Below are 144,179 nucleotides of genomic sequence, written 5' to 3'. Positions count from 1 at the left end.
TCTGGCTTCAGATTTTTCTCTGTAAAAGTCAAATTACGTTGCTGATTCTTACAAAAAGCAAACCTTTCTTGACTTGTTTGTTTGGCATTACAGGTGTCGGTGCAGTTCCCCCCCCCCCCCCCCCCCCCAAAGTAAAACCTCCTGTCTACTACACAGGTGTCAGTGCAGTTCTCCCCCCCTAAAGCAGTTCCTGGAGAGGAGAGCTCCCTGCAGCTGTCAGCTCAGCCTGGCTCACTGTGTGGCCTCAGTGCTGTGGATCAGAGCATTTCTATCCTGGAGCCAGGGAAGGGCCTAAATACAGACAAGGTTGATTGCATTAACATCATAACAAACCTGACACAAAACAATGCAACTTGATGCAATCCCACGTGGCCTTCACATGACCTTTACCATGTGGCTGCAGATTTTCGGTCTACTGCCTGACTTGGAGTCAAGAGTGAGTTACGATGTGGAAGATCCCGAGAAGTGTCTTCCTGTGAGGCCGAGGAGATCCGTGATGCCAGGCCCCTACTACCCTGGGAGTGGCTCACAGAAAGGGCCCACTGAAGCTTTCAAGGTAGTCAAATAATGGACGGTCACTATGGCATTGTCTCTCCATGGCTTTGTGATATTGCCTGTATTTTATTAGAAATGCATTGTAAAAACCAACCTGCTGCCTCTATACCCAACTCTGTGTAGCATTTTTATAAGACAATTAAGAAGCCATTAAACTATGTCCTCAAGTGAACAATAAAGGAACAATGGTGTTGCCTGGTCTAGATGGTGGGATGGTATTGCACTGCATTTTGTAAAATCAGTATTACACCAATCTGTTGTACTGTAAAATTGTTATTACATCTGTACCTGAATTTGTGTCCATCAGAGGCTGGGACTGAAAGCTATAACTAACCTGGTTGTGAAGAATCCCGACTGTTTATTGTTTAAGGGAAACAGATACGAACGGCATTTTGGTAAGGCTGAATTTCAGTCATTCTTTAAGTTGATCATGTATCTGTAAAGAGGGAGAGTTGTAGCACTATGCCTGAATGGAAACAGGTTCATAAGACATGTGTTTGTTTAGGTATGTATCGACATATGGAATTTGATTCTCAACCGGATATGGCCATGGCCATGCCTATGCTTGAAAATAGTCCACTCCAGACGGTTCGTACAGTATTCCCAGAGACGTGGATCTGGGACCTTGCAGAGGTCGGGTGAGTGGCCATGAATCAAACCTTTCACATCTCCATCCATGACCTTGACATTAAAAGACTACACACTTCTAGAAAGTGAGTGTAGCTCTGTCTGGTCTGCTGGAGTCTGAGACCTCTCCTGCATAGCCTTGTTCTGACCTGTGTGCTCTCTTCACAGGGAGTCTGGAGAAGCACGAGTCCCTCTCACTGTCCCTGACACCATCACCACCTGGGACACCGAGGCTTTCTGCCTGTCCCCCCAGGGCTTTGGTCTGGCCCCACCAGTTCAGCTCACAGTTTTCCAGCCCTTCTTCCTGGAGCTCTCCCTGCCGTACTCCATCATCCGTGGAGAGACCTTTGAGCTCAAAGCAACAGTTTTCAACTACCTGCCCAAGTGCATCATGGTATTACAACAAATCATACTCTGAGCATTTTTTAGCCATTTCTTGTTTTTAAAAAACAGGAATTACTTGGAAAGTGTCATACATTATGTTTGTTACATTACTGACTCTTCTGGCATCTTCAGTGTATTCTGATTGAATGTTACCCTGTAGCTCTGACTGTGTGTGTGTTGAGTGTGTATGTTAAACAACAACCCCTCTCTGTAGCTTTGAGTGTGTGTTATACATCAGCCCCTCTCTGTCGTTCTGAGTGTGTGTTAAATATGAACCCCTCTCTGGTAGGTCACAGTGACTCCAGCCTCTTCATCAGACTTCACTCTGACCCCCTCCTCTGATGGCCAGTACTCTTCCTGTCTGTGTGCAAATGGAAGGAAGACCTTCAAATGGACACTGGTGCCCTCTGTGCTTGGTGAGTATCGCTGAAACAGGAAAGTGACTTTATTAGACACTGATGCAGTTGAGTTGAAGGTGACCTGGGAAACTTGCATGACAGGAGAGATGGGCGTGACGGTGAGTGCTGCCGCTGAGCCGTCCCAGACTGTGTGTGGCAATGAGGTGGTGACCGTCCCAGAGAGAGGCCGCACAGATACAGTCACACGCTCCCTCAAGGTCAAGGTAGGCCTGCCAATATTCTTTAAAGGAACACGGCAACCTTTTGGGAAATAAACTTACTCTACCCCAGAGTTAGACAAGTGAATGCATACCCTTCTCTTCTCTGTGTGTGCAATATTCCAGTCTGAGACCGTTAGCCTAGCTTAGCATAATTCACTGGAAGTGGGTTACACCAGTTATAGTCCATGAGCCAGGGCCCTAAATTTGGGCCATCGGTATCATCTGGGGGGACAAATGCTATCATTGTTTTTTGGCAAGGTATACACCCCTAGTACTAGAAAAATCACGATAGCAGTGCTGGGGTGGTAGCGAAATCACTTTTTTCAGCTCATGAACCTACCCACCCCCAAAGATAAATTCCGTTTTTAAAATCTGGTGCATATCTTGTTTGTGCTCATGGTAGGGATATTGTCAATATGTTATAATATGGTGCTTGGTATCATTGGAAAGGGGGCCTTTTAGGCTTTCATTTAAGCCCAGTGCTGAATCTGTCTGACAAACACAGATGTCACATGACTTCTTTAAACCAGAAATAACCACATTTTCCGCCTAAACTATATGCTTTATTTTATCCCTGTGGCTTGAAAGAACACCAGGGACACAAAACTCAACAACTTCAATACTCAAGGCACTCTGATGATTCAGAAAATGTATAATATATACAATATAGCCATACTATTTATTTGTGAGAGCCTTAAATTAGACTTGTGTGGCCAGCACAAGTCTTCAAAATAGAATGGAGCCAATAGAATGGACAAATAGAATGCCCTATTAGTCCAGGGCCAAATGGCCTAGTTTTTGAGATACCTCCACCCAATCGTGTTTTTTATATTTTTGATATGTCTAGTTTATGAAATGGATTGTTGTATAAAAATATTTTACTGCACAACTAGTTTTTTGGATGGTATTTGAATCTTTCCCAAAACTGGAAATTGTGAAAATTCCAGATTCTGCAAAAAGTACATTATTTGCTTTGTCACATATATCTTTGAAAGTAATGATCAGAAACTCACCATATTTGGACTGTATGTTCCCAGGTCGTTGGCCCACACAATGAAGTGATAAATTAACCATTTTTTATGAGTATGTAGCAAAAACTTACCCTTCAACATACATGGAATGTAGGCGGACATTGAAAAGGTAATGCGAAATATGACAACCATGTTTATTTTAAATTGCTTTCAAAACAAAACAAAACAAAATTGAGCAATAAAACAACTTGTTCATTTCTAATGTAACATCGAAGAACAATGACAAAATACACAAGACAATGCAGGACAGGATAAGAAAAGTGCAAATTCAAAATGGGAAGGAGATACTATAGATTTCATTCAAAGGTAGTGCTTTCTTGAAGATACTTTGCTATTAGATTGAATTCAAATGTAGTGTTTTCATGAAGATATATATATATATATATATATATATATATATATATATATATATATATATATATATATATATATATATATATAAGCAATGTATATCTTCAAGTCCCACAGTATCTTGGCTTGGTCATTCTTGACCACCTTTGGAGGTGTATCCCATTTTGACTGCAGCCCATACTTAGCACAGATGTTCCTATATACTATCCCAGCCACCTGATTATGGCGCTCCATGTATGCCTTGCCTGCCAGCATCTTGCATCATGCTGTTATGTGTTGGACTGTCTCAGGGGCTTCCTTACACAGCGTGCACCTTTGATCTTGCCTTGCATGGTAGACCCCAGACTCTATTTTTCTTGTACTCAGGGCATGCTCTTGCGCTGCCATGATCAGTGCCTCTTTGCTGTCTGTCAGTCCAGCTGTATGGAGCCACTGGTAGGATTTCTCAATGTCAGCTACCTCCTCTATCTGTCGGTGGTAGGGTTCCTCCTCACACTCCTTTTTTCAGGTGTTTGCTGCCTGAAGTATTCACTAAAAGTATCCAATCACATGGGGCCATCTTCTGGATGTATTGGTGGATCTTAGTTGTTTCATCCTGGACACTCACTAGTCCTCGGCACGGTGTATCGATACTAAAAAGGTATCACGATGCCTTCACGCAAAAAAACGATATGATTTCCGACGTTTTTAGAATCGATACTTTATTAAAATAATAAAGTTCTGCGTCTGTGTGAACTACTGCTCTCACTGCTCCTTGTACGCATCTAGGCAAGTGGGTGTGTCAAGCAGGCATCTCTGAGTGAGTGAGTGCGCAGCTAATGTCAACAAAGTTTTTTGCAGACAGACACACCTTGTGGATAAAACAAAAGGTGAAGTGAAATCTGGAACTATATGGGACACATCGGGAATAGTGAAGGCAAGCCATCAGTACACAGAGGCCCGTTTGTAAAATATGTTTCAAAGTCATTTATAAGCAGTAGCCTAGGCTACGCATGGCTAAACACCTCGCAGACATATCCCAACATTTTTAAAGAGTTCAAAGAACGACAGGTTAACGAATATGCTATAGAAAACACCACTACATGGTTAGTGCCAAGTTCTTCTCTTCTGTTTAGTCTAGCCTAAGTGAAACGAGTAGGCCTATGGTTCTCTGGGATAAAGCGAACCTTCCTTCATCAATGAATTTTGACGAGACATAACGAGGTAATCATTTTGACGAGACAAAACGAGCTGTAGCCTAATCATAGGGTGCTAACGTGATGAAAGCGCAATGTTCACGCCAGAATATCATTACCATAACTTGTAAACAATCTATTTCATGTTCAGTCAGTACTACTGGTAATATTTGTCATGGCATGTAGACTGCAATTTGTTCAATAATTATTGCCCAGATGTTGGATAGTCTACCCAAAATGCGCTAATTAAAGCCCACAGCATATTACCACAAAAGCCTGGTGAGTCCTAATAATATTACCGGCTTATTGTTACGTGGTAGCAAATCATGTTATCAAAGAAATGGACGTAATGTAGGAATGCACACAGATATATTGCAACATAATGGTGTAGGCCTATCTGACGAAGACCTGAGTGGTTGGAACGTACTTGTACACTGGGCGCAAAGAAGACTCCTCACATTTTCCCCTTTGCAACTGTCAAAGAAATCCCATGAACACGGGAAGGCCTAGGGTAGCCTATACTGTACATCAGATGGCCTAAAGATTAGCCCCCTCTGCATAGCATTCAGTGATTTGCATGCAGTACTTTCAACACTGACCTTGATCTAGCCTAGTTTGGCTATTTAAAGCTACTTTATTGCCAAAACACAACACAATGTAAATTAACTATAACAAACAATAAAGGACTTAATCACACAAAGTAGGCCTACTATTTTACTGACTATAAAAAATAATAATTATGTAGGAAGTTTAGAAGTTTAGAACCCAGAATTGACCTGCACACTACAAAAGTGCACCGAATTCAACACAAATGACCCAATACACTTGGAGGAGGTATAAGTGCTTTCTTTTCAAGATATCTTAGGATTTCGCCGTAGTATCGTTTCAGTATCGAGCATCGTGATATTTATGGCAGGTATCGTATCGCAGTCATAATTTTGGTATCGTGACAACACTACTTGGATGGTAGACCTCCTTGGAAAACTAGGTTGCTGCTGGAAGTGGTGTTGGTGGGTGGTCAGTAGGTGGCACTCTTCCCTCTTGCCAAAAAGATCGATCCCAATGCCCCAGTGCAGTGATGGGGACACTGTACTGTTAGAGATGCCGTCCTTCGGATGAGACGTTAAACCGAGGTCCTGACTCACTGTGGTCATTAAAGTTCCCATGGCAAAGAGTAGGGGATTCCCCGGTGTCCTGGCTAAATTACCAACCTGGCTCATTCAATCTGGCCCCCTAATCATCCCCACTGTAATTGGCTAATTCACTCCCTCACTCTCCACCTCAAGCTGGTGTGTGGTGAGCGTTCTGGCGCATAATGGCTTGCGTGCATCACCCAGGTGGGTGCTACACTATCTTCAATAACCTCCTGAAGACCCAACTCTTTCGAGGGTACCTCCTCTGCTAGCACTACAAACAATTGGGCATGCTTAATCTAGCATTGAACGGTCATCCCATTCTATGCGAGTAGTGCTTATTGCTACACTAACATGTCCTAGTCACACTGTACCGCTTTGTCGCTTTGGATTAAAATATCACACATGACCTTGCATATGATACAATTTGGTATTGCAGGAGCCAAAATTTATATTTTTACAATTATTTAGATATTTAAGGGATATGTTCATGAGTGTGTGTGAAAAATGACATTGATTTATGGTATAATATTTAACTGTATAGTTGTTAGTTTCCAGAGCCGGACAGTAACGTTGTACATTTACTTGAGTACAGTACTTGAGTACAATTTTGAGGGATCTGTACTTTACTCGAGTATCATTTTTGGGGAGTACTCATGACTTAACTCAAGTACATTTGAGAGGCAAATATTGTCCTCTTTACTCCGCTACATTTCTATCCATAACCGTGAGTACCCGTTACTTCTTCTAAAAAAAAAAAACTGGGACAGCCTATCAACAATCACCTTCAGCTTTCTGCCAAAGTCAACTCCATGGTCAGAATTAGATAAGAGACGAAACCATGGACGAAACAATGGATGAAGACGCAGCAGGTCCATCCCGGGAATGGGCCAACCCGTGGTCCCACCTCGCCAGACTATTTCAATTTTCTGAACAAGTTACAGTAATGATAGTTTTCGCTTCAAGTGTTTCAATTACAAAATAGTATTTTGTATTTGAAATACGTATTTTAAATACATGTATTAGAAATACTGTCCATCCCTGGCAACATGGTAAAAAGATGAAAATGACTTGATTTTACTTTCAATTCCTTTTACATTCTCCAAGGTATTAACATTAATATTTTTCATAACTCCATGTAGGACGTTTCTGTACATAAATGTAAGCACTGTGGCAGTAGTAATGCAATATTTAGAAAATGTAGGCTACTCTTAATACTCAAGTACTTTTAAAAACAAGTACTTCAGTACTTTTACTTAAGTAGACATCTGACTGTTGTGCTTTTACTTGTACTTGAGTAAAATTTAGCAAAGGGTATCTGTACTTTTACTCAAGTAATGAAGCTGTGTACTCTGCCCGCCTCTGTTAGTTTCTGATTTCAATCTCTTTTCACCTAACAAAACCCATATTTGTCAGATTTTTTTTTATAAATGGCCGCCAAATCTGAGGCCTCTACGATTCTAAATCTGATCAGACCCCCTTTGTGATTTGTGTGTGTTAAAAATTTGTTTTTTTGTTTTTTGTTAATTTATCACTTCACTGTATGGGCCAACGACCTGGGAACATACAGTCCAAATTTGGTGAGTTTCTGATCATTACTTTCAAAGATATATGTGACAAATTCAAATAACATCCAAAAAACTAGTTGTCCAGTAAAATGTTTTTATACAACAATCCATTTCATAAACTAGACATATCAAAAATATAAAAAACATGATTGGGTGGAGGTATCTCAAAAACTAGGCCATTTGGCCCTGAACTAATAGGGTATTCTATTTGTCCATTCTATTGGCTCCATTCTATTTTGAAGACTTGTGCTGGCCACACAAGTCTAATTTAAGGCTCTCACAAATAAATAGTATGGCTATATTGTATTGTACATTTTCTGAATCATCAGAGTGCCTTGAGTATTGAAATTGTTGAGTTTTGTGTCCCTGGTGTTCTTTCAAGCCACAGGGATAAAAGAAAGCATAGTTTAGGTGGAAATTGTGAGAAAATGTGTGTTATTTCTGGTTTAAAGAAGTCATGTGACGTCTGTGTTTGTAAGACAGATTCAGCACTGGGCTTAAATGAAAGCCTAAAAGGTCCCCTTTCCAATGGTACCAAGCACCATATTATAGAATATTGACAATATCCCTACCATGAGCACAAACAAGATATACACCAGATTTTAAAAACGGAATTTATCTTTGGGGGTGGGTAGGTTCATGAGCTGAAAAAAGTGATTTCGCTACCACCCCTGCACTGCTATCGTGATTTTTCTAGTACTAGGGGCGTATACCTTGCCAAAAAACAATGATAGCATTTGTCCCCCCGATGATACCGATCAACCCCCCTGGCTCATGGACTATTAGCCTATAGCTCCCTTTTAGTACTTTGCCTTTACAAATGTCACAAACTACAGTATGAACTTGTTTAGCATCTTCCTCAAACACTGGAACTTGAACAGTCAGAACAGGAGCAGAGTTTTCTCAGAAATTTATATGGTCCTTTCAATGATGTTCCCTCAGGCTGAAGGAACTGAGAAGTCTGAGAGTTTTAGCTGGCTGCTGTGTCCGAAAGGTCAGTGGGGCTTTTATTTTCCAGTTTGTATGTATTTGTAAAAAATATTTTTCTATATCTATTACAAACAACAATCTGTTTCTCACTTCCACACACCACATATGAAAACTTCTGTTCATCATTTGTTTGCATGAAACTTCTGGTATGTTTAATCTTGCCTCTGGTTTCGTATACCTACAGCTTTATGTTGTTCCCACAGGGGGCGCTCTAACAGAGGAGGTGGAGCTGAAACTCCCAGCAGCGCTAGTGAAGGGATCAGCTAAAGCCTCAGTGTCTGTGCTGGGTACATCCTCGTATCTCAATCTGATTGCAATAATGGTGCTCATTCAGACAAGGTTAGATATCAGCTGTTTCTGATGTACAATTTATCTTCTAGGAGACATCCTGGGTCGTGCTTTGAAGAACATCGACAGTCTTCTGCGGATGCCTTATGGTTGTGGGGAGCAAAATATGGCCATCCTCTCCCCAAATATCTACATTCTGCAGTACTTACAGAACACTGGCCAGCTCACTGCAGACATCAAGGAAAAGGCCACCAATTTCCTCAAGAACGGTGAGCCATTATTGTGCTTTTGATAGCGAAGTGCAGATATCCATATAGGATACAATAGGATGCGTGCTCCCTGTGGGGTATTACATCTTGCTGCGTCTCTTCAAAATGGACATCATTTAGTTGGTACCAAGTTGGCACCAAGTTGGTACCAAGTTAGTTTCTGTCTCATGTTATTATATCAATCATATCTTCTCAATTTCTCTAGAATAGGCCAATATTAACCAGTTATATTGCTATCAACCAATTACAAACGACAGGATACCAGAGGCAGCTGAACTACAAGCACCGTGATGGAGCCTACAGCACATTTGGTAGTGGACAAGGAAACACATGGTGAGTTGATCACAGTTAAGTCATAAGGCCTATTCACACCAAAGATTCGTGATGAGATGAGTTGCAACATTCTGAAAAACAGCAACTTGCTGCAACATTCTAAAACCTTGCAACTGCGACTAGACATGGTGACTGTTTCGCGACGGCTTGCAATGATGTGCAACATCTAATTCACACCAGTGTTGCCAACTATTTCAAATTGAAAGTAGCTAAAGCCAGCTCCAAAAGTCGCTAAATGTCGCTAGATGACGTCACACACTAATTTGCATATCAATTACATCACCAGGTCGTGACCCCCCCCCAAAAAAAAAAAAAAAACGGTGATGGCCCTTTAATTCCCCTTTACACCTGTTTGCTTTTCTCCTAGGCCTTCTCAAATAGGCAACTTTATGAGCCTAATTTAAATATATTTAATTTAATATACTGTATATTAGGGTAATTGATACACTTCTGTACATCTTGTCATAGTATACACCAGAATGAGCATTAAGTGGCTGAAAATCAGCCATTTCCAACCTTTTCCCAACTGCTGCATTTGCTTTGCACAGCTTGAAGTCGGATTATAACTTCACCATAGGCTACACACAATTTAACCTTACGACAATGGCTATATTTTGGACTTATTTAGTTAATGTCACTCGGACAGATCGACAGAATTTTTTCCCCCTCAGCCGACAGTCTGTCCTGCATTGACAACATTGAGGCTACATAGCCTAAACGAATGCTTTAGGTTTTCCTAACTTGTATGCTCGATTTTGAACTATCTGCTTCGTGAATGAAGTTGTAGCCTACTTTCCTTTGTTGAAAGGTGCTGGAAAGCGTGACCATGTTTCCCTGTCATCATGTCATTGCTCTCGTCTCGTTGACTCTGGTTGTAGCCTAATCTCACCCGAAGTTGCTGCATCTTCCAATAACGTTGTCTGAGCTGTTAGATCTATAGAACATATACTTCCGTGGATAACATGGGCTGATACTACATAGGCCAGTCATTACTTTTATAATCATGGGGCAGCGCTTTGGGCGAACGCGATGTAGGCTAATTCACAAACGGAACAGACATGAGACTCTTACACAGCACAGCCGAACTCACTGCTCACTCAGAAATGTAAAAAGGGACGTAAAAAGAGTCTCAAAAAGTCTCAAGAACGCCAGAAAAAGTAGCTAGATTTGTCGCTAGTCGCTTTTTACAAAAAAAGTCGCTTGGGGGGGTCTGAAATCTCGCTAAATATGGCGACAAAGTCGCTAAGTTGGCAACACTGATTCACACCTGCAACTCCGCTCTGCAATGGTTTTGTCTCGTTGCGAATCTATGGTGTGAATTGGGCCTTAGACCCCCATAGACCACAGACCTTGGCCTTAGGCTATAGCTCCTGGCCTTAAACCACAGCTCCTGGTCTTAGACCACAGGTCCTACCCCAAGACCACGGGTTCTACCCTTAGACCACAACTCCTGGTCTTAGACCACAGATCCTAGGTCCTGGTCTTACAGGGCCCGGTTGTTCAAAACAAATCTGATTGGATTTGATCAAATCTTTCAATGGGTTGTTCAAAAGGAAAAATGGATCCTGAAATTGGATTGGATCACGTAATCTAATCATGGTGTTGATCTGAATAAAACCTTCACTTTGTGTTGTTCAAAACTTTTGAGTTGGATTGGGATAAATTTGATCCAAAAATTAGGATTACCCTGATCCCAACAGAAGGGTGGATTTCAGGCACAAAATGCTACAGTAATACATGTAGGAGATGAAATATGATTGTTTGTACTTATTTATTTGTTGTGGATAAGATGAAGGGTCTGATAATGTTAGGGGACGTTTGTATTGTTTTATTGTGGTGTTTTCAGTCTCTTTAGGTAACACGATCAATGCTGCCTCAGGCCACCTATTCTAACTGGTGTTCCTTACATAGCCACTAGGCTAGATTGTGATATATAGTTCCATTTATAAATACAGGTAATCAGGATTTCATAATCCTGAAAAGGTTGCATCTGGATCAGGTTCATCCAATCCTCAATTTCTTTGAAAAAACAGGCATAAAAGAAACATGGATTACCTGATTCTGGATTGTAAAACATGGGATTTCCAAATCTAGATCATTCTGATCCAGATTAAACTTTTTGAACAACTGGGCCTAGGTTCTTAGGTCCTGGTCTTAGACCACAGGTCCTACTACCCTTAGACCACAGGTCCTACATTTAGATCACAGGTCTTTAGGTCCTGGTCTTACACTACACGTTCTTAGGTCCTACACTTAGACCACAGACCCTTAGGTTCTGGTCATGACGTATGAGAATGTACCTTTCTTCATCTCAAATCAAACATCTTTATGAGATAAAAGTGTACCTTTCCATCTCAAACCAAACATCTTTATGAGGTATGAGAATGTACTTTCTCCGTCTCTAAGAGGTACTTGATCTCTTCTTTCAGGCTGACTGCATTTGTGCTAAGATCCTTTGGTAAAGCAACATCCTTTATCTACATCGATCCACAAATTATTACGGATGCAAAGACTTGGCTTGAAAAAAAACTGCAACCAGATGGTGTTTACCATATGCAGGGGAAACTTTTCAACAACAGAATGAAGGTATGAATACATAATACTTTCTACCAATTAACAAAAACATGTGGTCTTAGGATGGATGCTGAATTTAAAGTTGGCTTTGTTCTTCTTTTGTAGGGGGGTGTAAGTGATAACGTAACAATAACTGCATACATCACTGCATCAATGCTTGAACTGAACATGTCTGTCACGGTAGGTAAATCTTTTTGCTAGTCTACAGACATGAACAAACCATCTGATGTATCAGAGCTTTCATTCAGACACTTCTTCTGATCGATATCTGGTTTACGGCTGTATGACTTTCGAGTCATACTGCGACAATCATAACGGAGAGGTGTTAACTTTGAACCAGATTGTTGAATAAAATTATCTACTTTTTACTACTTCAGGAAGAAACCAAGAGGTTTCTAAAGTCCTCCGTCAGTGACCTGTCCAACACCTATACCACTGCTCTACTGGCCTACACCTTCAGTCTCGCTGGAGAAGAAGACATTCGAGCTGAGCTTCTGAAACACTTGGACAGTAAAGCAACTTCTGGAGGTAGGACACATTTTACAGTGTACCTGAACACACACACATGAACCTGCTTCCTTCATCTCATGTGACTTGTGTCTTCTCAGGGAGTCACCTGCACTGGTCTCAGTCCTCATCAGAGAGAGCTGATTCTCTGGCAGTGGAGACGAGTTCTTATGTGCTGTTAGCTGTTCTCACCAAACCCACACTGACTGCTGCTGACTTAGGCTATGCTTCCAGGATTGTCAGCTGGCTGGTGAAGCAGCAAAATCCATATGGAGGCTTCTCTTCCACACAGGTGCTCCACAGACCTTTCCTTTTTATACGTCTTCTGTTGTGTTAGTGAATGTGTGAGCTTTCCTACAGCTTCAGTATTTGCCCACACTGACAGATGGGTTTGTATTCTCTCAGGACACGGTGGTGGCACTGCAGGCTCTGGCTCTGTACGCCACCAAGGTCTTCAGCCCTCATGGCTCCAGCACAGTGACAGTGCAGTCAGCAGGGGGCGACAAACACCAGTTTGATGTGAACCAGCACAACACATTACTGTACCAGGAGACAGCGCTGCAGGACGTTCCTGGGAAGTACAGTGTAGAAGTGAAGGGCTCTACATGTGCTTCTGTGGGGGTCAGTGTGAAAGATCTTATTCACTGTGTTTCTAAATAACTAATGGTTGATATTCTGTTAGTAGTATTTCTATAACTCTCTTATGTAACAGTGTCATTGTTATTACAGTATGTGGTATGCTAGAACAGATCCTTTTGACTTGTTGTATGTATTATGCCACATGCCATGCTCATTGAATTGAAATAAAAATAAAAATTTGATCGCAAAAAAAAACCTCTCTTCTGTAACAGGTGGCTCTTTTCTACAACATCCCCACTCCCACTGAGCACTCAACCTTAAGCATTAAGACTCAAGCCAAGCCTCTAACTGAGGGGGAGTGCAACAAAGCCAATGGACAGGCATTCAGCTTAAACATCGCAGTCCAGTAAGTATCCTTATGTAGAGTTTACTCACTTCAAGTACAGGAACCAAAATTAAGGTAGAATAAACGTGATCGGTAAAAGTGGTTAACCATTTTCTAACCAGAGTAGCATTCCATTTCACTGATGTATTTTTCATATACTACTTATTCTTTTTAAAGATGGCTTTAGAGACACAGATATGTATCCTTTCTTGCACAGGTATGATGGACCACAGGAGAGCACCAACATGGCTATAATAGATGTGAAGATGTTATCTGGTTTCACACCTGACTCTGCCTCTGTTGAAAGAGTAAGTCATCCATCCTAACCCCCTGGTCAGACTAACGACAAGGCACATTCTTTTTGGCAGTTGGCATTTTACAGCTCTCCCCTCCCTTACAGTTTTTCCTTCCACTTGCATATAGGCCTAATAGTAAACACAAATGGCTAACACTTTATGGTAAGGGTACATGAATTATCATGAATTCATACATGAGTTAATTCATGAGTTATGCATTACTTCATTCCTTTTTATCTCATGAATTAGTTCATAGTCTTTCATTCATGACCTCATGCATGAACAACACATCAACTAAAGCATTAGGTACAGTGGGTACATCATTATGATGTATGATTTATTACCGGTAAACATGATCATCATGATTACATGAATGTAAGGTTAATTGCTCATAAGTTTGCTCATCATGTTTGTGGTCCTTCAACTAAAGTGTGAACAATGGCATGTGTTTAGAGAACTGCACAAGTTGTGCTCAAATCAGAATTTGAGTAGCGATGACCACATTTTTGGCAGAAAAAGAAATCATCATGATCATTCTTAATAAAGCATAAATCATAATGATGTGCCCACCATACTCAATGCTTTAGTTTATGTGTTGTTCATGTATGAGGTCACAAATGACAGAATATAAACTCTGACATTTCTGATGATTCATGAGATATTAAGGAATTAAGTAATACCTAAATCATGAATTAATTAATGCATGAATTCATGATAATTCATGTACCCTTACCGTAAAGTGTTATCCACAAATGTAATGTTGTTTTGTGTTATGGAAGTTTTGAAAACCTTGAATCCATTCAGTCATAAGAGGATGCCTGCACAGCAATTTCTATTTTTATTTTTTGCGGTGGTGACAGTGACGAGTTCCGACCCACAGTAAGCGTCACATGACCGCGGTAATGCGGTTACAGTCCCAGCCCTATTTGTAACCTCAAAAATACGTCTGAGGTGATGTGCAATGTATCTGCCAGCAGTCTTCATGTTAGCATGCTAGCAACCAACTAGCCGTGTCCGTGAAGCACAATCTTGTCTACCAGCTAATAACGGTCATTCAGTTACTGGAATTGTCTGTATGTACAGTAAGTCTGTATGAGTCATTAAATAACCTCCTGTAATGTTGTTCATGGCTCATTTATCTTTCTAGCTAAAGGGCAGCATGTTTGTGGACAGAGTCGATAAGAAAGATGACCACATCCTGGCATATTTGTCAGAGGTAAGAAAACAGTTCTGTACATCATTTAGATATTAGACTTTCCTTACATGTTTACTCAAAATGGCAAACATTGTCAATGGCAATCTGAGTATCTTTTGTTTCAACAGGTTCCAAAGGGTTTACATATTTCGTATCAACTGACAATCCGACAGGATCTCCCAGTGAACAATTTGAAGCCAGCAGTGGTCAAGGTGTATGACTACTACCAAACCAGTAAGTCTGCCTTATAAACCAGTATTATGTGGAAGATACAGTGTTGTTTGCAGCAGACTGATCATGGAATCTCTCTAATTAAGGTGACCAGGCTGAGGCCGAGTACCACTCCCCATGTGCATAAGAAGGCGTCCAGATGTATTTAATCTGTGTGTGTGTGTGTGTGTGTGTGTGTGAACTTGGCTATGTACTGTTGAGTTCCAAGCACAAATGACATTCCATTAAAAATAATTGACAATGTCTGAATTTCAATGTTATAATTATGAACACAGCTACTGTATGCTGACAATAAATATTTCCCTTTGAACATACCTACAAGTCCATACATTTTTGCACAGTGACACAATTTTAATTTTGAACACGCAATTTTTCATAAAAATGTTAAAAAAGATAAAAACACTTTTTTTTATTCCATGTTTTTACCACATTGTCTTGCAACCTTTTGGCATGTGCAAGTGTAATTTTAAGTAAGAACAAACATATTGTTCAAGAGAAAATCAATATTTGCCAGGGGTATGAATATTTTTGTTCTGAACTATATCTTAAAAAAGTCTAAAAAGTGAAAGTTTTGTCAAATGAAAAGATAGCTAGGCTATCATAAAAAAGTTGCATTGTTTGCATGATAAAATGTAATCAGGTAATCCCCAACAATGTAACTGTAATCTGATTACACAATTTTTTTTATTGTAATCTGGGCTGATTATAGAGACTTGATTTTTGTAATCTGATTACGTAATCCAGATTACATGTAATCCTTTACTACCCAACCCTGCCAACACACCACATCAAGAAACTGGTAAGCGATACTGTAAGGAAGGTAGGTGCGTTACTGGTAAGCGATACTGTTAGGGAGGTTTAAGCTTAATTAATATATTAGTAATATATAACTATCAGTATGGGGGACCCTTATAATAAAGTTGGTTAAGCTTTATTAATATATTAGTAATATATGACTACTCAGACGGTGAAGGGACTGAGACCAAAACTGACTTACCACATTTATTCCTTTAGGAAAAGTTAAAACAAAACAAGTAGTTGAATGGGCTATATTACATGCATCATTCCTATACCATCACTGTCAGCCCTACTAGCAAGGGAGACATGCGACATGGAATGTTCAGGTGCACAGAACGAGTTTATTAATATTCTGAGACTCACTAAACACTCACAGACGTAGACCATGCGGAGGACGTAATGCATAAACATAATGCTAAACTAAATGTACATTCATTTCCTGCTAGACTGAATTGCACTTTCCATGCACACTAAGCTAAACTACACTGAATGCATGTAAAGTTGCTAGCGGAGTTTAAAGCTAGTCACGTTAGACTCAGTGTGTATGAACTCCTGGTCATAATGAAAACATTAATAAACGTTCTCTAAGTTGCTAGAATTGCACCCAAATCTTAACAATACATGTAAAGTAACATAATACAGGTGGTATATCAAAGTTTTCAACTTAAACAACATTTTACAGTTACAAAATTAAAACAAAGTGGGAGAGCTTTATACAGTCAACCTACGCAATGCAAAGCAGCATACCGCTTCTGATTGGCTATGGCAACAATACAAGGACAAAACGCAGCAGAGCTGCAGTATAGCGTTTCTCCAAAGGGGGCTCCAAAACACCAATCTCAATAAAGCTGCTTAATTATGGCGAAAATCACATACAAACACTAAACTACATTTCTAACTCTGTTACACCCCCCTCCCCTGAATTTCACCAAATTCAAGCAGCAACCAAATAGTACGTCCAAAGGCAAAGAGTACACTACTTTCAAAGACTAGACAGAGGGTCACCAATTACAGAACAGCCAACCACAGAGGTATCCAATAAGGGTGAAGTGGAAGAAGAGGAGTGCAAACTCTCACACAACCAACCACTGGCAGTAGGGTGCCTTATACACCCCACAAGACCATAAAGCCATAAACCATAAATTCCATAAATTCTCCACAAAGCTAATCAGAAAAGCTAGATAAATAATAATATGTCATTAACTTTTATATTAGCATATAGTTTGTGAATAAACATTTAACATTTAAATGATGTAAGAAATAACTGTTAATTAGTGCCAAAAATATATTTAGTTAACTATTAACATATATTAATACAATATTAGTTAATAGATTTGTTAAAACATTAACATACAGATTTTATGCAAACAACTAATATTTAATTAATGATGAAAAAACTATTAACTTGTGCCAAATAGCCTAGATATTTTAGTAACAATTAACAAATATTAACAAAGGGTTAGGTAATTACTAGTTTGCTATTTATTATGGCACCTTATTATGGAGTGTTACCGAGACTTGAATGAACACAAAAAGTGTGTTTTTGAAACTATGCGTCATTTTCGTTATGCATTATGTAGGAAAAACTGGCGTTATGGATGTGACGGTTTCACGTTATGGATGTGACGTGTCTGAACCAGTCCTCGACAAACTACATAAAACACATAATTAAGTAGTGAATTTTGAAAAACTAGCGATGAAATTATTGCTTCCTCAGTGCCCACTAAGAGACACAGTCAAGTCGGCTTTTATATCAAAGGACACAGGAAGAATCAGGACAACAAGTCATTTAAAATATAAAAAATACATTTATTTTTTTCTTTTACCGTCATCAATTTTGGTCAGTGATTCCCGGGTTACTGAAACACCAGGGAACATGAAACGTGGCCACTCCCTTAAATAACTAGCCCTACCTGAACCGTTGCACCCAAAATACATGACAAAATATTTATGGTATGTTAGTCTCAAGAGCCCGCATCAACCTAACCCATACCCACTCATTTGTGATTTGCACACATAAAGTACATGTGCACACACGCACATGCACACAAACACACACACACACACACACACACACGCACGCACGCACAGTCGCACACATACAGACAGGCAAGCACACACACACATAATACAGACAGGCAAGCACACACACACATGAATGCAGACACATAAACACACACACACAGGTACGCATACGCATGTGCGCATGCCAACACACACACGCACACACATAAACACACAAACGCAGGCACGCATACGCACATGCACACACACAGACACACACACACACACACACACACTTATAAACAAAAGCAAACTCACATATGCACACACTCATTTACATGCACATGAGTTGCAGGAGTAGGAAATGGAGACAAATTGACAAGCGTGATTTATTTTTGCGAAGAGAATATGCAGGACTGAGAGGCGGTCATATTTTGTACCGCTATGTGGTACATCTAGTTTATTGCTGCCGTTACTTATGTTACTCTGTGGGTATTAGCTACAGAGGACCTGACACTTCAAATGCTGGTATATCACGTCACATTTAAAATTAAACTGTGTTAAGCAGACGTGAACGGCAGGCTGAACAGATCTGCAACAGAAGGAGGTTGCTATGTTAACTCCAGCTGCAAAGTCAGCCATCTTCACCAGCTAACGCGATAATCCAGTTACAACAACAGTATGACAGTTACAGGAAGATAATCGCTCAGATTTGTGTTATTAGGCCACTTGAAAATAGGCTATGGCTAGGCTAATCACTGGAGGTATTTTAATATTACCGGTATGTTTGTTTTGCTAATGGTTAGGCAAGGCCTCCCTGTGGTTTTGATCAACCTAATAATCTTTGAAATGTCAATTGTAAACACTAAGGTGAAATGCGTTGAAACTGACATGCCACCAGAACAGACGTTTTATCGGCTTTGAGGTATAATAAAGTCTCCAGTCTTGTAAATTCACATTATGTAACATCCATAACGTCACATCCATAACGCACCAATAAAGGTTTTAAAAGCAAGAAAGTGGCACAATTTGGTCATCACACTTTACATTGATATAAATCAGCTTTGCACAGACACTATGGACATTGTCGCATCAACACTGTATGTGTAGTATAAACTTTTCCTATAAAATGTTATGGTTGTGACATGGCCATGGAACTTGCTGACTTAAAAACAAAAGCCTTACAAATGTAAGGAGTTGTGCTCTTAAAGGCAAGCTGAGCATAGACATTGCTCTACCATTCCCTTGTCAATCTGGAATTTGTCAAATGGCACAATTTGTTTGAACCTTGGGTCCATTTATCCACTTTTTAAATATGTATAATATTACCATGTGAAAAATGTTGTTTCTGTATGGTTGCACACCATATTTATGATGTAAAAAGAGTGTAATTATCCATTAAATTCAATCAGATCAGTTACAAACAATAAAATATAGACCTAAATGAAGATTTTAACAACAGTTCTATTTGCATATGCACAACCTTTTTTTTCCATGGTAAGGATGACCTTTGCATGGAATTGCCCAATAGGAAAAAGTACAATCACTATGGGTGCCTCGCAGCTTCACTGCTTGGCCCCCAATGAGACCACAATTTAGTCAAATGAGCGCACACACATCCTCTCGATATACAAAAATATCTTACCATGACACCTCCTTGGCTCCGTACAAAATAGTGTTATACTGCAAAATCATCAGCACAATCACAAGTAATAAAGTAAGGGTCATCAAATGCAATAAAATAGCAGAGAATACTCATTGCCTAAATATTGTTCAGATATGTTATCTGTTCTGTTTATTGATATTTACCATTTCTGATAAAGGCCATAGGTCATATTGACATGATGACTCCAAAAACCAGGCCATCAGTATAGCTGCAAGTTAGACATTGAGCTGTATGTGTGGGTGTGTGTGTGTGTGTGTGTGTGTGTGTGTGTGTGTGTGTGTGTGTTAACAGTGGGTCAGTGTGTGGGTGGGGTTGATTCCATCAGGCAGTTGAAATATAAGGCTGTTCAGTGCAGAGGAACAGCACTGCTGTGTGAGACTCTCCCCTGCAGACAGGCTCAGTAGAATGGCCCTCACCAGGATCCTGATTGCTGGAGGGCTGCTGAGCTGCCTCTACACTCTCTGCTCCTCCACAGCAACACCAGAGCCGTGAGCAAACGCTTTTTATGGTTCTGAATATTTTCACTATCTATTTCATTCAGAGACGCAACTCAATTCAGATAAAAACAAAGAAAAGATTTTTTAAAAATGTGTGTAAAAGTAAATAGATAAGTATAAGAACAGAATGCTGCTTTTGGGATTACATTTGATCAGGCTAGTGAAAGTGAGATCTGAGTCAATAAGACTGTCAAGATATCAGACTTTCAGTTCAGTTACTGTATTTTGGTTCTTTTGAGTGAGTGAGACACTAATTTGTAAATAGAGAAAGTGTTCCTCATCTTTGTAGGTCTTTCCTGGTGACCTTTCCTGCCCTGATAAGATCAGAGTCCGAAGCCAAACTCTGTGCCAGCCTCCTGAGTCCAAACGAGACTCTGCTCATGTCCATATATCTGACCAATGGAGATGAGAAGAAGATGCTGCACCAGGAAACATCAGACAAGGATTTTCACCACTGCTTCCAGTTCCAGGTCAGTAGCTCACCTAACCATGGTCAAGACAGGAGATCAGTTTACACTGTGCCTCATGAGAGGCAGGACTGTCCAGGTTCAAGGTTTACCCACCCCCCACCCCTCCAGTAAGGTTAACTGTACCTGGTGTTTATCACCCAGTGAATCTAGTGTTTACTCTGCTCTTTAAATAGGCCCCTTCGGTGAAAGAAAACTCTGTGCAGAAAATCACAGTAGATGTCAAAGGTCAATCAAATCACTGGACCTCAGAAAGTCGGGTGAAGTTCAGCCCAAAACTTCCTCCTGTAGCCTTTATCCAGACAGATAAACCCATATATAGCCTAGGCCATACAGGTATGTCCACACAGACTCACAATGCACAAAGGTTCGCATATAAACATGTGTATTGTATGCAAAAGCAGATTCTCACACTATTCTTGTCCACAGTGCATTTCAGAGTGGTCACCATGGACACCAACTTCATTCCACTCAGTGAAAAGGTGAGGCGCATTTCTAAACTACCATATGTCCTGAGGTCAGACAATCCATGCTAAGCTACGCAGAAGAGTAGGGAAAGGATTGGTCAGCTGTGAGATTTGAGAAACAAGAGCAAACAGAAGCCATATGCTTAGTGTTAAACTCAAAGTTATAGCTTTTAACCCTGAAGGGAAATCATTTTGTCTAGTCTACATGTAGCTGTTGAAACAAAGAGAGAATTATAGGTACCATAGCAGCCTTGGACCGTAAGATACTGATCAATGTGTTGATACTGTAAGATTAGCACTAGTGGCTAATACGTTTGTTTTTAGTGTGAATATCTGCCACACATTTTTAGCCTTGGGTGTTGACTCATGTGATTTACAGTACACCTGGGCAACTGAACGAATCAGTGAAATTAACTCAACCAGAGATATAATTTTAAAGGCATCCTATAATAAGCAAGAGAAACACACCCATGTCTCTAACAAAGTAAAAGTAAAAGTGATTTGTATGACGACACTGTTAACATGATTTTCATTTCCAAATTGTTGTGTTTTGTTTTTTTAGAAAAGTGTATCACAACTCATTCATGTATGCTCTTGTTTTTACAGTATGATCGCATATCCCTGGACGTAAGAACAAAATCCTCTTGATGTTGTGTAGTTTTCTCACTCTTGCTTTCAAATCTTGAATTAATAAATTCAAAACAAAATCTTAACATGTTATTTTTACGAAGAGGACATTGATTGTTTTCTCTCTTTCACTTCACAGGATAGCCGTGGCAACACCATTGGTCAATGGCTTGATGTGAAATCACAGGGCAAAATAGTGCAGCTCTCCCACGTGTTAAACCCAGAAGCTCCTCAGGGCACATACATGCTCAATGTACAAGGCAGTCAAACATCATCTCAGTCACATCAGTTTCAAGTGAAAAAATATGGTACGTTTGTTACTTACAGATATATCCATATTTAATATATTCATATTCATACACACACACACACACACACACACACACACACACACACACGTGTATTTATATACCTAGTTGCTTCTTGGATAATGGTTTAAAATAAACCATTTTCACATTTTCTACCCATGAAACATCACTGACACATATCATATTGCACATGCCTAAAGGCTTTGTAAGACTTTTGAGGTTAAGTTTGATTAAAATGCAATAACATCACAATGTAAAAACCTGCACACAAGAACTTCACAAAGCGTCTCCGGACAGGGACAAGTTTTTAGCCACTTTCTAGTGTGTTCTTAACTAACTTCTTTCCATTTAGTTTTGCCCAAGTTCAAGGTTACGCTGAAAGCCCCAGGGGCCATCAGTGTTGGAGAACAAGAGATCAGGCTGGAAGTGTGTGCTAAGTAAGTGATACATTGTAATTAATATATACAGTAATTATAGAAAAGCACATTTTTTCAAGAAAATGATAACAGGATTATTATAACCGCCGCAAGCGCACTAATCATAAAGGAGTTTTTTTTTTACGTTACGTTAACGTTCAGAATTTTTGGTTAATGACACACCGGGGCACATGAAATTGGGTGGGCATTAGCTCCACTGAATTTTAAGGACAATAAACATTATCTCCCCCCCCCCCCATACACACACACACACACACACACACACACTCACAAACACACCATTAGACCTCCCCCCCATACACACACACACACACACACACACACACACACACACACTCACAAACACACCATTAGACCCCCCCCACACACACACACAGTCACAAACTGGCACACAAACACACACATGAACACACGCACACACACACACACACTCACAAGTGAACACACACACACTTACACTTACATACACATAGCATGAGTTGCAAGAGCAGGGAATAAAGTAGGAAATGGAAACAAATGCTAATATTTTGTAGGCCTACCACTACATCTAGATTTAAACAGGTAAAGATTTTTTATACGATTTTATAGGGATCGCAAGATGGTTGTGGAGAATGTCTGTTTCATTTGATGTTAGGTTAAGGTATTTGGAGTTGGGTTGATAGGATAAGGAGAAGGTTCTGACGAAGACACAGAAGAGTTGAAACATCAATTGCTGTGCACCATAATCAATGAATTTAAAAGCCATCTCTGTGTGCTCCGGTGAACCTTCTCCTCGACATGATCGGTCCCGTGAAGCACCAGACGTGAATTAAGAAGAAGAAGAAGAAGAAGATTTTTGACTAGCTACATAGGATATTTGGAGTGGGGTTGATTAAGGGACCATCTGCAATGTAGGTTGCACTTTCTCTTTTACAGTAACCGTGTGTGTCTGTGTAAGGGACCGTCTATTTAAGGGTCTTTAGGCTGCACATTTCATGGATGTTTGCTTTTTCTTTACATCAACTGTTAAAGTAGGCTACTGCTATCTTTTTTTTTTTTGGGGGGGGGGGGGGGGCATAAACATACAAAAGAGCACAGGAGATAGAATGAAACTTTACGGTAACCCAGTATTCAAAAAGATTTAATCAAGCAGGGAGCCTTGTGAGAGACACAGGATAGCCTATTATTAAAAACTCCTTCCTTTGGTTGTCTGACTTCATAGCCTTTAAATGCAACTCTCCTGCTTCTAGGTACACATTTGGCCAGCCTGTGCCAGGAAAAGCTTCCATGTCATTGTGTCGAATTTATCGTTATCAAACTGATGATGATGAATTAATTCCAGAGGCACCTTGTTTTGCTGTATCAGCAGAGGTAAGGGTATTCGCTAAAACTAAGCTGGCAATGTCCACTTCCTGGATGCTAACAATTTGTAATTGACATTACATACCCAAACACTTGAAGGCTGTTGACAAATTACTATTAAGGCTGTGTTTAAAATTCTCTTTATGTCACACATGGTGATTCACATCCCGAAAACATTTAACTGAGATGCAAACATCTGAAGTGTGTGTGTTTGATTCCCACAGACGGATGCATTTGGTTGTGCCTCTCATGTCTTTAATATGGTAATGTTTACACAACCAGACTTAAATAGAAAACTGAAGAACAGCTTCCGATTCAATGCAACCGTAGCTGAAGAAGGAACTGGTGAGCCAACGGGACACTTTTTAAAACCATTGGTATATCTTCCAAATGTGCCATGTTTACATTACTTTATTTTCTCATCAGGTATCAGTCGGGCAGAAAGCAAAGACATAAGGTTGGACTACTCTCTTGGGAAACTAACATTTGTCGATACACCAGAAGTGATTGAGGACGGAGCAGTAATGGAGGGCAAGGTAAGAGAACATACAGTTCATAGATATTCAATGAGTGTGCTTATGAGTTTACTGTATTTGTTTGCATCACAAGAGTGAGCTACTGTTTGTGTTTTGGTGTTCACTTAACACCCCCCTCTGTTAGCCTAGCTTAGCAGAATTCACTTAAAATGGGTCCCACTCCAGGGGCCTATTATGTAACCTCTAGATCAGGGGTGGCTAACCAGTCCAGCTAGAGAGCCAAGAAAATGTTCCACACAACTCAAAAGAGCCGCACAACAAAAAAGATGCCCACACTACAACAGCGACTTAGGCCTACAGTTTAAATAGATCTTCTCTTTTTCATTTAAAGTGAGACACTTGGCAGATGCTACAAATTATCTTTTTCAGGAATGAGTAGCAAGCAACAAAGATATCTGACACACATCACAAATTCCCCCTCACTGAATGACTTATTAGCATGAGAAATGCTCCAATGTAACAACTGATAAGATGCCAATGTGACCGTCAAATGTTCCGTCGAGTGTTCAGGGGTAGACTGAGTACAGTTGAGACAGTTTTTGCCCACACAAAATCAAACAAAAAATAGATACTGAAAAGAAGTGATTTTCCACACAACATTCCACATGCCATTTCCTTAGCTTATAGACTAAAATATTATCAAGCAATAATACCCATAAGTAGTTTATATTTTCCACAATTATCTCATAAACATAAGGTGCATTTTTGTCTTGATTGTGTCTCAACTGTACCCTATACACCTACCTGGTACAATTGAGACACCCATTTTTGTTATATTTTTGTTGCATAACATGTTCCAGTACCGGGTCATTAACCCCCTCCACCACCTCCCCCCAGCATTCTACATCAATTGTATGCACCATATTGGGTCCGTGTATCATTCGTTCATTTGATATTCAATTGAGAATCCAAAATGAAAAAACGAAGAAAGGACTTGTTTTTTCATTATTTGTTTATGAATGTGATACAAACCAACAAATAATGCTTTGTTTTTCAGACTTTTGATTTCATGATCAGATCAAAAGTAGAACGTTTAAAAAACGGACTACGGTCTACCAGTCCGATTATAACTTTACCACACACAATTTAACCTAAAGAGATATATTTAAATGACCACTCAGACAGAGCAACAGAATCTCTTTTTCCCCCTCAATCGGCAGTCTAAACGAATAGGTTTTTCTACTCCTATGCTTGATTAGCGTAGCCAGAAATGTTCAAATGGGTGGGCACAGAAATAAAAGGGTGCCAATTTGATTGAACATAACCTAAGAGAAGCCTAGATGAGATACACCATACAAATATTAATCGGCATGTTATATTTATGACATGTGGAATTTATTGAACGCATTTGATCACAGCTGAAAAATTAGGCAGAAACAAAAAACTGGAGCAAAACAATGCATGAATGTAGGCCTAGCTTCGGCGCGTCACATGAAACACAATTGAGACAATAGATTGACCATAGGCCTATTGTACAACTGCAAAGCCTTATCATAGGCATGTTACATTCATGACATGAAAAGTAGAACTTATTGAACAAAAATGGCAAATTACGCAGTCGGCTAAACATTTTAAACTTGCGCAAAACGGCATGAACCCAGCAACGGTGCGTCGCATAACTTAAACCACAACAATCCTACTGCAAAGCCTTTCCTTCCATAGGCATGCAACGTCTATGACATAAAAAGTGGAATATGAACGCATTTCACACCTGACAATTAAACGGAGCTGCCGCCTGTTCGCGATTTCACTGATTCTTGAGCTCTCAGAGCAGTGTTGACTTGCGCGTCTTTTTTAGATGGTGAACGTAATTGGACGGGCAAGACTGACAAGTAGACGGGCTTAGGCCGCCTGTGGCTACGCCTATCAAAGTCAAAGTCAAAGTCTGCTTTATTGTCAATTTCTTCACATGTCAAGACATACAAAGAGATAGAAATTGCATTTCCTACTATCCCACGGTGGAGACCAGACATATTTTACCAATTAGGTCCACAGACAAACATAACATTCAAGTAAACAATATAAAAAGTAAAAATAAGAAGGCACATACAATGAAGAAATAAGAGCAGCAAAATTTTGTAGAAATTGTGCAATTGTGCATACAGTAGACAGTCAATATAATAGTGCAAAGGTCAGGCCAATAAATGGCTGAGGTAGTTTTGTTTGACCTAAGTATGCAAGTGGCATAGTGGTGCAAGTTATGTAAGAGCAGCAGAAGTGTGTTCAGAAGTGTTCAGGACAACAGGACAACAACAACAAGTTGCAAGTGTACAAGTGGAGTAGTGCAAGTGGAGTAGTGCAAGGCAGCCATTGTGGGTCTAAAAGTCCAGGATGTTATGTAGCTGAGGGTGGAGGGGGGAGCCTATGGCTCGATTTGAATTATTTGCTCTGTTTATGAATGAAGTTGTAGCCCCTCTTTCCTTTGATCAATGTGCTTGTTGAACGATGTGTCCCTAGTTTCCCTGTCATAGCTACTGTCTTTGGTGTAATCTCACCAGAAGGCTACTGCAGCTGGCTGCCTTCCAATGACATTGGCGACAAATGATGATCTGAGCTGATAGATCTAACATCTAGGCCTACTTCCCTAACATGGGCTGATACTACAATACATAGCCTAGGCCAGTCATTACTTCTTTAATCATGGGGCAACGCTTTGGGCGAAAGCGATGTTCATAAACGAAACAGGCATGAGAAGGGAGATGATTTTCTGTCAATTCAACAAAACCAAGTTTGCCATCGTTGCGCACGTCGCCCAATTTCTCACTATAGTTGTTAGACAATATTTTCTGTCGCTAGGGATGGCCAAAATAAAATCTAGCAACAAAGTCACTAAATTGGCAACACTGAGCACTGACAGGTCTAGACCAAGAAAGTGACTTGGATAGACTTCCAGGTCACAGAAATCGGAACAAATAAATATCAAAATCAGTTTCGGCCCTGAAGCCATTTTTTAAACGTTATACTTTTGATCTGACCATGAAATCAAAAGCCTGGAAAACAACATGTTATTTGTTTGTTTGTATCACATTCATAAACAAATAATGAAATAAGTATTTTTTTTTTTTTTTTTTTCGTTTTTGATTCTCAATTGAATATCAAATGAACGAATGATACACGGACCATATTGCTATGTAGCATAGTAATGTTATACACCATTTCAAAGCTTTGATTCTTGGGAATCCAAAAATGCCAACTTTTTTGGAGTACAATCTGTATAGTGCTGTACATTTTCAGATTAATCTTATGTCTCAATTAAATTTGATCCAAAATGCCCCCCTCCCCCTCTTCCGCTTTTGGTGCTACTCTGACTTCTGGCTGCAGTGTAGCTGCAGCACCATATGTAGATGCAACATATTGGGTACTGAAATATTCACAAGAATCCATAGAAATTGAATCTTCATGTTGTATTATCCAATATTAGTTGTACAGATGCATAATTTATTTTATACACAACCATTGAACAAACAAAGTAAATGCAAAAATAGAGACTTTTTTGTAATTATTCCATATTTTGTGTAGTCAGTCTATATCAGAACACCTGACATACAATCTAAATAGTCCACAAGAAACCTCAAAGTGATACCTTTCATTTGAGACCAGGATTATGCTTCTACACCAAGAGGTTGCCACACAGTAAGCCTTTTATTGTCAGTGTGCCTTTTGGGAACCCAAAAGTCCTATGGCGAGTTTCCATAGGGCATTTTACAAAACACATGAGCATACCTTGGCAAATAATGGTACAAAGCAGTCATTTTTTATTCTATATTGATCTACTTTTGCACACAGCTTCACAATGTAACCAAGGTGCAACTCGTTTTGCTGGGGAGCTATGCTGTGGCTGTTCAACAAACAAGGCTGGCGACAGAGTTATGCAAATCCAATATATTTATTTAATACAATATTTAAAAAGACACAGTCCATAAGTAGAGAAGGCACCAGTTCACAGGTAGGGGGCTATTCTGCTGGTGGTGGGCGGGCGCATCCGATCCGAGGAGCGAGGGAGGGGGGCAGTGTTCAGCTACACGCACACGCTGATCCAAGGGGGAGGGGCGGCCGATAGTCAAGCGGGCGTCCAGGCAGTCCAAACAATCCAGGCAACCCTTTACGTCACATGCGCACTGCTGGAAGAAAGAGAAAACTGATACTAATAGGCCAAACTGCTATAGCCAGTAAGTGTGGACTACAATTCTTAAGCAGTCAATAGTATTCCTAGGGCAATTTACTGATGAAAGAGTCACTGCAACGTCCAAACATAGCACAGCAACATATCAAACTTAAGACGAGGCACACAGGTTGTTGATGTTAGCAAAACTGGCCACTAGATGTCACCATGGAGTTACGTGTGTCGGATTGTTTCGAAACCTCAAAACAGCCATGTCATGTGACCACTGCTTCGAAACATCGTTCAAAATCCCCATGTCATGTGACCAAAGTTAAGTGAACCTCTTAACAATCTTTGCCTTCGGTGCATTTCACCGGTGTCGCCAGGCGTGCCCGTGCATTCAATTAACAGTGTAGACTATTATTAATAACCATGATGGTGTAGTGGTTAGTGAGGGCGTTTTTTGCACGGTAGGCCTAGCCCAGGCTGCTCAAATGTGGTCCCCGTTTGATTTAAGGTATTGTTTCAGATCGTATCTGTTTATGTTTTCTTACTTCATCATTAACCACACAGTTTCAACTAAACTCTCAGAATGGTCAAAAATCGAGTTTTTATAAGAAGAAAGTGATTTAGAGAAAACTAGCGACAGCAATAAGAATCTCTTTATTGTCACTTCATGTGGTCTCCCATCCAGTAATTGACCAAGGGCATGACTGCTTAGCTTTTGACAAAGACTGAACACAGGTAACACAATGAAGTCGCTGACGAGAGAAGCTTTGTTGGTGAGGGATCTTATGTTGAACAATCCAGCTTTCAATCGGTTTGACTGACTGTGCACATCCGATCTGGGCAGACGGGCAAGCACAGTATGGTCAACTTGTCGATCAGGCTTCAAATGACCATAGTCCAGAGACAGGGGATTATTTTGTCATCTTTGCGAGCCATGCAGATTTTGTTGCGACGAGATCCTCGGTGAACATACTTTGGACGTCGGAGAGTGTCTCAACTGTCCCCCGCTGGCCACCTCACACATTTCTCTAGATTTTGCAACGACCTTACATGACACAATGCCATAAAATGTGCCAGTTTTTAGGACACAGAATAATGTTTGTAATGATACCAGTTACGTTTAACAGTGTACAAAACAACAAAAGTGTAATGAGCTATTCATTGTCAAAGGTGCATGGTGAAGTGAAATTCTTACTTTTGGAAAACAAACATTTGCCGATATCCTTGGATGGGAGATACTTGTGTCGTTTAAATTTTCCATGATCAAAGAGGGCACTAATACGCATGGGCATAGCAAAAATCACAACTTGGGCTTGCTGTGCAAGCAAGATATTTAAGGTGTCTCAACAGTACACATGTCTCAACTGTACTCAGTCTACCCCTACCTTTTTTTAGTCTGCTTCTCTGACTGATGTCTATGTATCCTACCTTTACCTTGTACTTGCAAAGGTCAGTGCCTTTGGGAAATGTTCAGGTTTGAAGCTTTATGCATCAGTTAAGTCTGGCATACCAAGTACCAAACTAACGTGTAGACCATGTTTTTTAACGGTGTTATTTTGGATATGTTGACGTATCAACCAGAAGGGTTATGCTAGCCTACAAAAAAGATGAATACTCCTTTTGAATGTCCGTGTTCCGTGTCTGCTTCTTTTTTGGGCTAGATACCTGTCCATAACATGACAGTAGCCTACAATTATTTTAATTTAAATATTGCAGCCTAACTATTGGCAGTACTATCAACTATGAAAAGCATTTTCCTTCACCAGAAATATAGGCTATCTCAAAAAATAAAACACTCTAAATCCAAGAAGTGAGAACATCAGTTGAGCAGCCGCGAACCGCACGAGGAGGCAAAGAGCCGCATGCAGGTTCGCCACCCCTGCTCTAGATCGTCAGCATGCATGTTCACTATTCATTACTTTGTTTGTAGGTGGAAGCAGTGTTCATAAAACACACACACAAACACAGCTATTTCCAACATCTTGCATATAACTTGCATGCATTTAGGGTTCTTGTGTTTGTTCTTTCTACAGATCAAAGCGACCCATTACAATGGCACTGGCATCGCTCACAGAGCGGTTCATCTGTTTAACGGTCTGGGATGGAATTCAAAGCTCCTACTGAACCTGACCACAGACTCTGCTGGAGAGGCCCAGTTCTCTATTAACACTACTACTTTCCCTGAAAACTTTGAGCTCATTGTAAGCTTCTAACTGGCTGGCTAAGCCTCAATGTCCTTTCAAATACATAATAACACTATATGGTTGAGAGTATTGTGTGATAATGCCTCAATGATTCTCAGTGCTTTGTTATTCACATTCTCTGGTCCTTTAACATTTCGTAAAACATTATATTTTGTCAAACATTTTTAGAGATGAGCATTGTTGGTAAATGCAGAGGGAATAATAACCTTTTTTATTTTTCTAGGCACGTACATCATCCATCTTTGTGGAATCTATTGAACATGCTCCATATTATGACACTACACCAAAGTTGGTGTACAGATTACCACCAGCATCTCCACACACAGCATTATCCAGCTCTCTGACCATAAAGGCTGTAAATGAACCTCTTCAGTGTGGCAAAGACGTACCCATCACCATTAAGTACACCTTCACTGGGGAAACATTCAGCACAGACTCTGTGGATGTCATTTATATGGTATGTTGATCACAGATTACAGATCTGGTTAGAAATTACATTATTGGCATATCGTTACAACACTTACTGTGGTAAGATGATGCTGAGTTTCCTTGTGTGGTTCCATGTGTAGGTTTTATCCAAAGGGCAGATTGTTCATCACGGCTTTCTTGAGGCTTCAGTGCAGGGCTCCCTACCAGTAACTGAGGGTGAGGTGTCCTTCCAGCTCCCTGTCAGTGCTGAGATGGCCCCCTCATTGAAGGTCATGGCGTACTGTGTCTTACCCAGTGAGACGGTCCTGGCTAATAGCCAAACCTTCTCAACGGAGAAGTGCTTCAGCAATAAGGTGTGTCAGCAGTTCCTTGCTTTGAAATGTAAATGTTCTATCTTTTCTCTCACATATTTATTGTTTATGTTTTGGTTTGACAGTGGTACAACAATACAGACTGTTACTGTCAACTAACAATTATGTGTGCATTCATGTTTGGCCTGTCTGTAGAACTGGTTGCATCACAAATTGCAATGCAAATTGTTCCTCATTGTTTGCTCTGCATTACAGGTGTCGGTGCAGTTCTCCCCCCTTAAAGCAGTTCCTGGAGAGGAGAGCTCCCTACAGCTGTCAGCTCAGCCTGGCTCTCTGTGTGCCCTCAGTGCTGTGGATCAGAGCATCTTTGTCCTGGAACCAGGGAAACGCCTAGATGCCCAGAAGGTTACCATAGCTGCACTGAAGACTAGCACAATGGCTATGTCCGAAATGGGAAAAATCCTGCCTTAGCATAGCATTCTGAGGCAGCAAGGCTTCGAGGCACATTCAAATCTAATATCTATAATCTATAAAATCTATAAAATGCTGCCCTCCAAGATACCTTGTTTTGCCGAATTATGAAGGCAGCATACATCCTTCATGCTGCCTTCAACCAAAGATTCTTTAGAACATCTCTGCTTCAACTCCCACTGATTAAAGTCAGGTGTAGGTATCCTGGTATCTTGATGCCTGCTATGGCAAGTGACTCATTAGACAGTTGAAAGCAGAGAGGCAGCAGCAGGCAGCTACCTTCCATTTCGGACACAGCCAATGACAATATAAATCTCCTCACATATTGGGCTCTCAGTGTTAAGGCCCGACTGCATCAAGAACTTCAACTAGAGTAGAATTAAAGAAAAAACTATGCAATAATTTACCACTTATATTAGGTATTTTATCTTTATCGCACCATTTTGGTGTGTCCAAATTACTTTGAATGTTATATGTGGTCATGTGGTTTTTCCCACAGGCCTCCTGGATATGCACTATGCAGTTCTGTGTTCCGGGTAGGAACACATGGAAATTAAAGAAAACCTTTCACAGCAAGACATTACTGCCTATATCAGCAAAAGACACCTAGCCTAGAAATCTAGACGCACCCTAGCGGCAGCAAATTACATTTGCTTCCAGGGCTAGTCTAGCAACTCTCCGTTGGCTTGTGAGCTTGAAAAATTAAACTTCTATCAGGCCAATCAAATCGTGTATAGAGTCGTTAGGCGGGCTTAACATAATGATTGATGGCAGAGTTGCAACGGTTTGGCTTGAATTCCCTGCTACTTGAAAACAAAGAAGATGGATGTTGCTGTTGGCCAACAGTGTGACACGAGTTAAGCTTGTTTTAAGATGGCAAAAGTTTGAACTAGCCAACTAGCTCCGCTGGTGGGAAAACGCATGGGACTCAGCGCTGTCCTATTGCGTGCAGAGGGAATTTGAAAGACAACCGATTATCCCGCCCCTCAGACTAAGCACTGCGAACGGTGAGTTCCCAGACCCTACATTTTAATGTGGGTCTGGCTCGCCAGGCTAAAAGACACCAGTTAGCATGTTAGAAAGCTCCTAACAGTGCCAATAAGGCTCTGGGACTGGGTGGTGCAAGGTTTTGCAGGCCTTTTAGGTAGCTAGCTCGCTAGTTTTAGACCAAAACTCCATAGTGCTGCTTCAAGCAAATAAGCACCAAGGTTCTGTGGTTTACAATGATTTTACAATGATACTAGATTATCAGGGCCCATTAAATAGGGCTACTGATCAGCGGACTATGTTATCTGTCACCTAGGGTGATGCCTGCCATTGTTGAATAATGTAAATTGAATTATCAAATGTCACTGTAATGACCAGCTTAGTGAGTTTTCTCAGGAGGATGATGTGGCATTGCATGTAATTCTTAGATGATGTCATTTGAAATCTCTACTATCCTAGATTTTTGGATTATTACCCAGTTTGGACTCAGAAATTCCTTATGACGTTGAAGATCCTGTAGAATGCCTTAAAATCAGACTCAGGCGTTCCTCCATGCCATACTACCCTTCACGGCGTGCTGATACTGGGGCTTTCGCGGTTTTTAAGGTAAATGAAACACATACAGTATGTGTAATATAGTATATAATTCTAATTCTATACATGGGTCATTGACAAATAAGGCTTTTAAAAATGTGTTTTTCAAAAAATATTTACATGTACAGCATGCATTTTTTGAAGTTGGAAGACAATAATGGCTGTGCAACATTTACAGGGGTTGTAATACATGTTTAGACTGTATTTGCAATTTCATCACCCTAAGTGTTTTTTTGTTTTTTGGTTAGTATACCTAGGTGTCTAGAGTGCACTATTATTTTGTAGTTGCCCTTATAACTTGAATAATAATGAATACTTTGAATAATGAATTGTGTACTTTATTTATTCACATTTTAATACTTACATAATATGCCACATAATGTTTTTTTAGGCCAAGGCTCTTTCTCAACTAGCCTGTCTGCTTGTGTAGTTAGACCATTACAAACGATTAAAAATGCAGTGGCACGTCTGGTCTTTAATCAGCCAAAGAAGACATGTCCTAACTCCTCTGTTAGTTACTCTTCATTGGATTCCTTCAGTTAAGGATCTAGAGTGAACCCTGACCTTGGGTCTTTGATAAAAGATCCAGGGTTAACCCTAACCCTAACCTTGGGTCTTTGGTAAAGGCTTTAGGGTTAGCCCGAACTCTAACCTTGGATATTTGATAAAGGAGCTAGAGTTAACCCCTAACGCTAATCATGGGTCTTTGGTAAAGGATCAAGGGCTAACTGGGGGTCAAGGATCACTGTACATTTGACTTAAATTTAAGCTTTATTTATTTTACTTTTGCGGTTTCACAAAAAGTTCATCTGTTTGTCTTCCTGCTACATTTGTTTGTGCAACATAACAACCAATTTCATGTGTCTTTGTCTACTGTAGAGTTTGGGTCTGAAGATGGTCACTAACTTGGTTCTACAGATCCCTAACTGCTTAATGTTTAAGGGAACGACATATCACAGGAGGCAAGGTATGACCCTACATTAATGCTTTGGAGTATTTTGGTCATTAGATCATTGTAATCACAAACAATGGGTTGAAATAGATCCAAATACAATCTGCAACATTCTTGAACAAAAATCAAGATAGTAATGTAAATGTAAATCCGGTTTCTAGGCCAAGTATACTTGCGTATACAAGGAATTTTGTCTTTGGATTTATCCCATCCGTGAATTAGTGAACACACAGAGCAAACTATAACCTCCGTAATTTCCCCATTCATTCTCTATGGCGGGTCTTAACAGTACACATGTAATACTCTTTTTGTCCACTGGTGGTTGTTTTGGCGCTGTTTCGCGTTTGCCATCGAAAACGGAATGAAATGTAGGCCTACCTGCAAACAATGTAAGAGGCCAATGCTGACTGCATCAGTGCTCAAGGCATTCTAAAAGTTTAGCAATTATTAGTTAATAACTAACTAACTTCTATTCAAGTCATATTTCTGGGACTTTCTGGGATAATCATTTCTAATTTTTATTCACACGTTCAAATGTTCATACAGAGTTCAAAGTTCTCATCAGGTGAGTGAAAGTTAGAATGGTGGTCATTTCAGATGTGTTTGCCAGCACTTCATAAAACTCTCATAGTTTGATAACTTGAGTCTTTTTATTAGTATTATTTCATTTGAGCTACATTTTACACTGATATGGCATGGTGGCAACATAAACACAGCTAGCAATGGTATTAAATTGCGTATACAAGGAATTTTGTCTTTGGATGTATCCCATCCGTGAATTAGTGAACACACAGAGCACACATTGAATACACCGTGAGGCATAGCACACACTAACGGCTCCCGCACACAGTTGCGTGCGTGGCAGTGCGTTCTCGTTCACTTTACATGGGCTTACGTCATCCGTTGCCGTACTGAATTGTGGGTCTGTTGCGTCGCGTTGCTTCCGTCGCTCGCGTAGAGAAGTTCAGCTGTTGCTGCACCGACAGACGGCACAAGCCAATCAAATTACGAACAAGCGAACAACAGACGGCACCAGCCAATCAAATTACTGTTATACTTTAAGTCATTTGCATAGCTACCATCGGGAACACCCACTGGCATGCGTTGACGGAACGCAACTTTGTGCGGGAGCCGTAACCCGGAGCTGTGAGCTGCCTTGCTACAGCGGCGCTCGGGGAGCAGTGAGGGGTTAGGTGCCTTGCTACAGCGGCGCTCGGGGAGCAGTGAGGGGTTAGGTGCCTTGCTCAAGGGCACTTCAGCCGTTCCCACTGGTTGGGGATCGAACCGGCAACCCTTCAGTTCCAAGCCTGAAGCCACTGACATGAACAACAAAAGTAAATCAATGACTTGAGCTACACAGAACTTATGACCTGTTAAATAACACTGACTAAAAGTGAAATGCGAGACCAGTTTTCCCGTTTGTAAAAATGAATTTATTTGTGCATGCATTTGCAATACTATTCAAGCAGTAGGACACATTCATATGTAGTGATTGCATGACCAGGATTAACACATAATGCAATCAGCATGTAAATGTCAAGATGGAAATGATTTCATCCACTGAACACTGAAATATTGTTCTGTTTCTGTCAGTCTTGTATCGTGAGGAGGTCTATCCACTGGCCACTAGGGTGCGCCAGATGGTCGCTAGTTCAGGATTGGGAAGACCTTTTAGAGAGGAATTTGGTGTGACGTTTCGCACAGTTTTCCCAGAGACGTGGATCTGGGACCTGGCAGAGGTTGGGTGAGTGGCCCCATAGAAATCAGGGGATCGTTTTTCTGTCTTACTCTAGTTTCAGTCCTCAACACCACAGCCTTTTCTTTAACATGTGCTCTCTTCACAGGGAGTCTGGAGAAGCACGAGTCCCTCTCACTGTCCCTGACACCATCACCACCTGGGAGACCGAGGCTTTCTGCCTGTCCCCCCAGGGCTTTGGTCTGGCCCCACCAGTTCAGCTCACAGTTTTCCAGCCCTTCTTCCTGGAGCTCTCCCTGCCGTACTCCATCATCCGTGGAGAGACCTTTGAGCTCAAAGCAACAGTTTTCAACTACCTGCCCAAGTGCATCATGGTACAGAGATGCATAGCTGGACATACAGATTCTGGTTTCAGTTCTCATTTAAAAAAAAAAAAAAAAAAAACTCTTGTCATGGTTGACTTACTAAAATGTATTAATTTATTGGAATTGTTACTAACACTTAAGAATATATAGTATCATTGCTTGCAGGAGAAAAAGAAATATTCAGGGCCCTTGTGGCTGAACTCCTCTCTCTGTGGTTCTGAGTGTGTTAAATATGACCCCCTCTCTGGTAGGTCACAGTGACTCCAGCCCCTTCATCAGACTTCACTCTGACCCCCTCCTCTGATGGCCAGTACTCCTCCTGTCTGTGTGCAAATGGAAGGAAGACCTTCAAATGGACACTGGTGCCCTCTGTGCTTGGTGAGTTAACACACTTCACAGGACTCACTGTAATGCAAGTACAAGGATGTAACCATTTGCTGCGCAGAATTCGTCCCAATATCAGCATGGGAAAGTGTAGTATAAAGATATTACTGCTGAAAGTAATGTAGTGTATTTTGCTTGCCAGGACTGATGAATGTTACTGTGAGTGCAGAGGCCACTCAGTCCCAGGGGTTGTGTGGCAACGAGGTTGTGTCTGTGCCAGAGAAAGGTCGCATAGACATAGTCACACGCCCCCTGCTGGTGAAGGTAGGTGGTGCCAAATTTATTATTACCCTTACCTCTGGTATTGTAATCAGGTACGTCCATCCGTGTGTCTGTTCACACCGGTCACAATATCTCTGTACTTCTATATAAACTGGATCAGGATAAAATGAATAACTTTCGTTTGCGCTTTTTGCAGCTATGTTACACTCCCCTTATTTAAGGGAGAGATTCTGCAGTTGGCTGACTGCTCTTGTTATCATGGTAGTGGGTCTGTGGGTAGTGGGTTATACTGTAGGTCCCCTGCTCTAGACACAACACTTTTCTGTTTTCTCTCTTCACAGAGCCACATTTTAAACACAAGAGGTGTTTACTACAAATTAATCATTAATCATGAATAAATTATGAGCCATATGTTCCAGTTTTGATTTTTTTTTTTTATCTCGGTTCTTTGTGTTTTTAGGCGGAAGGAACTGAGAAGACCGAGAGTTTCAGTAGGCTCTTATGTCCAAACGGTGAATTGTCCCATACTGTTCCTATATTTCCATTGCTTGTCTTTTTTTTTGCCATATTGATATTCAGGTACAATTTTGCATGAAGTAGCAAGTCTGCAAATTAATTCTGTAATAATTCTGCTTTTCTCACATTGATCCCACAGGGGGCGCTCTAACAGAGGAGGTGGAGCTGAAACTCCCAGCAGCTGTAGTGAAGGGATCGGCCAGAGCCTCAGTGTCTGTGCTGGGTACATGTTTAAATCTTCAGAGTTCAATAATATTTCTGTCTCAGTAATTATAGTAACTCTCTTAACATGTGTATAATGGAATGTTTTCCCTGTAGGAGACATCCTGGGTCGCGCTCTGAAGAACATTGACAGCCTCCTGAAAATGCCTTATGGTTGTGGGGAGCAAAATATTGCCATCCTCTCCCCAAATATCTACATTCTGCAGTACCTCCAGAACACTGGCCAGCTCACTGCAGAAATTAAGGAAAAAGCAACAAATTTCCTTAAAAATGGTGAGAAGTTACTTTGCTTTTGAATGAAATGTTTCAGTGTCTCAGTGACAAAATGAACGACCTCTGACACACTAGCTTTTAGTGACCAGTTACTGTAGGTAACCATTTTCTGATTTGGCTATTGAATTCAATTAACTTTCCACATTCTGCTCCCAATTTGCAGATTTCCACCTTACATGACGGCAGTCCATCTCCACCATCTGTGTGTGAATGGATGAATGTGAGGCATAAAATTGTAAAGTGCTTTTAATGCTCAGAGAAGCAACGCTATGTAAATGCAGTCCATTTACCATAGTACACCAATAACCGAGAGAATGACTTTCCCACATTAACTTTGCAGAGTCTGGCTTTGACATGCCCATTACTCAGAGGAGATATGGAGTCAGGAATGTCAGCATTTATTCTCAGCAGCAACTCAATAGCCACATTTACATTGACACTTTTCATCCGATTAGAAACGCCTCAATCGGAATAAAAATTCTCATATAAACACCTCAATCGGAATAAAATGCCTGATCCGATCAGAATTTTAATGGGAATGGAAGAGGTGGTGTAGTCCATTCCTGTTCCGATTGAACAGTAATGTACGGTCAATCCGATTGCCTGCTGTATCTTCTCAAGGAAAAATAGGCAACAGCGGCTATTCCAATCAAAGATTCTAAAGCGCTTGAGAGCACCTGATTGGAATAGAACGCACGGCACAAATTTTTCAGTTGGAATAGTTTAATAAGAATGACAAAAAAACTGTCCGTGTAAACGTGGCTATTGTGGAGTAGCGAATGCGCATTAGAAAGGAGAAAGGGAAGCAGAGCTGGCTTTCTTTCATTTTGCCATATTGATATTCATCTCCGAATATAACCCAACAGGATACCAGAGGCAGCTGAACTACAAGCACCGTGATGGAGCCTACAGCACGTTTGGCAGAGGAGATGGAAACACCTGGTGAGTTGAACCCAAGCAGTACAGTCAAGCCCATGGCAACCATAATCATGACTGAACACTGAGAAGAGTTCGTCTACATGTAGAATAGAATGAAACAATTTAAAACTATTAAACACTATGTAACAAGAGCATTGGACACACATCAGAAACAAACCATCTACAATGATGCAGGTAAAACTATAAGATAGGTCATCTTAATAGTATAAAATGTTGTATAATAATCTGAAAAGACTTCAGCTGACACAATATTGTTTTTAACTCTTCCTCTAGGCTGACTGCATTTGTGTTGAGGTCGTTTGGTAAAGCAAAGTCCTTCATCTACATTGACCGTCACGTTATTGAGGGTGCCGAGGGTTGGCTGGAAAATCAACTTAGTCCAATTGGTGCTTACCGTATGCAAGGAAACCTCTTCAATAACAGAATGAAGGTTCTTATAATGATAATACATTTGTTGATGACAGTTTAACAGTACTTAGTTTTTTGATGGACATGGGTTTCCTGTTTATTGAGTTTGGTTTTGTTTTGTAGGGAGGTGTAAATGATCTTGTGACAATAACTGCTTACATCGCTGCCTCAATGCTGGAGCTGAATATGACTGTAAAGGTGAGGACATTTGTAAATCTGTTCAACTAAAACAAACCAACTCAAACTTATTAGAGGTCTCATCCAAACAGTTTACTGTGGTGTTATACAAGTAGTTTTTAAAGTGTGTGTGTGTGTGTGGTGGGGGGGGGGGGGGGGGGGGGGGGGGGGTCCCCATCCAAGGGTGGTGCAATATTCAAAAGGAAAAGCTTCAAGTTAGAGGGGGTGCGGAGATTGGTTGAATGAAACTGAAATCATGTAACTGGTCAGTGTGTGGAAATAATGTCTAGAAGCTATGCAACAGCTAGCTGAATGTCCCTTTTCTGTTGTTGATTTTGTTGAACTGTTGATGTTGAAATCAAACCACCAAATACCAGCTATTCAAATGTAGAAACAATGTTTTAAGAAAAGCTTGGGAACCAATATGTACTGGGTGAATTAAATTTACTATCGTATCAATGACTGAGGCAGGGACTGAGCCTGTGATTCTCTGTGCATAGTAAGGTACGGTAAGGTGCTCTGTGAGAGTGAGTGTCATGATGATGGTGCAAATGAGTAAATCCAACAGTGCAACAGTCCAAGAATAAAGTCTAGAGACCAGCATAAAATAAATATGGACATATCAGAGAGTAGGCAAGGTAATAAAAAAAAAACCGATATCTATATATATCTATATAGTATAAGTATTTATACTCTTTTATATATATATAACTATATTAGGAATTATTTTGTTCCAGGCAAGTACCATGATGTTCTTGAAGTCCTACTACAGAGGGACACCCCTAAATCCAGCAGGTCTCCCCAGTGTGGTAAGGAAATTACTTGCCTGGTTGCTGGAGAAAAAGGTCTACTCGCAGCCTTAGGTTTAGGATCTATTCTTGGGCCTATTTGCGGTTCTATCTTCTAGTTTCTAGGTTCTTTCTTTCTGCCTGTCCTTATAATGTCTATATTTTAAGCCAATGCACAGGCTCTTTTGCAGACTTTTGTGCTATGGTATCGTAAAAGAGAAACAGTGATGACTCCATCCACTGTAACTGAAACTAAAGGTCTTTACATCTGTGATAAACAAACAATTAAAGCTACTTCCACAATGTTTTTATTCCATTTTATATAAAAGCTTGGTAAATTATTTAAATTATTTTACTTTATGTGCTTTACATTCTTTTAACTATAGTATTATTAACTGTCCTTTTTATATATATATGTATATTAAAAGCAAAAAGGACAGTTAATAATATATACATATATACTATACTTGCCAGGTGGAACCATCCGTTAATGACTTCTCCAACACCTATACCACTGCTCTACTGGCCTACACCTTCAGTCTCGCTGGAGAAGAGGACATCCGAGCTGAGCTTCTGAAACACTTGGACAGTGTAGCAACCTCTGATGGTAGGACAGAATTTACACTGTGCCTGAACAGACACACATGAACCAACAGTTGAACCTGCTTCCTTTATCTCATGTGACTCGTGTCTTCTCAGGGAGTCTCCTGCACTGGTCTCAGTCCTCATCAGAGAGAACTGATTCTCTGGCGGTGGAGACAACCTCCTATGTGCTCTTAGCTGTTCTCACCAAACCCACACTGACTGCTGCTGACTTAGGCTATGCTTCCAGGATCGTCAGCTGGCTGGTAAAGCAGCAAAATCCATATGGAGGCTTCTCTTCCACACAGGTGCTCCACACACCTTTCCTTTTTAAACATCTTCTGTTGTGTTAGTGTGTCTGGTCTTTCTTCCAGCTTCAGTATTTGCCCACACTGAGGGTTGGGTTTGTATTCTCTCAGGACACGGTGGTGGCACTGCAGGCTCTGTCTCTGTACGCCACCAAGGTCTTCAGCCCTCATGGCTCCAGCACAGTGACAGTGCAGTCAGCAGGGGGCGACAAACACCAGTTTGATGTGAACCAGCACAACACATTACTGTACCAGGAGACAGCACTGCAGGACGTTCCTGGGAAGTACAGTGTAGAAGTGAAGGGTTCTGCATGTGCTTCTGTTGGGGTCAGTGTGAAAGATCATATTCACTGTGTTTCTAAATAACTAATGGTTGATATTCTGTTAGTAGTATTTCTATAACTCTCTTCTGTAACAGGTGGCTCTTTTCTACAACATCCCCACTCCCACTGAGAACTCAACCTTAAGCATTACGACTCAAGCCAAGCCTCTAGCTGAGGGGGAGTGCAACAAAGCCAATGGACAGGCATTCAGCTTAAACATCACAGTCCAGTAAGTATCTTTATGTGAAGTTTACTCACTTCAAGTACAGGAACCAAAATTAAGATAGAATAAAGGTGATAGGTAAAAGTGGTTAACCATTTTCTAACCAGAGTAGTATTCCATTTCACTGATGTATTTTTCATTTACTACTTGTTCTTTTTAAAGATGGCTTTAGAGACACAAATATGTATCCTTTCTTGCACAGGTATGATGGACCACAGGAGAGCACCAACATGGCTATAATAGATGTGAAGATGTTATCTGGTTTCACACCTGACTCTGCCTCTGTTGAAAGAGTAAGTCATCCATCCTAACCCCCTGGTCAGACTAACGACAAGGCACATTCTTTTTGGCAGTTGGCATTTTACAGCTCTACTTCCACTTGCATATAGGCCTAATAGTAAACACAAATGGCTAACACTTTATGGTAAGGGTACATGAATTATGTAAGGGATAATGTATAGAACGCCGGTCATTACTGGGAAAATAAGTCCCGACAGGGCGAACCGGACTTGTTCCGCCCTGAAGGGACTTATTTTCACAGTAATGACCGGCGTTCTATACATTATCCCGCTTATTATACGGCTACTTGCCAAAACGAAATAATAAACTCCCCATGATATGACTTTAGCCTACATAACCTAGCCTATTTGTTACCGTTCATCGTGGCATTTGCTGAGAAACAAATAGTTCGCAACAACACACGCTGCTGAACTTGAATCAAACATTCTTTAGAACACAGCTGATCAACCGTCTGCTTTCACGTTTGAATGAAGTTCCAGTCCTTGCGTAGTGATATGAAAGACATTAATCAGAAGCACAAAACCTGTTGCCATTGACAGCGGTGATTTAAATGCTTTGCCGGTGATTTATGTAGATTTAACATAGGCCCGAAAGTTGGGAAGGCCCATTCATGTGAATGGAACTTTCTGCAGCACTCTGAAGAGCCGTGTAATAACATGAATTCATACACGAGTTAATTCATGAGTTATGCATTACTTCATTCCTTTATATCTCATGAATTATCGGTAATTGACATGAGTTCATAGTCTCTCATTCATGACCTCATGCATGAACAACACATCAACTAACTATTCTTTTTCAATCAGAGTTGGCATTTTACAGCTTACCCCTGCCTTAGAGTTCCTCCCTCCACTTGCTTGCTCAAGTTATGTTTTGAAAACCTTGAATCCATGTCATAAGATGATCCCTCACATAACACATCCCGACATTAAACACTGTGTGCACACATGTGCGGACCAATATCTTTCAGAGGAATTTGTATTTTTATTTTTTGTGGTGGTGACAGTGACGAGTTCAGACCCGCAGTAAGCGTACCATGACTGCCGTAATGCAATGTACTAACGGCCATTCAGTTACTGCAATTGTCTGTATGTACAGTAAGTCTGTATGAGTCATTAAATAACCTCCTGTAATGGTGTTCATGGCTCATTTAACTTTCTAGCTAAAGGGCAGCATATTTGTGGACAGAGTCGATAAGAAAGATGACCACATCCTGGCATATTTGTCAAAGGTAAGAAAACAGTTCTGTACATCATTTAGATATTAGACTTTCCTCACATGTTTACTCAAAATGGCAAACATTGTCAATGGCAATCTGATTATCTTTTGTTTCAACAGGTTCCAAAGGATTTACCTATTCCGTACCAACTGACAATCCGACAGGATCTCCCAGTGAACAATTTGAAGCCAGCAGTGGTCAAGGTGTATGACTACTACCAAACCAGTAAGTCTGCCTTATAAACCATTATTATGTGGAAGATACAGTGTTGTTTGCAGCAGACTGATCATAGAATCTCTCTAAATCAGGTGACCAGGCTGAAGCAGAGTACCACTCCCCATGTGCATAAGAAGGCGTCCAGATGGATTGAATCTGTGTGTGTGTGTGTGTGTGTGTGTGTATGTGTTTGTGTTTGTGTTTGTGTTTGTGTTTGTGTATGTGTATGTGTATGTGTATGTGTATGTGTATGTGTTTGTGTTTGTGTTTGTGTGTGTGTGTGTGTGTGTGTGTGTGTGTGTGTGAACTTGGCTATGTACTATTGAGTTCCAAGCACAAATGAAATTCAATTAAAAAATAATTTCAATGAATTTCAATGTTATAATGATTTTGATTATGAACACAGCTATGCTGAAAATATATCTTTCCCTTTGAACATACCTACAAGTCCATACATTTTTGCACAGTGACACAATTTTTTGTAATTTTGCCTATGTACAGTACTCCACCAGAATGGATCTTTGAAGCAGTCAAGATGTGCTTAGACTTTCAGCTTTAATTCAAGGGGTTGATAGGGGATGATTTGTCTGGTAGAAATTGCCGGAATGGGTAAGTTGAATTTGAGAATTTCTAAACAATCAATTTTTCAAAAACTCTTTTAAGACCCAAAATTTAAAAACACCCCCTAGATTTTTGGCGAGGTCATTACAGTTTTGTGACGTCACTGCCAGTCTTTGAACTTACATACCAAGTAAATCGAAAATCAAGTTTTTTGTATTAAAATCGATTTTTTTTTTTTAGGAAAATCGATTTTCTATTTAAATTTCATCACTGAACTTTATCCAGCAGATGGGCAGCAAACATAAACTGGATCTGATGTCAAAAGTAATGGAGCTCATTAGTGAGGTCATCCATATGTAAGCATAGAGGCTTACATGTACCGTATCTAGGTATTAGATATCTGCACTATACCCCGTCATCCACCTTGTCTTAAAAATCAGGTTTTATGCCATGAAGGAGAACGGAGTAAGTTGAGCATAGGGGTAAGGTGAGCCATCACTTTTTTCTAGGAAACCGTAAACAAAATGTATCAAGTGACAGCATTTTAAGGAAAGGGAATCATTCCTTCCTTCTGATCTATGGAAAGGTACAGCACATGACAAATGTGGTAAAAAAAATACAGTATATGTGTAAAAATAAGATTTGTTGCTCTCCAAGTGGAGTTAGGGTGATTTAGAGAAAACGAGAATATAACAATTCAGATGTATTTCACCTCAATTGGTGAACTTTTAAGATATGATTTAAGCTATGACTGTTTGTAAAAAATAAATGAATATTTTAAGAAAATAAATATGTGTGCATATCTCTTTACCCTTATAAGTTATCAAAGAGTTGTTGGTTACAGAAGTTGTAGAACATCTTGGTGTGAAGGTTACAAAACAAATCTCTTTGACACATTAGAATGATGAAGAATGTAAATAATTCTTATAATAAATAATGAATCTAATAAATAATGGGGCTCATCTTACCCCATTCTCCCCTGTCGCCCAGCCCTAATACCAAGTTTGGGGCCTGTGTGATTTTGTATTTTAGTTTTTGCTGTCCAAACACTTTTAGGACAGAAAAATTAAGGTATGATAACCTTTATTAGTTAATTTGACCAAAAAAATCACAGAAGACCTATTTAACATAGACTGATTTAACTGGATAAAAGGGAGCTGTAGACTAATTGGAACACTTCCAGTGAATTATGCTAAGATAGGCTAACAGTGTTAAACTGGATTATTGCACGCAAGAGAGGCTATTTATTTAACTGGGATAGATGCCCCAGTTTCCCCAAAAGTTGGTGTGTCCCTTTAACACAAAATGTTGGTGTGGAATAATAATTAATAGTTTATTTTTTCCAGTTATTACCTCATGTGGTATTGCATAATATGGCTACAGTCCCTCACATACTCTGACATCCCTTTTGAAACTACACACACACAGACACACACACACACTCCAATAGGTACCGCACAACTCCAAAATTGTCAAATTGTCTAAACCAAATGGTCCTGCTGTTCGCTGTAGAATCTGCTCTCACGTTAGGTCGCACACCTGTCGCCAATATGCAATTAGGAGAACAGGCAAACTCGCGTCTCCAGGTGTATGGAGCGTGTACGTGTTAGCGTGCTGTCTAAACCTCATGCACCTACCTCCCTAACAGTATCGCTTACCAGTCTCTTGATGTGGTGTGTTGGCTACCTCCAATGTTACATCTGATGACTGCACACTCGCTGGATCAAGAGATGGAATAGCTGGTTCAAGAACTGTGGTCTCCAATAAGCAAGTCTGCTGGAATTTGAGAAGACTCTGGTTCTCGGTTCCTTGGAACATCCAACTCTGCATTTTGAGCCAGCATCTGGTCAGCTTGGCGTCTCCAGTGTTCCGAATATCCGACGAAGATCCAATGAAGATCCAACGTTTGCTATGTATGACACAGGATTTCAACTGAAACCATGCCCGCGGTGTCCCCTTCTCTTCTCTGCCATAATCACAAACTAGTACTTTGTCACCCACCTTGAATGACCTGGCTTTAGCATAGGTCTGTTGGCGAGCAAGCTGTCCCTCTTGTGCTTTCTCCACTTCTGCTGCCCCACTTGGCTTCCGCAGGTCAAGTCGAGATCATGAATGATGATTCCTTTGCCGTGGAGGGCAGAGTGTTGCAATACATCTGTTAGAATGCAACCAGTCGGTGTTGGATTGAAACTGTTCTGGTGGAGTGCTTCAATAAATGCTTGAATGTTTTCACAAAATGTTCCACAAGGCCATTTGTGGCTGGGTGGAAAGGTGCAGAGCATATGTGCTTTCTGTAACTCTGTTGCTCTTCATGAATGTCGCAAATTCCGACTAAATAGCCCTCTCAGTACCTGTATGGTCTTGGTAGCCGTGGTAGAAATCATGAGGTGTACTTCAGGCCATTTGGAGTGGGCATCCACAACCACCATGAACATATGGGAAGGATCTGGGAAATAATCAACATGGATCCTCTGCGCTCCGACCATGCCCAGAGAGTGGTGATGGCCCAAGTCAGGTGCTTTCTGTATAAGCGCCTCGAATTGAAAAAAGTTCAACTCCACGCAGAAAAGCGCCTGTGTTTTAATGAAAACATAGTCCACCTTTATACAGCAGTAAATCGCTTCCTGTCTGATTACACCGTAACATTGTCCATGGCAACGACTGGCATAAATAAAATCTATCAAAATAAAAGTCCGATATTACATCTGATAGACTAGTATTTTAAATGGCCGATACTTTTTTGTCTTTTAAACACAAGCTTTGCGATCCACCCACAACCGTTCCGCCAACTAGCCAGTGCTTGAGGTGGGCGTGTGTATGTCATATCTTGCAAGGCTGGTTTTCCACTAGGAGAGCAGAGAAAGCCGCCATTTTCGCCACAACAGGCCATTTAACCATCACAATCGATTTCTAAACTATTTCATTAAGTTGAAAATTTTACATAGTTCTCCTTTAAGAGATGTGCTAGTGAAAGACGAGCACCCTGGAGTTTTAGCTTGATTGCTAGCACGCTAGGGGCAGCCGTGGCCTTCTGATTAGGGCTTCGGGCCTGTAACCGAAGGCTTGCTGGTTCGATATCCTACCAGTAGGACCAAGGCTGAAGTGCTCTTGAGCAAGGCACCTAACCCCTCACTGCTCCCCGAGCGCCGCTATAGCAGGCAGCTCACTGCACCGGGATTAGTGTGTGCTTCACCTCAAGGCCGTAGTCATGATGTCAACAACATACAAATCTGTACAGAATTTTAATATTTCCTACCATGCAAAAATATTATTAAAAATCACAAACAAGTCGTTAGTTAGGTCAGTCAATTAGGTTATTCCAAACTTTTGACGGACACAGGCTTGCACAAATTCATCATTTAAAATGTTTCACTTTCGCTATCATTGCGAGAATAGGCTACAATATGGAAAATGTTCCCTTTCAGTCTGATCGGCTCCAAACATGTATGGGATTACCTTAGCCTGTGCTACACCTTTCCAAGAAGTTTTGTGAAAATTGTACCGGTAGCTTTTGCGATATTGTTGACAGCCCTACCTCACCGCAGTAGGGTGCAGTAAATGGAAGCTTTTGATAGCGCACACCACTAACGAAAAATGGAAAATCACCAGGACAAACCACTCAGGGGTGTAGGCTACTCTGGAACCATAGGTCACTAATTTGTGCGTTATTTACGTTTGATTACATTTCAGATACGTGTTGGTTTCCTGTAGGCCTAGTATAGCGCTTTATTCTTTCTTTATTTTTCTATGTCCGAATATTGGGGGGGACATTTTGGTCATATTTGAATATTGGGGGGGGGACGTCCCCCTCAATGTCTATGGTGACTACGGCCCTGCTTCACCTCACTGTGTGTTCACTGCGTGCTGAGTGTGTTTCACTGATTCCCGGATTGGGATAAATGCAGAGACCAAATTTCCCTCACGGGATCAAAAGAGTGCAGTATACTGTACTTACTGTATACTTATACGCTCGACTGCCAATATGATCTGCTGCAGTCTGGGGGTTCGAGTCCAGGTGAGTGCTGGGCTGTGGTCAACACAACGCAGGTTAAAAGATAATTCCGGTGTGATTTTGACCTAAAGTGTCTTGAAACATGATACCGAGTGTGAACGTATGTCTCATAGCTCACCTCAGCTTGTCCCCTGCACTCAGAAATCTGCCACTAGTTAGCCAATGCTACCAACAGGGTTTCGTTGTGGTGCCTCGGGCATCGGCCTAGCCATGAAAATAAATCACTGTTTTACACCATTTACGAGGCTCAAAGTAGATCCATACTTCATTGGTAGACTTCCGAGGGCCTTGACATTTTAAACGAGACATGGAGAACTTTGAAAAAGCACTGGTAGATTATTTACAAGATGATTTATACAGACAGTACCTTAAGGAATTTTACCGTTCGACACCATCTTGAATTTAGTCACGATAAGTAGAGCGACGAGTACAAACAAACAGGTATGATAAGGGGTCAGATTCCAAAACTAATTCCGTGGAAATGCATGGATTCAGTTGCTTCCAGTAGTTCACACTCGGTATCATGTTTGAACACACTTTAGGTCAATATCACACCGGAATTCTCCTTTAAACACACACACACATGCACTGTATAGACACACACAAATCCAACATTTACTTTACTGTATGCACAGAAGCTTCTCTCTTGTCCTCTTGTGCCCTCCTGAACAGACAGCTGAAGGATTTTACATGTTTGTTATGTTTGTTTCAGTAAACAAACATAACAAAGGAAATCTGTCGACTCATAGGCTGCTGTGGTTAACAACACACATCACCACTGTTACGGCTATATGTGTTCCCTGTGTGAGGTACCCAGAGCTGTTTGTCCCTGTTTCCCTCCCATTCTCTCCACCTCTGCTCAAGTGCATGCATGTGATGGCTTTTGTGTATCAAGAAGTATATCCAGAGCTCATTTTACTAAATTGTGTGCTCATTTTACTTACTGGTAATCATGCTCTCGTTTTACTAAATTGTGCTAGCCTGGTTAACGTCAGACCTCATCTCATTCAGATGGGGTCTGGGAACTACACCACGTTCATTTTCTCGTATTTGAAATGTGGTTTTATGAATGCCCAGTGCCGTTTATTCAAGTCAAGTCAAGTTTATTTATATAGCGCATTTCATACACAGAGGTCATTCAATGTGCTTTACATAAACAAAACCAAACAATAATAACAAATAAAAGCGTAGAAGGGCAATATAGTCAAAGAATAGTTAAAAGGTAAAGATCATAATAAAAAGAAAACATAAAACACAAGGTAAAATCATTTAAAAATAAAGAATAATTAGTAAGCAAAAACAAAGGCAAAAGTAGTAAAAAAAGTAATAAAAGACAAGGTAGAATAATTATCAAGGCAGATTCAGAATTTGTAACTCGGCACAGTTAGCAGAAAGCATCTGAGAACAGTTTGGTCTTAAGTCTAGATTTAAAACTGGCTACAGTTGGGGCCTTTTTGACAGCGAAGCTGTTCTTGTTGAGACTTGTCCCCCAAATTATAATTTCTTCCACTCAATTAGACAAGGCAAACGAGGTGGTGGAATTGCCTCCATTCTCTCAAACAAATATAGTTGCACTAGAGTCAACTTTGGCGAATTCGCTTCCTTTGAGTATATTGCCCTCACTCTGAAGGCTGACCCAGCTGTACTTCTATTAACCTTATACCGCCCTCCTAAACTATGGACTGGCTTTCTCGACCAGTTTTCTGAACTTATGTCGCTCATCATCACTAGCTATGATCGGATAATTGTAAATGGCGACTTCAATATTCATGTCAATAAGACAACTGATGCTAAAGCCAGTAAGTTCCTTAATGTGTTGGACAGTTTAGAGCTAAAGCAGCATGTTACAGGACCCACCCACAACCTTGGCAACACCCTCGATCTAGTCATTTCTAGAGGGATAGAAGTCACAGACTTATCAGTAAATGATATAAATATGTCTGATCATCATTGTGTATCTTTTAATATAGTACTACATACTCCAAAAATTCATCCCGAAATTGCAATCAAATCGCGACTCTTGGACATTAGAGCAGAACAGCAGTTCATAGCTCTTATAGACTCCATAAATTTAGATATTTTACATCATCCCATTGATCAAATGGTAGAGGCTCTCAATCGTGAATTAGGTGCTCTGCTTGACAGAGTGGCACCCTTAATGACTAAAAAAAGGCCCTGTAGCAAACTGACACCTTGGATGAACGAAAATATCCATGATCTAAAAAGATCATGTAGAAAAGGTGAGAGAACATGGAGAAAAACTCAGTTACAGGTTCACCGTGCCATTCTAAAAGAAAAAATAGCAAATTATAATAGAGCTATTCGGAATGAGAGGAGGAACCACTTCTCTAAGGTAATTGCTGAAAACAGTGGAAACTCTAGGGTGTTGTTCTCTACCATTGATAGGCTATTGCATCAAACACCTTTTGATACACTCAGTCAGGCATCCTCTCTAAGATGCGAAGAATTTGCAGACTTCTTCAAAAACAAAGTCATTTCTATAAGGGAGGCTATTGGTAACACAAGTAATATGTTTGATAGTACACCCAAAAACAGCCCCCCAAAATGAAGGTCCTTTAGCACTATTACTCAATCTGAGCTTGGTAAAATTATAACTCAAACCGGCTCCTCAACATGTGTTTTAGATCCAATCCCTACTACATTCCTCAAAAAAGTATATGATAGCTTAGCTCCCTTTTTTCTCAAGGTAATAAATACCTCATTAGAAACAGGTATATTTCCAACTGCTTTTAAAACCGCTGTTGTGAAACCTTTACTTAAAAAGTCAAATCTTGACCATACCAATCTGAGCAACTACAGGCCTATATCAAATGTATCGTTTTTGAGCAAAGTACTTGAAAAAGTTGTTTGTAATCAGTTAAATACCTTCCTCAACGAAAACAGTATCCTTGAAAAATTCCAATCAGGTTTTAGATCAAATCACAGCACAGAAACGGCTCTAGTAAAAATAGTCAATGATCTAAGACTAGCTACTGACTCAAACAAAGTCTCAATCCTTATTCTTCTGGATTTGAGTGCGGCATTTGACACCATTGATCATAGCATCCTAATTCACCGCCTTGCGAAGTGGGTGGGTCTCTCTGATAATGCTCTAAACTGGTTTCAAACCTACATTACTGGCAGAGATTTTTATATCAGTCTAGGAGATCATGTATCTGAAAAACATGACTTGCCTTTTGGTGTGGCCCAGGGGAGCTGCCTTGGTCCCCTGCTATTTTCTCTATATATGCTTCCATTGGGAAACGTCATAAGTCAGAATAATGTAAACTTCCACAGCTACGCAGATGATACCCAATTGTATATTTCTGTGGAGCCAACTAACCCAGATGGCCTTTGCTCCCTCACTGCATGCCTAACCTCCATTAATCAGTGGATGAGCAAAAACTTTTTGAAACTAAATGATGACAAAACAGAGGTACTTCTGGTTGGACCAAAACTAAAGCGAGATATTATTCTTAGTAATCTGGGGAATTTGGCACACCAGGTTAAACCAAAAGTAACAAGCCTCGGTGTCATCTTAGATGCAGAGTTAAGTTTTAAGCCCCATATCAGTAAAGTTACTCAGACAGCCTATTTCCACTTGAGAAACATTGCCAAAGTGCGGCCCTTTTTAACTCAACAAGATGCAGAAAAACTAATTCACGCCTTTATCACTAGCAGGTTAGACTACTGCAATGCACTTTTCACTGGTCTTCCCAAAAAACATCTAAAGAAATTGGCACTCATACAGAACTCTGCGGCTAGACTTTTAACTAAGACCAAGAAGAGAGAACACATCACCCCTGTGTTGGCTGAACTGCACTGGCTCCTTATTTCCTATAGAATTGATTTTAAGGTTATGTTAATTACTTACAAAGCTCTGAATGGCATAGCACCTTCATATATCTCTGAGCTTTTAATATCTTATCAACCACAAAGGAAACTTAGATCATCCAATTCTAATCTTTTAATCGTACCCAAAGTGCTCCACAAACAAAGTGGAGAAGCTGCGTTTATCCATTATGCCCCCAAACTATGGAACACCCTGCCTCTGTACATCAAGCAGGCGAGTTCAGTAAATATTTTTAAAAAAGATCTGAAAACATACCTGTACAGGAAAGCTTTTAGTTAACTCATCCTGTAGACTACATTTTCAGATTATTCTACATCTGCTACTATTGGAGGGCGCAGCCAGCCAGAAGCAGATGGGCTCCCCCTATTAAGTCAGGTTCTGCTCAAGGTTTCTTCCTGGAATATGGGAGTTTTTCCTTGCCACAGTTGCCATATGGCGTGCTTGTGGGGGGTAAGAGGGTTAAGGCTGCCAGTCTTATGACGTCATTTTCTATATTTTTGATATGTTGCTGAGTAGATCATAAACAGCAAAGAAAAGTGATTGATAATGACTGACTGACTATTATTGTGTTACATGCTTCAAATGTAAAGCACTTTGAGCTGCATTCTGTGTATGAAAGGTGCTATACAAATAAAGCTTATTATTATATACAAATAAAGCTTATTTTGATGTCATCCGAAAGTTGGTTCCACAGCTGAGCCGCATAGCAGCTAAAAGCTGCTTCACCATGTTTAGTTCTAGCTGTAGGTTTTACTAGCAGGTTTTTCACCTGGGACCTAAGAGGACCAGAAGGTGTGTACTGCTGAAGCATGTCTGACAAGTATTTAGGTCCTGCTCCATTTACTGATTTATAAACAAGCAATAGTGCTTTAAAGGAGAATTCCGGTGTGATATTGACCTAAAGTGTATCAAAACATGATACCGAGTGTGAACGTATGTCTCATAGCCCATCTCGGCTTGTCCCCTGCACTCCAAAATCTGGCGCTAGTTAGCCGATGCTACCAACATCTTTTTCAATAGTGGTGCTTCGGCATCGGGCTAGCCATGCAAATAAATCACTGTTTTACACCCATTTACGAGGCTCAATGTATCTCCACACTTCATTGGTAGACTTCCGAGGGCCCTGACATTTAAAACGAGACATTGAGAACTTTGAAAAAGCACTGGTAGTTTACTTACAAGACGATTTATACAGACAGTATCTTCACGAAGTTTAGCGTTTGCAGCCATCTTGAATTTAGTCACGATAAGTCGAGCAATGAGTAAGAATGAACAGCTATGATAAGGGATCAGATTCCAAAAATAATTCAGTGGAAATGCATGGATTCCAGTTGCTGCTACTGGAAGAAACTGGAATCCATGCATTTCCACTGAATTATTTTTGGAATCTGATCCCTTATCATACCTGTTCATTCTTACTCCTTGCTCGACTTATCGTGACTAAATTCAAGATGGCTGCAAACGTTAAACTTCGTGAAGATACTGTCTGTATAAATCGTCTTGTAAGTAAACTACCAGTGCTTTTTCAAAGTTCTCAATGTCTCGTTTTAAATGTCAGGGCCCTAGGAAGTCTACCAATGAAGTGTGGAGATACATTGAGCCTCGTAAATGGGTGTAAAACAGTGATTTATTTGCATGGCTAGCCCGATGCCGAAGCACCACTACTGAAAAAGTTGTTGGTAGCATTGGCTAACTAGCGCCAGATTTTGGAGTGCAGGGGACAAGTCAGATGGGCTATGAGACATACATTCACACTCGGTATCATGTTTCAATACACTTTAGGTCAATATCACACCGGAATTCTCCTTTAAAGTCAATTCTGTGACTTACTGGAAGCCAGTGCAAGGACTTAAGAATTGGAGTAATGTGGTCAGTTCTTTTAGTTTTTGTTAGAATCCTAGCTGCTGCATTTTGTATCACCTGAAGCTGTTTAATAGTCTTTTTAGGAAGGCCTGTGAACAGTCCATTGCAGTAATCAACCTTGCTGGAGATAAATGCATGAATGAGTTTTTCATGTTTTGACATCAGCCCTCTGAATTTGGCAATATTTTTGAGGTGGTAAAAAGCTGATTTAGTTATCGCTTTCATGTGGCTGTTGAAATTTAGATCACTTCAATCAGAATTCAGATTCAGATCACATCAATTAATACACCAAGATTTTTAACAGTATCCTTTGCCTTCAACCCTTTTGCGTCAAGGAGAGTGGCAACCCTAAGTCTTTCCTCCTTTTTACCAAATATAATTACTTCAGTTTTTTCTTTGTTCAGCTGAAGAAAATTTTGAGACATCCAGGTGTTGATTTGTTCTATACACTGACACATAGATTCAAGAGGATCATAGTCGTTTGGTGATAGAGCTAAGTAAATTTGTGTGTCATCTGCATAGCTATGATATGAAATCAAATTATTTTGAATGATTTGTCCAAGTGGGAGCATAGAGGTTGAATAATAGTGGCTCCAAGATCGACCCCTGGGGAACACCACAGGTCAAGGACGTTGGTGTTGAGGTACAGTTTCCGATGGCAACAAAGAAGCTCCTTTCTTGTAGATATGATTTTAGCCAGCTGATAACTATGCCTGTAAATCCAACCCAGTGTTCTAGTCTGTGTAGTAAAATATTGTGATCAACAGTGTCAAATGCTGCACTAAGGTGTTTTACCTGAATCTGTGTTGAGGCGTATGTCATTGGAAACTTTAATGAGAGCTGTTTCAGTGCTGTAATTTGCTCGAAAACCAGACTGAAAGTAATCAAAATACCCATTTGATGTTAGGAAGGTGGTTAATTGATTAAAGACTACTTTTTCAATAATTTTGCCAATAAAAGGTAGATTGGATATGGGCCTGTAATTGTTTAGCATGGAGGCATCCAGGTTATTCTTCTTGAGAAGTGGCTTTACAACAGCTGTTTTCAGTGACTTAGGAAAAGTGCCAGACAGCAGTGATACATTTGAAGGACATCCGCCGCTATGAGGTGAAAAACAGTTTTGAAGAAATTGGTAGGCAGAGTGTCTAAGACACATGTGGAAGAGCTGAGATTCTGTACCGTTTTTTAAGTGTTTCGTAGTCTATCAAGCTGAACTCTGACATCAAGTTTAGTTTCCCTCTGTTTGTTGCTGGAAGTTCAGGTTGTTGAATTTGTAATTGAGCAGATATGTTGAGTCTGATTTTGTCAATTTTACCTTTAAAAAAAGATGAACACTCATTGCATTTATTAGTTGAGAGAAGTTCAGGCGAGAGAAGTTGAGGGGGATTTGTTAACTTATCAACAGTTGAAAACAGAATACGAGTGTTATTTGAACTTCTATTGATAATGTTAGAAAAGAAAGACTGTCTTGCTTTGCATATTTCAGAGTTATATGTGCGGAGCATCTCTTTATGGATTTCATAGTGGATCTGAAGTTTGTATTTACGCCATTTTCTTTCAGTCTTCCTACACTCACTTTTTAGAAGTTTAACTGCTGGATTTTGCCTCCATGGTGCTTTCTGTTTGTCCTTAACTTTCTTGAATTGTAATGGAGCAATGTCATCCATATGTTTGCCATTTTTGCATTAAAGTGATCAAATAAGTCTTCAGAGTCTGACAGTTGACTTGACTTACAGTTGACTTGACTCAAAGAGAGCACTTGTCTGATCATTTATGATTCTCCTTTTTACCATCATAGCTGTGTTTTGAGTGTGTGATAAGGCCTTTAACAGCTGTAGAGACATCGAGACCCTTTGTGATAACAAGGTCGAGGGTATGGCCGAGAGAGTGTTATTAGCCGCTACGAATGTCTGTATGTAGCTTATAACTGCTTTGGTGTGACTTCATCGTCTTGCTGTCCCCCCTCCGTTCTGTGATTGGTTCCTTCGTTGAGGTGAAAACGAAGTCCATGGAATCAGAGCCTGTCTACGTAATCCAGGCTGCCTAGCAGTGTGAATAAAATCGCCTGCAAGGCAGCATGGGAAAACCCAAATTTACTAAATCGTGTGCACATTTTACTGAATAGTGCGCATATTTTACTAAATTGAGCTCTCATTTGAGAGCACAATTTTGTAAAATGTGGGCACGATTTAGTGAAATGTACACACAATTTACCAAATCTAGTAAAATAAATGAGACCACAATTTAGTCAAATGAGTGCACACACATCCTCTCGATATAAAAAAATATGTAACACTTGACGGGTGAGTTCATAACACATTCATAGCAGCTGTCATAAACTGCACATAAAGCATTCATGACTGTTTCATGAGACATGACTCAACATTCATACCAAACCTTTCATGAATGTGGAAGACAGAACGATGACAACTTGTCAAAATAAAAGTCCAACATCGTATTTGTGTAACCTGGATACCATTAATTTAATCTCTCCAGCCTTTGTAAATATTTCATGAATATCTTATGAAGTTTGCATTGAATGTCACTTTACTATACAAGTTGTGAAGTATTCGTAATCACTGAGTTTAACACTGGGAGGTAAACTAGCCTACATTCAGCTGACCCGTATTTGTGTAACCTGGAACGGTTGGACATTCCTAACAAAAGATGAGAAATCATCTACAAAGGTTACATCATAAAACAAATACATTTTTATGAAACAATTATTTCCTTGACCATGTTCTGTCTTTTTGGCACTGGAGTAACCCATTGACTCAGATGTGACGTGATCAGGTAAGAGATTTAGACCAAAAACAGCAATGCTGCTTTGCGAATTTGGTCTTTTATTTTAACAAGCTCTCGTCATTCTGTCTTCCACATTCATGAAAGGTTTGGTATGAATGTTGAGTCATGTCTCATGAAACAGTCATGAATGCTTTATGTGCAGTTTATGACAGCTGCTATGAATGTGTTATGAACTCACCCGTCAAGTAAAGTGTTACCATCTATCTTACCATGACACCTCCTTGGCTCTGTACAAAATAGTGTTATACTGCAAAATCATCAACACAATCACAAGTAATAAAGTAAGGGTCATCGAATGCAATAAAATACCAGAGAATGCTCATTGCCTAAATATTGTTACAGATATGCTATCTGTTCTGTTTATTGACACTTACCACTTCTGGTAAAGGCCATAGGTCATATTGACATGATGACTCCAAAAAACAGGCCATCAGTATAGCTGCAAGTTAGACATTGAGCTGTATGTGTGGGTGTTTGTGTTAACAGTGGGTCAGTGTGTGGGTGGGGTTGATTCCATCAGGCAGTTGAAATATAAGGCTGTTCAGTGCAGAGGAACAGCACTGCTGTGTGAGACTCTCCCCTGAAGACAGGCTCAGTAGAATGGCCCTCACCAGGATCCTGATTGCTGGAGGGCTGCTGAGCTGCCTCTACACTCTCTGCTCCTCCACAGCAACACCAGAGCCGTGAGTACAGCCCTCTCCACACAGCTCACCCTCTCATAACTCCTGCAGGTGGAAATGACTGACTGAGAGAGACTGAACTAATCAGATCATAATGACAGATACAGAAGGTTAAGAGTTGCTTGCATAAGTACTGACCAGGAGCTGGTGATTGTATCTGAATGCAAGGGAAATGATATCAATCAGTTTATATGGTGTCATGTTTGTTTTAGTAAAAAACTGTTGGTAATGATACAATTACTTCCAACCTAGTAGAAGAGATCTAGATCTTAGTCACGAGTCGGCAGCTTGGCAAGCAATCTATGCTTCTTTTGAGGACTGCAGATTTAGGTAACATGTAGTGAGATCTGAGACATCTGTTAAAGACCGTGATGGTAAACGCTTTTCATGGTTCTGAAATTTTCACTATCTATTTCATTCAGAGAGGCAACTCAATTCAGATAAAGAATTTAAAAAATTGTGTGTAAAAGTAAATAGATAAGTATAAGATGATAGAATGCTAGTCTGGCTAACGTCAGACCTCATCTCATTGAGATGGGGTCTGGGAACTAGGCGTTCATTTTCTTGTATTTGAAACGTGGTTTACGAATGCCCAGAGCCGTTTATTGGGCGCTATGAATGTCTATCAAATGCGTCTGTACGTAGCTTATAACGGCTTCGGTGTGTCGTCATCGTCTTGCTGCCCTCCCTCCGTTCTGTGATTGGTCCCCTAAATGAGGCGAAAATTTGCTCCATGGTATCCAGGCTGCCTAGCAGCGTGAATAAAATCGCGAGCGTAAGGCAGCATGGGAAAACCCAGGCTAATAGAATGCTGCTTTTGGGATTGCATTTGATAGGCTAGTGAAAGTGAGATCTGAGTGAGATATCAGACTTAGAGTTCAGTTACTGTATTTTGGTTCTTTTGAGTAAGTGAGACACTAACTTGTAAATAAAGAAAGTGTTCCTCATCTTTGTAGGTCTTTCCTGGTGACCTTTCCTGCCCTGATAAGATCAGAGTCCGAAGCCAAACTCTGTGCCAGCCTCCTGAGTCCAAACGAGACTCTGCTCATGTCCATATATCTGACCAATGGAGATGAGAAGAAGATGCTGCACCAGGAAACATCAGACAAGGATTTTCACCGCTGCTTCCAGTTCCAGGTCAGTAGCTCACCTAACCATGGTCAAGACAGGAGATCAGTTTACACTGTGCCTCATGAGAGGCAGGACTGTCCGGGTTGAAGGTCACCCCCCCGTAAGGTTCACTGTACCTGGTGTTTATCACCCAGTGAATCTAGTGTTTACTCTGCTCTTTAAATAGGCCCCTTCGGTGAAAGAAAACTCTGTGCAGAAAATCACAGTAGATGTCAAAGGTCAATCAACTCACTGGACCTCAGAAAGTCGGGTGAAGTTCAGCCCAAAACATCCTCCTGTAGCCTTTATCCAGACAGATAAACCCATATACAGCCCAGGCCATACAGGTATGTCCACACAGACTCACAATGCACAGAGGTTCACATATAAACATGTGTATTGTATGCAAAAGCAGTTTCTCACACTATTCTTGCCCACAGTGCATTTCAGAGTGGTCACCATGGACACCAACTTCATTCCACTCAGTGAGAAGGTGAGACGCATTTCTAAACTACCATATGTCCTGAGGTCAGACAATCCATGCTAAGCTACGCAGAAGAGTAGGGAAAGGATTGGTCAGCTGTTAGAGTTGAGAAACAAGAGCAAACAGAAGTTGCCCATGTTGAAATTTGAACTGATTTTGGACCTCAGAGTGTTATACTCTCTGTTTATTATGTTATGTAACAGAGATAAGTAGGTTCCTACTGTGAAATATCCCTTAATTAGACAAGTTCATTTTGAGTTTAACAGCTGTAGCATTTAGCCATACAGTATGCTTAGTGTTAAACTCAAAGTTATAGCTTTTAACCCTGAAGGGAAATCATTTTGTCTAGTCTACATGTAGCTGTTGAAACAGAGATTATAGGTATTATAGGTACCATACTAGATGCAAGCAGCCTTGGACCGTAAGATACTGATCAATGTGTTGATACTGTATAAGATTAGCACTAGTGGCTAATACGTTTGTGTTTAGCGTGAATATCTGCCACACATTTTTAGCCTTGGGTGTTGACTCATGTGATTTACAGTACACCTGGGCAACTGAACGAATCAGTCAAATTAACTCAACCAGAGATATAATTTTAAAGGCATCCTATAATAAGCAAGAGAAACACACCCATGTCTCTAACAAAGTAAAAGTAAAAGTGATTTGTATGACGACACTGTTAACATGATTTTCATTTCCAAATTGTTGTGTTTTGTTTGTTTAGAAAAGTGTTTCACAACTCATTGATGTATGCTCTTGTTTTTACAGTATGACCGCATATCCCTGGACGTAAGAACAAAATCCTCTTGATGTTGTGTAGTTTTCTCACTCTTGCTTTCAAATCTTGAATTAATAAATTCAATCTTAACATGTTATTTTTACAAAGAGGACATTGATTGTTTTCTCTCTTTTACTTCACAGGATAGCCGTGGCAACACCATTGGTCAATGGCTTGATGTGAAATCACAGGGCAAAATTGTGCAGCTCTCCCACGTGTTAAACCCTGAAGCTCCTCAGGGCACATACATGCTCAATGTACAAGGCAGTCAAACATCATCTCAGTCACATCAGTTTCAAGTGAAAAAATATGGTACGTTTGTTACTTACAGATATATCCATATTTAATATATTGATATTCATACACACACACACACACACACACACACGTATTTATATACCTAGTTGCTTCTTGGATAATGGTTTAAAATAAACCATTTTCACATATTCTACCCATGAAACATCACTGACACATATCATATTGCACATGCCTAAAGGCTTTGTAAGACTTTTTAGGTTAAGTTTTATTAAAATGCAATAACATCACAATGTAAAAACCTGCACACAAGAACTTCACAAAGCATCTCTGGACAGGGACAAGTTTTTAGCCACTTTCTAGTGTGTTCTTAACTAACTTCTTTCCATTTAGTTTTGCCCAAGTTCGAGGTTACGCTGAAAGCCCCAGAGGCCATCAGTGTTGGAGAACAAGAGGTCAGGCTGGAAGTGTGTGCTAAGTAAGTGATACATTGTAATTAAGATATAATTATAGAAAAGCTAATTTTTTCAAGAAAATGATAACAGGATTATTATAACCGCCGCAAGCGCACTAATCATAAAGGAGGGTTTTTTTTACATTAACGTTCAGAATTTTTGGTCAATGAAGCACCGAGGCACATGAAATTTGGTGGGCATTAGCTCCACTAGAATTTTAAGGACAATAAACATTATCCCCCCCCCTCCACACACACACACACACAGACAGTCACAAACTGGCACACAAACACACACACACTCACAAGCGAAAACACACGCACACGCACACACTGACACTTACATACACATAGCATGAGTTGCAAGAGCAGGGGATAAAGTAGGAGATGGAAACAAATGGTAATATTTTGTAGGCCTACCACTACATCTAGATTTAAACGGGTAAAGATTTTTATATGATTTTATAGGGATCGCAAGATGGTTGTGGAGAACGTCTGGTTCATTTGATGTTAGGTTAAGGTATTTGGAGTTGGGTTGATAGCTATATAGGATAAGGAGAAGGTTCTGACGAAGACACAGAAGAGTTGAAACTTCAATTGCTGTGCATCATAATCAATGAATTTAAAAGCCATCTCTGTGTGCTCCGGTGAACCTTCTCCTTCTCGACATGATCGGTCCCGTGAAGCACCAGACGTGAATTAAGAAGCACGGTGGAACTACCTTTTTTGACTAGCTACATAGGATATTTGGAGTGGGGTTGATTAAGGGACCATCTGCAATGTAAGCTGCACTTTCTCTTTTACAGTAACCGTGTGTGTCTGTGTAAGGGACCATCTATTTAAGGGTCTGCAAATTAGGCTGCACATTTCATGGATGTTTGCTTTTTCTTTACATCAACTGTTAAAGTAGGCTACTGCTCTCTTTTTTTGTTGGGGGGGGGGGGGGGCATAAACATACAAAAGAGCACAGGAGATAGAATGAAACTTTACGGTAACCCAGTATTCAAAAAGATTTAATCAAGCAGGGAGCCTTGTGAGAGACACAGGATAGCCTATTATTAAAAACTCCTTCCTTTGGTTGTCTGACTTCATAGCCTTTAAATGCAACTCTCCTGCTTCTAGGTACACATTTGGCCAGCCTGTGCCAGGAAAAGCTTCAATGTCATTGTGTCGAGACATTGATCGTTATCAAACTGATGATGATGAATTAATTCCAGAGGCACCTTGTTTTGCTGTATCAGCAGAGGTAAGGGTATTCGCTAAAACTAAGCTGGCAATGTCAACTTCCTGGATGCTAACAATTTGTAATTGACAGTACAGACCCAAACACTTGAAGGCTGTTGACAAATGTAGTATTAAGGCTGTATTTAAAATTCTCTTTATGTCACACATGGTGATTCACATCCCGAAAACATTTAGCTGAGATGCAAACATCTGAAGTGTGTGTGTTTGATTCCCACAGACGGATGAATCTGGTTGTGTCTCTCATGTCTTTAATATGGCAATGTATACACAACCAGACTTAAATAGAAAATTGAAGAACAGCTTCCGATTTAATGCAACCGTAGCTGAAGAAGGAACTGGTGAGCCAACAGGACACTTTTTAAAACCTTTAGTATATCTTCCAAATGTGCCATGTTTACATTACTTTATTTTCTCATCAGGTATCAGTCGGGCAGAAAGCAAAGACATAAGGTTGGACTACTCTCTTGGGAAACTAACATTTGTTGATACACCAGAAGTGATTAAGGACGGAGCAGTAATGGAGGGCAAGGTAAGAGAACATACAGTTCATAGACATTCAGTGAGCTTATGAGTTTACTGTATTTGTTTGCGTCACAAGAGTGTGTGCTACTGTATTTGTGTTTTGGTGTTTAAGTTCTGTAGTGTTATTGTGACAGTGCTGTTTCCCCTCTAGTCCTGGACATGTAGGGCCCTAATTTCAATGATGGGCAAAGTCTAAGCTCTAACTAAAGCTAATTTCATAAAATCTATTTGCTAATTAGAGGGAGGTAGGAAATACGCTTATTGGTTGTCTGCCCCAGAGTTAGATATGAGGATACACTTTGTGTGTGAAATTACCCAGTCTAACACCCCCCTCTGTTAGCCTTGCTTAGCAGAATTCACTTAACACCCCCTTCTGTTAGCCTAGCTTAGCAGAATTCACTTAACACCCCCCTCTGTTAGCCTAGCTTAGCAGAATTCACTTAAAATGGGTCCTACTCCAGGGGCCTATTACCGGTATGGTGTTACATGTACACTATTCATTAAGTGTGCTTTGTCTGTAGGGGGAAGCAGTGTTCATAATAACACACACACACACACACACACACAGCTATTTCCAACATCTTGCATATTACTTGCATGCATTTAGGGTTCTTGTGTTTGTTCTTTCTACAGATCAAAGCAACCCATTACAATGGCACTGGCATCGCTCACAGAGCGGTTCATCTGTTTAAAGGTCCGGAATGGAATTCAAAGCTCCTACTGAACCTGACCACAGACTCTGCTGGAGAGGCCCAGTTCTCTATTAACACTACTACTTTCCCTGGAAGCTTTGAGCTCCTCGTAAGCTTCTAACTGGCTGGCTAAGCCTTTCAAAGCCATACAGTAATAACACTATATGGTTGAGAGTATTGTGTGATAATGCCTCAATGATTCTCAGTGCTTTGTTATTCACATTCTCTGGTCCTTTAACATTTCGTAAAACATTATATTTTGTCAAACATTTTTAGAGATGAGCATTGTTGGTAAATGCAGAGGGAATAATAACCTTTTTTATTTCTCTAGGCAAGTACATCATCCATCTTTGTACGATATATTGAACATGCTACTCCATATTATGACACTGCAACAAAGTCGGTGTCCAGACTACAACCAGCATCTCCACACACAGCATCATTCAGCTCTCTGACCATAAAGGCTGTAAATGAACCTCTTCAGTGTGACAAAGACGTACCCATCACCATTAAGTACACCTTCGCTGGGGAAACATTCAGCACAGACTCTGTGGATGTCATTTATATGGTATGTGGATCACAGATTACAGATCTGGTTAGAAATTACATTATTGGCATGTATTGGCATATTGTTACAACACTTACTGTGGTGAGATGATCCTGAGTTTCCTTGTGTGGTTCCATGTGTAGGTTTTATCCAAAGGGCAGATTGTTCATCACGGCTTTCTTGAGGCTTCAGTGCAGGGCTCCCTACCAGTAACTGAGGGTGAGGTGTCCTTCCAGCTCCCTGTCAGTGCTGAGATGGCCCCCTCATTGAAGGTCATGGCGTACTGTGTCTTACCCAGTGAGACGGTCCTGGCTAATAGCCAAACCTTCTCAACGGAGAAGTGCTTCAGCAATAAGGTGTGTCAGCAGTTCCTTGCTTTGAAATGTAAATGTTCTATCTTTTTCTCTCACATATTTATTGTTTATGTTTTGGTCTGACAGTGGGACAACAATACACAGACTGTTACTGTCAACTAACAATTATGTGTGCATTCATATTTGGCCTGTCTGTAAAGCGGGTTGCAACACAAATTGCAATGCAAATTGTTCCTCATTGTTTGCTTTTCATTACAGGTGTCTGTTCAGTTCTCCCCCCCTAAAGCGATTCCTGGAGAGGAGAGCTCTCTACAGCTGTCAGCTCAGCCTGGCTCTCTGTGTGCCCTCAGTGCTGTGGATCAGAGCATCTTTGTCCTGGAACCAGGGAAACGCCTAGATGCCCAGAAGGTTACCATAGCTGCACTGAAGTCTAGCACAATGGCTATGTCCGAATTGGGAAAAATCCTGCCTTAGCATAGCATTCTGTGGCAGCAAGGCTTGGAGGCACGTTCAAATCTAATATTTTTATAAAATGCTGCCCTCCAAGATACCTTGTTTTGCTGAATTATGAAGGCAGCATACTGTACATCCTTCGTGCTGCCTTCAACCAAAAGATTCTTTAGAACTTCTCTGCTTCAACTCCCACTAATTAAAGTCAGGTGTAGGTATCCTGGCAATGACATTCTGTATCGCTGTCTTGCAGAGTCCGAAACATAGCTGCAATCTTGATGCCTGCTTTGGCAAGTGACTCATTAGAGAGTTGACAGCAGAGAGGCAGCAGCAGGCAGCTGCCTTCCATTTCGGACACAGCCAATGACAATATAAATCTCCTCACATATTGGGCTCTCAGTGTTAAGGCCCGACTGCACCAAGAACTTCAACTAGAGTAGAATTAAAGAAAAACTATGCAATAATTTACCACTTATATTAGGTATTTTATCTTTATCGCACCATTTTGGTGTGTCCAAATTACTTTGAATGTTATATGTGGTCAAAACTCCATAGTGCTGCTTCAAGCAAATAAGCACCAAGATTCTGTGGTTTACAATGATTTTACAGTGATACTAGATTATCAGGGCCCATTAAATAGGAGGATGATGTGGCATTGCATGTAATTCTTAGATGATGTCATTTGAAATCTCTACTATCCTAGATTTTTGGATTATTACCAAGTTTGGACTCAGGAATTCCTTATGACGTTGAAGATCCTGTAGAATGCCTTAAAGTCAGACCCAGGCGTTCCTCCATGCCATACTACCCTTCACGGCGTGCTGATACTGGGGCTTTCGCGGTTTTTAAGGTAAATAAAACACATACAGTATGTGTAATATAGTATATAATTCTAATTCTATACATGGGTCATGTTGACAAATAAGGCTTTTAAAAATGTGTTTTTAAAAAAATATTTTTAAAATGTACAGAATGCATTTTTTGAAATTTTGAAGTTGGAAGACTGTGTTTAAACAAGTCTTAATGGCTGTGCAATATTTACAGGGGTTGTACAGTAATATATGTTTAGACTGTATTTGCAATTTCACCATCCTAAGTGTTTTTTGTTTTTGGTAAGTATACCTGAAGGTGTCTAGAGTGCACTATTATTTTGTAGTTGCCCTTATAACTTGAATAATAATGAATACTTTGAATAATGAATTGTGTACTTTATTCACATTTTAATGCTTAGCCTCAGTTACAAAGTCATGTCGTTTTATCATATAAAAGATTCAGAAGATCAGACCTAACCTAACCTATAATATGCCACACAATGTTTTTTAGGCCAAGGCTCTTTCTGAACTAGCCTGTCTGCTTGTGTAGTTAGACCATTACAAACGATTAAAAATCCAGTGGCACGTCTGGTCTTTAATCAGCCAAAGAAGACATGTAACTCCTCTGTTAGTTACTCTTCATTGGATTCCTTCAGTTCAAGGATCTAGAGTGAACCCTGACCTTGGGTCTTTGATAAAGGCTTTAGGGTTAGCCCGAACTCTAACCTTTGATATTTGATAAAGGAGCTAGAGTTAACCCTAACGCTAATCATGGGTCTTTGGTAAAGGATCAAGGGCTAACTGGGGGTCAAGGATCATTGTACATTTGACTCAAATTTAAGCTCATATATTTTTTTTTTTTACTTTTGTGGTTTCCCAAAAGGTTCATCTGTTTGTCTCCCTGCTACATTTGTTTGTGCAACATAATAACCAATATCATGTGTCTTTGTCTACTGCAGAGTTTGGGACTGAAGATGGTCACTAATTTGGTTCTACAGATCCCTAACTGCTTAATGTTTAAGGGAGAGACATATCACAGGAGTCATGGTATGACCCTACATCAATGCTTTGGAGTATTTTGGTCATTAGATCATTGTAATCACAAACAATGGGTTGAAATAGATCCAAATACAATCTGCAACATTCTTGAACAAAAATCAAAATAGTAATGTAAATGTAAATCAGGTTTCTAGGCCAATTATACTTGCGTATACAAGGAATTTTGTCTTTGGATTTATCCCATCCGTGAATTAGTGAACACACAGAGCACACATTGAACACACCGTGAGGCATAGTACACACTAACGGCTCCCGCACACAGTTGCGTGCGTTGCAGTGCATTCCCGTTCACTTTACATGGGCTTACGTCATTGCCGAACTGAATTGCGGGTCTGTTGAGTCGCGTTGCTCCCGTCGCTCGCGTTGAGAAGTTCAGCTGTTGCTGCACCGACAGACGGCACAAGCCAATCAAATTACGAACAAGCGAACAACAGACGGCACCAGCCAATCAAATTACTGTTATACTTTAAGTCATTTGCATAGCTACCGTCGGGAACACCCACTGGCATGCGTTGACGGAACGCAACTGTGTGCGGGAGCCGTAACCCGGAGCTGTGAGCTGCTTTGCTACAGCGGCGCTCGGGGAGCAGTGAGGGGTTAGGTGCCTTGCTACAGCGGCGCTCGGGGAGCAGTGAGGGGTTAGGTGCCTTGCTCAAGGGCACTTCAGCCGTTCCCACTGGTTGGGGATCGAACCGGCAACCCTTCAGTTCCAAGCCTGAAGCCACTGACATGAACAACAAAAGTAAATCAATGACTTGAGCTACACAGAACTTATGACCTGTTAAATAACACTAACTAAAAGTGAAATGCGAGACCAGTTCTCCCGTTTGTAAAAATGAATTTATTTGTGCATGCATTTGCAATACTATTCAAGCAGTAGGACATATTCACATGTAGTGATTGCATGACCAGGATTGACACATGATGCAATCAGCATGTAAATGTCAAGATGGAAATGATTTCATCCACTGAACACTGAAATAATGTTCTGTTTCTGTAGTCTTGTATCGTCAGGAGGTCTATCCGCTGTCCAATAGGGTGTACTACTCCATGGCTGGTAGTTCAGGAATGGGAAGACCTTCTAGAGAGGAATTTGGTGTGACGGTTCGCACAGTTTTCCCAGAGACGTGGATCTGGGACCTGGCAGAGGTTGGGTGAGTGGCCCCATAGAAATCAGGGGATCGTTTTTCTGTCTTACTCTAGTTTCAGTCCTCAACACCACAGCCTTTTCTTTAACATGTGCTCTCTTCACAGGGAGTCTGGAGAAGCACGAGTCCCTCTCACTGTCCCTGACACCATCACCACCTGGGAGACCGAGGCTTTCTGCCTGTCCCCCCAGGGCTTTGGTCTGGCCCCACCAGTTCAGCTCACAGTTTTCCAGCCCTTCTTCCTGGAGCTCTCCCTGCCGTACTCCATCATCCGTGGAGAGACCTTTGAGCTCAAAGCAACAGTTTTCAACTACCTGCCCAAGTGCATCATGGTACAGAGATGCATAGCTGGACATACAAATTCTGGTTTCAGTTCTCATTAAAAAAAAAAAAAAAACTCTTGTCATGGTTGACTTACTGAATTGTTACTAACGCTTAAGAATATATAGTATCATTGCTTGCAGGAGAAAAAAAAATATTCAGGGCCCTTGTGGCTGAACTCCTCTCTGTGTGGTTCTGAGTGTGTGTTAAATATGACCCCCTCTCTGGTAGGTCACAGTGACTCCAGCCCCTTCATCAGACTTCACTCTGACGCCCTCCTCTGATGGCCAGTACTCCTCCTGTCTGTGTGCAAATGGAAGGAAGACCTTCAAATGGACACTGGTGCCCTCTGTGCTTGGTGAGTTAACACACTTCACAGGACTCACTGTAATGCAAGTACAAGGATGTAACCATTTGCTGCGCAGAATTCGTCCCAATATCAGCATGGGAAAGTGTAGTATAAAGATATTACTGCTGAAAGTAATGTAGTGTATTTTGCTTGCCAGGACTGATGAATGTTACTGTGAGTGCAGAGGCCACTCAGTCCCAGGGGTTGTGTGGCAACGAGGTTGTGTCTGTGCCAGAGAAAGGTCGCATAGACATAGTCACACGCCCCCTGCTGGTGAAGGTAGGTGGTGCCAAATTTATTATTACCCTTACCTCTGGTATTGTAATCAGGTACGTCCATCCGTGTGTGTCTGTTCACACCGGTCACAATATCTCTGTACTTCTACATAAACTGGATCTGGATGAGGATAAAATGGATAACTTTTGTTTGCGCTTTTTGCAGCTATGTTACACTCCCCTTATTTAAGGGAGAAATTCTGCAGTCGGCTGACTGATCTTGTTATCATGGTAGTGGGTCTGTTATACTGTAGGTCCCCTGCTCTAGACACAACACTCTGTTTTCTCTCTTCACAGAGCCACATTTTAAACACAAGAGGTGTTTACTACAAATTAATCATTAATGGTGAATAAATGATGAGCCATTTGTTCCAGTTTTGATTTTTTTTTATCTTGGTTCTCTGTGTTTTTAGGCGGAAGGAACTGAGAAGACCGAGAGTTTCAGTAGGCTCTTATGTCCAAAAGGTGAATTGTCCCACACTGTTCCTATATTTCCATTGCTTGTCTATGATTTTTTTTTTGCCATATTGATATTCAGGTACAATTTTGCATGAAGTAGCAAGTCTGCAAATTAATTCTGTAATAATTCTGCTTTTCTCACATTGTTCCTACAGGGGGCGCTCTAACAGAGGAGGTGGAGCTGAAACTCCCAGCAGCTGTAGTGAAGGGATCGGCCAGAGCCTCAGTGTCTGTGCTGGGTACATGTTTAAATCTTCAGAGTTCAATAATATTTCTGTCTCTAATTATAGTAACTCTCTTAACATGTGTATAATGGAATGTTTTCCCTGTAGGAGACATCCTGGGTCGCGCTCTGAAGAACATTGACAGCCTCCTGAAAATGCCTTATGGTTGTGGGGAGCAAAATATTGCCATCCTCTCCCCAAATATCTACATTCTGCAGTACCTCCAGAACACTGGCCAGCTCACTGCAGAAATTAAGGAAAAAGCAACAAATTTCCTTAAAAATGGTGAGAAGTTACTTTCCTTTTGAATGAAATGTTTCAGTGTCTCAGTTTCAGTGACAAAATGAACGACCTCTGACACAATAGCTTTTAGTGACCAGTTAGCTAACCATTTTCTGATTTGGCTATTGAATTCAATTAACTTTCCACATCCTGCTCCCAATTTGCAGATTTGCACCTTGCATGGCGGCAATCCATCTCCACCATCTGTGTGTGAATGGATGAATGTGAGGCATAAAAGTGCTTTTAATGCTCAGAGAAGCAACGCTATGTAAATGCAGTCCATTTACCATAGCACACCAATAACAGAGAGAATGACTTTGGCTTTGACATGCCCATTACTCAGAGGAGATATGGAGTCAGGAATGTCAGCATTTAGCATTTATTCTCAGCAACAACTCAATAGTCACATTTACATACACTTTTCATCCGATTAGAAACGCCTCAATCGGAATAAAATGCCTGATCCGATCAGAATTTTAATGGGAATGGAAGAGGTGGTGTAGTCCATTCCTGTTCCGATTGAACAGCAATGTACGGTCAATCCAATTGCCTGCTGTATCTTCTCAAGGAAAAATAGGCAACAGCAGCTATTCCAATCAAAGATTCTAAAGCGCTTGAGAGCACCTGATTGGAATAGAACGTACGGCACAGATTTTTCAATTGGAATAGTTTAATAAGAATGACAAAAAAACTGTCCGTGTAAACGTGGCTATTGTGGAGTAGCGAATGCACATTAGAAAGGAAGCAGAGCTGGCTTTCTTTCATTTTGCCATATTGATATTCATCTCCGAATATAACCCAACAGGATACCAGAGGCAGCTGAACTACAAGCACCGTGATGGAGCCTACAGCACGTTTGGCAGAGGAGAGGGAAACACCTGGTGAGTTGAACCCAAGCAGTACAGTCAAGCCCATGGCAACCATAATCATGACTGAACACTGAGAAGAGTTTGTCTACATGTAGAATAGAATGAAACAATATAAAACTATTAAACACTATGTAACAAGAGCATTGGACACACATCAGAAACAAACCATCTACAATGATGCAGGTAAAACTATAAGATAGGTCATCTTAATAGTATAAAATGTTGTATAATAATCTGAAAAGACTTCAGCTGACACAATATTGTTTTTAACTCTTCCTCTAGGCTGACTGCATTTGTGTTGAGGTCGTTTGGTAAAGCAAAGTCCTTCATCTACATTGACCGTGACGTTATTGAAGGTGCCAAGGGTTGGCTGGAAAATCAACTTAGTCCAATTGGTGCTTACCATATGCAAGGAAACCTCTTCAATAACAGAATGAAGGTTCTTATAATGATAATACATTTGTTGATGACAGTTTAACAGTACTTAGTTTTTTGATGGACATGGGTTTCCTGTTTCTTTGTTTTTATTGAGTTTGGTTTTGTTTTGTAGGGAGGTGTAAATGATCTTGTGACAATAACTGCTTACATCGCTGCCTCAATGCTGGAGCTGAATATGACTGTAAAGGTGAGGACATTTGTAACTCTGTTGAACTAACAAACCAACTCAAACTTATTAGAGGTCTCATCCAAACAGTTTACTGTGGTGTTATACAAGTAGTTTTTAAAGTGTGTGTGTGTGTGTGGGGGGGGGGGGGGGGGGCATCCAAGGGGGGTGCAATATTCAAAAGGAAATCAAAAGGAAAAGCTTCAACTTAGAGGGGGTGCGGAGATTGGTTGAATGAAACTGAAATCATGTAACTAGTCAGTGTGTGGAAATAATAGAAGCTATGCAACAGCTAGCTGGATGTCCCTTTTTTGTTGTTGATTTTGTTAAACTGTTGATATTGAAATCAAACCACCAAATACCAGCTGTTCAAATGTAGAAACAATGTTTTAAGAAAAGTTCGGGAACCAATATGTACTGGGTGAATTAAATTTACTATCGTACTTCGCCTTTTAAAATAACCTTGTATGAGACCCAATATTAGATAGATAGATAGATAGATAGATAGATACTTTATTGATCCCCAGGGGAAATTCAAGGTGTTAGTAGCATACAGACATCACATATTCACTAACAGCAGAAAAAAGTAATTAAAAGTATATAATATAAAAAACACAATAGAAGATAAAGTAGAAGATAAAGAATATACTAAATATACTAAAATACAAATTATACTAAATAACACTTAATCTCAATCAATTCTAAAAACAGGATCCACATAGTGGGTGATTAATCAAGAGGCGCTTGCAATGACTGAGGCAGGGACTGAGCCTGTGATTCTCTGTGCATAGTAAGGTACGGTAAGGTGCTCTGTGAGAGTGAGTGTCATGATGATGGTGCAAATGAGTAAGTCCAACAGTGCAACAGTGCAAGAATAAAGTCTAGAGACCAGCATAAAATAAATATGGACATATCAGAGAGTAGGCAAGGTAATATAGAAAAAACTATATCTATCTATAACTATATATATATATATACATATATATAGTATAAGTATTTATACTCTTTTATATATATAACTATATTAAGTATTAAGAATTAAGAATTATTTTGTTCCAGGCAAGTACCATGATGTTCTTGAAGTCCTACTACAGAGGGACACCCCTAAATCCAGCAGGTCTCCCCAGTGTGGTAAGGAAATTACTTGCCTGGTTGCTGGAGAAAAAGGTCTACTCGCAGCCTTCGGTTTAGGATCTATTCTTGGGCCTATTTAAGCTCTATTTGCGGTTCTATCTTCTAGTTTCTTTCTTTCAGCCTGTCCTTATAATGTCTATATTTTAAGCCAATGCACAGGCTCTATTGCAGACTTTTGTGCTATGGTATCGTAAAAGAGAAACAGTGATGACTCCATCATCCATCCACTGTAACTGAAACTAAAGGTCTTTACATCTGTGATAAACAAACAATTAAAGCTACTTCCACAATGTTTTTATTCCATTTTATATAAAAGCCTGGTAAATTATTTAAATTATTTTACTTTATGTGCTTTACATTCTTTTAACTATAGTATTATTAACTGTCTTTTATATATATATATATATATATATATATATATATATATATATATATATATATATATATATATATATATATATATATGTATATTAAAAGCAAAAAGGACAGTTAATAATATATACATATATACTTGCCAGATGGAACCATCCGTTAATGACTTCTCCAACCCCTACACCACTGCTCTACTGGCCTACACCTTCAGTCTCGCTGGAGAAGAGGACATCCGAGCTGAGCTTCTGAAACACTTGGACAGTGTAGCAACCTCTGAGGGTAGGACAGAATTTACACTGTGCCTGAACAGACACACATGAACCAACAGTTGAACCTGCTTCCTTTATCTCATGTGACTCGTGTCTTCTCAGGGAGTCTCCTGCACTGGTCTCAGTCCTCATCAGAGAGAACTGATTCTCTGGCGGTGGAGACGAGTTCTTATGTGCTGTTAGCTGTTCTCACCAAACCCACACTGACTGCTGCTGACTTAGGCTATGCTTCCAGGATTGTCAGCTGGCTGGTGAAGCAGCAAAATCCATATGGAGGCTTCTCTTCCACACAGGTGCTCCACACACCTTTCCTTTTTAAACGTCTTCTGTTGTGTTAGTGTGTGTGTGAGCTTTCCTCCAGCTTCAGTATTTGCCCACACTGAGGGTTGGGTTTGTATTCTCTCAGGACACGGTGGTGGCCCTGCAGGCTCTGGCTCTGTACGCCACCAAGGTCTTCAGCCCTCATGGCTCCAGCACAGTGACAGTGCAGTCAGCAGGGGGCGACAAACACCAGTTTGACGTGAACCAGCACAACACATTACTGTACCAGGAGACAGCACTGCAGAACGTTCCTGGGAAGTACAGCGTAGAAGTGACGGGCTCCGCATGTGCTTCTGTTGGGGTCAGTGTGAAAGATAACTTCTTTGTTACTACACTATTGATGACTGAAATGCTGTTGGTAATGTTTCTTCATGTGTAAACCCTATTCTATAACAGGTGGCTCTTTTCTACAACATCCCCACTCCCACTGAGCACTCAACCTTGAGCATTAAGACTCAAGCCAAGCCTCTGACGGAAGCAGAGTGCAACAAGGCCAATGGGCAGGCCTTCACCCTAAACATCACAATCCAGTATGCAACATCATTCTGCACCAGTTGTTTCTGTTTGTCTGTTTGAACTTTGTCAGACCACTTCTTTATAAAATGTATTCTTTTCACAATTACTTTAACTTTTTTGTGCAGGTACAATGGACCACTGCCAAGCACCAACATGGCTATAATAGATGTGAAAATGTTATCTGGTTTCACAGCTGACTCTGCCTCTGTTGAAAGAGTAAGTTGTCCGTCCTAAGTCTGTTTTAAAGCAACACCAAAGAGTTTTTTGTACCTTAAAATAATGTTTCCAAAATCGTTTCAGTGGTTCATCAACTCGTAACAGGGTGAGCGGCACTTCTGCATTCGCTTCGCGGCCTTCTATCGGCTATAATCGCACTATGTAAGTTTGCCAGATCGGGTAGCGGATCTGTAGTTCGATGGATTGAGACATAAGAAACTACAAATTTGACTTGCATCTGATGTTGCAATACATCATACTTTTATAAAATCAATCAACTTTCTCTACCTTGTCAGTGGACATCGTTATTTGCAAAGCCGGTGCTGGATAAACAAATAGCGTGCGTGCAACAGAGGAAATGTTCTTTGGTATTGCTTTAAAGAGAGGCAACACCGGCCATGTAACTGTTCCCGGGGCATCTGCTGCAACAATTAGCTTTCACTGTGATCAATGGAACTGGCTACACCAGATGTGACAGCAGTGTATATGTTCGAAAAAATTACAGCAGTCTTCTAAAACAATTTTTACACTCCGTGAACGGAATGATTCACTTGTGGACCCAGTGCAGCCCTGGTCTTAGTCATTAAATCAGCTCCTGTGAAGGTGCTCATCACAGCTTTGTCTTTCCAGCTAAAGGGCAGCATATTTGTGGACCGTGTCGATGAGAAAGATGACCACATCCTTGTGTATCTATCAATGGTGAGAAATAAACATCTCACAAAATCACGACAGTCTGTACAGATTCTTACCCACCATGTACTTTACATATTCCTCACAGGTTTGCCCACAATGCCATGCATGAATCTGATGACCTTATGTTCAACAGGTTCCAAAGGATATTCCTATTTATTACCAGCTGACCATCCAACAGGATCTCCCAGTAAGCAACCTGAAGCCAGCCGTGGTCAAAGTGTATGACTACTACCAAACCAGTAAGATTCCCTTATAAGTATTACATATACATGCAGGAGACTCCCCTATAAACCAGAATAAAGTGTAAAAACAAATTTCAGAAACAAAAGTTTCACTCATAAACCAGTAAGACTACCTTATAAGCCAGTATTAGGTCTACATGTAAACACAAATGCAAGATTCTCTTGTAAACCAGTAGGACTACCATATCAATTTGAAAAGGCGAACAAAGTTTAAAGATTGTAATTAAGCAAAGTTCTGATGTGTGAACTATTAAGGTTTTGCACCTACGTCATAATGTCATGTGACCGCTTGTTTACAACTAGAGTGGTAGGCAAGAATGGTAGGCAAGGCACTGCAGAGAGTGGTAGGCAAGCCTACAACAGTCGGGTTGCATAGGCTACACATTGAAATTAAAATTGAAATTTTAATATCAAATATTGACCGGGATGCCGACCACTTGTGTAGGCCCTAACAGTTGGTTTTACAATAAGAAGCAAAAAGGCGACGAACGACCGTTTAGCCTACCTATCCTCGTGGTTGTGGAGGATGATCATTAGCAGCTGTGAAGTCTTTAATTCTCAAGATAGCCTAATGGTGTAGCCTACTGTCTACTAAGACGTAGGCTAAAATACTACTATCTACAGTCATCCAAAAATGAATTGCCAGAGATAGGCTATGAAGGGAAAAAGTGCAGCATTTTAAACATGGCAAGATTATTTTTACCGGAACAGTTTGTTCTAATTTGTCTCGTGAAATTCGTGCTTGTGGACATCAATCACCTATCTTCTGTCCTTCTATTTCAAGTTATCATGAGTGTCATTTGATTATATAATCACAACAAATGCTAATAAATGAAAACAGAATAGGCTTGTGTGCTATAGGCTAACGTTACAGGTCAGGCTAACTCCCGTATGTCAAAATAAACTGATTTGATCCTAATTGTTTAGCGATCACACACAACTTAACACAGCAACCTCAAACACCACTGTTGAACCTAGGCTACTGCTTCAGTCATGTAAGAAATAAGCAGTTTATGAATTATCTTTATTCGTTTAATCAAGTCCACATGACCAAAATAACAACATATTTAAAGGCTGAGCTAGCATAACAGCCTAATATAGGCGATGCTGCAATGGATAACTAATAAAAAGTTTCATACAATTAATGAACTTTATCACTCACATTCTGAGTTTTTCTGGGTGGTTATATATCCATGCAGATCGTCTTCGAATAAGCCATCGCTGTTATATGATATAATATGTTACAGGATTCATGACTAACGCCAGTAATGTTACATGATGCTGACTGACTCTGGCTATAACAGTAGGCTACCGTTTTAACGTCTGCTGAGTCTACTGCCTACCAAGACCTGTCGCTGTTCAGTTGAAGTTAAATGATCAAATATTGTTTGATTTTGTGTCAGCTTTCAGAAGGAAGACATGTTCCTTTCTGGTCAAATTTCACAGCTTCTAAGAAAGGCTATTGTCTTCGTGTAAACCGAGTTTTGAACAGAGAAAAAAAGTTAGGCTACCATTAGGCTACATGCAGGTTCTCCCATAACGTTATCGATACAGATCAATGCACCAAATCAGGGCGATTTTAGCGAAACAACGTTCCTGTGACAGGCTATCAAATATTGAACAATGGGATAACGTTTATTCATCACCTTTATTGATGCCTGAAATGTTGACATTGCTGAAATACAGAGATGTAGCCTACTGAGAGGCAGCTGCAGACAACGATGTTCAATGGGTTCAACTTGTCCCTTGCCTACCAGCTGGATGTAAACAAAGCTATAGAACCTAGAATACGTCACATGAAAAACGTTAATAGACCCTTTCAAGAGAGTTCCATTATCAGCATCATAGTTGGCCCCACAAGACTTCCTTTTTAACATTCCATATGTTATCTTAATGCAGAGGAAGTAGATTGGGGCCCAAATAGAACGTTCAAGCATTGTTTTTGTTTTTATTGTTGAAAGGGTCTATAGCTATTGTGCTGAATGTGGTAGCATTGAGCTGACACGTCAATGTTTGCACTTTTACTTGTGCGCGTCTTACTCTTACCCATGGTGTTAACATTTTTATGACATTGATCTTTAGTTAGATAGTTTGATTTAAGACTGTTCTCTTTGCTCATCACTCAAATTAGAGCCCATATTGTTATTCACAGCTGATTGATGATGAAATCTGTTTCACTCAGGTGATGAAGCAGAGGCAGAGTACAGCTCCCCGTGTGCGTAAGACGAGATCCTGGTGGAATCAATCATTCTGATGTGTGTGTGTCTGTGTGTGTGTGTGTGTGTGTGTGTGTGTGTGTGTGTGTGTGTGTGTGTGTGTGTGAGTGAACTTTGTTTTGATTTTGTCATGATGACAGAGACAAAATAGACAGAGATTACATTCCATTAAAAATTTGAATTCATGATGTCTGAATGTCAATGTTATGATGACTTTCATTATGAACACAACTATGTTCAGTAAGGGATAACAGCCGTCGAGGTGTCCTGTTATACGGAATTAATGGACGAGGGCGAGGGGCAAAGAACTCCCCGACGCGCAGCGGAGTTGCCTTCGCCCGAGTCCATTATTTCCGTATAACTGGACACACCTCGAAGGCCGTTATCCCGCTTATAACCCGGTTGCAACTGTAAAGCAATTGGAAACACACGGTTCCGTTTAAAAAGAAGCTCACTAGTTCAGCTTGTTGTACAACTTTAGCATGGACAGTAGCTTGTTTACAGTTGATTCCATTGTTGCGAAGCGTGCAACCAAAGATTCTAGAGCGCTGCAACCGTCGTCCTACTATGGTTTTTATAGTTACCATTCATAAGCATTGATATAGAACGGTGTCCTGTTATTCAGAATTAATAGCCACCCCACCAGCCAATCAGAAAAGAGTATTTCTTCTCTCCGGGTAATAACAATAAATATTTCCATTCTAATATGCACTATATGGACAAAAGTATCAGGACAGCTGGCCATTATTACACCCACAGGAACATTTATGACATCCAATCCTTAATCTATAGCCATAGTATAGCTATAAAGTATAAGTATATATACTCTTTTGATCCCGTGTGGGAAATTTGGTCTCTGCATTTATCCCATTCCGTGAATTAGTGAAACACACACAGCACACAGTGTACACACAGTGAGGTGAAGCACACACTAATCCTGGCGCAGTGAGCTGCCTGCATCAACAGCGGCGCTCGGGGAGCAGTGAGGGGTTAGGTGCCTTGCTCAAGGGCACTTCAGCCGTGCCTACTGGTCGGGGTTCGAACCGGCAACCCTCCGGTTACAGGTCCGAAGTGCTAACCAGTAGGCCACGGCTGCCCCAAAAAGCTTCCACTGTTCCAGGAAGGCTTTCCACAAGATTGTGGAGTGATTTTTTTGCCCTTTGATTGAGATGAGCATTTGTGAGTTCAGGAACTGATGTTGGACAAGAAGGCCTGGCTCGCCATCTCTGTTGGTTCATCCCAAAGGTAATTGACGGGATTGAGGTCAGAGCTCTATGTGGGCCAGTCAAGTTCTTCCACACCAAACTCACCCAGCCATTTGTTCATGGACTTTGCTTTGTGCATTACAGTACCAAGCTTGAGTTCGCTGAGCTCTTCAGAATGACCCATTCTTTCGAAAATATATGTGCGAATACAGACTGCATGACTGAATACACCTGTGGCGATCGGATTGAATGAAACACATTAATTCAGGGATTACATGGTTTTATGTCTCCCAATACTTTTGTCCATATAGCATATTTCAAATAGTGATTATTATGACCATATGGTCATATAGGTTTAGTCAGATTTTATTTATTTTTTATTTATTTTTTTATTTTTCGCATGCCCAAATTTCCGTCAATGATTCCCGGGACACTGAAAGACCGGGGTACACGAAACTTGGTGGGCATGTAACCCCACATGGATAGCATGGAACCATCGTTTTTCGTTTTGATCTGTAGCCCCCCCGCTGGACTGGACCCCCCCGAAAGGAGGGTAGTGCAGACACAGTTTTCTGTGAATATCTCGAAAACCGTAGGGTTTAGGAGGACCATTTTTTTTGTATGTTGATCTCAAGGGGCCATGTCAACCCATTCCATAACCACTCATTTCATGTATAGCGCCACCTAGTTAAACACAAAAAAGTAAAAATGAGGTGTTGTAATTGAAGGTATCTGTGACCTAACATAGTCAAAACTGCACGAAATTGGAAGTGTAGGATCATTATGACACCCTCTGTATGCACGCCAAGTTTTGTGGAATTCCGTTCATGGGGGGCCACACAATACATTAATTTATGTTACTATACACCAACTGGCCTGTAGGTGGCCGGAGACAGTTTTCTGTGAATATCTCGAGAACCGTAGGGCCTAGGAGGTCCACCTTTTTTATGTATGTTGGTCTTAAGGGGGCATGTCAACCCATCCCATTACCACTTATTTCATGTATAGCGCCACCTAGTTAAAAATTAAAAAGCAAAAAATTAGGTGTTTTCATCACAATATCTCTGGCTGACAAGGTCAAAACTGCACGAAATTAAAAGTGTAGGATCATTATGACACCCTCCGAATGCATGCCAAGTTTTGTGTACTTTCGTTCATGGGGGGCATTACAATAAAATAATTTATGTGTACATTTAGTGACGTACACCAACAAGGATTCCCGGGACACTGAAAGACCGGGGTACACAAAACTTGGTGGGCATGTACCCCCACATGGATAGCATGGAACCGTATGTTTGCCTCCAGGGGTCATGTTAACCCATTCCATGTGCACACATGTGCATAAACAGATACACACGCACACACATACATTTACAGTAATCATACGTATGACACATACTCACACAGTAGACATATGTACGCATGCATGCACATGCACAAACACACATACGCAGGCAAACACACAAGCACACACATACACACACACACACACCCACACACATAAACATAAACTTGTACACGCACACATGCACACAATTCAAGAATTTTTCCCGTCATCTACTTCCTGAATTTTTGGTCATTGATACCCGGGACACCGAACCACCGGGGTACATGGAATTTGGTGGGTATGTAGCCCCACTAGACTTTTACGGAAAAATTTTATTTCGTCCCCGGGGACCACCACCCCCCCACCCCACCCCCCACCCCTGTGCTGGGCCCCCCGAACCGCAAAAAAAAAACAGTTTTTCCTAAATAACTACCTGAACCGTGGCACTGAGGATGAAGAATCTTTTATGGTATGTTGGTCTCAAGGGCCCACATCAACCTGGCTCATAATCACTCATTTGTGATTGGAAAAACAATGGACGCTTCCAACAAGGACTGTAATTTACCGCAGCGAACATCTAATAAGGATAGGACGATGTTCACATGAAGTGTAATTCCCATTTCTTCTTGAAGCCGAAATAAATCTGAGGATGTTTATCGGACATGCTTGGTTTTTACTGCAGGTACGTTAATCTTGTAATATCAATAAGGACCTAGGTTACCGTTAGCGTTGGTTGAGTGATGGAGGCCCATTTGATTGATTGCATGTGTAGAAAACTATAAATGCGGTTATACCAAGCAAATTGATAGCAGCACTGTTTGTATCTTTCGACTCATTTATTGCACGTGCTACAAAATCATTCTGTGCAATGGAAGATTTACCAACGTTACACCGGTCTGATAGAGTTTTGCCTATACATGCGTGAGACTGAGACGCCTGTTTATTTTGTTTTAAGTGCGTGCAGGGTGTGAGAGGGGAATCGATGTGCTTTGATTCCATCTTGGTAGTTGTAGTCTGTGAAATTAAAAAGCACGTGTGTGTGAAGTATCCAAACAATGACACCTTCATTTCATTATGGCTGCTTTAGCAACACACCTTAAGCTACTGTGTAGTGGGTCCCATTTAGAAGTGGCTACTTCATTCGCGCTTTCCTTGACTCATGGAGCTGCGTGAATGTTATTACAACTTTTCGCCACGATATGGCAGTTTAAGTCCGCTTGATACTGTAAGGCGTAAGCCATTGGTTTCCAAAGGAGATTTTATTTGTGTCGCCAGCATAGCCTATTGACAATTTATTAGGGCCCGAGCACCGAAGGGCGCAAGGCCCTATTGTTTTCGTAAGGATTATTATTATTATTATTATTCAGTATTATTGTTATTCTACTTTTTTGCTTTCCTGTTTTTGAGGTGGTTAACATGGTCGAAAACTCTTGAAATGTGGCACACACGTCAGGTGTCACGCATCGCAGTTAGGTACAAGAGCTTGAGTGTGTTTGGGCGGGGGGGACTCGCTAGCGCCCCCTTAGGTGACTGATCCCGTGGTTGGCAAATATTTAGAGATGGTTAACATAATCGAAAAGTCTTGAAATTTGGCACACACATCAGGTGTCACACAAAGCAGCTAGGTAAAAAAGCTTGGCCCCGGGTATGGCCCATAGACTCGCTAGCGCCCTCTTACGCCCCCTTAGATGACTGATCCCGTGGTGGCCATATACTTTCAGCTACAAACACCAAATTTGGTAGGTGTGTGTATCTCCCCAAGATGAACAACTTTCGTATGTACAATGCATTAGCCACGCCCAACAGGAAGTGAGGTATTTGGGATTTTGTGCGGACTAAAATGTGATGAATTGTGATGCCAAAAGAGGTGTTTCCCATCGGTGAAAACGCATGAAATTTGGCACACACATCAAGTTCCAGAAGAGTACTCCTAAGAGCCCAAAAGATTCTGAAGGACTCTTCTCATCCTAACAATGGATTATTCCTACCGCTGAAATCAAGAAGACGCCTATGTAGTCACAAAGCCAGAACTGAGAGACTCAGGAGAAGTTTTTATCCCCAGGCCATCCGAACTCTGAACTCACACTATACTGACTTTGCACACATTCACTCCTCAGCACTCTCAAACATTTCCCAACTCTGAACTCACACTATACTGACTTTGCACTCATTCACTACTCAGCACTCATGACCCCCCCCCCCCCACACACACACACACACTCACACACACCTACAAGACTTTTAGCACTTTTACATCCCTCTCCCTATGCTACAGACCTTTTATTTATTTTCTTATTTCATCACACGTCAAAACACACACACACACACACACATATCTGACTTTCTCCAACTTTTGCACATCGCCATAGAACTTTTTATTTATTATTTTTGATTTCTCCTCCATCTACCCATGTCCTTGATTGCCTAGCCTTTCTGCCCCCCCCACCCCCATCCCCTTCTTCACTGTCATCACTCACATACATCATACATACAGTACTCTGCTTGCAATAGTAAGTCCCTGCCCCCCCCCTACATACACAGCACATTATTTCATCAGGAAGCTTCTCCAACACACATCCCCAACATACTTACAGCACACTGCCCACACACACACACACACACACACACAGTCACTGCTCCACTCCCCTCCCGCCCACACACACATCTTCACTGTCATCACTCACATACAGTACATCATACATACAGTACTCTGCTTGCAATAGTAAGTCCCTGCCCCCCCCCCCCCCCTACATACACAGCACATTTCATCAGGAAGCTTCTCCAACACACATCCCCAACATACTTACAGCACACTGCCCCCCCCCCCCCCAATACACAGCACAGCACACAGATACACACACCAAATTTGGTGGATGTATGTAACTCCCAAAAAACAAACAACTTTTGTATTAACATGCCATTAGCCACGCCCACAGGAAGTGAGGTAATTGAGATTTTGTGCATTGTGGACATGATCAATTTTAATGTACTCCTCCTAGACGGTTGATCCGATTCATGTCAAAGTTGGTATACATGACGCCGAGATGTTCCTGATTATAAATTGTGAAGCTTTTTTTTGATATGTTGTAATTTGACGAAATGGAGAAATTATTAATTTTAATACCCTTCCACATAAACAATAAATGTGTCATAATTCACCATGCATGGCTTGAAATGTTTTACATTTCACAGGTCATTGAAGACCATGTCAATGATAATATTCACAGGCCCATAATGCATGTTTGGCATAGCACCACCAACTGGCAACAGAAAGAATGACAATTATACTGATGTCATATAATCAATTTGAACATACTCCTCCTAGAGGGTTTGTCAGATTCATTTGAAATTTGGCAAATATTATGCCAAGATGTCGCTGATGTTAAATTGCGAAGGGATTTTTGATAAGTTATATATTTGATATGATTTTAATATCTCACCACAAAAACAGGAAATGTGTCATAAATCACAGTGCATTGAATGAATGGTCTGAAACTTCTCAGGTTAATAGATATCATGATTATGATGATATCCAGACACCCAATGGGCCAGCCTGACATAGCGCCACCACCTGGCCAAGCAGAAAATGTGCCAGAAATGGACAATGCCTTAAGTGATTGATCTGAAACTTTATAAAATATCGGATATCATTATTGTGATGATATTCACATTCGTAATTCACAGGCCTAGCATAGCGCCACCATCTGGCCAAGCAGGAAATGTGCCAGAAATGTTCTATGCTTTGAATGAATGGTCTGAAACTTCTCAGGTTAATAGATATTATGATTATGATGATATCCAGACACCCAATGAGCCTGCCTGGCATAGCGCCACCACCTGGCCAAGCAGGAACATGTGGGAGAAATTGGCAATGCCTTTATTGATTGATCTGAAACTTTACAAAATATTGGATATCATTATTGTGATGATATTCACATGTGTAATTCACATGCCTAGCATAGCGCCACCATCTGGCCAAGCAGGAAATGTGCCAAAAATGTTCAATGCTTTGACTGATTTATCTGAAATTTTACACAAAATTAGATATCATGATGATGACATTCAAATGTCTTATTAACATGCCTTACATAGCGCCACCAATTGGCAAGATAAGGAATGTGTTTTTTCCACGTCTGTTGGATATCACCAACAGATGCATCAGATTAATCAGATTAGCACACACATCAAATATGTACATTTCAGAAGCGCACCACGTCGGTGCTTTGTTGGGTTCCGCAATGTCACGGGTTGCGGCCCGCAGGTGCTCGGGCCCGCCATTGCCGCTTGCGGCTATATTGTTGTAAATAGGCCTACCTTATAATCCTACCTGTAGCTTAGGGAAGCTAACAGCTTTCTATTAGGATCTAGTTTGTTAGTTACAGTTTTGTCATAACTCCCTGATGCATTTTTGCATTTAGAATAGCCAGAGCGTGTATATCTCAATCGGAAAATTAAACAATATCGGGTGCCTATGGACTAGGCTGGGTGAACCCAGCCTGATCTGCCCGCTATTTATTTTTTGATTTCTTAAAAGATTGAGCTTGGTCTGATGAAAGCCAGACTAGCCATGGACCTCAGTTACACAATGCAAGGGAACATGAATCAGCCTATATTTGCACGAACAATAACGGACAAAAGCTCTTCAACTTTGGCCCGTTAAAATGTGTATGAACAGTCTAGCGACGCATTTCATCAAGGACCATTTGGAATGTCAGTTATTTGCACCACTGGTTAGATGTAAAACAGCATTTCGTTTCAGACTACTGTTACTTAATTTGTGCATTAACAATAACGTTTCAGACTACTGTTACTTAATTTGTGCATTGACAATAAAGTGTTACATGAACTAAAGATGACTAAAATCTTATGTAGAAGAAGAAACATTCACAAAAAATCCATCCATCCAAAAATGACCTTTGTTTTTGATAGCTGTTGAAAACGGCATGGAACTGACAGATGTTTTGTTTATAAATACATAAAAAATAAATAAATAAATAACATTATGCTGATACCTTTTGCTTTTCCCAAATACAATGTAGCCTACAGGTGTAAGTGACCTTTTATCAATCCAGTTGCAATGGATGAACTGTGATGAACTGCCCTACTTGTGATTGTTTAGAGATTTTAAAGGTTTTATAACAATGCTACATCTTCTTTGGCTATTCTACAATCTATTCACCTTTTAGCGCCAGTAGGCTACTTTCTGTGCAGCCGCACACACACACTCAGGCATGCCAAACAAGCATACACAAAAGTTTCAAGAGTGGGGGATGGAGTAAAATATGGAGACAAATTGAAGTGTGATTTATTTTCGCGGAACGGATGTACAGGACTGAGCGGCGGTCATATTTTGTACCGCTATGCGGTACATCTAGTTTGGTTACATTTTACTTGACCGTGTCGACATAAGAGTGACATGACACTGTCATGAACAAGTCATAAAAAAAGTCAAACATTTATGACATATCGCCACTGTTATTAAGTGACATTCGGTTTTTGTCATAAGAAGTTATGGTTAAGATTAGGGTTAGGTTTAAGGTTAGGGTTAGAGGTTAGGATTTGTCATGACAGTGTCATGTCGATACTGTCAAGTAAAGTGTTACCGATTATTTTAATGTTTGAATTGAAATCGGAAGAAATCTCAATCGTTTTTTTTACACTTACAACGTTACACTTAAAACGTTATTTTACCTCTACACAAAGGGAGGAGGACAGTTAGAGAGGGAAAAAATGTCACAAGGATGTTGTTGGAGAGTTTATACTAGGATCAGAAAGTCTAAAAAAACATCCTATGCTACCTTCATGCGAGTTAAGCCTTTCTTGCCATTTAATTGCAAATGTAAGTGGCTGAAGTTGCAAATTATTGCTTAAAAAACACTAAAATGAAGATATGGTCTTCAATTTCTCTACATGCTGCTCAGGCACTGCATGGGGATGGAATGCACTGCCACAGTGATTTCTCTAAAAATTTATTTTGACCATTACTTCAAAAGTTGAAGTAAACCTTTAATCAGATCCTACAGAAATAAAGCAAGGAAACAAGGCAAGGCTTCTAGTGAGTTCTAGACTAGTGACTGTGCTGGAAGTTGCAGTGTGTGTTATCGAAAAACAATGCCCCGCTTCTTCTACAAAAACAATGAATGCACCACTGACATTCCCACGTCAACAAAATTAAATTATACATGCTTGATTCGTTTGCTGAAATCAATTATGGAGCAGTAACCATTAAGTAAAGCCTTGTAGAGAAAAGTTTGATCATTGGCGAACAATTTCTCAAGGAACAGGGATTGAGCCTTACTCTGACAGTTTTGTCCCCAAAGTGATTGGAGAAAAAATCCCTCCTGTGTTGACTGAATTGCGAAAAGATGAAAACAACCAGATAGATAGATACTTTATTGATCCCCAAGGGGAAATTCAAGGTCTCAGTAGCCTACAGACATCACACACAACATGCACTTACAGCAGAAAGGGTAAAAATAAGTATATACATATAACAAAACTCCACTGTACGATAGAGACAGGAGAAGATAAGAAAAACTAACAAAACTAAATACTAAATATAAATTAAATGTAAAAAATCCACAGTGTGCTTGAGGATGATGAAGCATGAGACGCTTGCAGTGACAGCCATCACAGATCTTCATCAAAACTGTGTGCTATCCTGAGTCATACAAATTCACATCAAAAGCTACTCCCTGGGGATGTAATCATGAGAAATTTGTATGTGACGTGTTTATAGATATATAAGAAATCTCATGAAAAAGTACAAAGGTTTAGAGAAGGACAGTGAAGGGAAACTGAAACTAACACTTAACCGAAACCACCAGTATTTCTACCAGGTGCAAACTCAACTTGGGGTGTGCAAACTGGAATCTGCCCATTTTGTTGTTTGGACAGAAACGGATTTGCATGTTGAGCAGATTTTATTTGATTTGGAGTTCTGAGGTATGAAAAGCAAGAACATTTTCGACAGACATTATTCTAGAGTTAGTTGGCAAGTTTTACACAAAGCTTTCATCTACCATGGCCACTGTGTCCTTACAACCTGGAATATTTGCCTCAGTTGAATCACATGGCTCTGATTGTGCTGCAAGTGCCAGTGGCCAAGAAAGAACCTGGTGTTTCTGTGGCCAGGTTGAGTTTAGAAAGATGGTTCTATATGTGACAATGCAAAATGTCATATTAATTGGTTTCACTACTCATGTATTAATGTTATGATTGCACCAAAGGGAACCTGGTATTGCCCACAGAGCCAAAAGCTACCCCAGTCTCTTCCAAAAAAGAAAGAAACCTCCAAAGTAATAAAACAAAAAATAAAACTTTTTTAGTTGGCTGCTGTGAAGTTTCACTGATACTTTATTTTTCCTTTAATAAATCTGTGTTCTGATGATAGTGAAATGCTGTGTGTTCTCTTCCACAACAATACAATGGCTTAATGACTGTAAATTAACAATCATTTATATAATTTTAGCCTACTGTATATATAGACACAGAGACATGGATTCATTTATATTTTCTATTGCCAAAGTGCATATAAAAATATATTTACAGTAGGTAAAAATCAACTACTGATGGACAAAAGTTTACCAGAGCACAACAGACAAGTCCAATCTTATATGCTACAATAACCATCACTATCTACACATCAAGAAATTAATTGACCCCCCCCCCCCCCCCTTTTTGCCCTTTGATTGAGATGAGCATTTGTGAGTTCAGGAACTGATGTTGGACAAGAAGACCCCCCCCCCCCCAAAATAGTATTTCTGGCCCACACAACCAATCACACGCTCAACATGAATCCTGACGTGGGCAATTTTCCTTGTGGTTTCTAAGTGAACAGGAGCTACTGTAACTGTGACTTTCCAGGAGTGAAGGCTGGAATTTGTACATGAGCCATTCTACAACCAAAAGTGGCCTGAATATTTAAGCCATGGTCAGCAAGAACTAGATCACCAAGTATGTTGTCCAAAAAGCCACAGTTTTCAGTTATGTTTTTGTTGCTACTCTTCCTCCCCATGCATTTGAATTGTAGGAGACTGTGCCCTGGGGATTGTAATACCAATCAAGAATTGAACTGTGTTATGGTGCTTGTAGGAAGACCATGTTTTTGCTCTGGCTATAGACGGACGTTCTATAAAAACCTCAAAACAGTCAATAATAACAGCAAATATTTTCCCAAAATGTTTCCTGAATTGCATTGGCATGTTTTTTTTGTTTTAAACTGTTCTCTTTCTGGCCATATGATAATTGGCTTCATGCGAATAAACATGACATCGGTGACTATCCTTGTAGCAGTAACTATTGACACATTGAATGCATATGACAGGAAAGTTGAGGAAACATTTAGCCTAAGATGCATCAATGTAAGCATCAACTGCTTAAACTTATCAAGTGACTTCTTCACAGGGAGGTGGGAACTAAGGAATGTGAAGAGTAACAGTATCTGGTATGTATGTAGGCCAGTGAAAAATAATAACTTTCCATCCTTATCAACAAAGGCCCTTTGGTCATAGGAAGTGAACAAATGTGCAACATCACTGAATGTTTTCAGTTCTAAGACTTTGGAGTTCAGTGTTCATAGCCTCAATGACATCACCAGTCAATTCAGTTTGAGTCCCTGTACAGCACAAATTATCGCTGACATAATCACTTGTGTTGGGGTCATCAGTCTCAGCAGCAGCAGCAGTAGCTTCAGCCTCCAGTCTCTGCTGGGTTTGATTCATGTGACGCTTGTAGCGTGAGTTCCCTGTTTCTTTGGGTGACCGAGGTTCCTCCTTGCTGACCTGTCAGTCCAACAGATGGCACCAAATCTGGGTCATCCTTTTGGTAAAGGTCAGACTTCCTACCAGTAATACACTGAAAAATACAGCACATTTTAGCTCTACGTTTTAAGAACGATCAGAATAACATATTAAGTCAATGCCACATGCGGTAGCTTGATATGAATAATATTATATCAATGTCAATGTCAGCTTTATCTAGGCCTATCACATTTAAAATAGCCAGTGTCCTACCAAAGTGCTTTACAGTAAAATAAGCAAACAGTAAAAACAATAAAAGCAATAATTGTTTTTACTGTTTATATTACAAATATTATTATTATATCATACACTAGAAATCAATCAACATGAAATGTTTTTCAAAGAAGGAGGCTGCCCAGAGTGGAAGTGCATGGTCCTGCAATCCAGTCCTCAAAGAGTGGAGTGCACGCACATCTCCAAATTTAAACAGGTGCTGGGTAAAAGGCTTAGCCGACAATTGAAAAATAAAAAGATACCCGCACACTGTTTCTATAAGCTCCCAGAGTGGTTTATTAACACAACGTTTCGACCAGAGGTCTTCGTCAGGTATACCTTCAGGTGTATCTTTTTATTTTTCAATTGCCTGCAATCCAGTCCCTCAGGAGTTTAGACTTGTAGGTTATAGAGTGTATTGACATCATTAACTGCCAAATGTGGAAAGACAATATTGTCCCAAAGTTAATGATTTAGGGGGCTAACAGGAAAAGGTATCAGGGGAATGGGATGTTTCCTAGTACCAGTGGTGACCGTTACAGCAGTGAGTCTTGTGTCCAAACCCCTGGAGACACAGAAGAATGTTCCTCTGGAGGATCTGCACTGCCCTGGGGCTGCTGGCTGCCGTGGGTTACGCTAACCCAGCACCAAGGCCGTAAGTGAAGCTGCACACACACACACACACACACACACACACACACACTCACACACTTAAAAGACGTTCTAAGAATGTCCTCTAAAGCAGTGTTTCTCAAAGTGTGGTCCGGGGATCACTGGTGGTCCGCAAGCTATCCCAAGTGGTCAGCGAGCAGACGTGGTAAAATATAATATAGATGAGTTGTTTGCCATATTGAACCAACTTGTTTGTAAATTCAAACAGTTCTGCAACACTGCCTATGTAAGCTATGCCACTTGAAATCATATGAATCCTCAGACACAATAAGCACTCTGACACAATAAGCAAGGTGCAAAGATAACAAGTAAGTTGAGTATGAGTGTTCAGTGAGTAAGCCTATTGTGTAATATACTGTTGAAGTAGGTCTACTATTATTTTTTTTAGCTAGGTGGTCCGTGATTTTTTTTTTTTTATTGGTTAAGTGGTCCTTGGTCTGAAAAAGTTTGAGAAACACTGCTCTAAAGGTATTGTAAGGAACATTCCCTGTTGGCTATATTAAGCCGGTGCCAACACTGACCACTCAGGTCAGATACCTGATGAAGACCTGAGTGGTCGAAACATTGTAACCTGCCATTAAACTGGGAGCATACAAGGCAGTGTGCGGATATCTTTTCTTCCTTCTAAGATATTTGACATACAGTAAGTTGCTAATAAAAGTGTTATGAATAACCTAAATGAATAACCAATACATGGCAGGACTTTTTACAATGCACACACAGCCCTATATGTTCACACAAACAACAAGACACAGTGTGGGGTTACATGCAAACGAATAATCTGATTTCAGTCTGATTATACTCTTTACTTGGTCACCCGCTAGGAGGCTGGCGGTATCTTGGTAGGGTCCCAAATGACAAAGAACACACGCGCACACACACAAACACACACACACCATAGACACAGTCTGTTGTCTGTTGTCTGTTGTCAACTGTAGTCTGTTGTCATTCACAGCCTTATTCATGACACAGTTCACCAGTGAGTGGTGGGTAAATCTAGTGAGTCGCTGTGCATCTCCACAGGTCTTTTCTTGTGACGTTCCCTGCATCCATAAATTCTGGCTCACATGCTAAAGTGTGTGTGAGCTTTTTAAAGCCCTCAGCTGAGCCCACTGTCATGTCCATCTACCTGAACCATAAGGACAACAACACACTGCTGCTACAGGAGCCAGCAGACACTGAGTTCCACCGCTGCTTCCAGATTCAGGTCAGTCATTGTCTTAGTTAGTTTAGTTAGTGTAATGCCAATATGGCAGTTTTCTACTCATGTACCCTTCTGCTGCCAAAAGTCGACATATGAATACATTGTGTCAATCTTGTGGTATGTTGCATACATTGTGGCAATCGTGCCAAGCTTGGTGTCAAGAAGCCTTGCACACACACAGTGTGCCCAAAATAGCTGCCTGCAATGTTACCCGTGCCAGTGTCTCTATGCAGTGTTGCCCATGCCAGTGTCTCTATGCAGTGTTACCCGTGCCAGTGTCTCTATGCAGTGTTGCCCGTGCCAGTGTCTCTAGGTAGTGTTACCTGTGCCAGTGTCTCTAGGCAGTGAAAGTTGTGCCAATGTCTCTAAGCAGTGATAGTGAGCAGGGTTAGCTGTGTACAATGCATCAATCAAAAGATCTGTAAATCCCCTGTAGACTCCTGTGGTGATTTTCGGAAGATCGGGAGATGTTTCTATTTTCTCCTTGGCTCTTGAGCTGATGAAAGAGTTTGAGCAAAATAGCAGGTGTTTTTACTTTCTCCTCTAGACTTTTGTCCTGATGAAAAAGTTGGGACACAAGATAAGGGCATGTTTTCATGTTCCCCTCCAGGCTCCTGTGGTGATGACCATGTCCGTCCAGAAGATCCGTGTAGAGGTCAAGGGTCAAACGTTTAATCTGATGGAGGAAAGAAAAGTCCTATTCAACCCCAAACCAGCTCCCATCACCTTTATTCAGACAGATAAGCCTATATACACACCTGGCCAAACAGGTAAGTGGAGAGGAAGGTGCAGAGGGCTTCACACAGCATACCTGCCTTAACAGATCTGATTATAACATTGTCATCTTCTGCAGTGCATTTCAGAGTGATCTCATTGGACACAAAGTTTATCGCAGTTAATGGAGAGGTGAGGCAAAGAGAGCTCCCACTATGTGACAATCCTATGCAAACTGAATGTAACCAAAGGTTTTAGGCGGGGATCACATTAGCCAGCGGCCAGCGGTTGAACAAGCTGAGCGTTGAACTTGGTTCAACTTTCAAAGCGCAGCATGGGTGTATTCAATTGTCAGTTAAGGCAAACCATTTGTGTTACCATAGGAACGAGGTAGAACTTATTATGGTCTGAGCGTTGTGTTACGCTTGCTGCTGCCACTTGCTGCTGGCTGTGATCTCCGCCTTACTTAAATGTCAACACTGGCCTCATGGACTTTGGTTTGTCGCATAAAGAACCTGACTCAGGTGCTGTGTGTTGATCCCAAATTGGTTAACCCAAATATCAGCCAAGTCCAGAATGTATCGGACCAAGAGCCAACCCAAATCTGTTCCCCAGTCAGCAGCTGCTGGAGTAGCCCGCAATCATGTGGGCTAGTGATTCAAACCACTTGTTCTGTGCTTCAGCCAATGAAATCTAAATGCATACCAGAGGAGGACTTTAACACATTTAACTTTTATGATGTCATGCCCTGCGACTACAAATAATTGACAATATGTTTGATTACTTTATTCACAACTGTCCTTGTAACATCTCTTTTTCCTACTTTTGCAGTATCCAGTTGTGGAACTTAAGGTAACACAATCCATTATTGCATGAGCATATTGTTGTATATCAGAAGTGTTTGTAGATCATCCACTGCAATATAAACATGTAAGAGTCTCAGCTGTAAGAGTCTCTGATTCACCTCTTGTCCTGTTTAAACAGAATAGTGGAGGGACCAGGATTGGGCAGTGGCTGAACTACTCGTCACAGGGCCAGATCCTGGCTCTCTCCCACACCTTGAGCTCAGAAGCACCGGAGGGGGCCTACTTCTTCTACGTTTACACCAATCAGGACCATGCCACGGCGACCCATGGCTTTAGAGTGAAGAAGTACGGTATGTCCGATAGCCCAGCTCTTTAATATGAAGAAATCTGACAACCTAGCTCTTTAACGTGTAGAAATACAGTAGGCCTATGTCTGACAATTCAGCTGTTTACTGTAAAGAAATATGGTACTATACTATTTGTACACATCTTAAAGGAACACACCCACTTTTTGGGATATTAGCTTATTCACCATCTCCCCCAGAGTTAGATAAGATGATACAGTGGCGCCGCCAGCCGTAATCCTGTACGCATGTGCGTACAATTTTTCAACGCTTTATTCATGAAATCATTCAGTATTACAACAATAAAAATAGCTTATAGTTAAAAATAGTAAAAATAGCAGTTATAGTTACAGTGAGATTAGGCATTGCATAGAGTCACTCTGTTTGGAACATTGCAGTTCGGGTTTCAAGATTGATAAGATTCAGGTAATGTGTAGGCTAAAATATGGATCGTCTCAAAGTTTGGGACAAACAGCAGTGTAGGCAAATCCTTATTGTTAGGTTACATAGCTGTCTTTTCTCTAGGCCTCTCGCAAATCGCGACATAAGCTCATTGGTTTCTTTTTTCATTTCTTTCCCTTGTTCGCGTGTTGGATAGTGTTGGGTATAATGCATTTAAAGCAATGTTCACGTCATGTGAGCCAGAGCCGATATGGCCAGAGCTGCTTGCTCTGTAAAGGTATTTCTGTCCCACCCAAATTGCATTAAAATGGTGCATTAAAATAGCGCCCTGGGCCATGGTGCGTACTATAGAATACAACCCTAGCGGCGCCCCTGAGATGATACATACCCTTCTCGTTTCCATGTGTGCAGTAACTCAGTCTGAAGCACCCACCATTAGCATAGCTCATTGAGGTGGGCAGTTCCAACTAGCCTATCTCCCAAAAGTGACGAAATAATAGGGATGTGACGCTCGAAGCTGACGTTTCGAAACAGTGTCGAGCTTCCGAAACGCAAGTGTTTCGAACAGTGTTTCGAAGTGTGGTTCAAAACGCCCATGTCACGTGACCATGGCTTAGTGAGGCTTCGTGGTGTTTCAATTTGGTTTGGACAGGTGGCACACTTGCCGCGCGAGCCAATTACCCGAGTAAACACCTGTTTGATCTAAATTACAAAGTCCCAGAATGCTTAAAAGTCATTCAAACACATCCTATCTTTGTGGTTTTTTTGTGAGGAGAGAGATTTTAAGAGAAATAGCGACATAGAGACATATAGAGATATAGCGATTTATAGTGCATTCTTGTGATTGATAGGTTAGTGATATAGATTAATTGACAGGCTAGAGACAGACAGTAAGCGATAGTTTAGATAGATATAGTCTAGTGACGTTAATATTTAGATAGTAGCAGAAGTAAAAAAAATATATGACTGATGCCTTTATTTCAAGAACAGCTGACCCTTTGAAATACTGGCAGGAGAGGAGAGTGGTTTATCCAAACCTAACTGTGATGGCAAAAAAATATTTGTGCATGCCAGCAACAAGTGTGCCTTGTGAAAGAATTTTTTCCAAGGCTGGGGAGGTTTATTCAAAAACAAGAAACAGATTAAATGCCAAGACGGCAGAACAACTGTTATTCCTAAATAAAAATGTATGTTGACATACAAAAAATGTGTTGTTTATTTTTCCCATGTTGTACCTGATTAGTCTAACCTGCTTCACATGTATCCTTTATTTCCCTACAACATGTTCCCAAAAAAAAACCCTGGGCCATAAGCATAGCCTACATTTTAAAACCATTGTAGCATTTTCCTCTCCAGCATATTCCAAAGGATAATGTACTATGAAACTGAAATAACAAAACATCTAACTGGCAGATATAAAAACGCTCTAGGTACTGAACGCATATACTAGTCTGAAATTTCTAAGCACCAGCAGAGAGTCGAACACCGGCCGCTCTGGCCGAATGCAAGTGAGTTAACCACTAAACCACGTGGCTGTGGACGAAATCTTGCGTTCCATGTTGGCTATTTATATTCTTCGTCTGAAGCAGTTGTGCTTCACGGTCAAAATGTGATGTTAGCAAAACTGGCCACTAGATGTCACCATGGAGTTACGTGTGTCGGATTGTTTCGAAACCTCGACACATTCCGGCGCAATTGCTTCGAACGTTTCGTTGTTTCACAAAGCCTCGTTCTGCCCATCCCTACGAAATAACTCAAACATTGTTCTATTTACATGTTGTAACTAGTATACAGTAAATACAACGTGTACAAATTTCAATGTAAAATGCAAATGCAAATGCAGCGATTTTCTAATCATAGGTTATACATGCTTGGAACTACATTCTCATTCAGACGAAGCACTGCTACTGCCGCTTTTCAGGTGCTGTGTGCAAATCACTCCACCCAAGTAGCAGTGCTTTTCCTAAATGAAAACATAGTTCCAAGTTTGAATATGCTTAGAAAACTGCCTATCTGTAGTTTGTATGTTGTAAAGTTCTTTTGTAGTGTTCTAGTGTTCTTTTGTCACCTTTGGGTGCTATGGCTAGTTGGAACTGCCCACTTCAATTCACTATGCGAAGCTATGCTAACAATGGGTGCTTCAGACTGAGTAACTGCACGCACAGAAGAAGAAGGGTATGTATCATCTTATGTAACTCTGGGGGAGACAGTGAATAAGCTAATTTCCCAAAATGTTGGCATGTTCCTTGAAATAAACTCCCTCTGATTTAGTGCTGCCTAAGTTTGAGGTAACAACAGACCATCCCTTTGTGGTCAGTGTCGGCTTAGATGTCCTCGAGCTAAAGGTGTGCGGAAAGTGAGTCTTCATGCACACTCAGTTCCTTTTTGTCTCTCTCTCTCTCTCTCTCACTCACACACACATGCGCACACATTCATGTACACATACATTATGATTCTTTGGAGTTCTAACCCCAATTCTAAAGCAAGGCTCTGTTCTCAGATACACTTATGGGCTGCCTGTACCAGGTTTGGTTTTAATGGTTTTGTGCCGTCATGCGAGAGCCTGGATGCTGAGCCTGGGTGAAACCCTCAGTCCTCTGTGTCTCAATGCTTCCCTGGAGGTAGGTCTCTGGTCAGGTGCCCATGCGGACCCAGGTTCGAATCTAACCTAATGTAGTCTTCAGAACCCACCCCACACTTCACTCACTCCCTGCCTACTCTACATTGTCATCCTGATGAATGCTTAAAAAAATACAATGGATGCCTTAAAGCCCCCTAAATATTTTCATACCTAAAAGTAACAGTTCCAGAATCATTTTGATGGCACATAAACTCTTCTGACACACTCTGAGCAGGTCATGATTAATGTGACGTCTTCTGCAATCACTGACTGTACCTTCAAGCAAAAATGTGGTACCTGATGCCTTAAGATAGCCTGACGAGCCAGAACCACATTAAAATGTAGGGTCTGGGCACTCACCGTTGACAGTGCTCAGTCCGAGGGGCGGGATAAACGGTTGTCTTTCAAATTCCCTCTGCACGCAATAGGACAGCTCATGCGTTCCCACCCATGCGTTTTCCCACCAGCGGAGCTAGTTGGCTAGTTCAAACTTTTGCCAACTTAAAAAAAACTTATCTCGTGTCACGCTGTTCGCCAATAGCAATATCCATCTTCTTTGTTTTCAAATAGCCAGGAATTCAAGTCAAACCGTTGCAACTCTGCCATCAATTATTATGTTAAGCCTGCCTAATGTCTCTATACACGATTTGATTGGCCTGATAGAAATGTAATTTTTCCAGCTCACAAGCCAACGGAGAGTTGCTAGACTAGCCCTGGCAGCAAATGTAATTTTCTGCCGCTAGGGTGCGTCTAGATTTCTAGGCTAGCCTTAAGAGGCACACTGATCCTGACTTCTAGCTAGTCCATCCTGCTTGCAAGTGTGTAAGTGTGTGCATTTGTGCGTGTGTGTGTGTGTGTGTGTGTGTGTGTGCGCGTGCGTGCGTGCTTGCAAGTTGCAAACAAAGGGATGTATGACCTGTTGAATTGGGTTGAAATTCAGAGGGATCACAACATCATTTTGACACACTGGTGCACACAGTGACGACTGTGTCGAGTATACTCAGCCCTTAAAGTGTCTGAAGGGCTCTATGTAACTAACCTGTTTTCATCCCCACAGATGGGTGATTCAGGCTGTGCTTCTCATGTGTTCAACATGACATTTTTTACTGACAGTGGCTTTGCTACAAAGCTAGACGATGCTCTTGATTTCAATGCCACAGTCATTGAGGAGGAAACAGGTGAGTAAATGATAAAGAGGAAAAGCATATTTTATTGCTTCCTGATGCCCATTCATATAGGACAGCATCCACAAACACACACACAGAGAAAACAGCCATGATAGAATAACAAATCCACACATACTGTAAGGGTTATGATATGGATTTGGACTGATGCTAGAGTTGTTGTTGTTGTTGTTAGGGCGATGGTAGCATAGTGGTCATTAGGAGCTAGGAAAGCCTGCAGTTGCCAGGAAAGTTGTGGGTTCAATATCCAGCTTCCACCGTTGTGCCCTTGAGCATGGCACATGGCATGGCAACCCCAAGTTGCCCTTGTGATATAATTGAGATATGTCTCTCTGGATAAAAATGTCTGCTAAATGAATAAATGTAAATCATTATTTTTACAATTTCAGAGGTGAGCAAGTCCATAACTGCAAGAATCTGGATTTCCTACTCCCTTGGAAGCATCACATTTGAAGAGACCCCAAACGTGTATGAATATGGATCAGTTGTGGAGGGAAAGGTATGGTCTGGACTAAAACTTCTTCTGTGAATTTCCCTGCCTGCCTATTTGCATATTACACTCTTGCTTTGTCCTCTCTGCTCTGCTACCACAGATCAGAATGAGGCATTTTAATGGAACAAGTGTTGCATATAAGCCAGTCTATCTGTATTTACATGCACACCAAGAGCCCCTGATGAGCATCACCACTGACTCTGATGGACTGGCCAGTTTCTCTTTCCACACCGCTGCTCTCAATAAGGACAACATCCTCCTGTTTGTAAGACCCTCACTGACCTTAGCAGAGCTGACCCTCTGATTACATTGAACAAATGCACATTGCACATTCATATGATGTCACTTATTTGCAGGCAAGGGTCCCCTTCTATGACCAAGGAATATTTTGGGTTACATTGCACAGGAATCCATCTCAGCTACCAGCCTCACACAGCTCTCTATACATCACAAGCCCAAACGAGCCTCTGAAGTGCCACACAGTTGCAACCATTAGCATTCGCTATGTCTTCACTGGAGAGACCTTCACCACAGACACTGTGGACATAATTTACCTGGTGTGTGTGTGTGTGTACCTGTAAGGGATTTCAATACCATTAGAAAGAGTGCATCTATGAAAAGAAAATGTCTTACTTCCACCTCAGCTCTTCAGACAAGCCATTTTAAAATTGTCTACACGGGACACTGGGTTATTTTTGGTGTGTTGCAGGTTTTATCCAATGGTGAGATTGTTCACCATGGGTTTGTGAAGGCTCCAATAAAGATCACCCAAACTGTAGTTGAAGGCCAGGTGTCCTTCGAACTGCCTGTCACACCTGAGATGGCTAATTTCATGGACATTCTGGTCTACTGTGTCTTTCCCAGTGAGATGGTCTTGGCAAAAAGCAAGCGATTTCAAACGGAAAAGTGCTTCAGAAGCAAGGTAAGGGAAGGTGAAGTATGATGCTTTAATGTCTAGCAGCAGTGAAGTTGATCGCAACATGTAACATTTCTCAATTAACCAGACAGATCATAAACCACATATGCCTTCATACACCAGTATGCAGCCAACCACCACCAACCAACCCTACGGTTCTCAAGATATTCACAGAAAACTGTGTCTGCCCTACCCTCCTTTCGGGGGGTCCAGTCCAGCGGGGGGGCTACAGATCAAAACGAAAAATGACGGTTCCATGCTATCCATGTGGGGGTACATGCCCACCAAGTTTTGTGTACCCCGGTCTTTCAGTGTCCCGGGAGTCCTTGTTGGTGTACGTCACTAAATGTACACACAAATTATTTTATTGTAAGGCCCCCCATGAACGAAAGTACACAAAACTTGGCATGCATTCGGAGGGTGTCATAATGATCCTACACTTTTAATTTCGTGCAGTTTTGACCTTGTCAGCCAGAGATATTGTGATGAAAACACCTAATTTTTTGCTTTTTAATTTTTAACTAGGTGGCGCTATACATGAAATAAGTGGTTATGGGATGGGTTGACATGCCCCCTTAAGACCAACATACATAAAAAAGGTGGACCTCCTAGGCCCTACGGTTCTCGAGATATTCACAGAAAACTGTCTCCGGCCACCTACAGGCCAGTTGGTGTATAGTAACATAAATTAATTTATTGTGTGGCCCCCCATGAACGGAATTCCACAAAACTTGGCGTGCATACAGAGGGTGTCATAATGATCCTACACTTCCAATTTTGTGCAGTTTTGACTATGTTAGGTCACAGATACCTTCAATTACAACACCTCATTTTTACTTTTTTGTGTTTAACTAGGTGGCGCTATACATGAAATGAGTAGTTATGGAATGGGTTGACATGGCCCCTCGAGATCAACATACAAAAAAAAAATGGTCCTCCTAAACCCTACGGTTTTCGAGATATTCACAGAAAACTGTGTCTGCCCTACCCTCCTTTCAGGGGGTCCAGTCCAGCGGGGGCGCTTCGCTGCGCGGCGGTCATAATTAGTAATATAATACTGTTTGATGACAGGATAGAGACGTGTTGATGTAGCCTAACAATATAATTGTAAAGTCCTAATGACCAGCCTACTTATTTGTATGTCCCACAGCTGACATGGAACGTTATTAACTGGCTCGGGAACTTTATTTTTTTGTTCTAACTGGTTCAGGAATGTCTATTTTAGGGTTGAAACCAAAACCGGAAACGTTAAAATACTGTTTCTGTTAGGAACGAACCAATTGGGGGGAGAAATCTGGTTCAAAGTCCTGGTGTAGAGTTTTGAAAAAATGACAAAGAACTTTGAAAATATGCGTAAACAGTTGTAAAAAACTGTAATTTACTGGTCTAACCTGCTGATTCTCCCCCCCCCCCAAAGTAAAACCTCCTGTCTACTACACAGGTGTCGGTGCAGTTCTCCCCCCCCCCCCCAAAGTAAAACCTCCTGTCTACTACACAGGTGTCGGTGCAGTTCTCCCCCCCTAAAGCGGTTCCTGGAGAGGAGAGCTCCCTGCAGCTGTCAGCTCCGCCTGGCTCACTGTGTGGCATCAGTGCTGTGGATCAGAGCATCTTTATCCTGGAGAAAGGCTCACGCTTGGATGCTAATATGGTTGATATACTTGTTCAGCGTGTAGTGTAGTTTCAATTCACTTTGAGTTTGCTCCAATATGTTTCCAATCTTCATTGGAATATTTGATGACAAAAGTAACAAATGGTCAATCAAGCATGACCAAGGGGTGTGGTTGGATTAATGAGGGATGTGGTGAACATATAATGAAAGGCTAAACATTTAAACATTTTAAATCAAGGTACAGAATGACCGACATTACCAAGTAAAATGACAGACCACATATGAATGATGTTAGGACATGCATGTTGTCTCTCCTCCTGAGCATTACCGGTATACATTTTTTATAGACACTTATCATCCATGTATTTCATATGATTCCTCTCTTGTCTCTCCTATGGTAGTGTATGCTGTCCACAGCAGGTTAGCTAGATTCTAGTTGTGTGTGTTTATGTTTCAATACAGATGTTCGGCATGGCACAGAGTCAGTTCCGTGGCATTCCCTCTCAAGTTCAAGATCGTTTTGACTGCCTTCACCTTAGACCTCGCCGATCCTCAATGGCCATGCAAACCAGCATCACAAATGATGCACACAGTGTGTTTGGGGTGATTTATACATAATACTCTGTATATGGTGTAGGTATTGTATACATCCACAGTGTGTATGGGGTGATTTATATGGTGTGGATATTGTACCCTGCTGACTTCAAGAGTATTTACCTGCTGACCTTGTTTATGGCAGAGATTAGGGCTTAAAGTGGCATCAGACCTGCATATCCGCACACCCTCCTGTGTTGTCTACAGGGGCCACCAATACACATTAATGGGTGCTGGTGAATATGGTCAGTTTGACAATGCAATGCTTGTCGCATTCACTTTATACTCATTATACAAGTTCCAGTTTCATTGATAAGCTTTATAGGGATGTGGTCAGAGGGCTGAGTCAGAATGAATGAGGGGGTGATGACTAATGTGTGTGTCTGAATGACTGAGGGGCATGACCAGAGGATTGAGGGGTGCGCCTGAATGACTGAAGGGTGTGGCTAGATGATTGAGGGGAGTGTCTGAATGACTCAGGGGTGTTGTTGGATGACTAAGGGGTATGGTCAGAGAACAGATGAGTGTGTATGAATGGTGTGTTCAGAGGACTGAGGGGTGTGATTCAATCACTCTCGTAGATCCTCCGGTGGCTGCTGCAGTTGGAGTAGCTTTCAACCCAGCTCAGACTATTCGCACCTTCTTCCCTGAAACATGGATCTGGGAGCTTACAGAAGTTGGGTAAGAGGGCACAAAACCTGCATCATGAAAATTATGCCTTATGTGCCTTATGTGACACAAATAACACAAAATGTACTCACACGAAAAACTCGAAAAAAAAAAGTTTTTATTGTTGCTATGGCACACTCCTCTGACCTGTGAACTGTCTCAACAGGGAGTCTGGAGAAGCACGAGTCCCTCTCACTGTCCCTGACACCATCACCACCTGGGAGACTGAGGCTTTCTGCCTGTCCCCCCAGGGCTTTGGTCTGGCCCCACCAGTTCAGCTCACAGTTTTCCAGCCCTTCTTCCTGGAGCTCTCCCTGCCGTACTCCATCATCCGTGGAGAGACCTTTGAGCTCAAAGCAACAGTTTTCAACTACCAGCCCAAGTGCATCATGGTAATATCTACACCTGCCAAATTCTGTGTGTTAGAAGTAGGCCTAGCTAGATGTCTACACATGAGGGGTTGTCCCCTCACTCAAATTGCTTAAGGGCTTGTGTCCACCAATCACGTTTTTTGCGCCAACGGCAGCTATTTTCTATGCAAATCCTACGAAGTTTAGCGTTCTCAGCGCCCGGCGGCAAAATAGCCCTCTGCACTTTCCGAGCGCTGAAAGTTGAAATCTGTTCAACGTTTAGAACAGCGCTGGCCTCGTCAATGTCACTTCTCTCTCGAGGACCAATCAAAACTTTGTAACCTCGCAACAATAAACACTTTGACGAAGAGCTCTGAAAATGAGGTTGAGGGCGCGCTGTCAGCACAAAAAATACGATTGGTGGACACAGGCCCTAAATGCTATAGCCCAATGTGAAGATGAGAGTTGTTTGGTGTAATGGACTCCCATCCTGAGGCAACAGAACATGACAAAAGTCTACCCAGCAGTGCTCTCGCTGTGGCTTTGAGTGTGTGTTGAAGGTGTACGCTGTTTTTAGTGGCAGGCTAGCACATACCGTTGACTTGCGCTAGCCTAGCACCTGCGAACTCTGCAATTAGAAGGACTGGATGAAACGTGTTGAAAACGGTCTCCACTGATAAATATCACACTTGCTTACTTGGAAATGAGGTCCTATGTCCAAAATCCTGAACCACCCCTTTAACTTACATTGTATTTGAAACGGTGCCATTTGAGGTACAAAATGGTTTCACCAGAGAGACAAACCAGCACTGGCTGATTGGCTTGAAAACTTAACTTGATATCTTGGTAACACAGAGCAGGTGTTTATGAAATAATGGCAAAACGGTTACTCAAGTTCTGTTGCTATTGCTAGGTCATGTTTTGAATGTTTGAATGAATGAATGAATGAATGTTTTAAACCAAACAAAAATGTAGCCTACGCTTAGCCGCTTCACACATAAGCGCTTTCTATAGTTTTGAGTGTGTGTTAAATATGACCCCCTCTCTGGTAGGTCACAGTGACTCCAGCCCCTTCATCAGACTTCACTCTGACCCCCTCCTCTGATGGCCAGTACTCCTCCTGTCTGTGTGCAAATGTAAGGAAGACCTTCAAATGGACACTGGTGCCCTCTGTGCTTGGTGAGAATCCGCACAGTAAGGAGAAGTGATACATATGTCTGTGTATGTCTGGTGTGTATAGTAATACTAATGCAGTGGGATGTTTGTGTGTATGTGTGCGCGTGTGGGTGAATATGTCACGACAGGTGTGATGAATGTGACAGTGAGTGCAGAGGCCGCCCAATCTCAGACTCTATGTGACAATCAGCTAGTTACCGTACCAGAGAGAGGTCGCATTGACACAGTCACTCGCCAACTCCTGGTTAAGGTAAGTGTGTGTGTTTGTGTGTCTGTGTGGGTGTGACTGTGATGTACTTTAAATTGATATATCAGTAACCCGTCTGTAACTGTGGCCACTAAAGGCAGAGGGATCTCAGAAGACTGAGAGTTACAACTGGCTTCTGTGTCCAAAGGGTGAGTTTGACCTGCCCTCCACAGCCCTTTTCATAACATTTAACCATGGCTGTGATATTATGGAGTCATTTAGTATTCATAGGTTTATGTCATCGTATGGGTTTGTTGTTACATATACCGGTACACATGTTAATGTGATTATTTTCTTCCTTTTGTCAGTGGTGAAATATTTGATTGATGTCGATCTCCTCGTAAGTTTAATTTGTGTCTGGAGTTTTGTGTTGTTCCCACAGGGGGCGCTCTAACAGAGGAGGTGGAGCTGAAACTCCCTGCAGTTGTAGTGATGGGATCTGCCAGAGGCTCAGTGTCTGTGCTGGGTACATCTTCACATCTCAATCTGAGTGCAATAATGGTGCTCAATCAATAATCAAGATACATTTTATAATCTTTTTCTGAAGTATACCCCTTCTGTAGGAGACATCCTGGGTCGTGCTCTGAAGAATATTGGCACCCTCCTGCAGATGCCTTTTGGTTGTGGGGAGCAGAATATGGCCATTCTCTCCCCAAATATCTACATTCTGCAGTACCTACAGAACACTGGGCAGCTCACTGCAGACATCAAGGAGAAGGCCACAAATTTCCTCAAGAGCGGTGAGAACTCCTCCCCTTGAGGTGAAATATGCTGTGTCATATGTTCAGATTCAAGATGAATGGTGTGCTCAATTCCTTTTGAGTTTGATTTGGGTGCTCTTCGGTCCAAGGTAGAACGTCTAAGAGGGTCATTCCATGTGAAAACAGCCAATATCGGGGTATCATATACATGACACCTCTCAGATTTTGCTGAAAAGCGGTGAATATATGCCTTATGTTACCAAACAAAGGAATCTGAAGTTTCAAGTCAATATCTCAAACGGCTTGCCTGTGGCGTCCTTTTGAATTTCGGGTGCCACGGCCCTAATTGACACATTGGAAATTCACATTTCATCTTTTGCAATTTTTGGAAGCCCATAACGTCTGTTCTAATAGTGGTAGAGGGCTGGAAATTGGTGTGGTAGTTCATTGTAGCCTGTACTACACAATTCTGGAGGCAGAATCAACATTCCTTACTGTTTGGGTGAGAGGTGGGTCACCAAAGTCCTAAAAAATGTTGACGGCATGTGTGATTTTTCACTTTTTGGTTGGCCCTAGTACCACAATTAATGATCATATTTATTCTAAACAGGATTATTTGTTATATGTGGGAACCTTGCTTTTGCCAAAATGAATTTGAAGGGTATGGTACCACTGGTGGGGGTTTTATGGGGGTCCAAAAACCCTCTCCAGCAGAGTTGACTCTTTTGGAACCCCATATTTGGACCCCCAAATGACCATGTGGGCACTTGATGATCCTAACGGGATTTTCACGGATTAACCCCTTATCCCCCATGAAAGAGAGCCGCCATCAAACTTTTAAAGAACTAAATAACAAGAATGTTACATAGTGTAAGAACACTACAAATAAAAGGGAGTTTTTCCTTGCCCCTGTCACTCTCCAAATAAAATTGGCCATGTGAGGATGTTGTTGACACAAATTTAATGAATTTCACAAAAACGTCACCATGTTCATCTGAACGTTCAACAATGTTTCCAATGAACCAGTCATCATCATAGATACAGGCAATGTATTTTCCTGGCTGAAAAATTGAGTTTTGTGACTGATCTGACTGCGAGTGTTCTGCCTCTGGGTGTTCTGTATCCAAGTGTTCTGAATCCAATTGTTGTCCTGCATCGACATCTGTGAATATTGTATCCTGTGATATTATTTTTATCCGTATCTTATTTTTGGAAATTGGTATAAAGCAATGATGCGATAGTGTTCCACTGATCGTTTAGCCAAGGCGTGACGTCTCTCCAATTCGTATGTTTCCTTCCTGTTTTTTTATATCTTCAGCACTAACAAAGAAGAATGTAATGTTCTTAATGTTTTCTTTTGCCCATTGAAACATCTCCATTGGTGTCAGAATATGGTTTGCATCAGTGGCCTGCAGACTTGCTCGTGGTGCTTGAGAGTTCCGCCGATTCCATCACATGGGCTTTTCCCATGCAAAGTTGCAAAAAAGCGACTTGCAGAAAACATTAAGATCATTACATTCTTCTTTGTTAGTGCAGAAGATATAAAAAAAAACGAGGAAACGTATGAACTGGAGAGAAGTTACGCCTCGGCCAAAATGATCAGTGGAACACGATCGCATCTTTGCTTTATATCAATTTGAAGTTTGATGGAGGGTCTCTTTCATGGGGGATAAGGGGTTAATCCGTGACAGTCTCAATATTTAATTGTTTGCCATCACTGAGCATAATACTTTATTTCCACTATTTTCATGCTTCACTAAATTCTCCCTGATCTACATTCCAGACTTCTGGAAACAATGTCCAAAATGGTGCATTATGAAGAATAAAATTCATATTATAGAGCTATACAGTCAAAAAATGTATTTAATTAAAAGAAAGAACAAATATGTATCTTTATCTGGTATAAATCCCATTAGGATCATCAAGTGCCCACATGGTCATTTTGGGGTCCTGTTTAGAGTAAATATGATCATTAATTGTGGTGCTAGGGCCACCCAAAAAGTGAAATATCACACATGCCGTCAACATTTTTTAGGACTTTGGTGACCCACCTCTCACCCAAACAGTAAGGAATGTTGATTCTGCCTCCAGAATTGTGTAGTACAGGCTACAATGAACTACCACACCAGTTTCCAGCCCTCTACCACTATTAGAACAGACGTTCTAGAGGACGTTGAGATATTGACCTGAAACTTCAGATTCCTTTGTTTGGTAACATAAGGCATATATTCCCTGCTTTTCAGCAAAATCTGAGAGGTGTCATGTACATGGGTGGCTGAGTTGGCGTGGAATGACCCAAGAGGCAGTGTAGAGAATCTGAGGGCCGAGGCACTCCTTAATTAAAATGTCTTTATTGCAAAAATGACATGTCCTAAAAGGACAACTTTAAAATGCCCACACGTAGCGGCATGGGGCCTTCTTCAGGGCATGCTGTGTCATATCTCAAGTTGTTCTGATGGTGTGCAGTAAACCCGTTATAACCACCAGGATACCAGAGGCAGCTGAACTACAAGCACCGTGATGGAGCCTACAGCACGTTTGGCAGAGGAGATGGAAACACCTGGTGAGCTATTAATTGAAAAACATTACAGGAGGAGACAAATCCTTAATGGACTAACGGAGTTCATGGGAGAGACAGTACCTCTAAACCCCTAACTCTCAGAAAAGGCTGAAATTGAGTATCCAGCGTCAGTTCTGGCAGGCCAAGTAGTCAAGTCGGCGTTAACTGCTATTGGCCAACAACAGGATCGCATCAGCTTATCTGCATCAGCGCATCCGCTGGTCAACTCCCCTCGCTTCTAAATGACGCAAACAGGGAGCCTTATTTAAAGCTGCTTTAGTTTTTTCCTAACTGCTTGCTGCTCGCATTTACGCAACCCACCTCCTCCCCTGCTCCACCCTGTCGTGTATAACATGGCATAGGCCTTCTATGTCATAGTTACCGCTCTGTTCATATGGGGGAATAGTTTAGCTCTCCCAGTCTTAAACTGTGTGAGTGTCCCCTAATGCTGCTGCTGTCCCCTGACTGCTTTTTCATGGTGCTCATGAAAGGTCTGCAGACTCCTCTGAACAGAGCCATATCGCAAAAAGATTCTTGTGTTGTTCTTGACTTTAATGGCTCTGACAGAAGTGTAATTTTGTGTGGACCAACAAGTAATAGACCAAAATAGACTAAAAACTGCTGACAAGTTGTGATAGCTCATTTTTCAAAGCCCCATTACAGGGTTTTTTTCAACTGCTTAGGCCTACACACTAAATCTTTGCTTGTCACACAATTTTCTAAACAAGTATTTCAAACACCATAACCCCACACCAAATCTGCAAAACCATACACTAATTCTCAGTGTTTGACTCAGTTTTCAATTTTCTATTTTGCGAAACACCACACACAATTTTCTACCTAACACACAATTCTAATGGCCTATGCAGACTACAAGATTTCAGCCCGATTTTGTCACAATTTTGTTGTAGCCGACAAATTTCCAGTGTCACGCCCGAATATGAAAGGTCGGGAACAACACCGATGGAGGAATGGGTCTTGTAATGTGACATATTCAACGACCCGAGATTTATTGACTGCAACATTCCACAACTCCACAACCAAAAGTCTAGCATGTTATGTGTTGTCACCATACACTGTATAGACCCCTTCATGTCCACGTCACAGAAAAGGTGTGCGCATGCTTCCCATCCCATTGAATTGTGTGGGTGTGAACTGACTGAGACGTCAAGGAAACGTCAAGGAAACGTCAAGAAAAATGCTTGTATTACTGTTTTGCATGTATACAGGCTGGGCTTGTCAACCAGATAGCTGTATATGTCGGGCTAATGAATCTCTGGCCACTTGCTAACGTTGTCTACCCATTCTGTTATCAGCTCAGGATCAGGCAGACAGTCGCCATTAGCTAAGACTAATTTATTAACGTTCGTGGCTCCTCGTGATTAAAGGAGAATCAACCAAATCAAAGTGTGTTGAAACATAATACCGAGTGTGAACGTATGTCTCATAGCTCATCTCGGCTTGTCCCCTGCACTCAGAAATCTGGCACTAGTTAGCCAAAAATAATTCTGTGGAAATGCATGGATTCCAGTTGCTGCTACTGGAAGAAACTGGAATCCATGCATTTCATTACATTTTTACATTACATTACATTTGGCTGACGCTTTTTTAACCAAAGCAACTAACAACATGGTAAACAGTAAGTTTTAGAACAATTCTCACAATTTTAGGAGACACATTAGAGTACAGTAAGAATAAGTGCGTCGGTGAGTGCTGTATTTTAACAGTTAAACGTCCCACATACTTGACGCACCCGACCAGTAGCGCGACAATGTGACGTCACAGAAGCGCCGTAACCATTTATACTCGCACGTGGTGGTCGCAACACTAGTTGCAATATTCTCCTGAACAGAGGTGTCGCTGTTGTGAAAAGACTAACATTAACTACTTACACAGCAGAAGAAGCTGCAGTAAGAAACACCAGTAGCTAGCCTCTGTGATGGTACTTCAGACTTTGGTTGCTACTATTCACAACTACCATCATCATTATCATGTAGTTTCCAAGGTGTGTGCACAGGTAGATAGATAGATAGGTACTTTAGTCATCCCGAGGGAAATTTTAATAATTTAAACAGTTTAGTTAGCTGGCTAGCTAGCTAGCAGCTGGCTGAGTTTGTGTAATTTCCTGAAGTGGAAAGAGATTTTGTTCAGGCCTTAATAGATATCCTTTGTTTGAAAAGAAATCGTTTCTATTCTTTCCTCTTAATTCCATGTGTTGCAACTCTCACTGGTAACTTTGTTAACTTATCCAGCAAACTATTAAAAATTCACGACTGTAACAAAACACTGCAACTCGCTTGCCCTCGAACTAGTCCATCTTCCTGTTTCCGCCTTGTCGCGCTCGTCTGAAAAAAAATGAGTGGTGCGCTACCTCGCGCTACACGGCCAAAACCCTGGCGCGCCAGAGAGATCTACGTCATTTTGACGTCACATTGTCGCGCTACCGGTCGGGTGCGTCAGGTATGTAGAAGCCATTACTTGTCAGTTTAACGGCTGGTGAGTGCTAGGATCAGTAAGACTTGTTGTAAGTGTTGCTATGAGAGTAGATGTTCTCTAAAGAGCTGGGTCTTCAGGAGTTTTTTGAAAGTGGAAAAGGATGTCCCTGCCCTTGTAGGAACTGGCAGTGTGTTCCACCAACGAGGAACAACAGATGAGAAAAGTTTGGATTGGCTTGAGCGTACCGGTGGTAGAGCTAGACGTCGTTCGTCAGAGGAGCGCAGCGGTCTGGAGGTAGTGTAAGTCTGTATGAGGGCATTCAAGTAGGTGGGAGCAAAACCGGAGACTACTTTGTAGGCAAGCGCTAGAGACTTGAATTTGATGCGGGCCGCCATAGGTAGCCAGTGTAGCTGGATGAGCAGCGGGGTAACATGTGCCCTTTTGGGTTGGTTGTAGACCAGGCGCGCCGCCGCGTTCTGGATCATCTGAAGTGGTTTCACTGCGCAGGCTGGGAGACCTGTCAGGAGGGCATTGCAGTAGTCGAGTCGTGAGATGACTATTGCCTGAACCAGAAGTTGGGTAGCATCTTGAGTCAAGTAAGTCCTGATTTTCCGTATGTTGTAGAGTGCGAAACGGCATGACCGGGCGACTGAGGCAACATGATCTGAGAAGTTTAGTTGGTTGTCGAGAACAACTCCTAGATTTCTTGCAGTCCTGGTCGGTGAAACAGACAGGGAGTCAAATTTGATGTTGATGTCGTGGTGTATGGTAGGTTTAGCTGGGATGACCAGCAGTTCAGTCTTTGAGAGGTTCAGCTGGAGGTGGTGTGCCTTCATCCATGTAGCTATGTCTGAAAGGCAATCTGAGATCCGTGCTGAAACCAGGGGGTCGTCAGGTGGAAAGGACAGATAGAGCTGTGTGTCGTCTGCATAGCAGTGGTATGAGAAGCCGTGCGAACGGATAATCTGTCCCAAGGAGGTGGTGTAGATAGCAAAGAGGAGGGGGCCCAGCACTGAGCCCTGGGGGACCCCTGTGGTGAGATGGTGAGGTGCAGATAGCTGACCAAGCCATGATACGTTAAACGAGCGTCCTGTGAGGTAGGATTCAAACCAGGAGAGAGCAGAACCGGAGATTCCCATGTCAGCGAGTATAGAGAGAAGGATAAGGTGATTAACCGTGTCAAAGGCAGCCGATAAGTCAAGCAGAATGAGTACTGATGACCGAGCGGTCGCCCTGGCTTCTTTTAAGGCTTCTGTTACAGACAGCAGAGCCGTTTCGGTAGAGTGGCCGCTTTTGAACCCAGACTGATTTGGATCCAGAAGGTTGTTCTGTGAAAGGAAGTCAGAGACCTGTTTGGAGACTGCTCGTTCAATGCCTTTGGATAGGAAAGGCAGTAGTGAGACAGGGCGGTAGTTCTCGACTTGAGCAGGGTTGAGAGAAGCTTTCTTAAGTAACGGTGTTACCCGGGCCATTTTGAACGCTGTTGGAAATGTGCCGGAGGTTAGCGAGGCATTGATCACATGTGTGATAGCTGGAGCGATGGTCGGGCTGATGGACTGAAGTAGGCTCGTAGGTATAGGGTCCAGCGAGCATGTGGTAGGACGGCTGCATGTCAGGAGTCTGGACACTTCACTCTCGGAGAGAGGCGTGAATGCTGAAAAAGATGTTCCAGCAGTCCCTAGAGGTTGTAGGAGTGCGGTATCTGAGTCAGATGCGTTGAGTGGGCATGTAGAGAATTGACTGCTGATTGCCGCCACTTTGTTTGTAAAAAATGAGGCGAGGGTATCTGCAGTAAGGCTGGATGGAGGAGGAGGCAGCTGAGGGTTGAGTAGCGATTTGAAGGTTGAGAAAAGTTTTCGAGTGTCTGTAGCGCTGTTGATTTTGTCATTGTAGAAAGCAGTCTTAGCAGCAGTGATGCTGGCTGAGAAGGAGGTCAGGAGTGTCTGGTAGTTTTTGAGGTCGTCAGCTAGTTTGGATTTGTGCCATTTCCTCTCCGCGGCTCTGAGTTTGGTGCACTGTGATCGGAGGGTATCATTTAGCCATGGATGAGAATGTTTGGATCGAGCTGGTCTTGTGGTAAGAGGGCACAGCTCGTCTAGACACGAGGTCAGTGTGGAGCAGAGCGAGTCAGTGGCTTCATTAACCTCCAGAGAGGAGAAGGTGTTGAGTGGAGGTAGACCGGAGGCAACCACAGAGGAGAAGTGCGTTGGAGACAGGTTCCGGATGTTGCGGCGGAACGTGACCATCGGCTGAGGAGCCGGAGGCTGTTCTGTCAGGCTGACGTTGAACTGGATGAAGAAGTGGTCAGAAAGATGGAGAGGCGTCACCATGAGGGTGTCTGTGCTGCAGTTCCGAGTGAAAATCAAATCAAGCTCTTTGCCAGCTTTGTGAGTCGGTGGGCTTTGAACCAGTTCGAGGTCAAAGGAGTGGACCAGGGCCAAAAAGTCCGCTGAGCCTGGGGCATCTAAGTGGATGTTCATATCACCGAGAACAAGAAGCGGACAGTCATGCTCAGGGATGGAGGATAGCAGAGTGTCAAGTTCGTCAATAAAGTCGCCTAGTTGGCCTGGAGGGCGGTAGATGACCAGCACGTAGAGTTTTGCTGGGGCGATCACTGTGATGGCATGGAATTCGAATGAGACATATTTGTTTGAAGGCAGTAGCGGGGTGAATTTCCATTTGTTGGAGATCAGCAGGCCCGTCCCGCCTCCTCGTCCAGATAGGCGAGGGGTGTGGGATAGTGTAAGGTTAGTGGAGAGTGCAGCCGGGGTGGCAGTGTTCTCTGGTTTGATCCAAGTCTCAGTGAGAGCAAGGAGTTCCAATGAAAGGTGGTTGGCATAGCCAGCTATGAAGTCCGTTTTGTTGACTGCGGATTGACAGTTCCACAAGCCCATGGAGAAGGAGGTTTCTGTCGGTGAGGACCGTTTAAGTTCCTGGAGGTTAAGGCGATTTCTGCCCCTTTTGGCATGATGCCGTTTTCTGCAATGGCCGGTGATAACAGATATGGTGGAACGGCACATTTTGCCTTTGTCGGTGCCTGTGAACTTGCACAGGTAAACTTGCTTGTCTTGACCGCGTCCGTCTTACACGAGGCTGGCTGAAACGAGGGCTGCCGCTTATGCTGACGCTTCAGCAGCAGCCACTATTTTTATGCTGCTAGGAATTGCATGCAGCTGTCCTCCTGTCTCACTAATGATGCATCAGCATAGACCGCCCTCTGACGTTCGCACAGCTTAGATTGTTCAAAAGGGTGTTAATTACTGTCAACTGAAAGTCCGCTCGCTCACACCGACCGAAACTCACAGTTTCAAGTAGCCTCCTCCCTCAGCTGTTCCCAAACGCCCAGAGTCCAATTCTAACAATTGGAGAGGATTGGCCAGTAGTACATTGGCCAGTAGTAATTTCCACAGAATTATTTTTGGAATCTGATCCCTTATCATACCTGTTCATTCTTACTCGTCGCTCGACTTATCGTGACTAAATGCAAGATGGCTGCAAACGCTAAACTCTGTGAAGATACTGCCTGTATAAATCGTCTTGTAAGTAAACTACCAGTGCTTTTTCAAAGTTCTCAATGTCTCATTTTAAATGTCAAGACCCTCAGAAGTCTACCAATGAAGTATGGAGCTACTTTGAGCCTCGTAAATGGTGTAAAACAGTGATTTATTTGCATGGCTAGGCCGTTGCCCGAGGCACCCCCATCGAAAAACTGTTGGTAGCATCGGCTAACTAGCGCCAGATATCTGAGTGCAGGGGACAAGCCGAAATGAGCTATGAGACATACGTTCACACTCTGTATCATGTTTCAACACACTTTAGGTCAAAATCACACCGGAATTCTCCTTTAACAATGCATACTTTGATAGCTCACCATGCCGGTCTATTAACTGCGCCATTCTTCTGACCCCATGCTGCACGCGCACCCAACCTAGGCTCTGGATGATTACAAACATGGAAGCGGTCTATAGGTTGACACTGACACTATGACGACACATGACGAGTAGGCTACGATAGGCTACATGAGCTGGTAATGTGGCCAATCTCCCGACCAATACGCAGCAAGAATTTATGGTTCTCTGATCGCCTAGTTTAATTTTTCGAGCTCACAAGCCAACGGAGAGTTGCTAGACTAGCCCTGGCAGCAAATTTAATTTGCCGCTAGGGTGCGTCTAGATTTCTAGGCTATAAAAGACCTTCATGGAAGACAAATCATGTTATCTGCATGGGCCAAGTTGAAGGAATCTGCTTGCACACGAGACCGTATGGAACAGGTATTCCACTAAACCATGCTTTACTAAAACCTAGCAGATCAGCCTACATGCATCAGCACTCGTCTATTATTTGAACTCATAGACAAAGTGAAACTAAGGGACCGTTCGTTATTTATAAACGGGATCACCAGAGGGATTTTGAGTGCTTCGATCAAAAGTTGCATGACCCTGCCCTGCCTGCTATGTAATTTTCAACGACCCTCCAGCAGCATTTCATAAATGACTTGACCCTCCCCGGCCAATTGTCGATGTCTTCCACCCACGCTCTTACGCGCTATGAAAACACATCAACATATGCTACCGCCCTAAAACCAACCTCTGCTTTCTGATCGTACATCACCAAGATGGTGGCCATTTCAGTAGATTTACTCACTAACATTGTTGTGGAAACACAATAAGCATGGAAACTAAATGCACACTTCCTGCAACTGCATTAGTCTACTTGAAAAGTTACTCCTCTAGTAAGTATTCACATGAAATAAAACAATAAAGCATTGAGACCATTTAACAAAGCACACCGGGTAATTTTCCCGTAGAATATCCCATATTACTGTAATACTCTCATAACATTAGTCCTGCATTCTGGCCTGTCTCTGTGTTATCCTGTTGTTACCCCTTGCCCTTCCAGTGAAACAGACGTATTCAAATCATCGTTTTGCTTGCTTGAATGCGAACTCAGAGTGATGTTAACCTATTTAAGTTAACGACGTGGTTGTCGTGAGAGCACGATTCATTAGCGCTTGCAGTGTTCGAGGCTACTCAGCTAGACAAAGAATTCCCCCTGCATATTCACTCCAAGTTGGCCTACCATAACTTACCAACTACACTGTAGACCATAAACTGGCTATTTATATGACCAAATGTATTTGTTCAACTTTATGAAGCAGAATTACGCACTGCTACTTGGAACGTAACACATTTTTGTTGGCAGGAGAGAGAATGACAGCGATTAACAAATTGCACTTGTTGCTGGTTACCAATAAATACTATATTTTTTTTTGCAAACAACAAAAACAGAAAGGATGGAGACAGCAAAGCTAGAGATGGGCAGGAACAAGGTCAATTGGTAGAAATGCTTGTCAAAACGTTAGGAGCTGGATGTGTGGATGAATGAAGCACAAGTAGCCTATGCTTCATGCACACTGTTTAAAGTTAGGCTACACGGTAAACTACAAGTAAACCAAAGTTAAATTTAGCTTTTTTAGGGCTGGATGAAGTTGACCAAATGGATATAGGCTGTTAGGCGTGAATAAAGTAGGCTACTTTGTTGCTCCAACCCTTCCAACGTTAATGGGGACGAATGTTGACATTTTCCGTATTTTGCGTGAGAAACCTAGCCTAGAAATCTAGACGCGCCCCTAGCGGAAGCAAATTACATTTGCTGCCAGGGCTAGTCTAGCAACTCTCCGTTGGCTTGTGAGCTCCAGAAATCGAAACTTAATCAGGCCAATGAAATAGTGTATAGAGTCGTTAGGTGGGCTTAACATAATGATTGATGGCAGAGTTGCAACGGTTTGGCTTGAATTCCCTGCTACTTGAAAACAAATAAGATGGATGTTGCTGCTAGCGAACAGTGTGACACGAGTTAAGCTTTTATTAAGTTGGCAAACGTTTGAACTAGCCAACTAGCTCTGCTGGTGGGAAACGCATGGGACTCATAGCGCTGCCGCTGTCCTATTGCATGCAGAGGGAATTTGAAAGACAACTGATTATCCCGCCCCTCGGACTGAGCACTGCGAACGGTGAGTTTCCAGACCCTACATTTTAATGTGGGTCTGGCTCGTCAGGCTATGAGAAACCCGGGAAATCTCCCTTATTTTCATTGTTCAATGTTGACAGAGCTATGGAACGAAAGAGAACGTTATATGGCGACAGAAATCAACAATCAAACAAGCCACTTTGATTTTTTGCTGTTTTCATTAATACAAAAGATGGGTGACCCTCCCTCCTAGACAAAAAAAAGTTAGGTGACCCTCCCCTCAACAAAGAATAAAAAGACATGACCCTCCCCTATTTTCCTCCGGTGACCCCGTTTATAAATAACGAACGGTCCCTTACGTGCTGCAATGATAATGATTACCTTTGAATTGTGAGAACATTTAACTGCAATGTTATGAATCACAGTGGTATACAGGAAAGCAGTTCAATAGTATATACTGTTCCATTTCTTTAAAATATTCCTCAGTGCAGTTCACACAAATGGCTAACAGTGTTCCTCCTCTCCTTTTCCAGGCTGACTTCATTTGTGCTGAGGTCATTTGGTAAAGCAAAGTCCTTCATTTATATTGATCCAACAATTATTTTGGATGCAAAGAATTGGCTTGAAAGCAGACTTCAACCAGATGGTGTTTTCCACATGCAAGGGAAACTCTTCCACAACAGAATGAAGGTGCACATATATATTGTGTTTGTGAATAACGCAACCATCATATTTCTTAAGTTTGGATTTTGACAAATGCTTTCCTGAAATGCTTCAATGCCTGAGTTTGTCATTGTGCTATAGGGTGGAGTAAACGATGTTGTTACAATAACTGCCTACGTCACTGCATCAATGCTTGAGCTGAACATATCTGTTACGGTATGTAGGTTCATGCTAACTGAGGGGAAAAAAAACATTGGATATGTAGCTACCTTGTATATCAAGGAGCAAGAATGTATCACTTTTTTGGTTGTTATTATTATTTTACTATCATACACCAGAGACAAAGACATACAGTTCATCCCATGGAAAAATCAGAGAATGTTATGTTATTCCAGGAAAAAACCCTCACATATCTAAAGTCCTCCGTCAGTGACCTGTCCAACACCTACACCACTGCTCTACTGGCCTACACCTTCAGCCTCGTTGGAGAAGAGGACATCCGAGCTGAGCTTCTGAAACACTTGGACAGTGTAGCAACCTCTGAGGGTAGGACAGAATTTACACTGTGCCTGAACAGACACACATGAACCAACAATTGAACCTGCTTCCTTTATCTCATGTGACTTGTGTCTTCTCAGGAAGTCTCCTGCACTGGTCTCAGTCCTCATCAGAGAGAGCTGATTCTCTGGCGGTGGAGATGAGTTCTTATGTGCTCTTAGCTGTTCTCACCAAACCCACACTGACTGTTGCTGACTTAGGCTATGCTTCCAGGATTGTCAGCTGGCTGGTGAAGCAGCAAAATCCATATGGAGGCTTCTCTTCCACACAGGTGCTCCACACATCTTTCCTTTTTAAACGTCATCTGTTGTGTTAGTGTGTCTGGTTGTTCCTCCAGCTTCAGTATTTGGCCACACTGACAGATGGGTTTGTATTCTCTCAGGACACGGTGGTGGCACTGCAGGCTCTGGCTCTGTACGCCACCAAGGTCTTCAGCCCTCATGGCTCCAGCACAGTGACAGTGCAGTCAGCAGGTGGCGACAAACACCAGTTTGATGTGAACCAGCACAACACATTACTGTACCAGGAGACAGCACTGCAGAACGTTCCTGGGAAGTACAGTGTAGAAGTGACGGGCTCTGCATGTGCTTCTGTGGGGGTCAGTGTGAAAGATCATATTCACTGTGAACAACTAAACAACTAATGGTTGATATTCTGTTAGTAGTATTTCTAAAACTCTCTTCTGTAACAGGTGGCTCTTTTCTACAACATCCCCACTCCCACTGAGCACTCAACCTTGAGCATTACGATTCAAGCCAGGCCTCTAACTGAGGGAGAGTGCAACAAGGTCAATGGACAGGCCTTCACATTAAATATCACAATCCAGTAAGTAACCAATGAAGAGTATAGCTGTCTATTACACCCTTAAAGTTAGGCATTTTTTATCAACTGGTCGACTAAACAATAGCTGGTTCATAATTTTAATGCACAATCTGTCCATTCAAATAAGAAATCCTGCTTAGAAATAAAATAACGTGATTTAAAAAAGATTTGCTAAATGGGGCAGTGGATTACCTCTCTATTTGCTTAAGTGCAACCAAGGTTGATGGAGATGGGTTTATTTCCATAAATGTACATTTGCTGCAATTTTATAACATGTTTCCTTAAACGGTCCTGGGTCAATCTTACATTTTGATCCCATACTTGTCAGTGAAAGTCATCCTTTATGAGAATGTCCATTGTAATTCACACAGCACCGTGGAGGGAAACCCACAATATCATTTTCTGAAGCCAAATGTTCATATAAATGGTCATGTAAACCCAACCAGTGTGTGATGCCATAACTATAATAGTTAGAACATACAATAGCATACTGCTTTTAGGAAAGACTTCAGCTGTGCCTCAAACCACACATTTCTGTCAGTACACTGCTAGTGTGCAATGAACGCTTACTTGCGTTGTGCCCACTTTTCGATGGTTTGTATTGTCCCAATATCTGCACTATAAACTTAAACTTAAAGTGTAATATACTTAAAGTGTGCACGTAGGCGGTTTGAGACACAGCCTTTGACTCTTTACACTCTTTCTTTCATAGGTATCATGGGTCACAGGAGAGCACCAACATGGCTATAATAGATGTGAAAATGTTATCTGGTTTCACAGCTGACTCTGCCTCTGTTGAAAGAGTAAGTTGTCCGTCCTCAGTCTGTATTAGTTATTAAATAATATCATGTTATGGTGCCAATGTTCAACAATGTTTGAACATTCTATTTGGTTCCCAATCTACTTCCTCTGCATTAAGATAACATATGGAATGTTAAAATGGAAGCCTTGTGGGGCCAACTATGATGCTGATAATGGAACTTTCTTGAAAGGGTCTATAATAGGTCTATTATTCCAGCTACAGGGCGGCATAGTGGACCGAGTCGATAAGAAAGGTGACCACATCCTTGTGTATCTGTCACAGGTGAGATATAAACCACATCACTGTGTATTTGTCACAGGTAAGATATAACCCTTGTCACTGGTGAGATATAGATAGATAGATGGATAGATACTTTATTGATCCCCAGGGGAAATTCAAGAATAGATATTAAGGTATCCAATGCAGTTTCAGGGTTTTTTTTCCGTTACTGGACTCCCCCTGCAGTTGGGGAGTACCGGTATTTGTATTTTACACAACTGTCGTAAATACCACCAGAAGGCTACTGCACAATTGCTGCAAAACAATTTGTGATTCTCCAGGTTGGGGGTTACCATAATCAGTCAGTAAACATTGGTTGTAGTGTTGTCACAGTTCACATTATACATGGCCGAGCAAGATAGTTCATCGTAGTTTAAGTCTATGGGCACGAAATGGGGATCGAGTCCTGTCTGCACAATGAATGCTTAAAAAGGTGTGTCGTCGACGTATGGATGAGCGTAGGTAGCATCCGGCCAACAGCAGCAGAATAAATCACAGGCGCACACCTGATATAAGGTTGATTTTCTCCAGACGGGAATGCTCAAAAATGCTAAAAATGTATCTGAAATGTTCAGAAGGGTTTGAGGATCATGAAAACATGCCCGAAATTCACATTCCTAACTCTATAGAACCAAAATCTTAGCATATGTGGTGAAATTCTGAGCTATGGCCATAGACTTCAATGGAACAGTCGCTACCTCTGCTCTGCATAAAGGGGTTTTTGACCCCCCACTCCCCCCCCGTGCAATCCAGGTTCCCGGAAGTAGCTCCTGATGAAATATCTTGCTCTGCCCATAATCTTTGGTGTTATCCAATTGCGTCGAAGTCCGGAATCAGTCAGTGAACATTGGTTGCATGTTATCCAATTGCGTGGGCCATTTTCATTACTCATAGCCACACCTTAATCTTTCGGATTTGGGTCTGGATTTCCAGGCTATTAAACCATGTTTTTCCCAAATATAGATCACTGATATGTGTTATTCTCTGTATTCTCTGACCTTTAAGAGCAGTTTTTTCATTGTTTTTTCATGTTGGCATTAAACAGGTTCCAAAGGGATATCATTTCTACTACGGATTAATCCTCAGACAAGACCACCCAGTGAGCAAACTTAAACCGGCCTTAGCCAAGGTGTATGACTACTACCAACCCAGTGAGTCTGCTAACATTTTACTCACATGTCATAAATCCTTATTCTGATGTGTGTAATGAAGCCTGTGAAACATTTTATCCGTTTTATCCATTTTATTTTATTTTAACAGTTATCCGTCTATTGTGAGAATTGTTCTAAAACTTACTGTTTACCATGTTGTTAGTCGCTTTGGTTAAAAAGCGTCAGCCAAATGTAATGTAATGTAATGTATTTTGTTTAACTCTGATTCTAACTCTGATTCTCTGCTCCTTAAGATAAGTAAGTTAATTCTGAGACTCTCTGATTCTCTCTGTTACAGGTGACCAAGCTGAGACTGAGTACTCCTCCCCCTGTGTAGCCTAGGTAATAATAATAATAATAAGCTTTATTTGTATAGCACCTTTCATACACAGAATGCAGCTCAAAGTGCTTTACATTTGAAGCATGCAACACAATAATAGTCAGTCAGTCATTATCAATCACTTTTCTTCATTGCTGGGGCTGTTTATGATCCACTCAGCAACATATCAAAAATATAGAAAATGACGTCATAAGACTGGCAGCCTTAACCCTCTTACCCCCCACAAGCACGCCATATGGCAACTGTGGCAAGGAAAAACTCCCATATTCCAGGAAGAAACCTTGAGCAGAACCTGACTTAATAGGGGGAGCCCATCTGCTTCTGGCTGGCTGCGCCCTCCAATAGCAGCAGATGTAGAATAATCTGAAAAAGTAGTCTACAGGATAAGATGAGTTAACTAAAAGCTTTCCTGTACAGGTATGTTTTCAGATCTTTTTCAAAAATATTTACTGAACTCGCCTGCTTGATGTACAGAGGCAGGGTGTTCCATAGTTTGGGGGCATAATGGATAAAAGCAGCTTCTCCACTTTGTTTGTGGAGCACTTTGGGTACGATTAAAAGATTAGAATTGGATGATCTAAGTTTCCTTTGTGGTTGATAAGATATTAAAAGCTCAGAGATATATGAAGGTGCTATGCCATTCAGAACTTTGTAAGTAATTAACATAACCTTAAAATCAATTCTATAGGAAATAGGGAGCCAGTGCAGTTCAGCCAACACAGGGGTGATGTGTTCTCTCTTCTTAGTCTTAGTTAAAAGTCTAGCCGCAGAGTTCTGTATGAGTGCCAATTTCTTTAGATGTTTTTTGGGAAGACCAGTGAAAAGTGCATTGCAGTAGTCTAACCTGCTAGTGATAAAGGCGTGAATTAGTTTTTCTGCATCTTGTTGAGTTAAAAAGGGCCGCACTTTGGCAATGTTTCTCAAGTGGAAATAGGCTGTCTGAGTAACTTTACTGATATGGGGCTTAAAGCTTAACTCTGCATCTAAGATGACACCGAGGCTTGTTACTTTTGGTTTGACCTGGTGCGCCAAGTTCCCCAGATTACTAAGAATAATATCTCGCTTTAGTTTTGGTCCAACCAAAAGTACCTCTGTTTTGTCATCATTTAGTTTCAAAAAATTGTTGCTCATCCACTGATTAATGGAGGTTAGGCATGCAGTGAGGGAGCAAAGGCCATCTGGGTTTGTTGGCTCCACAGAAATATATAATTGGGTATCATCTGCGTAGCTGTGGAAGTTTACATTATGCTGACTTATGACGTTTCCCAATGGAAGCATATATAGAGAAAATAGGTGGGCTATTCTATTCCAATCACACAATACAATTCATAAATGCCCCACTAAGAAAAAGCCAGGGCTTCAGGATTTTTTCAAGCATTTGGTTTGTGTGCAGAACATATTGGGCACTTTTGAAACTTCTCAGATAGAGGGGGCTGGAGGACCACTGGGGATGCCTACAAACGGCCCACCGATTGCAAATTTAGGTCCAAACACTTTTTAATTTATTCAGTTATACTTCTTCCATTTTAATAACATTTTCCCTTAATATTCTTATATTTGCTATCTGGGTTGGTGTTCCCTTACATTGGCTGCTGCTGTGAATTGTAACTGATACTAGTTAATTTATGGCTCCCACACACAGTTGCGTGCGGTGCAGTGCTGGAGACGCGTCCACTTTACATGGGCTTACGTCATCCATTGGCAAACTGAATTGTGGGTCCGTTGAGTCGCGTTGCTCTCATCGCTCGCGTCGAGAAGTTCAACTTTTGCTGCACTGACGGATAACAACAGACGGCACCAGCCAATCAAATTACGGTTATACTTCAAGTCATTTGCATAGCGTCGGGAACACCCACTGGCATGCGTTGACGGAACGGAACTGCGTGTGGGAGCCATTATGCAAGTAAAACACCTCTAAATGATTTTGTATCCTGGTAAATAATTTTCCAGAGTTTATGTAGAACTTTTTTAGTCAATTGCAGGTCCATTTTTGTTTGTATTGTTTCAGGAGATGTCTGAAGAGTATGGGCCAGGATGCTACATAAGAGGATTGTCACTGTTATGATGCCATTATCTGATTTCAACATTATGAAATTGAATTCAAGCGCTAGTAAATCATAAAATAGTCCCATGCTGCTTTTCTCTCTTTGTCTGAAAATAAATGTTCAAATCAGCAAGACATATCTTAACAGGTGACAGATCAGTCAAGACTAAAATATGACCTCAAATGAGGACCCCATCGTTGCTGTTGTCCAACGTGACGTCAGACAAAATTATCAGGTTTCCGCACAGTTCAGCTTCACATGGTTCTGATAAGATTATCTTGGAGATAGTTTCAGCCATAAAAATGCAGTCTAGGGTTAGGCTAGGCTATAGTTAGGGAAAGTTAGGCATTTTTTTCGCCAATCTGCAAAAAAAATATTATCAATAGCTTTTTATACAATGTGTTCATAGGTGTCTAGTAACACCTCCCAATTTATCCACGGCCAAATCCTCTGGGAAACGCCTGGAGAGCCCATCAAGTTTGAGGTGCCCAGAGGGTCTGGACTAGCCTAGAAATCTAGACACCCTAGCGGCTGGAAATGTAATTTGCAGCCAGGGTAGTCTAGCAACTCTCCTTTTGCTTGCAAGCTGGAAAAATGAAACTTCTATCAGGCCAATCACATCGCGTATAGTGGGCGACGGTTCCGCGCAAATTTCCTGCTACTTGGAAACAAAGAAGATGGATGCTGCTGCTGGCGAATTTTTTTTAAAAATTGGCAAAAGTTTGATCAATAGTCAACTAGCTCCAATGGTGGGGAAATGCATGGGACTCATGAGTTGTAGTGCTATCCTATTGCGTGCAGAGGAAATTTAAAAGACAACCATTTATCCTGCCCCTCGGATTGAGCACTCCCAATGGTAAGCTCCCAGACCCTACATCTTGATGTGGGTCTGGCTCGTCAGGCTAGGTCTCGACAAAAATATATATATTTTTTTTCTCACAATTTTTTTTTTTACCATTATTAGCTTTTGAGATGTCTAACTAGGGGGTTTTAGGGGAGCTGAATCTATCCCAGCCATTAGGTTTGAGTAAAACCATAACAAGTGGTTTTATTGAATAATTACAAGACAATACTTGCTTCATGGGTTTAAAATGCCATCAAACTCCCCTGCATTCCCTCACTCCTGTTATCATCTGGCTGGTTTATGTTCTGGCAAGAGTTACCATGACAGTTCCAACAAGCAGAAATACAGAGACTCCTGGCTTTTTACAGCAGCACCTGAGAGTGTTACAGTCCTCTGCACAGTTGCAGCTGACAAACTTCAGAAGGTAGTCCGGGATCTGTTGTAGGGACTGGTGCATAACCGTGTTGTCCTTTTCCCTCCCCGGTGTCATGTGACTCGTTAGTGTTACAAGGTCTCAGGTGTGAATGGGGAGCAGGTGTGTTTAATGCTGTGTTATCGCTCTCACACTCTCCCATTCTGCATGGTCACTGGAAATCCAACATGGCACCTCATGGCAAAGAACTCTCTGAGGTTCTGAAAAAAATAATTGTTACATGAGGATGGCTAAGCTATAAGAAGATTGCAAACACCCTGAAACTTAGCTGCAGCATGGTGGCCAAGACCATACAGCGGTTTAACAGGACAGGTTCCACTCAGAAAAAGGCCTAGCTATGGTCGACCAAATAAGTTGAGTGCACACACTCAGCGTCATATCCAGATGTTATCTTTGGAAAATAGACGTATGAATGCTGCCAGCATTGCTGCAGAGGTTGAAAGGGTGGGGGGTCAGCCTGTCAGTGCTCAGACCATACCCCGCACGCTGCATCAAATTGGTCTGCATGGCTGTCATCCCAGAAGGAAGCCTCTTCTAAAAATGACGCACAAGAAAGCCTGCAAACAGCTTGCTGAAGACAAGGAGACTAAGGACATGGATAACTGGAACCATGTCCTGTGATGAGACCAAGATAAACTTATTTGGTTCAGATGGTGTCAAGCGTGTATTGCGGGAACCAGGTGAGGAGTACAAAGACAAATGTGTCTTGCCTACAGTCAAGCATGGTTGGAGTATCATGGTCTGGGGCTGCATGAGTGCTACACTGGGGAGCTACAGTTCATTGAGGAAACCATAAATGGCAACATGTACTGTGACATACTGAAGCAGAGCATGATCCCCTCTCTTCGGAAACTGGGCCGTATAGGGCAGTATTCCAACATGATAACGCCCCCAAACACACCACCTTGTTAAAGAAGCTGAGGGTAAAGGTGGACTGGCCAAGCTGTACACCAACTACTTTACATTGTAGTAAAGTGTAATTTCTTCAGTGTCGTCCCATGAAAAGATATGATATTAACTCAGTTGTCATCCTCATGAGTTTTACATTTTGTTTCTCACCGTCCACCCCTCCGCATTGGACTCTCTCTATCTTTCTCACACACACATAGACAGGTGATATTTTTGAGATATGTGCTTCCTAGAGGCATTTATTTAGTAAAAGTTGGGAACAGGACTTTTTAACATAATTAAGCTGTGCTGAATCCAACTAGCCCTGTTCCCAAGCTGAATCTAATTAGCATAAACAAAATGGTTGCCAAAATGGCGATTTTGGGCACTTTCATTAGGCGGATGTCATTATACCATGTAAATTAATTCATATTGTTCACAGAAATCTCCCTTGGCCAATAGATCAAGGATACAGGCTGTGAAAAAAAGAAAAAAATCTAGTATTATGCCTATGTTAATTACCTGAAAAAAACTTTGAAAAATGTATTTGTTAAAATTTTATAACTGAGCAGGCACATGGTATTTGACGAATGAGACTTATGTTTTTTGAGGTTTTCATAAAAGATGTGTAGTGATGAAATGTAAAGTTTAAAATTGCGGCCTACTCATGGGCGGATTATGAACTTTCGGGCCCTGGGCCCAGATGTATTAAGGGCCCCCCACTTATTGTCGTATATGTGTGTGTGTGGGGGGGTTGGGGGTCCTCCCCCAGAATTTTTTTAATTTGTTTGATGTGATTTCCTGTATTCTGGTGCATTTTGGGGATGGCCAATACTAAATTCAATCAGATTCATAGCCTACATCCTGATTTGTTGATATTGAGGCAATGATTCCATGCAAAGGCTTGGGCTTCAGGGCCCCCTGACCCCTTGGGCCCCTGGGCCTGGGCCCGGTAAGCCCATGCAGTAATCCATCCCTGGGCCTACTGGTTAGGTCTACGGGCTTGAAACCAAAGGGTTGCAGGTTCGATCCCCGACCAGTAGGAAAAATGTGGGTGGTGGAAAGGTTGAGCACTAGTCTCCCATGCCCACATCCACGGCTGAAGTGCCCTTGAGCAAGGCACCTAACCCCTCACTGCTCCCCGAGCATCACTGTAGCAAGGCAGGTCACTGCTCCAGGTTAATGTGTGCTTCAATGTGTGACCTGTGTGTTCACTAATTCACGGATGGAATACATGCAGAGACCAAATTCCTTGTATACCCAAGTATACTTGGCCATAAAACCTGATTTACATTACATTTTACATAATTGAAGCGAATTAGGTTGGTAATGTATGTAGTCTCGGAGTAAGTTACACAGGCCTTTACCCATTTCGGTAACACTTTACGGTAAGGGTACATGAATTATCATGAATTCATGCATGAATTAATTCATGATTTTTGTATTACTTCATTCATTAATATCTAATTAATCATCAGGAATTTACTAAGTTCATAGTTTGTCATTTGTGACCTCATACATGAACACATTACTAAAGTATTAGGTACGGTGGGCACATTATTATGAACTATGATGTATTAACATTGATCGTGACTTTATTTTTCTGCCAAAAATGTGGTTATCACTGCTCAAATTCTGATTTGAACATAACTTTGAAGTTCTCTAAACACATGTCATTATTCACTACTTTAGTTGAGGGGCCACAGACAGCAATTATCCTAAAATTCATGTAATCATGATGATCATGCTTAAAGGAACACGCCACCCAATGTCAGTAGTAATATATGTTCTTACCTTAACTTTCACGAGTTGAGTCATACCTCTCCCGTGTCAGTATGTGCACTCAAATGCTCTGGTGTGCGGCGCGACTGTGTTAGCATGTTGCTATGCTAGCGGGCTCAGACGTAGCCATAGAGGGAGGAAGATAGCAGTAATAAAAAACATCCACGTTTTCCCTACTTAAATACAGTTGCACGAGTAGTTGATAAAAATGTGTAAGGTCACACAACATGAAATGTGGCGATTTTCCAAGCGAATAAACAGGAGAACTACAATGTGTGGCGCAATAGCACTTGGGAGTACTTCGACCTAGCGTAGTAATATTAATTAACACTTAATTGTAGATCCTATCCACCGTTTGCAGTGAAGCGAAATTCTATGAAACATGAAATCACTATAATACTTCTGCTTGTTATCACAACCCTTCACAATGCATGTTATAACCATGATTGTTCACAATCTACTTTACCACTACCTGCTACTTTGCTAAGTCAGCTCAAACTAACACCAGCAGGGCAGGTTGTCTCTATTTACGGAAATGACTGTGTGTGTGCCTCGGAGGGGGAGGGGTCGATCCAGCTCTGTGGTGGATAGGATCTACAATTAGGTGTTAACTAATATTACTACACTAGGTCAAAGTACTCCCAAGTGCTATTGCACACATTGTAGTGTGTATTTAATCATAATCATAAAAAAATCATAAATCATAATGATATACCCATCACACCTAATGCTTTAGTTGATGTGTTGTTCATACATGAGGTCATCATGAATGAGAGTATATGAATTCATGTCAATTCCTGATGATTCATAGGATATAAAGGAATGAAGTAATGCATAAATCGTGAATTAATTCATGCATGAATTCATGAATTAATTCATGCATGAATTCATGATAATTCATGTACCTTTACCATAGTGTTACCCATATTTCTTCATAACCTTTGTGTTAGTAAAATGATTGAATGTCTGTGAATTAATAGCTAGATGAATAACTTTATAACTAGTGCAAGTTCTTTATTTGTACCCATATTTATTTTGATTATATTAATTATATTAATTTTTGTGCAAAAATTTTTGTTGAAGTATAGAGTGCTTCAAGAGAATTTGCCAGAACAGGAGCACAGAGGATGCCATCTTTATGGCAATTCACTCTGCCCTGTCCCACCTTGACAATAACACCTATGTGAGAATGCTGTTCATTGACTTCAGTTCAGCATTCAACACCATTATCCCCTCCAAACTGATCACCAAACTCAGTGAACTGGACATCAATACCTCCCTCTGAAACTAGACTCTGGACTTCCTAACCAACAGACCGCAGTCTGTTACATTAGATAACCTCACCCACTCAACCCTCACCCTGAACACCGGCGTGTGCTGAGCCCTCCTTTACTCCCTCTTCACCTACAACTGCATACCTGTACATGGCTCTAACACCATTGTCAAGTTTGCAGACAACACTACGGTGATTGCTCTCATCAGCAACAATAATGAGACAGCCTGCAGGGAGGAGGTCCAGCACCTAACATCGCGGAGCAACAACCAGGCTCTCAACACCAAGAGGACCAAAGACCTCATTGTGGACTTCAGGAAGTCAAAAGCTAGCACACAAAGCCCCATCCTCATCAACAGGACTGAGGTGGAGCATGTCACCAGTTCATGTTTCTGGGTGTCCACATCTCTGTGGACCTCTCTTGGACCCTCAACACCTCTACCTTGATCAAGAAGGCTCACCAGCATCTCTTCTTCCTGAGGAGACTAAAGAACACAACCTCTCTCCTCAGATCCTGGTGAACTTCTAAACCTCTACCGCTGCACCATTGAGAGCATCCTCACCAACTGTGTCACAGTATGGTATGGCAACTGCTCTGCCTCCGAGCACGGCAGAGGATGGTGAAAACTGCTCAACGCATCACTGGTTCCTCACACCCCTCCATTAACACCCCCCCCCCCACCGGTGCCTCCTTGCCTGTGCCTGTTGAGGTGTCCATGTCGATGGCAATCTTCACAGGGACAACAAGGAGGCGAACATTTTGCCCCTATCCCATCCATAGTATTCTATTTATATTTATAAATGTACACACTTTATTACACTTAAACATAGCGATATTCTACTGATATTTATACTGTTCATACTGCACATACACTTATATATTTTCAGTAGGCCTACTCTGCACAATGACAATGAAGTTGAATCTAAGATACTCTAATCAAATGAAACATGTGAATGCTGGCCATCTTTCCCATTTGGAATCAAGATATGATGCTAGCTTGTTAGTTAACGGTTGTTTGTGATTAGTTCAAAGGAACTCCAATGATTTTAAACTCCAAACATGTGTCCACCCACCAGGAAGAAGATGTTTACCAATGAAGTCAGGCCAGACTCTTTGCCAAAGAGGACCGTAAACATAGTCAAGAGTATAATAAGGTGATAATAAGGCTAATTCGCATAATACTAGTTTTTTTGATAATAAGGCTAATTAGCATAATAATAGTTTTTGCATTTTTATATTTTTCATAGCCTTTACTTTTTATTTATTGCCCACAGGGGATTTCTTGGGAGATGCACAGATGTGATCAATATTAATTTATTTACATGGTATAATGATGTCCGTCCGAAGAAAGTGCCCAAAATCACCATTTTGGCAGCCATTTTGTTTATGCTAATTAGATGGTCAAAAACTCAAAATTCTGCTTGGGGACAGGGCTAGTTGGATTCAGCACATGTTAATTATGATAAAAAGTCCTGTTCCCAACTTTTACTAAGAAATGCCTCTAGACCCAAGGACTTTTTTCTTGAAATAGCACTTGTCTAACACAAAGAAAGGCAGAAAAGAACTCAGCTTGCCAAGTTTTGTTTGCATGTAACACACACTAATGTGTGTGAGAAAGGACATTTTGCATGTGTGTGTGAGAGAGGGAGAGAGAGAGTATCAGTGAAGGTGTGAACTTTATTTAAGTGTGTGCATATGTGTTTATGTGAGTGGTTGTGAGAGTCAATGTGTATAGATGTGTGTGTGTGTGTGTGGTTGTGAAAGTGTTTGTAAGAGTCAATGTGCATAGATATGTGTGTATGTATGTGTGTGTGTGTGTGTGTGTGAGAGAGAGAGAGAGAGAGAGAGAAAAGAGTGTCCAACGTGGAAGGTGGACAGTGAGCAACAAAATGTAAAACTCATGAGGACAACAAAACTATCAAGCCTTACCTCCGACTACTGGAGCTGCACAGCGCTCTCTGCGGGCATATCTCCACACCAGATTGGCTACTACATCCCTAGATGTCCTTGAGTGTGGATAGAAACATGGTTATTCACCAGTCCTTACTCCCTACACCAGATCCCATTGCACCGGACTACCTTCTGATATTTGTCAGCTGCAACTGTGCAGGCAACTGTTATGTGACACTCTCAGGTGATGCTGTAAAAAACAAGGAGTCAAGCCATATTAACTCTTGCCAGAACATCAACCAGATTATAACAGGAGAGAGGGAGTTATAGTGCGGCAGATTAGTGAAACCATCGTTCACTTTGTGATACAAGCATCAAACTTGGAACAAATATTCTTTGGGACCCACTTTATCCAAAAAGCACATTAGCCACGCAAAAAATCCAATATGGCCACCATTTTCCAAGATGGCCACCATTGAAAGCCATTATACTTGGTTTTTGACTTGGATTGGGATTGGATAATCACATTTTGATGATCTTGAGATCTTAAATATAGGTAAAAGGGTCTAGACTTTCCAATTCTACGATAAAATGTCAAAGAATGTGTTAAATTGTGAAGATAGATGCAATTAATGGGAAAATAGCAAATTTTAGTACTAATTGTAGCATAATTAAATTGTTTTTTGTTAATAAAACATATGTTGGTTCGGTTACTTCAGCAGGGGCATGTGCATGTTCTTTTTTCAGTTTAATATATATAATTTCAATATAATAGTGCAGATTGACAAGAAATTAGCAGGAAAGAGACACAGGGCTTGATCGGGAAATGATCACTAGTTTAAGATGAACTTCAGAGGGGGCAGGGGGACTAAGTAAATGCATAAATGCATGTGTTTGTTTAAATATATATACCATGTATTACCTCAATAAAACAACAAAGACTAACAGGAAATGTGTGGGAAAGAGACAGGGCCCCAGTAACCTAGTAACACCTCTGCTCTGTAGCTAGCCATATCAGAATGTCTGCATTACAAATTAATGTAATCATTGCATTTGCAGGCACACAAAGGAGTACACTCAAGACTAATGCTGTAGCATTTACATCTTCCCAGACATTCAGTCTTGACACATAGTCAATTGTTGACAGCTCTCAGCAATTGGTGGGAGTGTCATCCACACTACTTGCCAAATGTCACCTTCTTTCCTCCAACCCAGGACATATTCATTTGATACATACTTGCCTGGCCCCAGATACAGACAGCTTGATAGGTTGCACACCACATGCTTAGCAAGAGATGCCCTTGTTGGTGGAATGGCATCATAGGACCTCTGCTTCCGTGCAAACAGGTCAAGTCTTGTTTCATCAACTCCATCAGCAGTGCTGTTCTTGTTTTTACATTGCTATGACAAACTTCAAGTGTGCCAAGATCCACATCATCCATTACTGGTGGGTATTGACTGAGCTTCTCAAAGACATTAGACACTTCAGGGCACACTTCTCAGGATTGCCAGGCAGTCCACTTCCCTCTACCACGAAAGGCTAACACATCACCAGGGCCAGGTTAAGGTCATCTGGGGCCTGGGGCAGAGGCCTCCCCGAGAGAGACAGAGAGAGAGAGAGGCAATTAAATTATGACATAATGTAAAAATGAAATTTGCATTTATATTGTGGAACTGTTAACCAACATACAATTGTATCAACATACAAAAAACAAGTAGGCCTAGCCTACAAACATGGGGCAATGCACAAAAAAAAATCAACCATGAAATATTATATTATTACCATCAATGAATTACTTACTTGATAATTACTTGAAAAAAACTGCCAGTGGTACCCAGGTCAGCCTAAAATGTGCAACTCCCGAACTCTGAACTCATGAAACATTGTAGCCTAGAGTTTGGCGCGCACGTACACAGCCACATCATTATACATTGTTAACACACAGCCCTAGCCAGCCACGACGTAAAATACATTGAAACACGCCGTCAAGCACACACACAGAGCCCAGCCACATCAAATACAAACAAGGGGGGTGTTGGAGCCGATAACGGTAACGTTGTCAGGGACAGGGGTGGACGTGGACGCGGACGCCATCTGACAGACTTACCATAAACAAATTCAATCCACAGCTCCTCTAAGCCTGCATCCCATAGAGTCCCAAAAACACTGAGTGCAATAGCAAGAATATCCGTGTCACAGGCCTTAATCAACACAGATTTCTTCTGTTGCGCATGTAGCTTAGCTGTGTGTGTGGAATGTTGGTAAACCTCACTCCCCGACGCCTCAAGAGTGCTGCTGGCATGCAAGCTAGTAGCCTGGGCTTTTAGCTTGATTGTCAGCACGCTCGACTCCCAATCCAAGGTGCTGCTGTTCGCGGGTTCCGGGCGTGTGCAGGGCTGATTCGCACAGGTTCAACACAATGCAGGTTACACACAACTGCATGAAGTGCATGCAGAAAGATTCTAGTGTCAGCCTCTTCATGGTTGCAAGGACTAAGGCCTTCCAGGCTGTCAGGTTTAAGAACATTTTCTTCTTTGGTCACAATCACCACATTGTCTGGACACCAAGTCACAATTAGGTAAGCTAGAAACCCAAAACGTTCAGTCTTGTTGTCATTGTCTCGCAGGAAGCTTTTCCAGTTAGGTGGTACTTTGGTTTTGTCAGACACACATTAGGGCTGATGGGTTCTCAGTTATTCCAATGGCACCACCATCACCTTTGACAATTGCATTGGCCTGTTCATGGGCTTGATCAAAAGCCAATCCGGAAAACTCTGTGGGTCTTGTGGACCACATAGTTCCCTTGCTGAAATTCATTGGCCAACTGAGGATGTGTTTGTTAACTCATTGAGTGCCAAAAACGTAATATTACGTTTTTAGCTTTTTTTTTTTAAATTACAAAACTAGACACTCTAACACACCTTATATGTGATTTTGGGAACTCTGTGATGAATGGAAATAAAATATATGAAGATCGAAAACTCATGAAAACGCACAATCTGGACATTTTATCATAACTCGGTTGCTGCTTTGGGTTGAATCAGTGACGCATGCACGTCAGGTCAAAACCAGACCATTTTCGTGGGTCTATCACTAGGTGGCAGTCTCGCCAGGTCTCGCTGATCACTTCCCGGAAAGTTTACACAAGTAAGTAACAGGCAACACTTCATATTTCATTAAAGACGTTGTATCTCCATTGTTGCCACTGTTTGCCACCGAACTAGCCACTGTTTAGCTTGGGATTTCTCAGGAACAGAGGCGTGTAGAAATACACGGTTTGCACCCACCGAGAGCTTAAAGTCTCACCTTTTAGACGAGCCATTGTATGTGTTCATAGCTATAACACAGAATATGCTGTGGCTGTACAAAAATCATCAACAATGGTCTAGATTGCTGGCACTCTAGGACAAAGCTCCCGAAAACAGCTTGGCATTCAATGAGTTAAGCTTGTCACCGGCTCTGCATATAGCTAGCCACACAAGAAATGAATGCTACTAAATCTCTGCTTAACATGCTAAATCTCCGCTTAGCATTCTAATAACAAAAGGGGCACATTTATGTTGACCACTACAACATGACTCATTATGTCTGTAACTCTAAAAAACACTTACTTTCATAAAGGACGCACGCCATCCAGCATATACACATGGAAAACGATATTTTGGGCACTTGTTTGGCCACGAACTCATCCCTTCTGAAACTGAACTAGGCTAGGCTTAGACGTTCTCTGGCTGCAGTTGCTAGGCAACATCAAATACACGAAATAAGAGTGTTTCAGTATTAAATGTGTACGTGATTACAAATGGATGTGTGTGGTTTGCAATTAGAATAAACAAGAAATAACATTTCCAATAATTTCCCATTATAAATTACATAATATTTGCACCTTCCTTACTGAAGCTCACATAATTCTAATGATCTCACCCTATGTAGATGTGAAATGTAATACAAGGTTGCCACCTAGCATTCAGATGTAATTAACATTAACGTGACATTTCCTGCTTGTTCTGTCATGAACTCCATGCTTTGAGGAAAACAATCTTTTTATCATAGTTCCCTCTTCAATGAGCGATTACCAGCTCGTTTTTGTAACAGAGATAGCTGTTTATTGTCCCTAGGTTTACAGAAACACCTATTCATATTAATACGTATGGAGTGCTGCCGACCACTGTTCATTACATGGCCCAGAATGCCTTGCATGTCTTTATAACAAAACAACACAGTAAAACCTAAATGCCCGTAAACATATGCATTTGCATACTTGTAACATTTTTAATAATCCTCTCCCATCATAATATTTAACAATAATGAACATTTTTATTTGAATACCGTCAATGTGAAAATAACTGTACTACGTCAGCAATAAATAGCTAATGTTCTCCTTACCATATCAGTTCGTAAGTCCATGCTATCCCATGGCTGAGCAAGGATTTCATGATTGGGCAAGGCAGCCCCGAGACAGTGTGCATACTTTGGAGTCATTAAAGTCTCACCTTTTAATCGAGCCATTGTATGTGTTCATAGCTATAACACAGAATATGCTGTGGCTGTACAAAAATCATCAACAATGGTCTAGATTGCTGGCACTCTAGGACAAAGCTCCTGAAAACAGCTTGGTATTCAATGAGTTAAGAGACCAGGTCTCTAAGGTGTATGGAAAGCCATCTAGCATAGTTGGCATTATTGTTTGCAAAGAAGAAGGGGATGAGTGCAGACAATGATTGACAATACAAAGTGAAGTTTGCTTCTCTGAAAGACCTGATCAAAGAGAACATCACCAATTGCATTGACATCACAAGCTCCCAGAATTGAAATTGTGGACTCTTCATCTGCTATTTCTCACACCAGTCTTCCCAACTTAAGTATGATCCCAACAAGAAGTATGGCCTTGATCGATATTCGAGAGAGAGAATAAATGATATTCGAGTGAGAAAGAGGATCAACGATATTCGAGAGTGAGCTTCGATAAACAATTTTCGAGTGCAGTCCAACTATTTCTGGCTGCCATCTTGGAAACTAGCCTTGAAATAGATTTCTTTCTTTGCACCATTTATTTTGCCATGTTAAAAAACATACAAATTGATGTCTAGATCATGTAAATACGCCCAGCCATTAAAGTTCTACAGCGGAAAACGTTTTTCTTACATTTGATGTGGCGGCCATCTTGAAAAATGGCCGCCATGTTGGATTTTCAGGTGGCTAATGTGCTTTCCTCAAAAAGTAGGTTCTAGTGATTATTATGACCGCCGCTAGCAAAGCTAGCGAAGCGGTCATATAGGGATTGCCAAAGTTTTTTTTTCCTTTTTTTTTTCCCCCCGTCATCTACTTCCTGAATTTTTGGTCAACGATACCCGGGACACCGAACCACCGGGGCACATGACATTTGGTGGGTATGTAGCCCCACTAGACTTTTATGGAAAAATTTAGTTTGGTCCCCGGGGGCCACTCCCCCACCGCGCTGGGCCCCCCGAAACCCAAAAAATGCAGTTTTTCCTAAATAACTACCTGCCCGTGGCACCGAGGATGAAGAAATTTTTATGGTATGTTGGTCTCAAGGGCCCACATCAACCTAGCCCATAATCACTCATTTGTGATTTGCACCCCCCCGGTAAAAAATGAAAATGCAATATCATTCTGCTTTAATCGCCCCTATCTTCAGTTAAGATGTTCAGAACTGCACCAAATTTTATGTGTATGATTGACCTGGCATTCTCTGGGGGTATGCCAAGTTTCGTAGAATTTCATCCATGGGGGGGTCTAAAAAAATGTAGGTTATGTGTACATTTAGTGACTGTACACTCATTGGCCTGTAGATGGCGGTGCACACATATACACATGCACACACACACAGGTACGCACATACTATTGGTATTAGAACAGCCGATACATAATTACAAATTCAGTAGGATTAAAAGAAAGCCAAATATTTATCATCATCATCATGGCTGCATTTCCAGTATTGGCAATAAGTAGTCGTTTGTCCACTAGATGGCGCATCGTTGCAGTGAGACATCATTTTGTTGGAAGTTAAAAGTGGGTTGGAAAAACAATGGGCGCTTCCTACAAGGACTGTAGTTTACCGCAGAGAACGTCTAATAAGGATAGGACGATGTTCACATGAAATGTAATTCCCATTTCTTCTTGAAGCCGAAATAAATCTGAGAATGTTTATCGGACATAATTGGTTTTTACTGCACGTGTGTGTGAAGTATCCAAACAATGACACCTTCATTTCATTATGGCTGCTTTAGCAACACACCTTAAGCTACTGTGTAGTGGGTCCCATTTAGAAGTGGCTACTTCATTCGCACTTTCCTTGACCCATGGAGCTGCGTGAATTTTATTACAACTTTTCGCACGATATGGCAGTTTAAGTCCGCTTGATACTGTAAGGCGTAAGCCATTGGTTTCCAAAAGAGATTTTTATTTGTGTCGCCAGCATAGCCTATTGACAATTTATGTTGTAAATAGGTCTACCTTATAGGCCTACCTGTAGCTTAGGGAAGCTAACAGCTTTCTATTAGGATCTAGTTTGTTAGTTACAGTTTTGTCATAACTTCCTGATGCATTTTTGTATTTAGAATAACCAATCTCAATCGGGAAATTAAACAATATCGGGCGCCTATGGACTAGGCTGGGTGAACCCAGCCTGATCTGTCCGCTATTTATTTTTTGATTTTGATTTGAAGATTGAGCTTGGTCTGGTGAAAGCCAGACAAGCCATGGACCTCAGTTACACAATGCAAGGGAACATGAATCAGCCTATATTTGCACGAACAACAACTGACAACAGCTCTTCAACTTTGGCCCGTTAAAATGTGTATGCACAGTCTAGCAACGCATTTCATCAAGGCCCATTTGGACATGTCAGTTATTTGCACCACTGGTTAGATGTAAAACAGCATTTTGTTTCAGACTACTGTTACTTAATTTGTGCATTGACAATAAAGTATCACATGAACTAAAGATGACTAAAATCTTATGCAGAAGAAGAAACATTCACAAAAAATCCATCTATCCAAAAATGACCTTTGTTTTTGATAGCTGTTGAAAACGGCATGGAACTGACAGAGATGTTTTTGTTTCTTTATAAATAAATAAATAAATAAATAAATAAATAAATAACATTATGCTGATACCTTTTGCTTTTCCCAAATACAATGTAGCCTACAGGTGTAAGTGACCTTTTATCAATCCAGTTGCAATGGATGAACTGTGATGAACTGCCCTACTTGTGATTGTTTAGAGATTTTAAAGGTTTTTTAACAATGCTACAACTTCTTTGGCTATTCTACAATCTATTCACCTTTTCAGCGCCAGTAGGCTACTTTCTGTGCAGCCGCACACACACACACACACACACACAGGCATGCCAAACAAGCATACACAAAAGTTTCAAGAGTGGGGGATGGAGTAAAAGATGGAGACAAATTGTGTGATTTATTTTCGTGGAAAGGATGTACAGGACTGAGCGGCGGTCTTGTACCGATATGCGGTACATCTAGTTCATGCCAATTTTGGTGCTTGTATCACAAAGTAAACGATTGTCCTGGAATATGGACTTATAACTGCCGCACTATTACATTTTAAATTAATAAAACCACTTCTTATGGATTTTTTATGGACTTGGAGTCATTTTTACTCAAAGATAGATTCGGCACCCTAAAACCCTAGTCAGACATCTCAAAAGCTGATATTGGTAAAAAAAATGTCACTGGCACAAAAAATGGCACCCCTTGATAGGCTCTCCAGGCGTTTCCCCGAGGATTTGGCCGTGGATAAATTGGAACGTGTTAGACATTTTTTGTAGCCTAGAAATCTAGACGCACCCTAGCGGCGGCAAATTAATTTGCTCAGCAATGATATAGGATGGCCCGCCAGGCTACATTTTTTGCAGATTGGCGAAAGAAATCCTAGCTACTACTTCTTATAGCGCGGGAATGATGCCAAAAACCTCCCTTCCTACCATCCGGTGGATCCAACGTCATGTCGCCTACCAGCACGTTCATTGCTTTATCATGGAACAACAAATGTGTAGCTACCTCTCCGGAGGTTTTGTTTTTGGTGCATTTTGTCTGTTTGTCTAAAATCTAAGACAGTAGAAAATTATGTTTAAAGACTTAATTAAATTAAAAACATAATTTTCTGTCTTAGATTTTAGTTTCACATTGCAAGTAACGCTTAACATTGAATTTCCCCTGGGGATCAATAAAGTATCTATCTATCTATCTATCTAACATGACCAATAGGGCTACAAATTGTGGTTAACTAGTGTCGAGTTGTCGACAGCATATTGCGAGTAGGCCTAGTTGTGAACTTTAATCGTAGCCTATAGCCAAATTGAAATAAATGCGAATTTATGATAAGCCTGTCAGTTCGACTGACGACCCACAGTTGGAAAAGCAGGTCCCCCGAACAGTCTGCATTGCTACACTGAGGGCTTCTCTGTCTGCTGATGTTTTGCTCAAAGGTCCAGGCGGTCCACATATATAGCCTTCATGCCATTTCAGCTGAAAACACTTTTCATTTGTTAGCCTACTTATAAACCTATCATAGTGTCAACATTACAGTATTTAGGCTATGTTAATCTCAAGCCACTCTAAGAAATGGGTAGGTCTACTTTTACAGTAGGCTACAGCACAGCAAAATCTATTCAAATTGCAGTCAGAGGGATATTGTCCATAAAACGTTGTTAAACTTAGCCTATAGGCTAGGATACATAATCACATATTTGGAGATTTGAAGTGGGCTCATATGCTTCCATAACGTATTGATGTAAGAAAGAGAAAATGTGGTAAGGCCAGCCTATGGCATTTCTCATATCTCGCAGATAATTGGTTAGTCCTGTTTTGCCGATGGTTATAACGCATAATAGTTTAAGCAACAATAGCAATAGCTTGTCACTAATAACGACACAAATAGACTAATGAATGTTCATTTAATGAAGTTTCAAAATTGTACAGTGTTCCTACATGTATTCATGTTCCAACACAAGCCTACATGTATCCATCATGTTCCAACAGAATAACATGTTGCAACAATTCTGGGCACATGTTGGATACGTGTAAGTTCATGTAGGCTGCTTATAAAAAGGCAATTATTCTGATAAGGCGGGTGGTATGACGTTCGGTTGGTTGATCAGATGGACGGTCGGAAGGTTTTAGGCACGATTCCCGCGCCATAGAGCCTACAACAGTGACTCCAACTAGGGCTGTGGTGGCTGTACACCCTCGAGGCGCAGGAGGGCACTCTTCACTCTGTTTGTGGTTTGTCTGCGCATGTGTGACAGTCAGCCATGGCGGCGATGTATGTTTGTCCATGAGGCGGGAAGGGAGACCTATTATTTCGGATTAACACGAGCAACACCAAAGTGAACGATTATGGCTGGAGTATTCGACATAGATTTGGACCAGCCGGAGGAAAATGTTTCCGACGAGGAGCTGGAGGAGGTAATTGCGCTGACACGTGTGATAGCATGTTGTATTGAGCTAACGTTAACGTTGTGCTAACACAGGCCCGGTCTGGTGACAGACGAGGGAAGGCCCAGTTTTGACAACGCCAACGATAGTCCGATATCGTGCTAGCTAACGTTAGCTTGCCCCTGCAACTGCGGTAGCCTTTTCGGCTTCCACACTAAACTGTCAGCTTGAACACCAGCTGACACCTCATGGCGTTTTCGAAGTGTTGGCTATACCCATAACGCACTGTTACCTTAAATGACTAACGTTACATTAAAGCTGAATAACGGAACGCTAGCTCAAAGCAATGCACGCATAGTAACGTTAACGTTATATTTCGGCCACTAATTATTTGATCGTGCCAGGTGGAAGTGTTAACGTTGTTAACATTAGCCAACTTGCTTAGTTTTGACTGCAGCCTACTTTATTGCTTTCAAGTCTAAGTTGATTTGGTTGTGCTCGGCAGTGCTTCAAGAATTCACGACTGCGTGCTGAACAGCTAGACTTTGGCCATTGATCGTGAAGCTAACTCGCTTGTCAAAGTTAACGTCAATGTTGCCAACATTGCACAAGCGTGCTGTGCTTTAAACCATAGACTGTATAGAACAGTCTATGCTTTAAACCTATGTCAACTTAAGCAATTCGATTACGGTGTTCTATGCATCATGTAATCGTTAGCTAGCTTGTCGATCTTGTATTAATCACACAAGTACGAGTTGAAGCACAGCTAACTTTATGATCCTTAACTGACAGCAGTTATAGGTGACTTCAATAACATAAGCGTAAAGCCTGGGCGTTTAATTCCCGTGGAACGGTTTATGTTGACTAACTTGTGCGACCCTTTTGCAGAATATTAAACAGTATGGCCTGAACACATTGCATTTTGTAATTTTCATGTATTCTGTTCTCATGTCATTTTAGACGCAGATCACTGACTTCATGGATCAATGCAGTGGATTTGAGTTGTAAGTAACTAGACACACTTCAAATGTGACTGAAACTATACCGTATTGACTAATTGACACCCTCCCATTTCTATTTTGGGCTTAGCGTTAGACATCGATTAATCTTGTAGACTGTGTAATTTGTTATACCTCAGCTGAAACTAGAAGAGTGTAGGAGGATGTAAAGAGAAAGCAACAAGTGCTGAGGTTTAAAAAAAAAAATCTCTGTCTGAGGTCCTGAGTGAACTGTATGTCTTTGTGCCTCAGTAACATGGATGATTGTGAGAAGATTGAAATATCTGAGGACAGTGTGAACCAGGGCTCGGAAAACATCAAGCCTGAGTGTTTCGAGCTTCTGCGTGTGTTGGGCAAAGGAGGGTATGGTAAGGTAAGGACATGAAAGAACTTTTTTTTTACATAGTAACTGCTGTATTGAGGCTTATTTCACTTGAGACATCAGAATGTATCTACTAAAATGGTTGTGAAACCTTTTTTCCCCCTATAGGTTTTCCAAGTACGAAAAGTAGCCGGAGCAGCATCAGGAAAAATATTTGCCATGAAGGTTTTAAAGAAGGTAATTTTTTCTTATGATTAACTATATTTTTTGTGCAAACATCAGACAAGGCATATGATCTGTTGAGGGAGGTGATCAGTAGTGATATTAGGGGTTTGTGATGGAGGTGATGAGTGCTTTCCTGTGTTGTGATTGTGGGAGGTTATGTTTCACAGCGCTGCAGCTTTCTTTGTATTCACAGCATAGTTATTTTGCCATGGAGCTTGGTTGTGCAGTTGTCCCCTATGGAAAGTTACTGATCACTCATCTGAATATCTGAAGTTTTATCCTCTCTACGTAGTTGCTCGTTATCAGCAGAATTTGCCCATTTAAAGTGGCAGTAGATAACTGTAATATATGAATGTAACGACTAAGCCTGGACTAGTTGTAGCCTCACATTTAAAATCTGTGCTGTTGATGGTACATAATGGATGTACTGTTCAATCCACATACTCTGGTCAGAGAATGTTTGTGAGGCATGTTTTATCTGCTGTTTTGTAGTTGTGGTAAATTGTTAAATCCAGACACGTCTTTTGTGGTAAACAAATCAAAGGATGTCTTCCAGGGATGAAAGGCAGCAGAAAAATGTTTGGCCTTTGAAGATAACATATGGTGACATTAATGGCCTTGGACCAAAAAGATGTGTTTTTTCCCACAAACACTCTTTTCACTGGCCCTGCCTCACACAGACTAGAACCAAAGCATGTAGCAGACTTAGGAGAAAGACCTGCTCCTATATTAGCTTCACCCCAAATATTTGGAGGTTGGAAAAGTGATTTGGAGAGAGCTGATTGTGAGGGAAAGTGGATGTAGTTCTCATCATGCTGAGGCTGTAATTTGGAACCTTTTAAAGCGGTAGTAGTACTGAAAATATACTCGGTATGCAATTTAGTTGTAAAGTCCGACGTCACGGGCACAACAGCTTTTTGGTCAAAAAACGTTGACTGGCACAGCCAGCCGGTTTTTGCAACTTGTAAACCTGGTCATCATCACCTCTGTTTTATGGAGGGTAAAACAAAATTGGTCAACTTTAACAGAGTAATTACTGTAACTGTGCAGGCAGAAGATACAATCAAGGGTTACTTGAAGGGTTCCACGAAAAAAAGGATTTTATTAGGTTGAGGCAACAAGTGAGTAGTAGGATGACAATTTCCTTAAAGACTACACTGAATAGCGGGGAAAAGCTAATTTAATTTACTGTCTTTGGAGAAAACCGAGCGGCTCTTTAACCCGTTAGACCCGGAAAAATATGTATTAGCTTGTTATTGAATCACTTAATAACCGAATACAAAAAGACCAAAGAGACAGTTTACAATATACAGTATAAAATAGTACACCGTGTAATGCCTTTCCTGTGCTCTGGGGGGTCAGGCCATGATTGTGCGCAACGCTAAAGACACTGCCCACACCAAGGCGGAGAGGAACATCCTAGAGGAGGTGAAGCACCCCTTCATCGTGGACCTGATTTACGCCTTCCAGACGGGGGGCAAGCTCTACCTGATCCTGGAGTACCTGAGCGGTCAGTACAGCGCCCATATAGGCTCCAGCAAACACACAAACTGTCCCACACTCTCTTACCCAGCAGAGAAACTGCTCCACAGAAAAAGTACCCCTATTCTCTCTCTGCTCAGCCTGTTGCTGGGGCACTGCTTGTGATCATTAGTATGCTGCAACGACCTTAAAACACAAATCTCTGCTCTTTGACAGTAAGTTAGAGAAGAACTCTACAAGTTACAGAAACACACTGCCCATCAATTTTGTGTTCTCATACTGCATGTACGTTTGTGTATGTGTCTGATTTTGTATGTGATTATATCCATGGGGTTTATGTCTAAGTTTGTGTGTGTGTGTGTGTGATATTTGTGAGTGTTGGTATTAAATGTTCTGTGTGTGTGTGTTGGGGCTGTACGATTAATTATGACCGCCGCGCAGCGAAGCGGCGGTCATATAGGTTTAGTCAGATTTATTTTATTTTTTTTCCTTTTTCGCATGTCCAAATTTCCGTCAAGGATTCCCGGGACACTGTAAGACCAGGGTACACGAAACTTGGTGGGCATGTAACCCCACATGGATAGCATGGAACCTCCTGTTTTCGTTTTGATCTGTAGCCCCCCTGCTGGACTGGACCCCCCGAAAGGAGGGTAGGGCAGACACAGTTTTCTGTGAATATCTCGAGAACCGTAGGGTTTAGGAGGACCTTTTTTTTTTTTTTTGTTGGTTGATCTCAAAGGGCCATGACAACCCATTCCATAACCACTCATTTCATGTATAGCTCCACCTAGTTAAACACAAAAAAGTAAAAATGAGGTGTTGTAATCGCAGGTATCTGTGACCTAACATAGTCAAAACTGCACGAAATTCGAAGTGTATGATCATTGACACCCTCTGAATGCATGCCAAGTTTCGTGGAATTCCGTTCATGGGGGGCCACACAATAAATTAATTTATGTTACTATACACCAACTGGCCTGTAGGTGGCCGGAGACAGTTTTCTGTGAATATCTCGAGAACCGTAGGGCCTAGGAGGTCCACCTTTTTTTTGTATGTTGGTCTTAAGGGGGCACGTCAACCTATCCCATTACCACTTATTTCATGTATAGCGCCACCTATTTAAAAATTAAAAAGCAAAACATTAGGTGTTTTCATCACAATATCTCTGGCTGACATGGTCAAAACTGCACGATATTGAAAGTGTAGGATCATTGACACCCTCCGAATGCATGCCAAGTTTCGTGGACTTTCGTTCATGGGGGCCTTACAATAAAATAATTTATGTGTACATTTAGTGACCGTACACCAACAAGGATTCCCGGGACACTGAAAGACCGGGGTACACGAAACTTGGTGGGCATGTAACCCCACATGGATAGCATGGAACCATCGCTTTTCGTTTTGATCTGTAGCCCCCCCCGCTGGACTGGACCCACCGAAAGGAGGGTAGGGCAGACACAGTTTTCTGTGAATATCTTGAGAACCGTAGGGCCTAGGATGACCAATTTTTTGCCTATGTTTGCCTCCAGGGGTCATGTGTGCATATGGAATGGGTTTACATGTGCATAAACAGATACACACGCACACACATACATTCACAGTAATCCTACGTATGACACATACTCACACAGTAGTCATATATATGCATGCATGCACATGCACACACACAGGCACATAAACAGGCAAACACACAAGCACATGCACGCACACACACACACACACACACACACACATAAACATAAACATGTACACGCACACATGCACACAATTCAAGAATTTCTCAGAATTATGAACAGGCAAGATGGGGGTGGGGTTGTATAAAATGTATATTACATGTAAAATCTATGAACTAATCATGTTTTGGTACTTGTTGTCTAGCAGATACCAGTGAGAATTGAGTGTGCATAATGCAATTCAGTGAGACAGTTAGAATCATATATGCCTTTCAGCGTGACTTATTTTTGTGGAAAACGTGCTGGACTGGACAGCGGTCATATTTTGTACTGCTCTGCGGTATATCTAGTTGCATTTGCAATAATATACGACATGATCAAACACGATTTTGATTTTCTAACCGCAAAGACTGCGATTGCGCTTGCCGACGCGTCACCAACTCTGCACACCGTTGAAGAAGCAAAAAATGTAAACAAGACCACCAGCTAACAGTGTTAAGAAAGCTTTGAGCATTAGAGCTACTTAGGTTGCAAATAAACCTCTTCATCACCTTTTGCTGGAACCTTCCATGTCCCTAGTTCTAGTTACTTTCTCTTAATTACTCTGCTGGAACTCTTGCTGGTAACTACGTTAACTTATCAGTTGTTAACTTATCAGTCGTAAAACTTCAGGACTGTTTAGGCCTACACAGCAACCTGTGCTGGTTGCTCTGTTTACTAGAGTACAATGACAGAGGGAGCATTTGCGATATAAAGGGGTTGGCGACGCAAACATTTCATATCACAATTAATGAATTAATGCCTAATGTTTTCCGTGAGTAGTTGACACAGCTAACCACCAAAAACCCAGCTGTTCTAACATTAGCTTACCGGCTAAGCCTCTTAGGCTACATGCATGCTGCTAGTGCTAACTGCTGATAACTTTGCCTGTTTAAAGAGTTCTGTCTCCGCGATTGACTTTGTTGTGAAAAGTACAAACTAGCTAATTTTAAGTGTTGAACTTAATTTGCTGTTGATGCTAACCTTTAGTGAACACAGAGCTAAACTGTCATTCAGCCGCATTTTGTGCCGCAACAATCTAGTTTGTTCCGATTCACATGCAAGTACAGAGGAGAGGTGGGTGGGTGAGTGTGTGTGTGTGTGTGCATTTGAGAGAGAGAGCGGGACAAGGGAAAGCAGTGTCAGTTTTCTGCCACTGCACGTAACTAACGAAAGAATTTCATATATACCCGAAATAGAAACGTATAAGAATTATTACATGTTTACAAGGCTGGAATTTCAACAAATACAGGCCTACTACTGTGATTGAAGTAGTTAAATAAAAAATATTTCATTAATATCAATTCATGCATCACCTAATGTCATCAAAACATAGCCCTGGGCTCCAGGAAAGAACAGTTTATGTTTAATTTATATAATATTGTGTTGGTCATACTATAGAATGATGTATTGCTTGTCTTTGTTGAATAGTATAGATGATAAAGAGCTTAAAAATAATCATTGTTCAACCCTAGTGTGTGTAATATTTGTGAGTGTTGGTGTTAAATGTTCCGTGTGTGTATGTTGACAGGTGGCGAGCTCTTCATGCAGCTGGAGAGGGAGGGCATCTTCATGGAGGACACAGCCTGGTGAGAGGAGACCCTCAGCTCTTATACACACACCCTTTCCACGTCACACACACACCCTCTCCATCTTGTCGCATGACTTTTCAGATGTTGGTTTGGGCAAAAGCTAAAGGCTTTTTACTGTCAGCTTTTATTTGGCAGAAATCTCCATGGCTCTCGGCCACCTGCACCAGAAGGGCATCATCTATCGAGACCTCAAGCCAGAGAACATCATGCTTAACAACCATGGTAACGCACCTAAACACTAGCTAGCAAGCTAAATAAACAAACACATTGACAAAGCCCTCCCAAATGTTTGCAAATAAGCAAGCCCATGAAGGTAAGGTTTTTAAATTCTAACAAGCAAACAAACCAAGATAAAGCTCCCAAAGGTGAGCTGGTAAATGTATTCAAGGGTACATGTGTGAAAGCATATAGAGTGTGACACTGGTATACCAATGCAATGAAGGAGTCAGCAACATTTGGTAAAGGAGAATTCCAGCGGTTTTTCCCCGCACAGATCTGTTTCTCGAGATCGCCGAGTACTGTCGGTACGAAAAAACAAAAAAATCAGTTCTACCTAGCTCGAGTTGCTGCAACCAACGGCTAGAGCTGTTAAGCAGCTAGGGTGCTTCACTCTTGGGGCATGTTCATGTGCTGTAGCTGCCTACTCTAAATGCCTACTTCTCTTGTCTTTATTCAGTTGGAATTTGACTGGATGTATGTTTTTTTTTTTCTAGGCCATGTGAAGCTAACAGACTTTGGTCTGTGTAAAGAGTCTATCCATGATGGGACGGTCACGCACACCTTCTGTGGTACCATAGAATACATGTAAGACACTCCAGTGCTATTCAACATTCCATTGCCACTTCTTCTGTGGTACCATAGAATACATGTAAGACACTCCAGTGCTATTCAACATTCCATTGCCACTTCTTCTGTGGTACCATAGAATACATGTAAGACACACCTTTGCTACAGTGACCCTGAAGGATGTACAGTATT

At 41.3% G+C, this 144,179-nt stretch overlaps 5 protein-coding genes and 1 long non-coding RNA gene across 14 annotated transcripts in view; 5 read left to right on the top strand and 1 right to left on the bottom strand.

Moving 5' to 3' along the window:
* The window catches only part of LOC121688789 (alpha-2-macroglobulin-like), a 29,111-nt gene extending 13,707 nt beyond the window's left edge, over positions 1-15,404 (top strand). Inside the window, exons 14-34 of one of the 2 annotated variants that reach the window (XM_042068625.1) lie at positions 157-306; positions 404-556; positions 863-950; positions 1,061-1,193; positions 1,351-1,576; positions 1,856-1,982; positions 2,067-2,188; positions 8,386-8,437; positions 8,637-8,720; positions 8,814-8,990; positions 9,248-9,323; positions 11,753-11,909; positions 12,003-12,077; positions 12,275-12,425; positions 12,506-12,696; positions 12,810-13,025; positions 13,256-13,389; positions 13,586-13,676; positions 14,818-14,880; positions 14,988-15,093; positions 15,177-15,404. In XM_042068625.1, the coding sequence (XP_041924559.1) occupies positions 157-306; positions 404-556; positions 863-950; positions 1,061-1,193; positions 1,351-1,576; positions 1,856-1,982; positions 2,067-2,188; positions 8,386-8,437; positions 8,637-8,720; positions 8,814-8,990; positions 9,248-9,323; positions 11,753-11,909; positions 12,003-12,077; positions 12,275-12,425; positions 12,506-12,696; positions 12,810-13,025; positions 13,256-13,389; positions 13,586-13,676; positions 14,818-14,880; positions 14,988-15,093; positions 15,177-15,217 (2,613 nt within the window). In that variant the 3' untranslated portion in view covers positions 15,218-15,404. Of the gene's footprint in view, positions 1-156; positions 307-403; positions 557-862; positions 951-1,060; positions 1,194-1,350; positions 1,577-1,855; positions 1,983-2,066; positions 2,189-8,385; positions 8,438-8,636; positions 8,721-8,813; positions 8,991-9,247; positions 9,324-11,752; positions 11,910-12,002; positions 12,078-12,274; positions 12,426-12,505; positions 12,697-12,809; positions 13,026-13,255; positions 13,390-13,585; positions 13,677-14,811; positions 14,881-14,987; positions 15,094-15,176 lie in introns of both variants that reach the window. The other variant, XM_042068624.1, reaches the window with a different exon arrangement.
* Positions 15,405-19,886: 4,482 nt separating this feature from the next.
* On the top strand, positions 19,887-43,706 carry LOC121688788 (alpha-2-macroglobulin-like). 2 transcript variants are annotated; one of them, XM_042068622.1, is made up of 35 exons: positions 19,887-20,046; positions 20,345-20,525; positions 20,699-20,858; positions 20,952-21,004; positions 21,596-21,616; positions 21,756-21,924; positions 22,277-22,361; positions 23,591-23,711; positions 23,927-24,047; positions 24,129-24,238; positions 30,383-30,550; positions 30,777-31,010; positions 31,123-31,335; positions 31,549-31,698; positions 33,211-33,357; positions 34,225-34,312; positions 35,891-36,041; positions 36,142-36,367; positions 36,610-36,736; positions 36,885-37,006; positions 37,425-37,476; positions 37,620-37,703; positions 37,799-37,975; positions 38,842-38,917; positions 39,188-39,344; positions 39,446-39,520; positions 40,237-40,308; positions 40,762-40,894; positions 40,987-41,177; positions 41,289-41,504; positions 41,596-41,729; positions 41,926-42,016; positions 43,186-43,254; positions 43,362-43,467; positions 43,551-43,706. In XM_042068622.1, the coding sequence occupies exons 1-35, from the start codon at positions 19,964-19,966 to the stop codon at positions 43,589-43,591; spliced, it is 4,404 nt and encodes a 1,467-aa protein (XP_041924556.1). In that variant the 5' UTR covers positions 19,887-19,963; the 3' UTR covers positions 43,592-43,706. The 2 variants fall into 2 exon arrangements, with proteins under 2 accessions (XP_041924556.1, XP_041924557.1); XM_042068623.1 differs by lacking the exon at positions 30,383-30,550.
* A 13,378-nt stretch (positions 43,707-57,084) lies between these two features.
* LOC121688787 (alpha-2-macroglobulin-like) lies at positions 57,085-76,652 on the top strand. Its single transcript, XM_042068621.1, has 35 exons — positions 57,085-57,235; positions 58,189-58,369; positions 58,530-58,689; positions 58,783-58,835; positions 59,598-59,618; positions 59,751-59,919; positions 60,256-60,340; positions 61,439-61,562; positions 61,779-61,899; positions 61,981-62,090; positions 62,717-62,884; positions 63,107-63,343; positions 63,466-63,678; positions 63,895-64,044; positions 64,790-64,936; positions 65,858-65,945; positions 66,958-67,111; positions 67,212-67,437; positions 67,658-67,784; positions 67,933-68,054; positions 68,464-68,515; positions 68,665-68,748; positions 68,842-69,018; positions 69,821-69,896; positions 70,167-70,323; positions 70,435-70,509; positions 71,548-71,619; positions 72,141-72,273; positions 72,366-72,556; positions 72,670-72,885; positions 72,981-73,114; positions 73,226-73,316; positions 73,947-74,015; positions 74,143-74,248; positions 76,434-76,652. The coding sequence occupies exons 1-35, from the start codon at positions 57,153-57,155 to the stop codon at positions 76,472-76,474; spliced, it is 4,413 nt and encodes a 1,470-aa protein (XP_041924555.1). The 5' UTR covers positions 57,085-57,152; the 3' UTR covers positions 76,475-76,652.
* Positions 76,653-85,922: 9,270 nt separating this feature from the next.
* Positions 85,923-91,592, bottom strand: LOC121688791. Of its 2 annotated transcripts, none has more exons than XR_006024694.1 (4): positions 90,648-91,592; positions 90,213-90,565; positions 88,538-88,678; positions 85,923-87,855 (listed from the first exon to the last, which is right to left on the bottom strand). It is a non-coding gene; the product is annotated as an uncharacterized LOC121688791 (long non-coding RNA). The 2 variants fall into 2 exon arrangements; XR_006024695.1 differs by having other exon boundaries at positions 85,923-87,782.
* LOC121688790 (alpha-2-macroglobulin-like protein 1) lies at positions 88,544-120,423 on the top strand. Of its 5 annotated transcripts, XM_042068626.1 has the most exons (35): positions 88,544-88,668; positions 89,709-89,892; positions 90,500-90,659; positions 90,743-90,795; positions 91,435-91,455; positions 91,588-91,759; positions 94,427-94,511; positions 94,656-94,776; positions 95,833-95,953; positions 96,349-96,458; positions 96,553-96,717; positions 96,809-97,009; positions 97,162-97,374; positions 98,867-99,016; positions 99,440-99,580; positions 99,717-99,816; positions 100,153-100,252; positions 100,407-100,632; positions 101,643-101,769; positions 101,895-102,016; positions 102,111-102,162; positions 102,396-102,479; positions 102,577-102,753; positions 105,202-105,277; positions 114,214-114,370; positions 114,485-114,559; positions 114,739-114,889; positions 114,982-115,172; positions 115,284-115,499; positions 115,593-115,726; positions 116,436-116,526; positions 116,742-116,807; positions 117,850-117,955; positions 118,254-118,297; positions 120,304-120,423. In XM_042068626.1, exons 1-34 carry the CDS (start codon positions 88,595-88,597, stop codon positions 118,295-118,297), a joined length of 4,266 nt encoding a protein of 1,421 aa, XP_041924560.1. In that variant the 5' UTR covers positions 88,544-88,594; the 3' UTR covers positions 120,304-120,423. The 5 variants fall into 5 exon arrangements, with proteins under 5 accessions (XP_041924560.1, XP_041924562.1, XP_041924563.1 ...); XM_042068628.1 differs by lacking the exon at positions 94,427-94,511 and having other exon boundaries at positions 91,588-91,754; XM_042068629.1 differs by lacking the exons at positions 88,544-88,668; positions 89,709-89,892 and adding an exon at positions 90,350-90,414.
* A 16,200-nt stretch (positions 120,424-136,623) lies between these two features.
* rps6kb1b (ribosomal protein S6 kinase b, polypeptide 1b) overlaps positions 136,624-144,179 on the top strand; it is a 20,812-nt gene continuing 13,256 nt past the window's right edge. The window contains exons 1-8 of one of the 2 annotated variants that reach the window (XM_042067002.1): positions 136,627-136,900; positions 137,831-137,874; positions 138,121-138,241; positions 138,359-138,427; positions 139,778-139,925; positions 143,141-143,198; positions 143,323-143,423; positions 143,915-144,005. In XM_042067002.1, coding sequence (XP_041922936.1) covers positions 136,832-136,900; positions 137,831-137,874; positions 138,121-138,241; positions 138,359-138,427; positions 139,778-139,925; positions 143,141-143,198; positions 143,323-143,423; positions 143,915-144,005 — 701 coding nt within the window. In that variant the 5' untranslated portion in view covers positions 136,627-136,831. Of the gene's footprint in view, positions 136,901-137,830; positions 137,875-138,120; positions 138,242-138,358; positions 138,428-139,777; positions 139,926-143,140; positions 143,199-143,322; positions 143,424-143,914; positions 144,006-144,179 lie in introns of both variants that reach the window. The other variant, XM_042067003.1, reaches the window with a different exon arrangement.

This window comes from Alosa sapidissima, chromosome 17 (genome assembly GCF_018492685.1).
Source record: "Alosa sapidissima isolate fAloSap1 chromosome 17, fAloSap1.pri, whole genome shotgun sequence".
Classification (NCBI taxonomy): Eukaryota; Metazoa; Chordata; class Actinopteri; order Clupeiformes; family Clupeidae; genus Alosa; species Alosa sapidissima.
The sequence above is the reverse complement of the archived record's forward strand: the minus strand, read 5'-3'. Positions and strand labels throughout refer to the sequence as shown.

Coding starts and splice junctions, on each gene's coding strand:
- LOC121688788 (XM_042068622.1), top strand. CDS start 19,964: ATGGCCCTCACCAGGATCCTGATTGCTGGAGGGCTGCTGAGCTGCCTC. Junction 24,048..24,128: donor CGTAGCTGAAGAAGGAACTG/GTGAGCCAACGG, acceptor TTTTCTCATCAG/GTATCAGTCGGGCAGAAAGC. Junction 37,976..38,841: donor AACAAATTTCCTTAAAAATG/GTGAGAAGTTAC, acceptor ATAACCCAACAG/GATACCAGAGGCAGCTGAAC.
- LOC121688787 (XM_042068621.1), top strand. CDS start 57,153: ATGGCCCTCACCAGGATCCTGATTGCTGGAGGGCTGCTGAGCTGCCTC. Junction 59,920..60,255: donor GTTTCAAGTGAAAAAATATG/GTACGTTTGTTA, acceptor CTTTCCATTTAG/TTTTGCCCAAGTTCGAGGTT. Junction 63,344..63,465: donor CTGTGGATGTCATTTATATG/GTATGTGGATCA, acceptor TTCCATGTGTAG/GTTTTATCCAAAGGGCAGAT.
- LOC121688790 (XM_042068626.1), top strand. CDS start 88,595: ATGTTCCTCTGGAGGATCTGCACTGCCCTGGGGCTGCTGGCTGCCGTG. Junction 97,375..98,866: donor AAAAGTGCTTCAGAAGCAAG/GTAAGGGAAGGT, acceptor TCTACTACACAG/GTGTCGGTGCAGTTCTCCCC. Junction 99,817..100,152: donor AATGGGTGCTGGTGAATATG/GTCAGTTTGACA, acceptor TCACTCTCGTAG/ATCCTCCGGTGGCTGCTGCA.